This window comes from Hibiscus syriacus, unplaced genomic scaffold (genome assembly GCF_006381635.1).
Source record: "Hibiscus syriacus cultivar Baekdansim isolate YM2019G1 unplaced genomic scaffold, ASM638163v2 tig00110987_pilon, whole genome shotgun sequence".
NCBI lineage: Eukaryota > Viridiplantae > Streptophyta > Magnoliopsida > Malvales > Malvaceae > Hibiscus > Hibiscus syriacus.
The window spans coordinates 2,909,275-3,053,453 of record NW_024062941.1 but is presented as its reverse complement, the minus strand read 5'-3'; the positions used below and the strand labels follow the sequence as shown (position 1 = coordinate 3,053,453).

Genomic DNA, 144,179 nt, shown 5'->3' with positions numbered 1-144,179 from the left:
CGGGACAAAACTATGTGGTCCTTCAGGAAAAAACTATGTGGTCCTTTGGGATAAAACCTATGTGGTCATTCGGGACAAATATGTTGCACTTCGGTGCAATTATGTGAGTTGTGGTGACAGCATTAGTGCACAACCTCAATGTATTCAAATACCTAGAGTTCTCAGTAGTATACATTGGGCATTTGAAAACAAAGTTATATACAAAGAACCATGTAAAAAAGTTTTACAATTTTGTTATGAAAAATAATTTGAATCCCTTATAAAAGGTTTATACGAAATTCATAAAGAATTCACCATAAGGTTTTAAGTTAGCTCGTATTTGCCTCACTAAGTTATCGACTTAGCGTGTGATTGTTTCACACGTAGGTTTGAAGAAATAATAAGATTGAAGCTAGTCGAGGATGCCATATTCTCTTGAAGATCGGATCAAGACAAATTAAATGTAGGTTTCTTATAAATTTTTAAACTGTTGGCATGCACTACAAGTTTAATTTGAAATGCTTTGATCTATTTTTGTAAACTCATACTTTTGTATTTATGTAAATTATTAAAGATTTTATTTAAGTATGAATGTGAGTTTTATTAATTACTTTAATTCAAGGTTCCACCTTTATAATATGAATAAAAGTTTAAATTTTCCTTACTTGTTAATAATCAATGATTTGAAAAGTCAATGTGACACCACAAATTCGTATTTGGGTCAGGTACGGGTTAAGGGTGTTACATTTAATGGTATCAAAACTATGATTTAATTGGTTTTAAGTACGAAATGAAGTCGTTTTTGTTTTACAAAGTGTACATGCCAACTATGAGTTTAGTCTCTCTGATATGATAAGGTAATGTAACACCCCAACCTGTATCCGACTCGAATACGAATCCGAAGTGCCACATTGACTTTTCAAATCCTTGACCTTTAACAAGTAGTTGAAAATTTTAATTTTCTGTTGAATAGTAAAACATTTTGATACCAGATAAAGAGTATAAAATTTCAAACTCAACTGGAAATATATAATTCATCATTTACATAAATACAATAAATTTACATTTACAAAAACTGATCAGAGCATTGCCACTTAAATACGGTGATATATGCCAACAAAATGTACAAAATTTATAAAACCTACTATTTCAAATGGTTCTGATATGATCTTTTTGGCTTATGTTGTCCTCTCCTAATCTTCACTCTTCCGATCTCTTTGAACCTACGTGTGAAACATTCACATGCTATGTCGTTGACTTAGTGAGGCAATAAGGAGTATACAATAACATTTCAAAAATGTTTTCATTGATCATTATAAATCTTTTCATACTTTAATTAAAATATGGTTTCTAATAACTTGTATCAAATCACTCATTATTCAACTTATACTATTTTATTCTTCTAGCCCAATGTATAACACTGAGAATTCAGGATATCTGAGTACACTGAGGTTGAACACAAATGTTGTCACCACAGCTCATATAAGTTGCACTGAAGTGTCATGTAGAATTTGTCCCGTAGTACCGTGTAGAAATTTGTCCCGAAGGACCACATAGAAATTTATCCTGAAGGACCACAAAGATTGTCCCGAATGATCGCGTATAACCCTCGACTCTTGGCATGCCAACTATACCTCTAATTCTCACATATACACCTTGGCCTTTAACTTATAATTATTTTAAGTTTCGCCATTTAAAGTGTATCTTATTTTCATATAGAACATTCTCGTAGATCACTTACACGTAGGGCATTTCATATTCACATTCAAACACATTTAACTATAGAAACTCACTTTAAAATATACTTAAATAAAAGTCATTAAATATTTCATAAAAAATGAAAATAGTTTTCGATCAAAAACTTTGAAGTTGGCTTGTCGCAAGCCGTCCTCAAATCCAATATAACATATTTAGTTGTACTCACCTTTACCTCACGTAAGTTTAAAATTAAGAGCCCTTTTCTTTTCAGATAAATCTCATGTCACATCGATTCCTTTGATACAATTCAATCCAAATCTATACAATTCAATCCAAATTTATACATAGATATATCCCATATCAATACCATCTTTCATTCACTAAACCAATCAATATTTCCAAAACAAAACTATCTCTCTTTAAAATTTAGGCACAATAGTATCGATACTCCCTCTACAATACTGATACTTCCCTTCTATGGTATCGATACCCATTTTGGTATCGATATTGTCGTGGTCGTCTTTCGGGTGGGCACAGAATTGGGCTTCGACTTAAAAAATATGGATTGGAAACACCACCGATCATTTATTTTAAAACAAATAGGTTGACCAGATACCTTATTTCTTACCTGATCTGCGTCTTACCAAAGATGTGTCAGATTCGGGAGTCGGTTACAGTCAAGGAAGGGTTAGCACCCTTGAACTACCCTTTCGGTACTATGTAATTTCCAGATGTCTTAATTTAAGAAAATGATAACTTTAAATAAAAAGGTAAAATAACGCGCCAAATTACCTACCCTTTGATGAATTTGAAATTGTACCCTTAAAAAAATGTTAGATTTAATTAAACAAATATAAAAGAAGAATAAGGATAAAGAAAAATAGAAATGAAATAAAATAAAAAAATAAAAAGGAAGAGAATAATAAATATATATAGTGAGATGCTAAAAAATAAAAAAAATAAAAACATGAAAATATACACAAAAGGTAAAATATACATATACATACATATATAAATGTTAAAAAAAAATGTAAAATAATAGCATATAATAAATAAAACAAATAAATAAAAGTATATATATATATATATTTAATAATAATAATAATAATACTAAATAATTAACTATTAGGTGAAACATATTAATAATAGTAGAGAAACAAAATAATGAAAATAAAACATAATAATAATAAAAATAGAAAATAGAAAAAACAGAGAATAGAATAAAAAATATATAAAAAGGAATATATATATATATATATATATGTACTATAACAGTGGGGTCAATTTGAAATAAAAGTAAAACTCAGGGGCTAAATCGAAAAGGAATTCATATTGCAAATGGAATTTAGGGGGCAAATTAGAATAGGGGCGAAATTAAAATTACCAAAAAAAGGGACCAAATGTGAGATTTCCCCAATTTTATATGAAAACAAGCGGGTCATGAGACATCTGGGTCGAGTCACGGGTCTGGCGGGTCGACTTAATGGGTTATATAAAAGTTAAATAATTTTTTTAACTTTCTCTTCTTCTCGCGTGAAACCCCCTTATTCTTTCTCTCAAATGTTCTTCTTTGCAAAGAACAAAGGCTTGATTTTCCAAAATATCGGTGGTTGTGCCGCCTCACCGGCCGCCGTTGATCGGTGCCGGCCGCTAGTCATCGACGACGAAAGCCAAAAAAACTTTCTTTTCCGATAGCTTATAACCCCCTCGTCACGAAAACCACCATATATTTTTAAAATATGCCTTGTAGGGGGTAGATCTAAAAACAAAATTTTGAACCCCCTATTTCTAGTCATCGACGTTAAACACAAAAATAAAGAAAAGGAGACCACCAACCATGCAAGCAAAATCATAAAATAAACCGAACAAGGTAAAGTATCTCACCTTTTATTAATCTTCGAAATCAGTACAAAAAGTTTCTGAATTTTTTTGTATTTTCCTAGATATTTCCTTGTGTAATCTTGTGATCGTGTGTAATCTCTGGTTCTATTGTGTTTCGAATACATGAGTATTTATAAGTACAAAAGAACCTTATTTTTAGAGTTTGATTCCAAGTGAAACTTGGTTGTTTGACGTTTGATGAGTCCACGATTCTGATTTGTTATTTGTTTGTGTTTCATGAGGTCATGACGCTGAGAAAACCAGCCGTGGGAGGTGTGCTGCGTGAGGGAAATTTGATCAGGGTTTGGTTGACCGAACGATACTTGATAAGAGATGGACATGTGGCGTTAGGGTTTTTGGAAACCCTAAGTCTACACGGGTTTGGCTTGGAAGCTGATTTGTACGTGGGTTTGGGTCTGGTGTGTTGGGCCACTTGCTTTGTAATGGTTCTTGGGCCACCTGTAAAATGTAACATAAATAATGAATATATATATACATATATATTATAATATAGTTTGTAATAAAAAAATATATTATATAAAATAATATCCAGGGATGAAATTTGATGTCTTCAGTTGCCCCTCTTTCAACAATGAAGACGTGAATTGATTATTTACTGAAATCTTCTACTCCAACATGGAATTGTGTAATGAAACCTCTGCTAACTTTGGAATTCCTGTCAAATATTCAAACATCTGGATGAAAATGAATAAGAAATATATTTTAAGAAAAGCTCTCTCAAGTGAGATAAAATTTCTTATTTCAAGGGAAAATTGTCTTAAGCGAGATGAAATTTGTTACAAGGGAAACAATCTCAAAGGTTGGTGTTTCAAGGGAAACTGTCTCAAAACTCGTTTCAAGGGGAAATGATTCAAATATTTTGTGTTTTAAGGGAAACATTTTCAAAGTTTATGTTTCAAGAGAAACTGTCTCAAGGGAGACAAAATTTTGTTTCAAGGGAAACTATCTCAAGAGAGACAAAATTCATTTCAAGGGAAATGTTTTCAATGTTTATGTTTCAAGAGAAACTGTCTCAAGGGAGACAAAATTTTGTTTCAAGGGAAACTATCTCAAGCGAAATAAAATCTTTTGTTTCGAGGGAAACTATCTCAAGCGAGACAAAATCTTTTGTTTCGAGGGAATTTATCTCAAGCGAGATAAAATCTTCTTTAAAAACAGTCTTGAGTGAAATGAAATGCCTTCTTTCGAGTGAAAACGATCTCAAGCAAGACAAAGTCTGTTTTAAGAAAAACAATCTCAAGTGAGATAAATTATCTGCATTAAATGAGACTGTCTCAAGCGAGACAAAATTTATGTTGAATCTGAAGATGATTATTCCCTCTTGATGAGGATGTCTTGTTGTCTTTTGATCTAATCTTCTCCTGAAAGATCTGTAAAATGTATTTGGATGAAACTATCCTGATGTTGGATGTTTGATGTATGCCAAAATGAAATTTATTTGTTGTTTTATTGAATTTGTCCTCAAAAGAGGAAAAATCAAGGCCTTTAGTGCACATGATGATGAATGCAAAGATGCAAATTTCATCCGTCATGTATGTATGTGTTGATGTATTTGTTGAAGTTGAGTTTATTCTATCCCTGACTCAGTTTGTCTTCATTTCTACCAGGGTGTTCTATTGCAGACCTCAACTTGAGATAATTTATTTTCCTTGCTCCAATAAAGTTTGCCCAAAAATTTGGCTTCTCTTGCCCCAGCATCAATCTTGAGCTTCGGAGAGTTATTTGTTGAATTCCAAGATATACTTCGAGAGAACTTATCTTGTTTGAAAATGCTTTTCTTCTTTTGAATTTTCAAAATTTTGAAAAATATCAAAAGGAATTTTGAAAAATATTGCCACATTCTAGGTTTCACAATAGAAGCAAATCATAAAACAAGATTCATTGGATATCAAAAGAATCAAATTCTCTTTTAAACTTTGATAGCTGTAAATATTTGACAAATATCAAGATCGAAAAGTTGGTTTAGAGGTGGGCTACCTAAATCCTAAGGTTTGTTTCCTCAATTCGGTCATGGCTCGCCCCTCTTTCTTGGTTTGATATTTTAATCAGAGGCAAACAAAATGACACAACTAGAAAAATCAATGGCTAGACCTTTCAGAACACTTCTGTTTTAGTTCTCTGAAATCTTCCATTTGTTCAAGCTTCGTAGGCTCCTCTAACAAAGGCAGTGCACAAATATCGATCTAAAAATTAAATTCCTGAGTGCTCGTATGAAATTGACTATAACAGGTGTTCCTTAACTCCCTTAGTCCATCTTTTACCGAAACTCCTTATTTAATTTTGTCATTATCTGGCTAGCTAAATCCATAAAGCCGAGGCTTTTAACCAATTGCTCTAGAGGACAACTCAAGCTTTATTATACATTATAATCACCTTTATCAGGCTAGCTGAATCTTATCCATAAAGCTGGGGCGTTTAACCAATTGCTTTAGAGGGATAGCTCAAGCTTTATTGTATATATATAATATTATAATAGGGGTATACAGGTCTAATTTCTTAAGTTTGTTAAGAAGAACCTGTTATAGTCTAGGTGTTTTTGAAAGTCAAGGAATCTCATCTTTAGAGTTCAATTTCCAAACAACTGACCTAAACTAGATTTGCTTACTCGACTATTCCATCTGTGAAGATCATTATCGTCACTGAACGTCTTAAACAAAAGTATAAATCAATTAGTTTTGCAATCTCATGTGCTAGTTGCCCCATTTTGTTTGCTCCTAACACATACCTGAATACCAAACCTTTGATTAGCTATACATGCGAGGAGAGGGCTAGTTTGGTTCCTGTAAAAGAAGGGTATGTATTTCAGTGTATGTTATGGATCAAAAGTGGTCCTTGTTTTGTAGGGTTCAATCTTTTCATTTGTCAAAGGTTTACAACCTCAATTATTAAAAAGTTTTTGATTAAGGTTATATTCAAGGAATTCAAGATTAAAATTTGCTAATTTCTTCAGAAGAAAACATTTTATTTAAAATGTTAGAACTTCAAGTGACTTAAAAACATTCACACATAAGAAGTATAAAAGAAAAAACAAGTTCAAACAAGATGATATGCTTGAGAATGCAACAAAATTCCTGATGGATGCCCCATCCGACTCTCGATCAGAATGCCCCATTAGACATTGAAAGTCAACGCCCCTGAATCTATCAGATCTTAGACCTTACGTTTTAATGCCCTTGAAAGTCGAATACATGAGTATTTATAAGTACAAAAGAACCCTTTTTTTAAAGTTTAATTCTGAGTAAAACTCAGTTGTTTGACGTTTGATGAGTCCACGATTATGATTTGTTATTTGCTTGTGTTTCATGCGGTCATGACGTCGAGAAAACCGGCCATGGGAGGCGTGCTGCATGAGGGAACTTTAATCGGGGTTTGGTTGACCGAACGATATGAGATAAGAGATGGGCATGTGGAGTTAGGGTTTCTGGAAACCCTAAGTCTACACTAGTTTAGCTTAGAAGCTGATTTGCACGTGGGTTTGGGTCTGGTGTGCTGGGCCACTTGCTTTGTAATGGTTCTTGGGCCACCTGTAAAATGTAACATAAATGAATAAATGAATAAATATATATATATATATATTATATAATATATTTTGTAATAAACAAATATATTATATAAAATAATATCCAGGGACAAAATTTGATGCCTTCAGTTACCATTTTGCCATTCTGGAAATCCATTCTTAATAATAGTATCGATACTCAACTCTTAGTATCGATACCCCACTTCAGTATCGATACTAAATTAATAAGTACCGTTATTGTTCCACAATATTCACCTAAATCCTAATATTTAACACTATAGTATCGATATTGTTCTTCCAGTACCAATACCTTTGCCCATATTTCATCAATACTCATACCAACCAACTTATATCCACTACTCCTCTTATAACATCTAATTTCTCAATAAAATTCATAAAACTAAAATTCATATCATTTAATCAAACATGTTCTAATTCATTTTCGACACTTCAAATCTCTTTACTAGGACTTTGACAAGTCAATTCTACTTTTAGAATCCATATATCAACTAATTTAAAAACTTCCACTTCAAAACCCATATTATTAATTCCCTAATAATTCATTAGTAACTTAGTTTTTCTTCTTTTTTTAAGCTTTCTTAATCTTCTCTACCTCTTAAAGCTTTAATACCAACCCATAAACTAAGAAAATCATCAACTTGTAATAATTCACCTTAAACCCAAGAAGTCACGAGCCAAAAGAAGAAGAATGGAAAATAGATAAGTATCCAGATAATTCTTATTTCATTCCTTATTCTCTTAATATATATCCTAATATAACATGATTATAAAGTTCATATGCTGACAAAGTCCATCTTGCCCTTTCTCTCTTCTTTCTTTGTAATTAAACCCTAACATAAAATTTCCAAACATTAGCCCTTGAACTTATCACTTGTTCCAATTAAACTACTAAATTTAAATTTTCTTACATTTTAATATCTGACCCAATGTTTGGGGTATTACAGGTAACTAGTATGTTGTCCTTACTAATAAAATAGTGATTTAATCTTATTAGATGTCGAATTTTGAGGGCTCCCGAAGTGAAGCGAGAGATAGGAATAAAGGCAGTAGCAACTCACCTACCCCGAGTAGGCAGGGTGAGGAACAAACAAATCAAGGAGTGCATGTACAAGATCAAGGGACATTTTTCCAGACGTTGGACATGATTCTAACGTGTTTCTAACCGTAAGCTCCTTCAGCTCCTATGATGAATGTTGCTAAGGAGCTTAGAAGTCTATGAGCGCCCAAGTTTAAAGGAGAAGCTGAGGAAGGTCCCGTTGCTGCCAATATGTGGCTTAACAACCTTAAGATAATGTTGGAGAATCTACATTGTTCTAAAATGGAGAAGTTGTATGGAGTAGTTTCGTTATTACGAGGTCAAGCTAGAATATGGTGGTCTAATGTGACGATGCGAGCTTCAAGGGACCAAGTGACTTTTTCATTCTTTCTAGAGGAGTTTAAGAATAACTACATAGGGGATCAGTTCATTCGTCAGATGAAGCAAAAATTTATGATTTTAAAACAAGTGAATCGTACTATGTATGAGTTTGAGTACGAATTCAACAAGCCCAGTAGATTTGCATTGGAGTTGGTCCCTACGAAAAAAAGACTCTTTCGATTGGTTTGTGGAGAGTTTACACCCTCGATTAAAAAAATTATTATTGGCACTAAACCTCTCTTCATTCCAAGAGGCAGTGAATCGACCCAAAGCCCTAGAGCGAGCTCAAAATGAGAGATTTGGGGAGAAAAAGACTCAATGGAATAAGAGAGATGGTACCTCGTCAAGTTCATCTCAATCAAAGAAGACTCGAGGTTCAAGTTTTTGAACTTAGAGTAGATCGAAGTCAGTTGTATCCTCATGAAGATGATTTAATCCTAGAAGAGGTAGATAGACTCAAACAGTGGAATCAGGAGTGGATAAGACAAATCAATGTCAGCATTGTGGATAACATCATAGTGGTGCATGTCGAAGAGTCTTTGGAGCTTGTTTTAAGTATGGAGAGGTTGGACATTTTATTCGGGAGTGTTTCATGATGACTAGAGAGATGGTACAAACTGAGAGATCTGCTATTGCACCTCTGAGAGGTAGAGGCCGAGGTCGAGGGAGAAATCAATCTGAGTCTACCGCTCAACCTGAAGTACGCTTCACTGCTCAAGTGTACAACCTTAAGACTAGTGAAGATTGTATAATCCTGAAATCATTGCAGGTACTTTTCAGATAGCTGGTAAACCTGTTTTAGTTTTGATTGATCTGGGATCGAATTATTCTTATATTATTAGTAAACTGGTGAAAGGCTTGAGAATTCTATTAGAATCTATTTGTAGCAAGGTGATTGTGACTAATCCATTAGGACATAGTGCTCGGGTGAGACAAATCTGTCGAGGGTGTCCTATAAGGATTCAGGGAATTGAATTCCCTGTTAATCTAATAAAATTACCCTTTGATGAGTTCGAGGTTATCTTATGAATGGATTGGATCTATCATTACCATGCCAATGTGGATTGTCGACTTAAGTATTGAGAAGCCTCGATGGATCGAAAGTTAGTGTGGTCAGTGAAAGAAGCAATCTCTTAGCTAGAGTGATATCGATGATGTCAACTCGTAAGTTATTGCTACAAAGATGTCAAGCTTATATCGCTAATGTGATCGATAATAGAGCCAAGGAAAGAAAATTTGAAGATATTCTGACTGTCTGAGAGTTTACAGAAGTATTTCATGAGGAATTACCAAGATTACCTCCAGATAGAGAGGTTAAGTTTCAAATCGAAGTTCTGGCGGGAACATCACCGATTTTAATGGCTTCTTATAGGATGACCCCAAAAGAACTAAAAGAGTTAAATATTCAGTTACAAGAGCTTTTGGATAAAGGATTTATCAGACCCAGTGTGTCACCTTGGGGTGCTCCAGTATTGTTCGTAAAGAAGAAAGACGGTTCAATGCACTTTTGTATTGATTATCGACAACTTAACAAGGTGACCATAAAGAATAAGTATCCTCTTCCAAGAATCGATGATTTATTTGATCAACTCAAGGGAGTTGTGGTGTTTTCAAAAATTGATTTACATTCTGGTTATCATCAGGTGAATATACAAGAAAGGAATGTTCCAAAATCGGTGTTTAGGACTTAGTATGGGCATTATGAATTTGTAGTAATGTCATTCGGGTTAACTAACGCACCTGCAGTGTTTATGGATCTTATGAACATAGTTTTCCAACCATACCTTGATCAATTTATGGTCGTTTTCATTGATGAAATTTTAGTGTATTCAAAGATAATGGAGGAGCATGACGTCCATCTTCGTGTGATTCTTCAAACATTACGAGATGAAAAGCTTTATGATAAGTTCTCTAAGTGTGAGTTTTGGCTAACTGAAGTGGAATTTCTTGGACATGTGGTTTATGCAGAAGGAATTCGGGTAGATCCTCAGAAAATAAAAGCTATATTGGATTGGGAAGTTCCAAGAAATGTTTTAGAAATGTAGAGTTGTTTAGGTTTGGCAGGATATTATCGAAGGTTCGTAAAGGACTTTTCGATAATTTCCTCCCCTTTGACCAATCTGTTAAAGAAAGATATACATTATGCTTGGATGGTTAATTGTTAAAAGAGTTTCAAAACTCTAAAGTAAGTTCTTACAGAGGCTCAAATGTTAGAGCAACCAGAATCAGGCAAGGATTATACAATTTATAGTGACGCTTCCCTTAATGGTTTGAGATGTGTATTAATGCAAGATGGAAAAGTAGTCGCCTATGCTTCAAGACAACTTAAGCCCCATGAGAAGAACTATCTGACGCATGATCTCGAATTAGCAGCGGTGGTCTTTGCATTGAAGATTTGGTGCCACTATTTATATGGTGAACGTTGCTACATTTTCACAGATCACAAAAGTTTAAAGTATTTGTTAACGCAAAAGGAGCTTGATTTGAGATAAAGAAGATGGATTGAGTTACTCAAGGACTATGATGAGATTATAGATTATTATCCCGGAAAAATCAATGTAGTAGTTGATGCTCTTAGTAGGAATACTTTTGCCGCTTTGCGTATGTTGAATGCCCGAATTGTGTTAAATGACAATGGTGCACTGATGGATTAACTAAAGTTAAAACCGTTATTGTTGGAGTAGATACAGGATTTGAAAAAGAATGATTATAGGTGTTTAACATGGTTAGAGCAAATAGAAAAAGGTGAAATCAAGGATTTTGAAGTAAAGTCTAATGGATGTTTATCCTACAGAGACCGAGTTTGTGTTCCCAATGATGACGGATTAAAAAGAGATATACTTTATGAAGCACATTGTAGTCCATTAACTATGCACCCATGAGGGAACAAGATGTATCAAGAATTGAAAGAGCGTTTTTGGTGGTCAGGCATGAAAATAGACATTATAGAGTTTGTATCAAAGTGTCTTAATTGTCAACAAGTAAAAGCTGAACAACAAGTGCCTTCAAGACTATTACAACCGATTTATATTCCTCAGTGGAAATGAGAAAGAGTTACGATGGATTTCGTAACAGGATTGTCATTATGACCAAATAAAAATGAATCAATTTGGGTAATTGTGGATTTTTTTATAAAGACTGCGCATTTCATTCATGTGCGAATGAATTACTCAATGGAAAAGTATGTTGAGATATACCTCAAGGAGATAGTTCGACTACATGGGAGATAGTTCGAGATTTTAGAAGTCTTTGCAATATTTTATCACTACTTTTCATCCTCAAATCGATGACCAATCAGAGCCGAAGATTCATATTCTGGAAGATATGTTGATAGCATGCGTGATTGATTTTCATGGATTGTGGGAAAAGTATTTGCCACTTGCGAAATTTGCATATAATAACACTTACCAATCGAGCATTAAAATGGCACCATATGAAGCATTGTATGGAATGAAGTACAAAACGACACTTAATTGGTATGAATTAAAAGATCGGGAAGTTCATGGCTCAGACTTGATTAAAGATGTTGAATAAAAGGTTCATGTAATCCAGCACAACCTTAAAGTGGCATCAGATAGACAAAAGTCATTTGCAGATTTGAAGAGGAAAGAAATTGAATTTCATGTAGGTGACAAGGTTTTCCTAAAAATATCACCTTGGAAGAAAGTACTTCGTTTTGGGCGTAAGGGCAAGCTCAGTCCTAGGTTCATTGGACCCTATGAAGTTCTGAAAAGAGTTAGACCAGTGGCATATCAGTTAGCGTTGCCACCAGAGATGGAATAGATCCACAATGTCTTCCATGTATCTATGCTCAGGAGATATCGATATGATCCATCACATATATTAGCACCCGATGAGATAGAACTCCAATCTGATCTAACCTACGAGGAAGAACCGGTACAGATTCTAGCATATAAAATCAAGCAGCTAAGGAACAAGACGATTCTGCTAGTTAAAGTTCTCTAGAGAAACCATAAAGTACAAAAAGCTACTTAGGAACGTGAAGAAGATATGAGGAGACAATATCCCTACCTCTTTGTGCAATGAAAATTCGAGGACGAATTTTCTTAAGGGGTAGAATTGTAATATCATAAATATCGGATCAATGACCAATTTGCAAGAATTTAAAACTTAGTGGTTTAATTGGAATAATTTGAAAGTTCAAGGATTTATTATAGAATTTTGTTTAGGACTTGATATAAAAATTGGATTATTGGAAGGGTATTATGGTCTTTTCACAAGAAAGATTTTATCTTCCATTTTTAATGGATATAAAACACGTGGAATAAAGGGAGAAAATGAAGAGAAAGTCTGGAACTAGTTCTTATTTTCTTCCTTGTGCCGTGAGCTCTATTTCAAAGGTAAGTTATTACAAGTTGTTTGTTTCTTCAATTTTTAGTTTAGTGTTGAAAGCTTGGGTGTTATATAAGCTTAAGGAAAGCTTGTAGGGGATTAAAACAAAAAGAAGAGTGAATTAGTAATGAATTTGTAAAATGGGTTTTGAAATGAATTGTTGGTATGGTGTAGTTTTTGGAGTCATATTGCTAAATTTGAATTGTCATGGGGCTAATTAAGGAGTTAGAAAGACTAGAAATAATTAAGAACATGTTTGAATTTATAGTGTAATTTTTAGATTCATGTGTTTTAGTGAGATTTTTTATATTTAGGAATGTTAATTTAAGATAAGTTGGTCTTGATAAGTAAGGTTATATTTAGGGGCACTAAAGGAGATTAAAGTATGAGATTTGGTTAAGTTTTGGTTAAATTTTGAGTTGGAAATGGTAAATTATGGGCAAGGGGTATCGATACTGGAAGAACAGTACCGATAATTCAAGGAAAAATCAGTTTGAGTTCAAGGATCAATATCGGTACTGGTGGTTGAGGGAGGTACCAATACTAAAAGGGGAGTATCAATACCAAGAGTTAGGCATTGATACCATTTTTAGGTTTGGAATTCTAGAATGTCAAAATGGTATCGATACCAAAGTGGGTATCAATACCATCGATGGTTGGTATCGATACCATCGATGGGAAGTATCGCTGCTGTAGGAGGAGTACCGATACTATTACACCTGAAATGATGAAATAAGTGGTTATTTCAGCTTCAATTATTATGTTTGGTTAAACATTATAAAATGTGGTATTCATTGTCGATTGTTCTTGTGTAGACATTGAACAAAGACCAATTCTGGATAATCTGATGTTATAAATTAATGATTAAAAGTGTTAAGGATTTCGTTAGGACTTCAGTGAAGCATAGGTGAGTGCAACTCATTGGTTTTATATTAGATTCGAGGGTGGCTTGCGATAAGTCAACCTCAAAGTTTTCAATCAAAAACCTTTTAAATTCTTTTATGTTATATTTTTACAATGTTTTATTCAAGTTATATTACTTAAACTATGTTTTGATGTTTATGTATGCATGACTATGAAAATGTGAATATGTGAATACAAAGATATTCGGTCTAAAAGTGCCTATGTGAACAAGATATACTTTGAATAAGGAAATGATAAATGATTATGAGGTTAAAAGCTCAAGGTATATATATGAGGATTAGAGGTATAGTTGGCATGCCAAGAGTCGAGGGTTCTATGTGGTCTTTTCAGGACAAAACTATGTGGTCATTCGGGACAAAACTATATGGTCCTCCGAGACAAAACCTATGTGGTCCTTCGGGACAAATATGTGGCATTTCAGTGCAATTATGTGAGCTGTGGTGACAGAATTAATTCACAACCTCAATGTACTCAAATGCCTAGAGTTCTCAGTAGTATACATTGGGCATTTGAAAACAAAGTTATATACAAAGAACCATGTATAAAAGTTTCACAATTTTGTTATGAAAAATAATTTGAATCCCTTATTAAAGATCTATACGAAATTCATAAAGAATTCTTCATAAAGTTTTATTTTAGCTCATATTTGCCTCACTAAGTTATCGACTTAGCTTGTGATTGTTTCACACGTAGGTTTGAAGAAATCAGAAGATTGAAGCTAGTCGAGGATAACATACTCCCGTGAAGATCATATCAAGACAAATTAAATGTAGGTTTCTTGTAAATTTGTAAAATGTTGCCATGTACTACAAGTTTAATTTGAAATGCTCTGATATATTTTTGTAAACTCATACTTTTATATTTATGTAAATTATTAAAGGTTTTATTTAAGTATGAATGTGAGTTTTATTAATTACTTTAATTCAAGGTTCCACCTTTTAATATGAATAAAAGTTTAAATTTTCCTTACTTGTTAATAATCAATGATTTGAAAAGTCAATGTGACACCTTGTATTCATATCCGAGTCGGGTACGGGGTGTTACTTGAAAAAACACATTAATGGTCTAGAAAGGTGCTCTAGGAAGTAGCTGAAGAGGTACATCAAGATGGAATACATGAAGCTCAAACGATGCAATTGATCAAGTTGTTGATACAACTAGATGAAAAGAAGTACTATATTCAAAGTCATCAAGCAACAATTAAAGTTGACATGAGACAGTCGATGATGTTAGTCACATATGGTCGTGCAACAAATGCATTACTAGAAAAGAAGTCGAAGTGTTGGAATTTTCCATCAAGCCAAGAATAAAAGAAGATTGTTTCTTTACATGGTCAATCAAAATTGAAGAAGTCGAGCAACATGACATGATTTGTAGTTTCCATTTGCCTCAGTGTATTGAGACATTGTGTATTTTTTGGAAGTTGTTTTATGACAATTAATTTGAAATCAACACCTTCATTGCATTTGCATTCGCATTTGCCTCATTGCATCATTATGTTCACAGTTTCATTCTTACATTATGCATTTGCATTTTGTTTGTTTCAAAATTTTCTACAAGTATTCAATCATGAAAATTTATGAGTAGTTCGTGGAGTATCCCATGACAGAAATTCTAAAAAAGCAAATTAGAGCCAACTTGGTCTTCCTATCGAATGATAAGAGCCATGAATGAGATTTTAGTACATATTACTAAAATTTAGAAACTCCAAGAGCAGTTTATTAAGACTCAGCAAGAGATGCTTGATCAAGAAAATAAATTCCAAGATGAGTCAAGAGAACGAATATCTAAATTAATGCATATGATGACTGTTTTGATTCACTGGAAGAAGCCAACAGAGGATCCCACTGTAAAGACTATGAATGAGAGTAGTGAAATCGAAATGAAAATGATAGATGATCAATAACCTGATAAAGAGCAGGTATTTCAAGCCAACTCCACAGATGTGGTCTCAGAAGTCTCCATTGAATTGATAATGAGGGATAGGCCTCACTCAAAGAAAAGGGGCATTGAAGAAATCTGAATACTGGTCAATAAAGCCAAAAAAGGCCAGACTCTTCCACAATGGCCTCTGAACGAGGAATGGTCCTATAAGGAGATTTCTTGGATAAACCAGACTGAAACCCCATAACATTTAGCTAAGGTTTCTGGTAATCTTGAAGGAAAATTTAAAGATCCTCTCAAGCGAGAAATTAATAGATCCAAGGCAGAGAAGCTAAAGGCCAGAATTCAGTGGCCAAAAATTTCTTTCTCAATAGATATTAATGTAGTCAGTCCTTTGAAGACTACATGACACACAAGAAAGAGAAGAAAAATCCAAGCAAGAAAGTTTTAGTGGATGTAATCCGAGATTGGCCCATAGGATTGGGAACGAATTGGTCAGATGCAAGCATCAAAGCATCTCAAACACCTATATTAGATTTTCTGATGATAAGTGGGGCATTAGACATTTCAAAGAGCCTGCCAAATACTCCACCAATCACTGAATAAATTGTTGCTCAAAACCCAACCTAGAATATCATCCTCAAAGAAAATCGTTTTGCATCAAAATTTGGGCCCAATTTCCAACTAGGGAAGAAAGAGCTAAACAAGAAAGAAAAAGAGAAAGAGGTCAGTCTTTTGGGATATATGAAGAACACTTTCTAGTTTTTAAAATTTAATGTTGAACCACATTTGGTGAAAGCAACTGATGTAGAAGAAAAGTTGAAGGATCAAGATTTACACATCACCATGATGCCTGAAGATGCTGAGGTTGGAAAATTCGCACTGAAATCTGACCATGTTTCCCTGAAGAAGAATTGAACAAGTGGACTAAAAAGGATATCCTTGTAGTTTTTAGATGATATTTAGAGTAATACTCAGAATTAACCCTTATGTTTTTGCTCGTGAGCACTAAAGAATCTTTTGTGAAGGGCTTATATGTTAATTCTACTTTTTTTGTAATTGAAGATGATTTCCTTATTTTATCAAGTGGAAATCATTTTATACATTTTAATTTTCTTTATTATTCCTTACATTATTTTATTTCATTTTTGACATTTTTGACATTTTTTATTATTTCATTCATTCCATACAAATGTCTATTATTTTTTTGCAGGTGCCCTAATCATTAATAACATGAATGTTTCTGAACTTTAATCATGAGATAAATTTCGAGTGGCCTGTGTTTAGTATAAATCTATAAGTGCAAAAATGAGGTAGAATGAGATATTTCTAACAAACTATTGAGGCTGGTGAAAAAGGAGGATGAACATATCTTATATCACCATGAAGAAATCGAGATTTTGAACAAACGAAGAAAGATGAGAGATAGAAATTGGCTCTACTTTTCACATGAAATGATGTAAGAGATGGTAGAGTTGCTTCAATATTACAAAGGCATCTTTTATTGATCTTATCAAAACATGCCAGTATTGAATACAGATGTAACAATGAACAAGTTCTTGATAGCCTAAATGTCTTCGAAAAATTCTTTGAGATATGTGTCAGGGCTACATGAAGAATTTGGAAAGAATAAAAGATCTATCTATTTTCTAAGAAAGAAGTTCATTAATTATGAGATCTGATACCTACAAATCCAGGAGACATGATATGCCTTGGTGTGGGTTACCCGAAGACTCAGATAATAAATGTTGGCTAATAACCAGATTTGATCCTCTAAAGTTCTTGATGGAATCAACGATTTTCACAAGCATATTGGCTCGATGGTAGATGTTGTTATTCGAGTTTGGCATCAAGTATGAAAGCAATAAAAAGGAATGCCATAATAGATTTTCTAGCAAGACGGGCATCAGATGATTATGAGTCCTTGGGTTGTAATTTTTTCATATGAGGATTTATTGTGCATCTTTACTGAAGAAGAAATCAAAGGAGGTGGCTTTCTGGAAGCTTTAATGTGCCATTCAACGCTTTGAGAAGAGAATTTGGGGCAGGGGTGATTTCTTCAGAAAATATTTGTTATCCTTGCGCAAGTAAACCAAAGTTCTTTTGGATTAACAATATGATAGTACATGAGACTTGCGATTTAAAGATAAGAACAGTCGTGAAAAGAAAATTTAAGTGCTGAAAGCATGTGGAAGTTTCTCATCAGTAATCTTTCAACTATGAGGATGAGTAAAGATAAGACAAAGTTGGACGCGCTCAAGTTGTATAATTAGTTGAACTCCGTTGAAGAGGTTAAAAGTCATCTGTCATGGACAGATGTGTCATAAGCAAATGGCGCGAGCTTTAGAAGGATGAGAGGGTGATCTAGTCATTGAAAAGATCTTGCCAATTCATAAAGATTTTCGTGGGAAATGGATGTCTATTTGGGAGACGACCATACATTGTCAAAGATGTTGTTTCTGGAGGAGTTTTGATTGAGTGATCCAATAAATTCAAATTTGAGTTAAGAAGCACAACACTTGAAGAAAGGAGAATGATAGAAAAATAATAAGGAAAAAGAAAAAAAAAGAGAAAAGAGAAAAAAATGAAAGGAGGGTTTAAGACGAGAATCCACGAAGATCATCTTGAAACCAAAGGAATGATATGAGTTGAAAACCTTAAAATGTGGCTCAAATGCATTTTGATATTAGGCATCCGACAAGTAAAACCCTCTCAAGATTATAGTACTTTGGGGTGAGCTTCACATCTGCAAGCTTTGTGGCAATTCTTGAAGTCCTCTAGACAAGAACATACCTTATGCTCTGGGGCTATATTTAGTTTATTGATTTAGAGAGCCTGATTGAGAGTACTTCACATCTACATACATTTTGGCAATATTTGCATTCTTCAAGACAGAAGCTTACCTCAATGCTCCAAATTATATCAAGTTGAATGGTTTGGGAATATTCATGCTAATGATGCTTAAGGCATCTGACTTTATTTCTTGATTTTTATCCTTTACGTGATTGCCATGACTTTGTAAAAATTCCAATTTTTTCATTTCAAACCCCAATTTTGTTCACTTACAAGCATCTTATAAGTAGATTAACACAGTGCAAAAGAAAACAAAAGATTTCTTGGTATTACTTTGAGCTAATCTTTTAAAGTACAGGGAATCCAAAGTAGCCCAAAAAACCTTGAAACTTTTGTTCATTTGTAAAATAGTGTATGAGTTAAATTCATGAGGACAGTTATTCAATCCTCATCAAAGACATTTTTCAAGACGTTTTCATCTAGGGCAAATAAATAAGAAAATTTCTTGAGAATTATTGAGATCCTTGAAGCTGGTGAGGCTTATTCTGCCTCAAATAAAAGGTAAGGGCAAGGGAGACATTCTCCAATCTTTGGAACAACAAAGTCTAAAAGATCAGAAAACTCAAGAATAAAACTTTTCACACTACTTTTTTGACATCATCAATAATAGATTAAGAAGCAAACAACTGCCATAATAAGAAGATGCATGTATTGTTTTGATATTTTTCAGTATCTTAAGTCATAACAAATGTTTGGGGCTTTCCTGTACTAGATGTATTAATCACTTGTTTGAGCAAGTTTAAAAATAAGAATTTTTGATAATGATGATCAAGAGCATCATAAGTACCCACATTGGGATATGACCAAAGACCCAAATCATGTGGGGATAACGAGTTCAAATCAAGAATGTATTGAGAATAAACCTAGTTACTCAAAGTATCAGGGGTAGAATATAAACACAAGAAGAGTTTACTTTGAAAAACAAATAATTCATGCTTCAATTGGCAGAAAATTCTTGAAGAAACAACTCTGATAGAACAATTGGGTCAGAGATTAAAGGAGTCAAGATCATGTATCTGACCGTAACAAGAATTAAAGAGAGAGCATTTCTTCTGATATTTTCACAAAGAAACAAAAACAAGAGTAGAGAGAAGACATGATGACACAAGCTGGTAAGATTGTTCTTCAGAGAACGCTTGCTTAAACTGACAAATCACCGTGCTAATGTTGGAGTAAGCTCTAGCCAATATTGATTAAGTGAAGGAAGACTGAGTTCTTTACTTTGAAATAAAAAAGAAAATGAAACAACATTGTTGCATCCATGAGAACATCATTCAAATAAAAAAATGCATTACATTTAGCTACATTCAATTGCATTCGCATCTTCATAAAAAGACGCATGATCCTTCATAGATCTTCTAAAGAAGGAAGAAGATTTGTGATATTAAGACTTCGAGAAGATAAAGTCATAATTTGGAGCTCAAATAGAGGAAATCATGTTTGGAGTGGTAGAGTATCAAGAGTGGAGAAACCCAATCCATAAAAGAATGATTGCTTTAAAGTGGGGCATAGTACCCGAACATTTTGATGTTTTCATATGATATTCATGGAAAATGAGAAAGAGATTTTCAAAGCTTCTCATTCTGTACAACATTTTTTATCTCACTTGAGATTATTTTTCATGAAACAAAATTTTGTCTCACTTGAAACAGTCTTCCTTAATACACGAACATTTGAGATTGTTTTTCTTAAAAACAATTTCGTCTCGCTAGAGACAGTTTCCCTTGAAACACAAATTTTGAAATTGTTTCACTCGAATCAAACTTTTATCTCACTTCAGATATTTTCTCTTGAAATATGAATTGTTAAATTATTTCATTCAAAATTTTTGTCTCACTTGAGAAAAGTTCCCTTTGAAACACAAATTTTGAAATTGTTTCACTTGAAACAAAATTGATCTTACTTGAGATTATTTTTCTCAAAACCAATTTCATCTCGCTTGAGACAATTTTCCCTTGAAACTCAAATTTTGGAATTTGTTTCACCTTAAACCAAATTGATCTAACTTGAGATTGTTTTTCTCAAAACCAATTTCATCCCGCTTGAGACATTTTTCCCTTGAAACACAAAATTTGGAATTTGTTTCACCTGAAACCAAATAGATCTCACTTGAGATTGTTTTTCTTAAAATCAATTTTGTATCGCTTGAGACAGTTTCCCCTTGGAACATAAAATTTGATTCACTCAAAACCAAATTTTATGTTACCTGAGATAGCTTCTCTTGAAACAAATTTTTTATTCATTTTCATCCAGATGTTGAATATTTGACAGGAATTCCAAAGTTAGCAAAGATTTCACATTTCCCTATTGAAGAAGATTTCAGCAAAGAATTAGTCCGCTTTTCAATCTTTGAAAATGTGGATCTCAGTAAAGTTTCGAGGACCTTTGGGTCAATACCTTCAGGTATTTCAAATACAATTGTTACTGACATATGATAATCTTTTTACAGGTTCAAATCTATCACAGAAGGAGGTGGATCAACATTTCCAAAAGAAAGTTCATAACGTAAATAATCATCCATAGAAGAGAGAAAAAGTTCATAATGACAAAAACTTGTTCAACCTTTTGATCGGTTCTATCACAGAATGAGATAAATCATCATCAGCATTTTGATCGAATCCATCATAGAAAGAGGTGGATCGTCATTTCTAATGGAAGGGCTCATAATAAGAAGAACTTATCTAAGAAGAAAAAGAAATTCATAATGAAAAGAATGAGTTCCCCCTTTTACTCGATTCTATCGTAGAAGGAGATAGATCAACATCAGTATTTTGATCAAATCCATCACAGAATGAGGAGGATCATCATTTTAAATAGAAGGTTCGTAATGATAAGAAATCATTCAAAGAAGGAGAAGAAGTTCATAATGAGAAGAACTTGTTCCCTTTTTTGCTCGATTCTATCGCAGAATGAGATGGATGAGAATAAGTATTTTGATCGAATCGATCACACAAGGAGGTGGATCGTCATTTCCAATGGAAGGATTCATAATGAGAAGAACTCGTCCAAAGAAGGAGAAGAAGTTCATAATGAGAAGAACTTATTCCCCCTTTTGCTCGACTCTATCGCAAAAGGAGATATATCAGCATCAACATTTTGATCGAATCTAACATAGAATGAGGTGAATCGTAATTTCCAGTGGAAGGGTTCATAATGAGAAGAACTCGTCCAAAGAAGGAGAAGAAATTCATAATGAGAAGAACTTGTTCACCATTTTGCTCAACTCTATCGTAGAATGAGATAGATCAACATCAACATTTTGATCGAATCAATCATAAAAGGAGGTGAATTGTCATTTCCACTAGAAGGGTTCATAATGAGAAGAACTCATCCAAAGAATAAGAAGAAGTTCATAATAAGAAGAACTTGTTCTCCTTTTTGGTCAACTCTATCGTAGAAGGAGATAGATCAACATCAGCATTTTGATCAAATCCATAATAAAAGGATGTGGATCGGCATTTCCAATGGAATGGTTCATAATGAGAAGAACTTGTTTGAACAGGAAGAAGAAGTTCATAATGAGAAGAATTTGTTCAACCATCTTACTCGATTCTATCACAGAATGAGGTAGATCAGCGTCAACACTTTGTTCAAATCCATCACAGCTGAAGGTGGATCGACATTTCTAATGGAAGGGTTCATAATTAGAAGAAATTATCCGAGCAGGAAGAAGAAGTTCATAATGAGAAAAACTTGTCCAACCTTTTACTCAAATCAATAAAAGAAGGAGGTATATTAACATTTCCAATGGAAGGGTTCATAATGAGAAGAACTCATCCGAAGAGGAAGAAGTTCATAATGAGAAGAACTTGTTCACCCTTTTCCTTGACTCTATTGCAGAAGGAGAAGCTTCAGTATTTTGATCAAATCCATCACAAAAGGAGGTGGATCAACATTTCCAATAGAGAGTTCATAATGAGAACAACTCATCCTAAGAGCGAGAAGAGGTTTATAATGAGAAGAACTTGTTCACCCTTTCGCTAAATTCTATCATAGAATGAGATAGATCAAACATCAACATTTTGTTTGATTCCATCACAGAAGGAGATGGATCATCATTTCCAATAGAAGGGTTCATAATGAGAATAAATCACCCGAAGAGAGAAGAAGTTCATACTAAGAATAACTTGTAGCTCAGGAATTTAAGCAGTTCAGGCAAAAAATAGTGCTTTCAATCTTTGCTCCATTCTTGTTCCACAACAACGAGCAAAGATGGGCAACTGTAATCACCATTTTTGACATGCCCTGTCACTGCAGCATACCTGTTGCAACCACCATGCCTTGCCATCCACACCAACACTGTACGCTACCACCAACTTCACCAATCAAATCAGCAAACAAAATATTTTTATTTGACAGATGTAATTCGTATATAACCTGTAAAATCAAACAAGTGTAAGGGAATTTTTCGAAATAGCAAAAAAAAAAGAGCAAAAATCCTTCCATCATCGCAAGGTTCGGTTTGAACCTCCTTTTTTTATTCTTTTACGCATGCATGTATTTTCAAAACAAAAACGACAGAAGAGTGGAAGCCTTTTACCTGCATTGTTCGAGTCCCTCACCTGAGTTTAGGTCGTCAGGGTTGCGAGTTGAAGCGTTGGTAAGATAAAACTTTAGAGGATCATTTTTTAGGTTTCTTTTACGTTTAAAGTAGGACCCGACCACCGATGGTTGTGGTCGTGGTTACTCGTTACTGATTTACGACATCCTTAGAGGGTTAGGGGCTTTCGATCAAGGAAGAAAAGGGGTTGGGGGCTTTTTTTGGTTTGTTTGTGTTGTTGGGCGGTCTCCTCAGCCTTTACTGGGGTTGAATGGATGTGGAGCATAACCGTTGGGCGGTGGCCGAGCTTGATTTGGAGTGAGGGACATCAGACGCATGAAGGAGAAAGAGGGAGAGAAGTGAGAGAGATGAAAAAAAGGGAGGGGCAAATTTTTTGGTTTTTCACAGGCTAATGGAAGGAATAAAAATGGAGGTTTTTGTTTTAAGCTTTTGGGTAAATCACGCATCAAGTCCCATGATTTCAGTGTACTTCATGCTTTTTGTCACCCAGAATTAAAGGTTAATCATGCTTAGGTCCCCATACTTTTGGCGCCTATTTGTATTTTAGTCACTATTCTAGGGTTAAATTACTCTTAGGTTCTTATCTGTTTAGAGCCTCTTTGCATTCTAGCCATTTAATTTAAGGAAAATCATGAAATAATCCCCCTAAGTTATGTGTGTTTTTACATATTAGTCACTATGTATTATTTTGTTTTATTTGTTATGGTTTTAACGCTCTGTTTTGTTTCATTTTAATTTAATCATTTAATTATGCTTTTATTTATTTTGAATTAACCACTAATTTTAATTTTTTTACACTTTAACCACTGTTATATTCATTTATTTATTGCTATTATTCGAATCAACCTTATAACACCCCTAACCCGTACCTGACCCGAATACGAATCTGAGGTGTCACATTGACTTTTCAAAACATATGTAATTAACAAATAATAAAAAATTTAAAATTCTTGATCAAGATAAAAAAATATAAACCTTAACTTAAATAATATAATCATTTCAACTTCATATTTACACAAAAACTTGATAGTTTACATAAATACAAAATATATGATTTTACAAAATCGATCAAAGCATTTCAAATTAAACGTATAATACATGCTAACTGTTTAAAAAATTAACACAAAATCCTATATTTAATTTGTCTTGATCTGATCTTCACGGTATACTATCCTCAACAATTCAATCTTCTGCTTTCTTCAAACCTACGCGTGAGAAAGTCACACGCTAAGTGTATGACTAAGTTAGGCAAAATACTAAGAGTGCTAACTTAATAAAGGAAATATTTATTGGTTTTTATCGAAAAATTTTATAAAGTATTTCAACTTTTTTCCATATCAAAAAGGTATACTTATAAATAGTATTCACTTTGTGTATCTTTGTTCCAAATGCCCAAGGTATACTACTAAGAACGTTAGGTATTTGAGTACATTGAGGTTGTGTACTAATATTGTCACCACAGCTCGTAATTTGCACCGAAGTGCCACATAATTTTCCCGAATGACCACATAGGTTTGCACCGGAGTGCCGCATAGGTTTGCACCGGAGTGCCGCATAGGTTTGCACCGGAGTGCCACATAGGTTTGCACCGAAGTGCCACATATTTGTCCCGAAAAACTACATAATTATCCCGAATGACCACATAAAACCCTCGACTCTTGGCATGCCAACTATACCTCTAATCCTCATACATATACTTTGAGCTATTAATCACATAATTGTGTTTAATCATTATTCGAAGTGTCTCTTATTCACATAGTTACTTTCACATATAGTCTTTTCACGTACACTTGCTCAAAGTTCACATTTCCATAATCATACGATCATAAAACATAACTTATATAATATAAATTGAATAAAACATTGTAATTTAACATAAAACAAATTATAAAGTTTTCAATCGAAAACACTGAGGTTGGCTTATCGCAAGCCTTCCTCAATTCTATTACAAAACAAGAAGTTGCACTCACCTTTGCCTCACTGAAGTTCTAAGCAAAATCCTTAACCCTTTCAAATCATTACTTAATATGTCTAGCTGACTGGAAGTTGATTACGTTCAGTCACTACACAAAATAATCGAAAATCAATATCGTTCTTCGAATCGCTTATATCCAATCAGAATAGCTTATGATGAAAGAAACCCTAATTTTTCGTTCATGCCTAGAAGTATCGGTACTACCTCTCCAGTACTGATACTTCACTTCAAGGGTATCGATTCCTCCTTAAGTTATTGATACCATTTTGGCATTCTAAAATTTCATCTTAAAAATGGTATCGATACTATCCCCATGGTATCGATACTACCAACTCAGTATCGATACCCTCTTCAACTGGTATCGATATTATCCTTAAGAAATACACAGATTTAACCCTTGAAGTATCGATATTGTTCTAACGGTACCGATACTCGAAGCCCAGAATGGTTATTTTCACTTCGAAAATAACCTTAAAACCTCCTAAATCTCTTGTATTCATCAAACCTTAAGCCTTTAAACTCACCCTTATACTTCCAAACCAACTTGTCCTCATTTACTACTCCCTAACATACAAAATCTCACTAAAACACTTACATCTAAAAATCATACCATGTTTTCAACCAAGCTCTTAATCATTTCTAATACTCCTAACCCTTTAATTAGCTCATTGACAAGTCAAATATCTCATTAAAACTTAAAAAACTACTCCATATCAAAATTTCATTTCGAAACCCATTTTACAAATTCCTTTCAAATTCACTTATCTTGTTGTTATACTCACAAGCCTTCCTTAAGGATATATTAAACCCAAGCTTTCATTAACAAACCAAAAATTGAAGAATCCAACAACTTTAAAAAAAAAACTTACCTTTGATGGAGATAACGAGAAGAGAAAGAATGAGAGAAATATAAGCTTCCAGAACCCTTCTTATCCAATAACTTATGTTAAATATCTCTCCCTAAATGATTTTTTAATTCACTCCATCAAAAGACTACTTTGCCCTTCATGTCTTCCATCTTTGCTAAAAAGCCCTGAATAAAATTTCCAAATTAATCCTTAAACTTTTCAACTTAATACAATTTAACTATTAACTTTCATTTCTTACCTTTTTGGTCACCGATCCGATGTTTGGGATGTTATAAACCTTGTGGTGACCCTATCCGGGGTACGATCCACATTATTATGGTCCAAACTCTAGTAACATCTAACCACTAACCGCTAACTTGTTATTTATTTATTTATTTTATGTTCGAACCATAGTACGACCTTGTGATGACCTTCTCTGGGGTACGAATCACATTATTTATGGTACGGGTTAAACATTAAAAAAACTAATACTAACATTTCATTTTTATTGCTCTTTTATTTTTTGTTATTTAATGCACATTTAAATTTCTTCCATTTACTTTTTATTTATTTAATTACAGTATTTAATTTCATTACTTTAATTTTATGTCTTTTTATTTTTGCCCTTCATTTCTCAATACTTTAATATTAGTCCTTTAATTATTGCACTTTAGTTTCTGTAAGAAATATTTAAACAAATTAATTAATCATGTTCAATGCTAAAAAATTTAATTTTAGTGGCAAAAATATAAACATGAGAAAAGAAATGAACAAAATAACTATCACACATCAATTGTGCTTAAATGCATATATATATATATATATATATGCATGTTTCATAATTTTATCATATTGAGTGTCTTATTTTGCTATCTTGTATTTCGGTCCTTATGTTATTTATGATTTTATTTATGATTCTATTTCATTTAACCACCATTGATGTGTGATAGTTATTTTGTTCATTGCTTTTCTTATGTTTATATTTTTGCCACTAAAATTGAAATTTTTAGCATTGAGCATGATTAATTAATTTGTTTAAATATTTCTTCACCTTGCTTAGCATATTTGGATTTTAAATGTATTTCTATGCCTATTTTGATTAATTTCACATTAAATGAATTATAACATTTCCCTTAATTTATTAAGATTTATTTTTTCTCCTTTTCCATGTAAATTTGTTTGTACATTTAGATCTAGATGTTTCAAATATATGAAAGCCTCATAAGCATAACTCAATCGATTTCATAATTGGATTAAAGGTAATATTTATTTATTTTGAAATATTAAGAAATGAATGTCTTAAAGTAACTAGATATACTATTCTGATATTTTAAAATAAATAAATACCCTACTACAAGAACATAAAAAAGTTGAGTATGCTTAGAATTAATCAAGATTAAAGGAAAAATAAAATGTTCTTTTATTTAAACATGTCGAGACAATTCGTCTAATTTTTATTAGGGATTTAGTCTTGATCTTTTTAAATAATTGAACATCCCTTATCCTTTATAATTAAATATGTAATATGGGCTTAAATTTTTTTATTTGGTCGAATCAAATTATTTTAATCTCAAATTCTTGGGAGAAATTATTATATATTTTTATTTCAGTTGGAAAGAGAAATATTAGTTCTAAAGTATTTTAGAGATTATTTTCTCTTCGATTGGAAATATTAGAATATTTTCTATTTCTCCTTAGAATTTTCCGTTAAATAAAAATTGTATAGTTGAATTTGGATTAATAGGATCATAACTTAAATTTATATTTGAATTCTTAGATTTCCACTATTAGAGACAATTTATAATCGATGGGGTACTAATTTTGGGCGTTGTGAGGGTGCTTATCCTTCCCCACGCGTAATCGACACCTAAACCCCTTTTTTTACTCAAAAAATGAATTTCTGATTACACGTAGAATTGTTTATCTTTTAAAATGATGTTTTCTTAAAAACTCTTTTAAAAGACAATTTTTAGGTATTCAACCTACCAAATCCAAAAGGTCAATGGCGATTCCAAAACATTTCTTCACAAAATATAATTTTTCACAAATAAGTCGAGACACGTCGTATCGCCGTAAATCGGTTACAATAGCTTGAAATTCCTCGACATGTTGTTCGTGGTCACCGATAAGATGGCGGAAATCTGCGATGGTCTCTTTTTCTATAAACCGAACCGAATCGCCATCTTCGAATCGAATATAAGCCAACAGAGGAGGCGGAGGAAACACAAAATTGCCCGCAAGAGGGAAGAAATGTTGGAGAGCGAGTGAAAGAGATGATTTGAGATTGGGAAGAACAATTTGAATGAAATGGGAGGAATCATAAGGGAAATCATAGAAGAGAAGGCGTTGCATGGGGTGAAAACCAAGCCAGGTTATATCCAAGAAGGTAAGAGGAAGAGTCCAAGGTTTAAGAAGCGATCCATGTGAAGGAAACACCATGCTATCCTCAATAACTATCTTGTCCGCCATTAATTTAGAGCTTAATTACAAAGCTTTGCATTTTCCACTAAAACAATATGAAACAAATCTGATTCTTTTAAAGGAAGACCAATTCATTCTTTAAATACATCATTCTTCCTATGAACCTTTAAGTTGAATTTTTAAATTTAAGAATAAATTATACAGATGGTATCAGATTATATGGAGTTGTTTTGTTAAGTTTTTTAATTATTAAAAGTTTTAAAATGATCATTCGGTTATAGGGTGTTGTTTTATTGAGTCCTCAAACTATTAAAAATTATAAAATGATCTTCGACTATTCTTATGTTCTAAATTCATCCTTTTACGCTAAGAGATTGACTGTCATCTGAGCTAGACGTTATTAACCAGCCAACTGAGTTACGATAAAATCATATTTTAATGATGTCTATTGGCACCGCCATTGGTTTAAGCACTGGCTCGACAACATAATGTAAACGGAGAGTAGATCCACAAAATACAGCTCAAACGGTTATGAGATCAGATTTTATCATACTCCAGTCAACATGTTAACATCCAACTTAGACGATCATTAATTTTTAATGGAAATGACGAGTTTGGAACATATGAATAGTTGGGTGATCATTTTGTAACATTTAATGGTCAAATGACTCAACAAAGCAACATATTATAGTCGTGAAACTATTTTGTGACTTTTAATAGTTGGGAGACTTAACAAAGTATTATTTTTTTAGCAAGGGAGGCTTTTCAGATTATTATTTTTTTGAAAGGTTTATATTATTAATTATTAAAATATTTAAAATATATTTATTAATATTTTTAATAATGTAATATTATATTTTTGATATTATAATAATATACTTAATTATATTATAATGATATATAGTTTTATAATTTTATTTTAATAATATATAATAAATTATTAATAAAATTTATAATTACTTAAAGATAATATTATTAAATTATTAATAATGAATAATATTATTTATGTATTTCATATTAATATAATAGTCTAGTAATATTTAAAATGTATTTATTAATAATTTTCAAAATACAATATAATATTATTATTTTAATAAATGTTTAAAATAATTTATAATATTTTTATTTTAATAGAATATTCAAGTATTAATATTATTTTTTATAAAATTATAGAAATAATATTTTAATAATAACATTGATATAAATAATATTTTAATAATAATATTAAAACAAATAATATTAAATAAATTACTTTAATATTTATAATAAATAATATTCATATTTCTAATAAATAATTTCTATAAAATTTATTAACTAGTGAAAAATCGTTTACACAACAACTTTCAAACACCGTAAATCATTCTGTAAAAAATTTTTAAAAATATTTTCAGTAAAACAAACAGAGTCTAAAATATAATTGATTAATAAAAAATTAAATAATAATAATAATAATCGATTGTAATTTCAAAAATCTATTAAGAGAATAACTATTTAAATAAAAATTTAAATTGAAATAAAAAAAATTATGTTCAACATACTAAATTATATAAAGTGCATATCTATTCCAATTGCAACCTCAAAAATTATCATTGAGATATTCTTGGTAGTATCTGAAATATTATCAATTATATATTTTTTAGAGTATAAATTTCAAAATCAAAAGTTAAAATCAATCACAGTATAAATTTTTTTATTATAACCAAAAATATTACCAATTGTATACTTTTTTTAGGTTGAATATGATGAAATTTTAAGTTAAAACTCGTTATAAATTAACTTTTAAATAGGTCGTGGTACAATAAAACGAATCCAGGATTTCTATAGTAATTGCATCAACTAAACTCTATCTAATAATAATTGCTCTGAGACAGGTTGGTTTCTGTTCTGTTTCGCTAAGATGGACGATGAGACTGTAAAGGTCAATTGTAGAAGACGAAGTAAAATAGGAAAGTAGTATGAGAAACGAGGATTACATTAATGAAGGTGTTGCAAGCCCCGTTGAAAAATAGCATTGAAAGTAAGCAATTGATGTTGAGAAAGTGCTAAACCAAATTCAACAACACCTTGTTTCTAGATTTGAATATCTCCTCTACCTTTGATAACCATTTCTCAGCTTCTCTTAGTGCTCCCAACTCCATTCCTTGTCTTCCAATGGCCTTTGCAACCACAATAACTCCGTCCTCTTTCCTCAGCTCGCTCCTTTTTGCTGCTGCAAAACGTGGCCATATAATACCCGATTTTTGTTCATTCTATTTTTTTTTCAAAGTCGAAACATTTTTATTAAATTTGATTTTGAAGCCTAATACATCAGTCAACTTGTAACAAATTTTTGACAAGATTCAGACATTTTTAAGGCATGATATCTTCTTGAAAATGAACCGTCTTTCATTTACCTTTCCAATGCATATCGGACATCAGAAACTCAAGATATGTTTATTTTAGCGAAGACAACACTTATAGAAAATTGGATATGGGTCAAATACGGAGATTTTAATTTATTACGAGTTTTCAATTATTTTATTGAATATTTGTAATTAAATTAAGCTTTATATTTTTCATAGTTTATTTAGGGTTATTTAAGATCTTTTTATTATTTTAGAAGTACTTTTCTTTCAATTAGTATATCTAGCATTAATGAAAAGATGTTAGGTGTTTTGCTTTAAGGGTTTTGGGAGCCTATAAATAAGTCATTTTATTTTGTAATTAGACAGAAAAAAGAGAGGGAAAAGGGAGGAAAAAAAGAGAGATAAAAATGATTTTTTTAAAGTTAATTCATGGTTATTTTTTATTTTTATTATTGTCTTTATTGTTTCGATCTACTTCATCCGTCTTTTTCCCTTAAAAAACTTTATCGGATGAGAGAAAATCGATGAACAAGGAAAAGACTCTTGAATAGATTTTCCTAAATTTAACATTTCTTGAGGTTTCTCAGTGAAAGCCGATGATTTTCTTTTTTCATATTTTTTATTACTTTTGTGTTTATTGCTTCGATGTTGATTTTGTTTGAAAATCTCATCAAATGAGAGAACCAATGAATAAGGAAAAGACTTTCAATTAGATCTTCATAGATCAAGTTTTCCTTTAGGTTTCTCAATGAAAATCGGTGGTTGATCTTAAATGAAAAGTTTATTATTTATTTATTTATTTTAATTCAATTTTAGATTTTTTTGAGTTTTATATTTGATTAAATGACTCAATGATCCGATTTGAATCCCTATGGGATCCACATATTTTATTTGTGTAATAGATAATTACAACTGTCATTCTTATTATTTCTTTTCTTAAATTTATTTTATTCTTCATCTTATACTTTCATTCTTAATTTATTAGTTTTTTATTTAATATTTAATTTTTCTTTTTGATTCTCTTCAATTGCTCTTTAATATTGTTATTTTTATGACTAGCAGGATATGTTCTCATTAAATTTAATTCAACATTTTCATTTAATTTGATTTTTTACCATATATTTTCTTAGATTTTCTTTCTTTTTTACTTTTAATTTACTTGAATACGGCTACTTAATATTTTCTTTTGACTTTTTTTATTTACTTTTAAATTTTTGGATATTTTTTATTTTCATTTAATATAATAAAAATTTCTTTTTTATTAATTTTATTTTATTCATTTTCTATTTATTGTGTGTACACTTTTTAAGTTTTGTACATTAATACTAATTCCAATTAGTTTTTATGTATGTTTCTTTTATATTGATATATGTGACCCTTTTATTTCGTGTTTACAGACTAAACTTTAATTTTTCTTTTTTTTTTTAAATTTCTTCTTAAATTCTAATTTATTCTTTTTCATGGTACGTAATCTCAATGGTAAATAATTAAGATCTTTTCTTTAAATTTTGGTTCTAATTTCAATTTTCACTATTATGACAACTTATAAATGAGTTGGTACCGAAAGAGCAATGTGGGGTGCTCATCCTTCCTCACATGTAAGTAACTTCTTAACTCTTCCAAATGAATTTATGGTGAGATGTAGATCTTGTTAAAGGTAAAATTTAAGTATTTGATCCTATCTAATCTAAAAAAGTTGGTGATAACTCCAAAAACAATAAAATTCACTTTAAGTCGAAATGTGATCCGGGACCATTGTCATTCCCCAAGTATGTTGAAGGGAAATTCAGGCGGTGCTTACATTCTGATAAGAAAAGTAAATGGCAATCTTCTTCGGATCCATTTTCTTGTAATTTGTTCAAACAAACCACATGTATGCACACGATACTATGAACGTTGAAACCCCTTATTTTCTTCGATCCATTTTCTTCCACCAAATTTATTGAAACCCATTTCTTCAATAACTCAACCTGTGATCTTTTGATTACGAAAGTAGGCCGAAGCATGTTTTCATGGGAGTGGTAAACAAATCGTCTCGATTCCATTTATCTTTCATGAATTTAGATGATAACAGCTCCCGAGGATATATGCCTTTGATCCAATCTGATAACTCCGTAAAAAGACACATTTTGGGACCTTTTAACTTAAGTTATTGAATGTCTAAAGGCTCATTTAGGACTATGTAGGTGCATTTAGAAACATTTAGTTGCATGTGGTGGATTTCGATTTGTCGTGGCATTTTATTTTTACAGCGGTGCTGCCTTATGGGAAAGGTACTTGTCTGATGAAGTGCAGGTATTGAAAGCAAGGAAAAGAGGAAAGAAAATATCGCGACATAAGGAGATTGCTGAGTTAAATAAAAATGCCAAGTTCGATTGGCATTTTGAGAGCGCACAAGGTGAAAGAAGATATTTTCCAGCCAACTGTCCTCGACTCTCTGTGCCCTCTGCCCGAGAAATCCACCTCGAAGATATGCCTAGAGGAATCGGCGCTGCAACCGCCGGTTCTACTGATGACACCGTCTGACCCTGAAGATCTTGTCTGTCCTTGGGCGCCTACGATGGGATTATGTCGGTCACTCAGCCAGCTACCCATGTTGCATCATAACCTGTCATGCTCGACTTCTAAGTAACTTAATCATGGTTTTGGGGTTTCCTAGGATAGTTAACAACAAATCCTAGGATTAGTTTTCCCCTATAAATAGAGGATGAAGCAACATTGAAGAAGACTTTAGTTCTACCCAGATTTGAGCTTAAAAAGTTAGAGAGAGAATGTATCATCTTTCTCCGTCAATTCTACTTGTCGTGGCATTTCTCCTTGACAAGCTTGAGGGGAGTGGTGTCCTAAGCATCCGAGAGGAGCTAGTTCACTAGGAGCAGTGCTTGGTGGTCGAGGGAATCATTGGGCAGTGCACGTCAAAGGCTCTCTCTCCACCCCTTAGTTCTTTGCTTTCATATTTTGTTATTGGGTTGTAAAGAACAAATGAAACTTGCTTTGTGCTTGTTTATTTTGAACCCCACCATGAACTAATCCTATTCGGTGGGAGTTCGCTTGGATGTTTAAGTTTTATTTCAATGAATGGTTGCTTTTATATGCTTTAATCTGTTTTGTTTATGAAACTTAATGCTTTAAGGTTATAGGAGCTACGAGAGTAGACTTTCCTTAGAAGATGCTTAGGGTTTGAGAGAATGTCTCGTCAAAATATCTTTAGTCTTCGAGAGAAGCTAGGGAGGAACTACATAAACGAGGGGTTTTAGGTAGTAACTAGGCCTAACCCACCTTAGAGATAAGGCTAGGATTTCACTCGACTAAAAGGAGCTGTAAAAAAACAATAGGTTAGATGTTAATGTTGCCACAAAAAGGTATTGACGAGACATATCATGTTATCTGAACCAATAGGATCACTGTAGGGGTTTATGCAAATCGGATTTGCCAGGGCATCTTTAATCTGTCGATTCCCTTACTAGAGATAGCATAGGGCACCTCGATAGACTCTGTCGGGCAGGTTAGGCATAGAAGAAATAACATTCAGAGAAATAGACTTAGATTTTCCTAGTGACTCCTACCACTCATTCGCATAGCAGTTTGTCGTGTGAGAAAGCTAAAGTCCTACATATTAAATCCCGTAATTGCATTTCAATTTGCCTTGACATTTCCATTTGTTTGCACTTATCACAATTTAATTTTCCATGACATATACATTTGCTACCAAACCACTATTCCATTTCCACAACATCCATCTCATTTTGCCACAACATTATCATTTGTACATACCATCACTAGCTTTACTGAGGTGACAAAGTAAAGTGCCTTGACAAACCTATTTGACTTCTCCAATTCCCTGTGGAGATGATACTCTACTTATCACTTTATTACTTGTTTGATTGTGTATACTTGCACACATATCCGCACTCATTTTATAGTACCAACAAGAGCGGACAAGTTTTTGGCGTCGTTGCCGGGGAGTTGGCAACTGGAAGTTAAATTGATTTGTCATAGCATTTTTATTTTACTTGTTCATATTTTCTTTGCAATTAGCTTTACTTTTTACTTTCCTTAATTTTTTATCATTTATTTTTCTAGGTACATGACTCGAAGCAACCCTGAAGAGCCATTAGAACCGATTGATTTTGAAATTGAGAGGCTATTTAGGCAAAAAAGACGCGTTCAACGTATAAACATGTACCAAATTGAAAATCAAGGCATTGGTCATAAGGAGGATCAGAATGCCAGGGCAAATTTAAATACTGGGAATGCAGCCAGACCTCGTGCCATTCGTGATCACTTAAACCCCGATCTTAGATTATTTAAATCCTAGAATAGTGACCCCAGAAATTCAGGAAGCCCACTTCGAGCTCAAACCTGTCATGTTCAATATGTTAAATTCAATAGGACAGCTTGGGGGCATACCAAATGAAGATGTCAGGCAGCATATTCGTAACTTCTTAGAGGTGTGTGATTCTTTTTGCCAACAAGGGGTGCACGAAGATGTTCTGAAATTAAAGTTGTTTCTGTACTCCCTGCGTGACCGAGCAAGGGCGTGGTTGAGTGGCGTTCCAGCGGGTTCAATGGAGTCGTGGACAGATCTGTGCAAAAAAAACTTTCTGCGGTATAATCCTCCGAATATGAACACCCAATTGAGGAACGACATAGCTTCCTTCCATCAAGCTGATGACTAGTCAATGTATGAATGATGGGATCAATACAAGGCATTGCTTCGCAAGTGTTCAAACCATGGTTTTCAAGATTGGACACAAGTGGTGATGTTCTACAATGGAGTTAACGCGCCCACGAGGATGATGCTAGATGCCTCGGCAAATGGGATGCTGCTTGAAAAATCACCAGCATAGGCATTTGACATTCTGGATAAGATTCCACTAATGATTATCAGTTTCCATCCACGCGGCTTGGAGCTAGGTGCAAGTCACATGGAGCTTTCGAGCTAGATTCTAAAGATGATGTGTCTACCCAATTTGTTGTTATCACCAACATGTTGAAGAATTTGCAAAGGCCAAGTGAGGTGAGAGAAGTGAAGGCAGCTCATTCAACATGTTTTGTATACCTCGGCAATCACAATGAGAATGACTATCCAACCAATCAAGAATCCATCAACTTTGTAGGTAACTTCAATCGAGGTAACAAATAACCCTTATTCCAACACATATAATCCTGGATGGCGTCAACATCCAAACTTTTCATAGGAAAATCAAGGATCCAGCAATGCTCATCAACCAGCTCGACAGCAGAATTTCAACGACTCCCAGGGATTTCAATCGAATATGTCATGGCATAATTCTAATCAGGGAGGGTCATCTTCATCAAACACAAGTTCTTTGGAAGCCACAATGCAAGAGTTTATTGCAACAACAAAAATAATTCTGCAAGACCATGCAACCTCTATCAAAAATCAAGGAGCCATGCTTCAAAGCCATAGTTCATCGCTAAGGGCGCTGGAGAGTCAAGTTGGTCAAATTGTCGCGGCATTACAAGAACGCAAACCAGGACATTTGCCGAGTGACACTGAAGTCACTAAACCACATGGCAAAGAGAACTGTAGTGTACTAACTCTCCGAAGTGGTATACAGATTAATGTGGAAGACAAGTTTAGGGGAAGACCGAAGGATGATTCATCCCCTATAACAAAGTAAGCTGATCAAGAAGTGCAAGAAGAAGTACCAGTGGAAGAGGAAAAGGTTGAGGAGTCGTCACATAAAGAAACTGAGGGGGCAAATAAAAATGCCAAGGCAACTTCTGTTCGTACCCCGTCAATACAGGAATCCATACCCCCGCCTCCGTTTTCACAAATACTGAAGAAGTATATCGAAGATATCCAATTCAGAAAATTTTTTGACATTCTGAGTCAACTTCAAATCAATGTTCCTTTTCTAGAGGCTATGGAACAAACGCCGACATATGCCAAATTTCTCAAGGAAATTGTTACTAAGAAGAGAAAAGCTGAGCAGTATGAAACAATTGCCACGGCAAAAGAATTTTGCTCTTCTTTAAGTAAGCTGCCACCAAAGAGACATGATCTGGGCAGTTTTATCATCCCATGTTCGATAGGAGACAAATTTGTTGGGAAGGCATTATGTGACCTTGGCTCAAGTGTGAACTTGATGCCTAAGTCAATATTCGTAAAGCTAGGGATAGGAAATGCGAGACCCACTTTGGTCATCCTACAATTAGCCGATTATTCGCATGTTTGATCAGAGGGGCAAATTGAATATGTCATCGTGTGGGTTGACAAGTTCGTTTTTCCTGTCGATTTTTTGATTCTGGACTGTGAGGTCGACGCCACAGCGCCAATCATATTGGGGAGACCCTTCTTAGCTACCAGTCGTATTCTCATCGACTGTGAGAAGGGCAATCTCACCATACAAGTGGCCGATCAACACGTCACTGTAAATGTTTTCTGATCACTCAAGTACATGGATGATTCTGAAGAATGCCAGAGCATTTTTGAAGTAGATACAGTAATTGCAAAAGAAGCAGATCAATTTTTTCACAAAAATTTCATTCAGCTGGATATTAATGAGAGGCTACCGGAAGACTTAAAGGCCAAAGAGCCTAACGATTTTTCCTCCAAGGAACAGCAAGCTAGCTTTCTCAAGACTAGCCCAGGTACGTGTTTTGAACCTTTGAATTTCGAAGAATTTATTCCTCCCAAGCCCTCATTACAACATGCTCCTACCCTAGAACTTAAGAAATTGCCACAGTATATTAAATATGCTTATCTGGGTAGTAATGAAACTTTACCTGTGATTATTTCCTCTACCCTCACTCCTAACCAAGAATCGAGTTTGTTAAGTGTTTTTTCACAGTATAAGAAAACGTTAGGCTAGATGATGGCAGATCTCAAGGGAATAAGTCCAATAATCTGCATGCACAAAATCATGCTGGAAGAATGCCACGGCAAATCCATAGAGCCACAGCGAAGATTGAACCCAATCATGAAACAAGTTGTGATGAATGAGATTCTCAAATGGCTCGATGTTGGAGTAATTTACCCCATTTCGGATAGTTCGTGGGTGAGTCCCGTCCAAGGCGTTCCAAAGAAGGGAGGTACGACCGTGGTGACAAGCGAGGATAATGAATTGATACCTACTCGCACGGTCACTGGGTGGCGAATTTGTATGGACTACCGCAAGCTTAACAAGGCCACCAAGAATGATCATTTCCCTTTCTCGTTCATCGATCAAATGCTGGATCGACTTGCTGGCAAGGCATTTTATTGTTTCTTGGATGGTTACTCGGGGTATAACCAGATTGCCATCGCACCAGAGGACCAAGAGAAGACCACATTCACGTGCCCCTATGGCACATATGCTTTTTGAAGAATGCCTTTTGGACTCTATAATGCCCCGGCAACTTTTTAGCGCTGCATGCAAGCCATATTTTCTGACATGGTTGAGGACTTTCTTGAAATTTTCATGGATGAATTTTCTATTTCTGGGGACGACTTTCAAAAATGCCTCAGCAATTTGGCTAAGATACTGAAGCGATGCAAGGAGGCTGATCTCGTGCTGAATTGGGGAAAATGCCACTTCATGGTAACAGAGGGCATTGTTCTAGGCCACAAGATTTCTGCAAAGGGCATTGAGGTAGATAAGGCCAAGATCGAGGTGATCGAGAAGCTCCCCCCACCAAATTCTGTCAAGGGCATTCGAAGTTTCCTTGGGCATACTGTGTTTTATAGAAGATTCATCAAGGATTTTTCCACACTATCCAAACCCCTGTGCACCCTACTGCAATAGAACCAACCATTCGTGTTCGATCAGAAATGCCATGACGCTTTCAAATAGTTGAAGTAAAGACTTAGCTCTGCACCAATCGTAGTTCCCCCATACTGGATGGCCCCATTCGAATTAATGTGCGATGCAAGTGATTTTGCCATGGGAGCTGTGCTTGGGCAACGTAGAGGTAAAATCTTTCGTGTCATATATTATGCCAGTCGTACCTTAAATGATGCACAATTAAATTACACGAACACTGAGAAAGAATTACTTGTCGTGGTATTTGCATTTGACAAGTTTAGGCCATACTTGATAGGCACCAAAGTTATAGTTCACACTGATCATTCAGCTATAAAATACTTAGTGAACAAGAAAGATGCCAAACCTAGACTGATTAGGTGGATATTACTCTTGCAAGAATTCGATTTAGAGGTAATCGATAGGAAAGGTACTGAAAATCAGGTTGCAGACTACTTATCTAGGCTAGAGAACATTTCAGAATGCCATGACATTTTTTATATTAAAGAAGAATTCTCTGACGAGAAAATTTTATATGCCACGGCAATTTCATGGTACGATGACCTTGTTAATTTTCTTGTTAGTGGTGTTTTTCCTTATGAACTAAAAAGCCAGGGCAAAAAGAGGTTTCTGCATGATGCCAAGTTCTATTTTTGGGACGAGCCTTACTTGTTCAAGCAATGTGCCGATCAAATGATTCGACGGTGCGTCCCCGAAGAAGAGCAAAGTGATATCTTACACCATTACCACACAACGACCTGTGCAGGGCATTTTGGAGGTTTGAGGACTGCTGCAAAGGTCCTCCAATCGAGCTTCTATTGGTCATCGCTATTTAAAGATGCCCATGAATTTTGCAAAGTGTGCGACAGATGGCAGCGCACTAGAAACATTTCCAGACGACACGAAATGCCATTGAAAAATATTATGGAGATAGAACTTTTCGATGTTTGGGGCATTGATTTCATGGGACCATTCCCATCTTTCTTTGGAGACTTATACATTTTGCTTGCGGTGGACTATGTTTCAAAGTGGGTTGAAGCAATTGCTACGTCAAGGAACGATTCTAAGACGGTCCTCAAATTCCTTAACAAGAACATATTCACTCGATTTGGAGTCCCAAGAACTATCATCAGCCATGAGGGCACTCACTTTGACAACAAACTGATTGCCAAGGCATTATAGAAATATGGAGTGCGACATAAGATTGCCACAGTATATCACTCGCAGACAAATGGGCAAGCTGAAGTGTCCAATCGAGAAGTCAAGCAAATCCTTGAGAAGGTGGTGAACCCTCGAAGGAAAGATTGGTCCCCCAAACTCGATGAAGCATTATGGGCCTATAGGACGGCATTCAAAATGCCTCTGGAATGTCACCTTTCAAGATGGTATATGGAAAAGCATGCTACCTACCAGTTGAACTAGAACACAAGGCATACTGATAATCAAAAAGCTAAACTTTGACGAGCAACTTGCGGGGGAGAAACGATTGCTTGATCTAAATAAAATGGAGGAGTTTCGAGTGCAAGTATATGAAAATGCCAAGCTCTATAAGGAAAAAAACCAAAAAATTGCATGACAAAATGCTTTTGCCACGGCATTTTCATGTGGGCCAGAAAAAGTTACTTTTTAACTCAAGGCTCAAACTCTTCCCTGGCAAACTGAAGTCACGTTAGTCGGGACCATTCGAAATCCATCATGTTTACCCATACGGTGATGTTGATATCAAGAACATAGACGATGGATCCATCTTTAAAGTCAATGGCCAGCGCCTAAAGGCCTACCAGGGAATCCCACCTACGCGTGACAAGTCGGCGCTGCTCTTCCACGACGTCGACACTGGTCCGGCATTCTTACATTTTAATTTTACTTTTGTACATAAGTTATTTTTTCTTGTAAATATTTTTATTTTTCTCTTTTCAATTAATTGTTTTTATTTTTATTTTTTTACAAGGGTCACTGCACATGGAAAGCACATGAGTTGTGTGGAGGAAGCTTGGGAAAATTTGGGCGGCAAACTTGAATAGTAAAAGGAGAGAACTTTTTTTTCACTTTTCACTTTTACTTAGGATTAAAAATTTTCATTCTTCCTTTTGTTTTCTTCCCGCCTAGACCCCACCTTCTTATTTAATATTCCCCCACAAAAATCTTTCTTTTGTCTTATCATCTTTTCACTTTTACTCTCTTTCATCTTCTCCTTCCCTCCGTTTAATCGAACCTCCATAGCCGACCACGCAAACCTTCTTCCATTTCTTTTGTTTTGTCTTCTCACGATGGTCCGATCATGACCCCCTCCACCACCCACGCCACCACAATTTGTAGATGATGCCGCCCGCGAACGGTTCTAAACTATCAAGAACTTATGAGTCTTTTTCGAGTTGGGGTTTATCTTCTCTGATGAGGATGCCGACTTGGGAAGTGAGGTGCTCGATGTGGTCACCAAACATAAGTGGCAAAAATTTGCCAAGCATCCTGCCACCGTCAACGCAACCGTAGTGAAGGAGTTTTTATTCAAACATCACCGAGCCAAATCAGCATGTCGTGGTGGTTCGTGGCATTTCTATTCATTTTACTCCTACTGCCATTAATCACTAGTTTAAACTGTAGGTTGTTGATGACCACCATACCAGTTTTGCCCAAGAAGCTGACAACGAAACTTACCAAGGCATCCTGTAAGACCTTTGTCTTCCCGATACTCAATGGAACGATCAACAAATGAGCAGAAGAACCGTGGATCGAGAGAGACTACTTCCACAAGTGAAGTTGTGGAATCATTTCATGAAGCACAAACTCTTACCCACTTCCCACAACACCACCGTGTCTTGTCAGTGGATGCTCTTGCTGCATTCAATCGTATCCGGGTGAGCCATCGATGTAGGGAAAATTATCGTGGAACAAGCTCATTTGTGCTTGAAGTGACCTGCAAGTGCCCTGGTATTTCCAAATCTCATCACCGCCTTATGTCATAAAAAGGTCCCTGAAGAAATGTTTGATGAGATTCTACTGGGTATTGTTGGAGTCACCAAAGTGAAAATCCCTCTGTTGTTGGGTTACAAGGAAGTAAAATGGAAGGAAAAAGAGGCAACCACATTTCATGCTATATCATTTCCACATGCCAGGGCAACTTCAAACGCCCTGGAGTAGGCAGTCCAGTGCACTCAAGAGCATGTCAGGCAGCTGTCTGACAAACTAATGATATATTTTGCCTATACCAAACGTTGAGATGAATTTCTCACCAACGCCTTGATGGAGTTTCTCCCACACACAAACTTTGTCATTCATGTCTTCCCTGACATACTCGTGCCAACGGATGAGGATGTTGAGGCATCTGCAGAAGCACCCCACCCTGCTCCAGCTGCTGCTCAACACTCATCCAGTAAAGACAATCACCAACCAGCTGAAGTGGACAATCCCGTTGACCCTGATCCATTCCATGTTGTGTCACCCGACGTTGATCGAGAAGCCAACCTCCAACTCGCCAATATCTCGGAACCACCACAATTTGTTGAACCCCTGGTGGCCGAACATCCTCATATGTCGCAACCTACCGCGCCTATGGAAGAAGCATACCCTAAAGTACCACAGCCCACCGAGTCAACTGAGGAGTCACAATCCGAGATGCCACGGCAAACTCGCCTTAGGAAGGCATCTCAGCATAAGGAGCCCCCGCTCCAAGCCATTCCAGAAGAACCTAGCACTCCAGCCGCACCTGCATCTGACTCTGGACATTCTAGCCCGGCCAAGTTAAGAAAGCGCACTCGCCGCGCAACCGCTGCACCACCACCCATTTAAAGCCAAGGTACCTTGCATTTGCATTGCATTCATAGCATATAGTTTCGTTTTCCCTAGCTTTAATAATCATTGGGGACAATGCTTCTATTAAGTTTGGGGGAAGTAGGGTTCTCACATTTCTAGCATCGTTGCATGATAGTAGTAGTAAATTAAAAATGCCATGACATTAGTAATTGCCTGAATAGTTTTCTGGAATTAGTTAAGGATGCCCAATGATGATGAATTTAATGACTAGGATAGAATGTACATGACTGGTTGAGGATGATAAAACCAACTCTAGGACTTGATTCTTTGAAACCCTTGATTACACGATTGTATGTTTTCCATGCTTGAGAAACTTAGAAAAATTTTCTTAAGAGAATTCTTAAAATGTCATGGCATAAAACTTTTATTGTTGAATGCCCCGGTTGCTTGGTTAAAAAAAAGTTTGAAGTTATGAATAAATGCCTAGGCATATTTGTAGAGGGACACTCCGTTTTTCCATGGTATATGAGTGAATGAGAGATGTCACGGGATGACTCTACCTGACTAGCTCGGGGTAGAAGGTATGTTCCCTTTCACCTAGAGTGTGGGATGATAGAGTGATGGGCTGACTCCCCTCGTAGTAGAACTAATAAAAGAAAAGAAAGGCAAGGTGGGAGCTGATTTAGAAAATGTCATGGCAAATTAAGAAAGCTTTCGTAGAAAATTTTTAAGTTTGTTACGCATGGACTGGATACAAAAACGCACACACTCACACAAAGAATCTTGTCTTAGGGGACAGTACTTGAACTCTCAAACCTAGTCTAGCATGTTGAAGCCATATGTGTTGAGGGCTGAAATTTTATTCCATAAAACTATTTGGCTTCTGAACTTGTCATGGTATTTTTGTTTCACTTATTACTATTCATTGCTTGAGGACAAGCAATAGCTTAAGTTTGGGGTGTGATAACTCCGTAAAAAGCAACATTTTGGGACCTTATAATTTAATTTATTGAATGTCTAAAGGCTAATTTAGGACCATGTAGATGCATTTAGAAGCATTTAGTTGCATGTGGTGGATTTCGGTTTGCCGTGGCATTTTATTTTTACAGCGGTGCTGCCTTATGGGAAAGGTACTTGTCTGATGATGTTCAGGTATTGAAAGCAAGGAAAAGAGGAAAAAAAATACCACGACATAAGGAGATTACTGAGTTAAATAAAAAATGCCAAGTTCGACTGGTATTTCGAGAGCGCACAAGGAGATTGTTGAGTTAAATAAAAATGCCAAGTTCGACTGGCATTTCGAGAGCGCACAAGGTGAAAGAAGATATTTTCCAACGAGCTGTCCCCGACTCTCCGTGCCCTCTACCCGAGAAATCTACCTCGAAGATATGCCTAGAGGAATCGGTACTGCAATCGTCGGTTCTGTTGATGACACCGTCTGACCCTGAAGATCTTGTATGTCCTTGGGCGCCTGCGACGAGATTATGCCGGTCACTCAGCCAGCTACCCAAGCTGCATCATAGCCTGTCCTGTTCGACTTCTAAGCAACTCAAACATGGTTTTAGGGATTTCTAGGATAGTTAACAACAAATCCTAGGATTAGTTTTCCCCTATAAATAGAGAATGAAGCCATATTGAAGAAGACTTTAGTTCCACCCAGATTTGAGCTTAAAAAGTTAAAGAGAGAAGGTCTCATTTTTCTCCATCAATCCTACTTACTATTTTATTTCTCCTTGACAAGCCTGAGGGAGTGGCGTCCTGAGCATCCGAAAGGAGCCAGTTCGCTAGGAGCAGTGCTTGGTGGTCGAGGGAAGCATTGGGCAGTGCACGTCAAAGACTTTCTCTCCTCCCCTTAGTTCTTTGCTTTAATATTTTGTTATTGGGTTATAAGGAACAAATGAAACTTGCTTTATGCCTGTTTATTTTGAACCCCACCATGAACTAATCCTATTTGGTGGGAGTTCACTTGGATGTTTAAGTTTTATTTCAATGAATGGTTGTTTTTATATGCTTTAATCTGTTTTGTTTATGAAACTTAATGCTTTAAGGTTGTAGGAGCTATGAGAGTATCCTTTCCTTAGAAGAGCTTAGGGTTCGAGAGATTGTCTCAGCAAAATATCTTTAGTCTTCGAGAGAAGGTAGGGAGGAGCTACCTAAACAAGGGGTTCTAGGTAGTAACTAGGCGTAATCTACCTTAGAGATAAGGCTAGGATTTTATTTGACTAAAAGGAGTTTTACAAAAACGATAGGTTAGATGTTAATACTGCCACAAAAAGGTATTGCCGAGACATATCATGTTATCTGAACAAATAGGATCACTGCAGTGGTTTACGCCAATCGAATTTGCCAGGGCATCTTTAATCTGTCGAGTCCCTTACTAGAGATAGCATAGGGCACCTCGGTAGACTCTGTCGGGCAGGTTAGGCATTGAAGAAATAACATTTAGAGAAATAGACTTAGATTTTCCTAGTGACTCCTGCCACTCATTCCCATAGCAGCTTGTCGTGTGAGAAAGCTAAAGTCCTACATATTAAATCTCGTAATTGCATTTCAATTTGCCTTGACATTTCCATTTGTTTGCACTTATCACAATTTAATTTGCTACGACATATCCATTTGCTACCATACCACTATTCCATTTCCACAACATCCATCTCATTTTGCTACAGCATTATCATTTGTGCATACCATCACTAGCTTTACTTAGGTGACAAAGTAAAGTGTCTTGACAAACCTATTTGACTTCTCCAATTCCCTGTGGAGACGATACTCTACTTATCACTTTATTACTTGTTCGATTGTGTATACTTGCACACACATCCGCACTCATTTTATAGTACCCACAAGAGCGGACACAATCCCTGTTGAAATCTGGTAGATGAAACTTGTTGAAAAGACTCGAATCCCCTTTAGATCTATTGAGAAATGCCCATGTTTTCACGAAATGAATAAACGCCCTCCCGTTGGCTACAACATGGTTAAACGTGATGCCTAATGCAATCCCTACACTGAGAAACAGTGTTATCTGAATAGCCATGATAGGCTTCTGCTTCTGCAAGTTGTTTATTCTATTTGAGCTCGTATTCGCCGGCTGTAACTTCGAGAGAAGAGCATGAAATTCCTCAAGATGTCATACGTGGTCACCGATAAGATGGCAAAAATCTACAGTAGACTCTTCGGTTATAAACCGAAGGAATCGTCGTCTTCAAATCGAATATAGGGCAGCTGAGGAGGTGGAGGCAACACAAGATTGCCCGCGAGAGGGAAGAAATGTTGGAGAGTGAATGAAAGTGATGATTTGAGATTGGAAAGAACAGTTTGCATGAAATGGGAGGAATCATAAGGGAAATCATGGAAGAGAAGGCGTTGTATGGGGTGAAAACCAAGCCATATTATATCCAAGAAGGTAAGAGGAAGAGTCGAAGGTGAGCCATGTGAAGGAAACACCATGCTATCTTCAATAACTCTCTTGGCTGCCATTAATTTATAGCTTAATTACAAAGCTTTGGTTTTGCCTCTGCAACAATATGAAACAAATCTGACACTTTTAAAGGAAGAGCAATCCATTTGATGCATCATCCATTTGACAATGAAATCTCTATCATCATTACAACCGTCGGTTTTTGAACCCATGACCTTTAAGAAAAATAGCGATTCCTTTAACCACTAAATTAAGTTGATTCATGCAATAAAAATCAAACTTTTATAAAGGATTAATCACAGTTAAAATTTTGATGGTGTATTGGACTATAGCTATGTGCTGATCTTTATATTGTGATTAATAATGATGTATTTTATATTGTGTTGTTTATGTAGTATATAGATATATCAATTAGCATGTAGTATAGGTATATAGTATCGATATGTATTTTCTGTTTTTTGAATTCAGTATGAAGTTTGTATTTAGAATTTCTCCATTTAAGTATTTTTTTAAAAAAAATAATATAACATTTATTGGAGATGTAGCTTTATTATGCTTTAAAGAAATAATATAGGATGGTGAAGGAATTATTTTTTAAAATAAAATAAATGTTATATTATCATCGAGAATCGTTAGAATTATTTGACATATTCTAGAAGACGTCCGGAAGACATAAATTCTTACATAACTTCTTCTCTATTGAGATTTATGTTTGTGTTCTTCACCATCCCAAGCTTCATCAATGACATCATTAGTGGTTCATGTAGAAGACGTCATGTGATCGCCTTATCTTCTTAAAGATGTCATCTATCCATACACTTTTTCAGTGGGACTATAACAAGTGTTCTATTTGAAGAAATTATTTGTAGGGACATTAATTAGGGAATTTTTCTTTCCCAGTGCATTATCCGACCGATTTTACCATTATAAATTAAATAAATTAAACCATTTTGAAGAGGAAAATTGAGAAAATATCATCATATAATAATTTTAACTAAGATTTTATATATTTTAAATTATAGTTGAGATTAACTTAATTTATTTAATGATAAACTTTTATAATATTTATGATACATATTTAACGAGAAGTGTTCAATCAATTAATTTGTTTGTGGTTGAGTCCTAAATCTTGAACCACCCTACCCCTTACCATTCATTCAATCAATCTAATCTAACAAATGAGACTGCAATTGACACTTTCATAGCCTCATTTCGTGATGCAAATAAACAAATGAAAAAAACGTACAAGTTTTTAGTTCTTCTTAAAAGATTTGAATTTGAACAGTTATATCTACAAAGTGTGTACATCATCAATAAATTCATAAACTTCTAAACATATATCGAACATTATAGGGGTGCTTGTTGTTTGTGAACTTTTCTAATTTCTCTGCTTTTTGATAAGTCACCTAGCCTTTTCCATTAAATCTTCGATCCAAAAATTAAAGAAGAACTTCAAACAAAACAATGATTTAATATAAAAATAAGTGTCCAAACTATACATTTTTCTCATTTAGGTGCCTAAACTATTTTTTTATCAAACCAGGTACCTAACGTTACAAACGTTATCATTTTAAGTGCCTTCGAACATAATAGCCGTTAAAAAAATTTGCGTTAACTGACACATATCGCATTTATATAATTTTGAAAACTTTATTTAAAAAATCTTTAAAATATTATTATATTAAAAAACTTAATTTCTCTATAATTATATAAAAAACTTTGAATCCCTAAAAAATCCCTAAAATCCTTAACCCTATCCATACAACCGTCCTTTTCGACCATAGCCATCATCGACATTCTTGCCCTTGCCATCTCCATGGTCAGCCGCTATTTCTCTTACTGTCAATTGTGTCGTAAGATTGTGTGGATCGTGAGGATCACGATTTTTCAAGGTTTTTTTAACGTTGGGTCACGATTTTCCATCGATTTTTGGGTTCTGGGTTGTCGGGGTCTTGTCGTCCAGTGGAGGATCGATCGGTGAATGTTCGACCGACGAAGACGGCTGCAAATGGAAACAAGCAACATGGGTATAGGGATTGGAATGAAGGTTTTTTAAGTTTTGGAGATTTTTTTTACAATTCGAAAAAAAAATTATAAATTTTTTTTTAAGTTTTTTAAATTTGTTTTTGAAAATTACCTGAAAACAAAACGTGTCACTTATAGAAAATTTTTAATGTCGTTAAGGTTGAGACACTTAAAATAATAATGTTTGTAGAGTTAGACACCCGAATTAAAAAAAATATGCACCTAAATGGAAGAAATGGGAAATGAACATTTTCTGTTCTCTCTCCCTCTAAATAAAGCTACATATTATTTACCTTTGCTTATATGCTTCTTCGTACATGAAATGAAGAATTAAGAAATCATAGAATGAAATGTGCTGACACTCGTTTTCGTCCAGACTATTATTATTATTATTATTATTATTATTACTACTACTATTATTAGTATTATTAATATTATTATTTTTTAATGCATGCCAATTACAACCAGCCCAAAACTGGGCCCCGAATTACACCAGGCCCAATCGAAAAAAAAATAAGCCCGAATCTGACCCAACAAGCATCCAAGCCCAAGAGTGAAACCCATTGGTGAGCCCAACCCTGTTTGGTCACCCAATGCCATCCTGTGCCCATACTGCTATAACTCACCACGCCTGCACCAGCTTACCCATACCATGTCATCAATCTTCCACGCCAACTGCTCCGACACTACACGCTACCTCTACCAGCAACATCACTTCATCAACAAATCAACAATCAATTTTTTTATAATTTAATGTAAATGGGTTATAAAACCCAAGAAAAAAAAGAAGGGAAGGATTGGGATTTTTTGAACAAAAAAAGGAGAATTTGTAAATAAAAAAAGAACTCATATCTTCTCTTCTTCCTAATTCGAAGAAAGAACAAAGCAATATTAAAGAACTTTTTTCCTCAAAAGTTTACTTTTTTTATGTGCAACAACCATTTCTTTTCTATTTTTTCGTAATAGAATACGAGATAGGGAAAAGAGTATTTCGTTTACCTTGGTGGGTTGTCGGTGGTCGGCGTTTGGTTAGGCGTTAGTAGTTTTTGATTGTCGGCAGCTTTGGTCTTGGGCTTCAAGGGAGAACACCACCGGAGGAGAAGAGTTAAAGGAAAGAAATGAGTGAGTGAGTGAAACACAAACGAGCAAAAAGAATAAAAGAGGAAAATGAGAAAGGTTACCTCTCGGTCAGATTTCTCCCCAGCGATTGGGGTCTCTGTTGCCCAATCCAAATGGTCAAAAGGGAGAACATGAGTCAGTGAACAACATATCTTGAAGTGGAGACGATCCAACGATGAACGATGGAGATCAGAATAGTGGAAGCTGAGAGGTCCTCAGCTTATTTCACACATAAATGTATGGTTTTTACAGATCTTCCAATTAAATGAAAATATTCATGGTATTAAAATCCAAACAAGTGGAAGCTAGAATTTAAACATCAAATATAGTGAATCATGTTTAAGGAGCAGAACTTGAAAAACCTGGTGAACCTAATCCCCAGAGGAAGCATTACTTGGAAGTGGGGCATGTTTCCCGACCATTAAGTCGTTTTATAAGTTAAAAAATGAGAAAGGTTTCTCATTTAAATCTCAAAATTGATATTTTTGAAAAATAAGAAAAAAAATTTACCTAGTAAACTATTTCCAAAGTCAATAAGTCCTTCGGGCCATCAGTAAGTCTTTCGAGCATGATGCTTAAATCCTTTGGGTCATCTGTAAGTCTTTCAAGTAAGATGATAAGTCCTTCGGGCCATCCATAAGACCTTTGGGCAGGATGTTTTCACATGTCTCTCAAAAAATGAAAAACGTCTCATTTAAATCTAAAAATGGAAATTGTTGAAAAGTAATAAAAGTTTCTTACCTAGTAAACTATTTCCAAAGTTGGTAAGTGCTTCAGGCTATCAGTAAGTCTTTCGAGCATCATGCTTAAATTCTTTGGGTCATCTATAAGTCTTTCGAGTAAGATGATAAGACCTTCGGGAATGATGTTTTCACATGTCTCTCGAAAAATTAGAAAGGTTACTCATTTAAATCTAAGAATTGAATTTTTTTTGAAAAGTAAGAAAAGTTTCTTACCTAGTAAACTATTTCCAAAATTTATAAGTCCTTCGGGGCATCAGTAAGTCTTTCGAGCATGATGATTAAACCCTTCGGGTCATCTGTAGTCTTTTGAGAAAGATGATAAGTCCTTCGGGTCATCCATAATACATTCGGGCGGGATGTTTTCACATGTTTTTCAAAAAACAATGAGAAAAGTTTCTTAATTAAATCTGAAAAATGATTTTTTTGAAAAGTAAGAAAAGTTTCTTACCTAGTAAATTATTCTCAAATTTGGTAAGTCTTTCAGGCCATCAGTAAGTCTTTCAAGCATGATGCTTAAATCCTTTGGGTCATCTATAAGCCTCTTGAGCAAGATGATAAGTCCTTCGGGCCATCAGTAAGTCTTTCGAGCATGATGCTTAAATCCTTCGGGTCATCTATAAGCCTCTCGAGCAAGATGATAAGTCCTTCGAGCCATCCATAAGTCCTTCGAGCAGGATGTTCTCACATGATTTTCTGAAAAATGAGAAAACAATTTCCAAAGTTTCTCATTTAAATATTTTCTAAAAAATAACTTTTTTGAAAAAGTAACCGATTCAAAGACCCAAAAAGAGAGAGATTGAATTGACACTCAAGTCGAGATAGACTCTCATATTCTGTGGTCGCGAGACAAGTTTCCACAACAAAAATCAATTTTCAAAGTTTATCTTGAAATCCAAATCTTCAAGTATGATTTTTCAAATTTTCAAACATATACTAACAAGTGGTAATGTTTAATTTTCAGATTTTATATTCTCGAAGACAAGAGAAACGAATCGAACTCGATTCAATCTTCCCTGAGTGACAGTGGAATGAATCAATATCCCGGATCTAATTTTCCCTCAAAAAAAGTGAAACAAATCCTTCTCTTTCAAGATTTGATATTCCCTGAATAACAGTGGAACAAATCTACCTCGATTCAATCTTCCCTGGGTGATAGTGGAATGAATCAACATCCCCAGATCTGATTTTCCCTCAAGAAGAAGCGGAACATATCCCTCTCTTTCAAGATTTGATGTTCCCTGAGTAACAGTGGAACAAGTCTACCTCGATTCAATCTTCCCTGAGAAACAGTGTAATTAATCAACATCCCCAAATCTGATTTTTCCTCAGGAAAAAGCGGAATAAATCTCTCTTTTTCAAGATTTGATATTCCCTGAGTAAAAATGGAACTAGTCTACCTCGATTCAATCTTCCCTAAGTAACAGTGGTATGAATCAATGTCCCCAGATTTGATTTTCCCTCAGGAAGAAGCGGAAAAGATCCCTCTCTTTCAAGATTTGATATTCTTTGAGTAATAGTGGAACAAGTCTGCCTCGATTCAATCTTCCCTGAGTAACAGTGGAATAAATCAACATCCCCAGATCTGATTTTCCCTCGGAAAGAAGCGGAACAAATCCCTCTCTTTCAAGATTTAATATTCCCTGAGTAACAGTGGAATAAGTCTGCCTCGATTCAATCTTCCCTGACTAACAATGGAATGAATCAAGGTCCTATATCTGATTTTCCCTCAAGAAAAAGCGAAACAGATCCCCCTCTTTCAGCATTTAATATTCCCTAAGTAACTATGGAACAAGTCTACCTCGATTTAATATTCCCTGAAGAACAGTGGAACGAGTCGACGTTTCTCAATCTGATCTACCCTGAAGAAACAGTGGAGCAGATCCCTTATCAGATTTTAGAGCATGGATTCGACCGGACAAAAACTCATTGTCTCTTCGCCTTTGCCCTATCTTTGTTAACACAAGAATGAACAAAGAGGGGTAGCTATTGACACCCGTTTTCATAAGAACCACTATTATTATTATTATTATTATTATTATTATTATGTGTGCCAATTACAACCAACCCAAAACTGGGCCCCGAATTACAACAGGCCCGATCAGGCCAAACAAAAAAAGCCCAAATCCGGCCCAACAAGCATCCAAGCCCAAGAGTAAAGCCCATTGGTGAGCCCAACCCGGTTTGGTCACCCACTACTATCTCGTGCCTATACTGCTGCAACTCACCACGCCTACACCAGCTTACCTATGCCCTGTCATCCCATCTGCCATGCCAACTGCTCCAACACTACACGCTACCTCTGCTAGCAACATCACTTCGTCAACAAATCAATTATCAATCTTTTTTTATAATTTGATGTAAATGGGTTATAAAACCCAAGAAAAAAAAGCAGGGAATGATTGGGGTTTTATGAAGAAGAAGAAGAAGAAGAAGAAAAAGGAGAATTTGCAAATAAAAAAAGAACTCATCTCTTATATTCTTCCTTATTCGAAGCAAGAACAAAACAATATTAAAGAACTTTTTTTTCTACAAAAGCTTCCTTTTTATGTGCAACAACCATTTATTTTCCATTTTTTCGGAATAAAATACAAGATATGGAAGAGAGTATTTCGTTTACCTTGTTGGGTCAACGGTGGTCGGTGTTTGGTTAGGCGCCAGTAGTCCTTGGTTGTCTGCAGCGTTCGCTCTTAGGCTTCAAGAGAGAGCGCCACCGGAGGAGAAGAGTTGAAGGAAAGAAAAGAGTGAGTGAGTGAAACATAGACGAGCAAAAAGAATAAAAAAGGAAAAGGAAAAGGAGAAAGGTTACCTCTCGGCCAGACCTCTCCCCGACGATTGGGGTCTCTGGTACCCAATCCAAATGGTCAAAAGGGAGAAGAGGAGTCGGTGAGCAACATATCTCGAAACGGAGACGATCCAACGGTGGACAGAAAAGATCGGGACGGTGGAAGCTGAGAACCTTTCACGGTGTTGGAGGTCATTTCGTGCGAAATCGAGCCCAGATCTGAGACGAGGAGCCCGAGACGAGCCTCCTAGTAAATTTTGGTGGCCAACGGCCATTGGCGATACGATGACTGGTTTTCTAGAGAAAAGTGAGAGATTCTCTCTCTAAAAAATTAAAACAAAATAAATGAAAATAATAAAAACATATATGATATTTATAGAAAACTTTAGGGGAAAATTTCACTTAGGTCCCCTAAGTTATGTGTGTTATTGCAAAATGGTCACCTGTAGGGACCAATTTTATAATTTACATATTTCTTATGCATGTTATATATTTTTGGTTTAATTATTGTTTAGTCCCCCCTATTTTATGCGTGTTTTTGCATGTTAGTCACTTATAGGGACTGTTTTTATGATTTACCCATTTTTATGCATGTTATATATTTTTAGGATTATTTGCTATTTGATCCCTATATATTTATGCATGTTTTGCATTTTGGTCATGTGTTGTGGTTTTTTTTTAGTTTTTGTTAAAATGCTTAAGGACTAATTTAGTAATTTCCCCTTTTTATTTTGAATATATATTTTAGGCTAGAAAAAATGGAATATTTAGGAAATAACCCCTGTATTTTTTGCATGTTTGTATTTTGAACCAGAATTTATCTTTTTATTTATTTTAATTTGGTCGTGCAATTTTAGTTTATTTTTAATTTAGTCCTCATGTTTTATTTATTTTTATTCTTTGTAATTTTAGTACTTAATACTGAAAATGCTCATTTTAGTCACTTGTATACTTTATTTTGTTTTAATTTTGGCATGATGGTTTGATTGTTTATGTTTTAGTCCTATTTTTATTTTTATTTTTTGCATGTTGCTTGCATGTTAGTTTATTTTAGTCCCAATTAATTTTCTATGATACCTTCATAAGCATCACTTGACTCGAATCGAAATAAATATACTAAGGGTAATATTCGATCATTTTAATATTGTCGTAAAGTGATTGTCTTAACGTATAAGAAAGTTACTTTCGATAATTTTAAAATGAAAGTCTTTCTCATTTAGCGACACGAATTAAATCGAAATCATTTTAAAATTTAGGGATTGGGAAAAATATCATGTTCTTTTAATTAAATTTATTTAGAAAAGACTGTTAGATCGAATCTAAGGTCTCGTCTAAAGATATTTAAATAATTGAACATCCTTATTCTCATTAAATATTGGTAAAATAAATAATCAGTTACTTGTTTGATATGATTTTAATTTGTTTTATTTTTTGCATGTGTTTTCCAATAGATTTTCAAAATAATAACATTCGAATCGATATTGAGAATAGTAATATCTTTTCATTTCGGTCTAAGTGATAAATGACTGCTTTAAGGTATGAGAGATCATTTATTCTCAATTGGAAATAATTTGATATTGTCGTTTTCTCTCGAATTAATATTGAATTTTAAGACGAAATAGTAATATCTCTTCATTCCGATTGGAGTAATAAATGATCGTTTTAAGGCATGAAATGTCATTTATTCTCGATTGGAAATAATTAGATATTATCATTTTCTCTCTTAGAATTATTTTGTGTTGTTATTTTGAATTAATAATGAACTTTAGAATGAAATTTTAATATTTCTTTATTTCGATTGGAGTAAGAACCGATTGCTTTAAGGTATGAGAGATCGCTTCTTCTCGATAGGAAATAATTAAATATTATCAAGTTTCGTCCAAAAATTCAAAGAATATTATTTTTAGGGGATTTTAAATTAAATTAGACTCAAACTCGTAAATTTCATTGCAAAGACAACTAATTAATCGATTAGGTACCGATTTAGGGCGATGTGGGGGTGCTAATCCTTCCCCACACGTAACCGACTCCCAAACTCTAATTTTGATAACGCAAACCACAAGTTTATTGTTTTAATTAAAATTAATATTTTATTAAAATGACAAATACGTTTTAGATGCCCAATCACACCCTAATCAAAGATTGGTGGCGGCTCTTTGAATAATGTTTTATCATTAACCGATCATAAAAAATTATTTCGAAACAAGACCCCTTTTTCCCCCTTCAGAAAAAACCGTTTTGACAAAATGAATTTATGAAGGCAAAAATAAAATCATATAAAATAAGTTGTTTCGCTTCGTCTCTTTTTATAGTTTATTCTTTTTTGTAGTTTGTCAGTGATCTTTCAATAGTTTTATCTTCTTTTGTGATTCGTTTACTAATGAGGTCAGATTTGTTTGTTTCTATCTTTTGTTCAAGATTTTGATTAGGTTTTTAAGTTTTTCCTTGTATGGTCCTTATGTGATCTTAAGTGGCTAGTTTTTGTATGGTTATAAGAAAATGTGTTTAGGTTTACAGTTGTGGTGGTAAACCTTCACTTTAATTCTGGATATTTGTTTTAATAAAATTAGCCGTCTAGCAAAAACATAAATACCAACTCAAAAAGCTTCCATTTCAATACAAACAATGAAAAATTCCCTTAAAACTACCTCAAACTCATGCAATTCAACAAACCAAAATCCCCAGATCCGCTGCTAAAACCTACAAATAAATAAAGTCCAACTGATAAAAATTAAATAGAGTTTACAAGTCGGAGATGAGCACCGAACTCGACTTTGCGATATAGAAGAAAATCGTCCAACATTGATGAAATTGGGATCGAAATCTGAAGTCGGCGATTGATGCAAGTCATTTTATTATAGGTGAGAGAGAGTCCGATTATAAACAACAATAAATATGAAGATTTTATCAGAATCTTGTTTTTTTTTTCTAAGTCAAGAGTTGTAATTTTAGAAATATTTTTATAATTTAACGATATATTATAAAATAGAAAGGGTTAAGGACGGAACCAGGATATCAATTCAAGGGGTAAAGTATAATTATCAACAGAAATTAGAAAGGACAAAATCAAACTAAATTAAAATTAGGTCTAAACAGGTATTTTCATATATATTTTTTAATAATAAAAGATAGGAGGCAATGGCAAAGCATAGTTTTGGGGAAATTCTACCGTACGACAGCCTTAATTTACGGCTAATGAAAGGCGTTACCATAAAATATTATTATTTTTTTAACATTTCCGATAAAAAATTACCAAAAACATTATTATTTCTATCGGAAATGTTATTATTAGGCACTTTATCGGGTTTGGTAATATATCCGGTAAAGCGCTACCTAAAACATTATTTTTTTTCAATCGGATATATTACCAAATCCAATAAAACGTCCAATAATAACATTTTCGGTAGAAATAATAATATTTTAGATAATTTTTTACAGAAAATGTTAAAAATAATAATAACATTTCCGGTAACGCTTTTTATTAGCCGTATATTAAGTTGCCACACGTGAAACTTCCCCATAGCTTCGTCACTCGGAAAGAGAGTACTTATAAAATGTTAGAGGGCAAAAATTTTATTATCAGTGTTGAGAACTTACAAAAATGACGACTTAAAAAGCCTCTAACTAAACCAGAATATTGGCACCATTTTTCCCCTGAGAAAGAAAGATGTTTTGACAAAGCACTAACATCCAATCAGAAATATCTCATTTCAGTTTGCAAGTAATATGTCCATAAACATTAAGAAAATCGATTACCACGGGAAGATGCATGGCATAGTTTCCTAGGAAAATTTCTACTGGAGCGCAGAAATCAAAGTTCCTCTATGGTCACACCAAGAACTCCACAACATATAAATGTTAGCTATTTTCAATTGTTACAGCCTTTTCAATCTCCTTTAGTTACAACAAGGCCAAAATATAATTCATCTCACTTGATGGTCACACATAGTTGCAATCAGCTGCAAAAAAAAATTCTATTTTATTCATGCGATTTCAGATACTAATAGAGTAAATGAAAGAGAAACAGAACAAAAATATTACCAATTTAGAATTGGATTTCATTTTTATTTAATAAATAGAGTTACAACAGGTTGAGCAGAAGGAAATGCCACAACAGAGTCGTACAGCCCTTATCAACTCCGTTTCGAACTAAATAGATTGGCATGCATGCAAATCTAGCAGAAAGTTCTTGGCAATATGCAATTAACAATTCCTGACCTTTACACTTCTCATGGTAGATAACGTTCTCAAACAACCTCCAGTTGTTCTCTTGTCCAAGGAGTTGGATATTGCTGATATGACATCATCCATCAACAATGAATTGATCATCTTGATTATCCCCATCAACCCTGTCATCTCCGTGAATCATACCATTGACATGGTGTAAATTTTGCATCATTTGAGAAAGATAATGGTTGCTGGCAGCAGTATGGTCGGAAAGCGCTGCTGGATGACCAGTCCATTGAGAAACAATCCCAAGCAACTGGCTAGTAAGATTTTGTTGCTCGTGAAGAAAACGTGTCTGCATCTGGTTCATTTCTGCTCGGTGCTGATTTAGCGTTTCATCCATCCTCTTCCTCCATTCTGATTTCTTTCTATTCAACCTCTCCTCCCGTTCACTCTCTTGTATAGAATCCTCTTCTTTTCTTCTTCTTTCTTTCTCTTCACTTTCCTTCTCCATAGCTTCCCACTCATTGATTCTCTGCCTTCTCAGCTTCTCCGTAGCTTTCTCTCTTTCTTCCCTCCCCTTTTCTCTTTCTTCCAACTTTCTTTCCCATTCTTTCTCAAGCTCCAATCGAACACTCTCCTTTCTTTTCCTCTCACACTCTCTGTGTGCCTCACGTTGCTCGTACCGAGCCTCCAATTCCCTTAACTGCCCTAACTGGTTCACAAGAAATCCTAAGGCCTTCTTCTCCAAACCCTTCAACACTTTCCTTTTCTTTTTCAGATTCGACTCATTCAATTCTGCTTCCTCATACAACAAACCATCATCTCCCTCTTCCCTCACTTGATCATTACCATTATAATTCCCCTCTCCTTCATCACCGTCGTACTCAAAACCCAAACATAACACCTTGTTCTCTCCCCCATCAATTCCTGCAAAATCCCCATCCCCAGATTGACCCATTTTGCCAAACTCCACAATCTCCATCCCATTACCTCCAACAAATCCCCCTCCATTTTCCCTTTCCTCATTCGCAACCGCCGCCATCATATCACTACTGGTATTGCTATTATTGTTATTAATACTATTATACGAAGCCACCACATCTCCAAACACTTCTTTGTATCGCATAAAGTTCGACCAATGTGAAAGCCCTTCTAACCAATCAAAGTCATCATCCCCAGTGCACTCTCCACCGGCTGGATTATCAACGACCGTGTCAGGTTTCTTAATCTTCTGCTTAACAAGCAAATATTGGTGCCTCATATTTTGCACCTTAGTGGAGACATCCTTCCATGACCATTGCCATGGATATGCAATAGAATCACGTACATGATGCACAGAATTCACATAACAAGCAATGGGCTTATACTTCTTTTCTCGGGTTTTCATTTTCGCAAGAGTTCCATCAGCAATCATTTCACCATATTTATCAATTAGGGTTTTCTCTTCAGCTTCGGTCCATTTCTTTCTTTTCGGTATCATCTTTCGGCACAATATATTCAAATAAAACAAAAAAAAAGAAGAAGAGAAACAAAGTTTCTCTATAAAGGTAACTTCAAATTCATCAAATATACAATTGTATGGCATATAAAAAAAGGACCCAAAATTAAAATACCCTAAATCAAAGAATCACCCAAAAGATTAGACTTGGAAGAGCCTTACCTTAAGCTACGGAAAGAGACAGAGGGGAAAAAACAGCTTTAACTTTGGGGTTTTTTTCCTTCGAAGTAAAGATGGGAAATTTTCTGGGGAAATTTTGGGGTAGAAAGCGAAGGAATCTGTGAGAAAGAAAGTATCTTTTTTTTATCGAGTGGCAGCGTTAAAACTCAGAGGTGAGAAAAATATTGCGGGTAAAAAAGAAAAAGATCGAAAAATTGCAAGTACACTATTATGTAAGATTGAAATATAATGAAGGATTAATTTTAATAGTCGTGAGACTGTAATTTTTATCTATTAATTATTAAATAGTTCAAAAAATTAGTTAATAATTAAATATAATGTACTTGCAATTTTTCGATTTTTGTTAACGGAAAGATTACAATTGCAAAAAAATCAGCTACGGACAAAAAACGTAAATATCCGTTAATGTTTTAATAAAAAATATTAATTTAAAATATATTAAATAATCAAATAATCATTATATAAATTTTAATAGTTGATAGACTTAATAAAATAAACTCTATTAATTAAAGATTATTTTTAATTTTTAATAATCGAAAGATTCTATAAAATAATATCATTTAATTAAAAAATTATTTATATTCTTTACCCTTACTATTATTATTATTTAATTTTCATTACAAGGGAGCGGTAAACGCGGGCGGGTAAAACATATGTCTCGGTGTTTTGTAATTTAGTAGATTGAGTTGGTTCAGGATTTTTGGCTTTGCGGTTGGATACTGCCTTGCACATTTGACAAGTGTTGCCTATTTCTCACTAAAATTATAAGAGTAAACTACTCTAGATGATTTTAAAGTTATAAAGATGATCCAACTTATTTGTATACCTTTATTAAGATATCAAAATCAAAATATGTTATAATTGTTGTATATATTGATAATTTGAATATTATTAAAACTCTTGAAGAGCTTGAAAAGCATCTTGATTGTTTAACAAGAGTATTTGAGATAAAGAATCTTGGAATCATGTTTTATTTCAACTTGTAGATCAATCAATTAAATATGAATTTTTGTATATGAGATGATCTTAAAGAGATTCGATACAAATAAAGCATATCTATTGAATACCCCAATGATTATAAGATTATTAAAATGTGTATAAAGATAATTTTTTCTTCAAAAAAGAGAAAATATTGTACAAAGATAATGCATAATGTATAGCTCAACTGAAAGGAAAATACATAAAGGAAACATTTTTTCCTAAATTTTCCTCCCTCCTAATCTTCAAAAGAATAGTAATATAAATACGGGTATAGTAATATAAATACGGGTAAATTACACCTTTCATCATTCAACTATCTTTTCACTCTTATTTTATTAATTGAAGTTTAAAAAATTTCAATTCAATCACTTTAACTTTTGAGTTGTTGTTATTTTGGTTACTCTAGTATTACATGGCTTATTGTTTTAATATTTTCCTATTACATATCATATTTTATCAATACTTATTCCAAGTACGATTTAAAATAAAAATAAAATCTTTATACCTTAATATCAATTCCTAATCTACAAACCTCAAACCCTTATCTTCACCCTTATTCGTTGCACCATCATCGTTTTGACCCACGCCTCATGCATTGGGCATGATGGTTATGTGGTGTAATTTAGGGTTCAAGTGTTTTAAGATTCGATTTAAAGTTGAAGAATTTTGGTGTTAAAGTAAGGTGGTTGCATATGAGATTGTATATTTGAACCGGTACGTTGGAGTGTACCATGTAGGCTAAAGCGGCTGGATGTTGTCGTAAAACATATGGTTGTAAAAGTGTCAGGTAGGGTAGCTCGTGCTAGTCAGAGGGGAAAGGTGTAGGATAGATCGATGAGTGTTGCGAGCAGGGCGAATGTTGGATTTAGGGGGTTGCACGCGGAGGGCTGGGGAGGCACAACACCGATGGACGAAAAGTGATGGGGTTTGGGATATAGGGGGTTACACACGAAGGCGCAACGTCGATAGATGGAGAGTGACTGAAAAAAAGGGTGAACCACCCGCTATCCATCTATTTTTTGTTGCAAAAATGTAGTTTGGGGCGTTGAGGGCGTGGGGGAGGTGCGGTGGTGGTAATTTTTGGCTAATCGATATTGCAACTGGGGTTGAGGCCATCAATGAGCCATTGTTCGCTTGTGAAAGGGTGAAGCCATCTAGAGTGAGGGTCGTGATTTTTGTAGGTGGTATGAGTCAGAGGTTTAGGGTTTGGATACGTGATTTGAAGTCGATGTGGTTTGGGGTTGAGATGGTATCGGTGATGGGAGATCAAGGGTTGGGATTAATGATTGAGAATAAAATTTTAATTATTTTATTTTCATTCTAAATCCTATTTAGCGTTAAATATTTATAAATTTTTCGAATAACTACTCTGTGGATATGGTTGCACTTATCTTGATTGGTTCTTCAAGAACAAGCATCCCCACGTTATTTACCAATACACCAAACTGCAACTTGATCAAATGATTCCCAAGGAAAATATCATTTTGCATTTAAACAATTACAAAGATTAGAATACAAATACAAAATAAACCAAAGAGCAGCTGTTCTCTTGATGTTTGAAATGCTATGTACTGAATATCACAAGTCTTTTACAAAGCAACAAAATGGTTGACAGAAGCTACAAGCATAAAAGTAACACAAATCCAACCACCCAAAGGCAAGGATTTAAATTACACCTTTGGTCACATTTTCACTTACATTGCAGTTATCACGATTGTAGATAGAGTGAATACTATTACGATCATTATGGGTATCACAATAATACAATAATATTTCTGAATGACACAATTATCATTATATAACAACCACTATTCTAATAATATTATATAACAATTATCAACTTTAATACGACAATAACTGATAAATAAAGACACAATGACCATTTTATAATTAAATATAAAATTTAATAACTATTTTTTAACTTTCCAAAATTCACGTACATATATCGTTAAAGATGAACTGGCCTAATTCCCACTTAAATGTAGAGAGAATTAATTAAAAGTATTCTTAGATTCCTCAACAGGTGAATTTCTCGACATTTTCTCGGAAAAAACGCATAGAAAAGGATTTTCAAGCTTGATGGTCATTTACTATACAACCAAAGTAACAAAATTTCCTAATGGAGAAAAGGATGGGATTTACCGCATCCATCTTTCCATTTTCATTGCCATTATCCTCCTCTTCTTGTTAGCACGATTCTTGGCTGCGATCCGCAGCTTCCTCTTAGCATTGCGGATTGGATTGATAACCGCCATCTGCTTCTCCTCTCGTTTTCTCTTGTCTCTCTTCGATTTTAGTTTCTTCTTCATCTCGTTGTAAACATGTCCGAATTCTTGGCTGCCTATAATCTTCCGAATACTCCCCAAAACCTCTTGTGCTAATTGCTTTAGATCATCTGTTACAAGACGAAAATAAAGAAAGGTTGGATTTTGATAAAGTTCAATCAAACCAGGATGCCCCAAAGTAATATGGAAATGTCTGAACTCACCGGTGATAATTTTTCCAGCAAACCCTTCACACACTTTATATAAAGGAAAAATCATCAGAGACGCGTAATGTCGAGAATCATCCTGACCGATCTCTGGTAAAATTTTCTGGAAACTACTGAAGACTATCCTCATCTGCATACATCATTTTAAAGATATCAGTACAATAGCTTCAATAACCAACAAACAAGCTAGCGAGTATTATAACGGTTGGGTTTGATTATTTTTTTTAAAAAAAAATACAACCTATAGGCATTACTCTGGTTTTCTAAAAACCGAAATGAATACCGAACCAAATTCCTTCGGTTTGGAAAGGTTTGGTTCATCGGTTTTCTAAAATCCTTTTAGTCTTTTGTATAGTTTTTTTTTTCCTTTTTTTTGGATAATTTGATAGTTTTTTTCCTTTTTATATTATAAAAAATGAAAAAACCTGATAAAAAAAATTAAATATCAGTTTAGTTTGAATAATCACAGTTCTTTACCTTATGAACCAAAAACCGAAACAAAATTTTTTTTATTTAATTTTTAATAAGTTTCTTCTTTTTTGTCACTTTTATTATAATATCTGGACCGGAACCAAATCGTTTTTTTATAAAAACTGAACCAAACACAAAAGTCAGGTTCTCAGTTTTTGGCTCAGCCCTAATAGCAAGTAGGGTTGGGTTGAAAAAGGATTTTCAGCTCAATGCTAATAATTTGACCAACCTGAATAGCCTCCATTTGAAAAGCTAGCTTGCCAAGCTCCTTAAGCAGATTAGAGACGAGCAGATATTGAAGGCCCTCAGAATGGTCTGCATCATTTTGATCATCTGTGGCATCAGTAACAGACAAAAGTATACGGGTTGCTTTCCTTGAATTAAGCAACTGAAAGGCTTTAAGAAACCGCTCTTGCTCATGCTGTTCAAGGGCAGACCAGAACTTCGTAAGGTGCACACCGGCCCACTCTTTCATCAAGGAGTTCAGACCACAAATTGAAAACACGAGATTTCTTGTAATCAGGCTGCTCCGGGGATAAGAGATTTTCTCAGTTTCCTTCTTAGCACCAAGCTTTACATCCTTTGTTGCAGCCTCGTAATCATCAATAGGCACTTTCAGTTGGCAGCAAAGAGAAGCAGCAATCATAAAAAGTCTACTTGGCGTCATAAGAAATAATGCTCCATGTGACTTCTCAAGACTTCCTCGTCTCGACTCATTTGCACAAGTAAAATAGAAGGCAATTAAGCGATTTGATATGTTGCTTAACCATGCATGCGGATGCAACAGCAACTCGCAGATCATTTCCCAAATCTCCTGAAAACAGTAGAGTAAGGGTCAATATGAGTTCAATTGCATGGACTTCATAAAAGGGCGCAGTATGTTCTACCATTAATAAAATGGGCATTATAGTTTGATGTACAATTCCTACCATTTTTGTTCTGTTGACAGTCGTCTAAACAAACATCTCATAAAAAATGCTCACGCGAATCAAACATGGTTACTGTCGGATGTGGATCTGAAGTATTTAAACTTTTTAAAAGTTTTTCCATGTGTTTAGAGAGTCCACAGTGGGTCATGTCTCCATACCCGCAGTGAATCAAACAATGATCCGATTACTTCAAGAAAAATGTCAAAGCAACATAGAAAAATATGCATGGAGAACCTGCTGATTAGTATCATAGGTCTAATTACTGTAGAGTTGGGTACCTTGTCATAAAAAAAATGACAAAGCAACATAGAAAAATATGAGTATGGAGAACCTGCTGATTAGTATCATAAGTCTAATTACTGTAGTGTTGGGTACCTTGTCATAAATTTTATTGAAGCATCACTCAAGTTTCTAAAGGAAAGAAATACACCCACGTGTGACGAGTGTGTAACCATGTCACTCAGACTTGGATTTAAGTGCCGGATGTTGGTATGTGTTCAAACCAAAAATGTTGATTTCGTTTAAAGTTTTTACATGCATTTGACTGATCCTTGGAGGATCATTTTGGTGATAAATTAGGAATAATCAGTGACCATGTCTCTCTACATATACAGGATACCACTAGATATTCATAATGGACAGACCCGAGTTTTATAGAGCTAACATTACTTGGACTCAGGTACAAGTTATGTGTTTGACACGAGTATTGTTCAATTTTAAGGTTTTTCCATGTATTTGGAGGGTCCTACCCTGTCCCCGTATCAGACATGGATATTTCAAGGAAAAAAAAGAGTTGAAGCAATGGTTATAGAGAATGGTGATGAAAACAACTAGGATTAAAATGACAGTCTTAATAACATTTTAACCAAGAACAAGAAACACACAGGCCAAACCTCAAGATCTCTTTCGAAGCTCAAATCACGGAACTGATGTAGCATCTTCTCCAACATAACTATTGAATAGTATGCCGCTTTCCAGAAAGGAATAGTAGCTTCGTCAGAAGATCCATCTCTGTGTTGCTGAAAGCAACAATAGCAGAGCGCAAAATCCTTTTAGTCACTGGCAATATTCTACTAATATGCTTTTGAAATTTTTTCTTCATGACCTCGATCACTAATCCTAATACCTGCACAGAGACATCAAAGATCATTTTGAAGGGAATACGAGAAATGTGGGGCACAAACTAAATATAATAATAGTAAACTTGATAATTTCAACTGCAGGTACTTTCCAGAGCATATCTATCAACAAATTCATTTCATAATAGGATTATTACTCTCAACATCTCCAGTGGAGCTTTCGAACTCCACAAGTGGCTTTGAACATTCCTGCATGCCCCCTTTATTTAGAAAATTAATTTATTGATATTTTAAACATACTCCATTATTCTAATCTCCGACCGCATTCTTTTTTCTTTACAATTAGAATAAGAGACTTTAGAAGAGAAGAATTCTAACTCTATACACCGAAACCGGGTTCAGGAGTTGGAAAGGTTCTGCAGACATTGAGCATAACAGCAGAAACAAAACCATTATTACATTTAAAGGTGGTGTCGTAAGAAGAAATAGCAAAGTCTATAACCGTGCACAATCTATTGTAACCATGCATAACGGGAAGAGAAAAAAAAATATTAAGTATTCTTTATACAGAAGATCTTTAAAGAAATGAATATGTAACCACAGCAATAAATACGGAAAACATCTCATAACACGAACAGACAGCATTTACTGTTAAGAATGTCATACTTGCTTTTCAAGAATTTTCCTCACCAGACCCTAAACATCTCTTGTATTTTATATAGTTCTGAAACATAAATCAGACACCATTAGGAAGTAATACCTGTGCACCTGCGCTCCATAGTTGCTGCTTCTCACCCAAATACCAGGACATACTGTACTCGAGAATGGAATTCAGTGAATGTTGGCTTATACGACCAATAAGGAGCTTTATCACAGCACCAGTCATAGAGCGGACTTTATTATCTTGATCATTGGCCAAGCACACCACAAGGTGGACAAATATGGTCTGTGACTGCTCATCAATAATGCCTTTTGGAAATTTTATCAAGATTGCATGGAGCATTTCTAGCACAGATTCTCTCCCAGTTGGATGCTGATACCTGCAAGAAAAGCAAATTGATTGTAGGATATCCAGAATTAAATAACCTAAAAAATCCTTCAAATACTTTAATACATGCCTTAGATTTGCAAGAAGAAATCTAAATGTTGTTGTAAGCGTTTCTCTGAAAGATGATAATCAAGTAGGAACTGCAACAAAATCTGACTGCATTTTTTTCGAATCGGTTCCACCTGACTAGTTACCATCAATTCTGCAACTTGAACTACAATATCATAGATCTCATGAACCACTAGCTTGCGGTTAACAATTGCCTTTAGAAGTGACAAGGCAATGAAGGATGGATTCCTTTCAAGATCCACAAACACTGGAAACTGCACTAACATATATAACTGATCTGAGGATAATGTGATTTTGGTGCTTCGTAAAAGAACAGTTAACAATTTTAGACATGACTCCATAAGAGGATTTCCAGGGCTTACAGAGCCTTGTGCAATACCCAAAAGCGTCACTTTCAATTTATCAGCCTGGGATTCAAGTGATGGAAGAGGCAGCCTCACCAATGGAGTAAGACATCTAAGGCATGAAGACAAAATATCTTCATATTTGGAACTCAAACAGTTGCCAAGCAATTTGACAAATGGATCCAACATTGATAACAGTTGCTCATCATTTCTGTCCAATTTCATGCTTTTCAATCTATTTTGTAAAACTCCTAGCGCAAAAGATGTAATAAGGTGAGAACATGCAGACTTAGTTCTAAACGCCTCAGCTAGAGAGACAATTTTCTCTCTGACAACATTTCCATGTTTATTTCCTTCTTCACTAGTCAAACTAGCACTGAATCCATTTTCTTCATTAGTTGCATCTGCAATGAGGCCATATACAAAGATAAAGAGATCAGTCTGATTTACTGATGGATTGCAATCAATTCCCTCCGCGATGTGTTTCAACATATTTTCCAATTTTGATTTCACTTTTGGAGTCAGATGCTTTTGCAAGTGAGTTGTAACGGGAGAAAGAAGCTTCAATGCATTGGTTTTGAAAGTTATGCTTTGAGCAATCAGTTTCAAGGTTTCAAAAGACTTGCACTTCCTTGTTCTTTCATTTTGGAAGCAATCTTGTCCACCTCTTTCTCCCAGCAACATCTCCTAGAATATCATTTTCAGCCACACTGAGGAGATCTTCTAAGCAATAATCCAAACTCCCATCAGAAGAAATTGAAAGGGTCTTTGACAAAAGAAAATTAAGTGTATATCCTAGTACGTGCATCTCAAATCCGCGTTTCAGTGTTGCTCTTAAAACTCGGATTATAAACTGAAGATATTCAAGTCCAAGCACCTTTAGACATTCAGCCAATGCAGACCTAGCTTCATCACGAATACTTTCTAGACGGTTCTTTAGAAAGTTTGAAATGCGATGAATGATGCTAGATAGCTGAGACTCCATTACATCTCCTGGAAGCAGCTTTAGAAGTTTCAGTGCAGCAAGGCTGATATTAACATTGACATTATCAAATCAGAACTCAATAACTTCTGTATCTTTGGCAGAATAGTTTTTTGAAGAGAAGCCTGTATCTCAGCAACCATAACAGAACTACCAATGTTCTGCATTGCTGGAGAAGTAATACTATTGTTTTCAGAACCCGAAATGTTCCCTCCTTGACCAGAACAAAATCTTGAATAATCAAATTTGTCCAAGATAGAGCAAATTAAACGTAAGAGAACTTTCTGCTTGTCTGGATGCTTCTTCATCTCACTAAAGCAGCGAATCAGTAACACATGGTATGATTTCCATTCCATCTTAGCCGAAACTGAAGCAAGTGCTTGCATGCAAGCAGATCTAAGATGTTCGTCCTTCCCATGTTGTAAATCAAACAACATGTTGAAAAATAGTGGAATGAACACTTTATTCATGATATCCTGCAAGTGAAAAAGCGGCAAAGAAAGCTTTAGTGCTGATAAAAAAAACTTACCATCACCAGAAAACAACAGTCAATATAGTTACCATAGGCATATAGCTTTTATTGATAACATCTGCAAAGCGAGACAAAGCCTTTGCCCTCTTATGTTTCTGCACCCAAAAAAGAAATGGAAATTGAGAAAATATTCACAAGTACTATTGAGTCTCCATTTATGTTTATAGGTAAAGCAATTAGATTTTGTTAATGTAAAAGCAGAACAAGTGAAGAAGGCATGAGAAGAGTTATGAGGTCCAATTCAGAAGAAAAATAATGAACTTGCAAGAGGCAATTATCAGAACAAAAATAAGCGAACAAAGAAGCAAACAAACCTGTAGATGAATGATATTATTGAAAAAATCTTGATCAGCATCTTCAGAGCATAGAGCTCTGAACAAATTAAGATTCTCCAACTGCGGAAGCTTTATCACCATTTCTCGCAGTAAATCAATCCATTCCTGAAACCATTATCATCCATTAGAAAATCTCCTGAATATTATAAATACTGAATAGATGCAACAGAATTTTTTTATTTGTTTTATAAAACTTTATTGCAACTATATTTGCATATTTTAGCATATTTCTCAATACACTACAGCTTTGCAACCAAAAATGGACCCCAACAAACAGGCTATAAAAAAAGTAAAATTTATGTACAAAGTTAAATAGTATATGGGTCCATTAGAATCCAGAGTAAAATACATGTACAAAGTAAAATAGAATGCGGGTCCATTAGAATCCACAGAGGAAGGCACCCCAACACCAGGCTCCCCACTGGGGTTCAAATGGATAAATAATATGTAGTGTGTGACATTGGTGGTATAACAGCAGAGAATTGCTTCAACAATTAAAGTTTAGAGTATCAATGATATTTCTTGTGCACATCATTACATGTATATGGTTTGGAGTATGTGAATAAGATTGGGTGGTTGGTAAAATATCATCTCTGTCTATAAGAGGACAAGAGAAAAGGCTTGATACCTTTCTCACAGAAATTCCACAACTGATTGCATCCCCATATGCTTCAAAAGAAACTTGTTTATGATACGCTGAACACATGCTTGTGTCCAACAACCTTCATCATCTGTCATCATCTGATCAGCAGTTCCATGATGATCTACAACCTCTTGGCCAAGAACTTGGGCAGAAAATTCAAGAAAAGTAAGCAACAACCTATAAGCATGATGCCTTAAAATTAATTCGTCTGATGACATATCATATACGCTTTGTGACAAAACAAGTAAGACATGCTCCACAGGCATAGCACTAAAGCATCCAATTCCAATTCCTTCATACGCCTTGCCAATGGCATCATAATCAAGCTCATCCAACTCAAAAACTGAGGTTGCATTTAATTGTCTGATATATCCAGCCTGCACTCCAATCACCAGTGTTACAACTTTGGATACTTACAAAACAAAGAAACTCCATTATGAAAAATAAAGAGTCAAATATTACCACCACAAGTACAGAAGAATCAGTTCTAGCAAGTGCTTCAAGAAGATCGCAAATAAACACTCGCATATCCAATTTAGAAGAAATAAGAAGTGGATCAACAGCATTAAGTATGTCGGTAGTTCTGTCATTCCCTAGAACAGGAATGATGTGTTGAATAACTTGTATGGCCTCAAGACAGGTATCTGCAACACCAAAAAATACATGAAAACAACAAATGAAAAGAGTAAATTGTATCAATACTAATTCTAAAAGATTCTTACCAGAACCTTGAACTCTTTTTGATAAGAAAGGGAGCAAGACATCGACAAATTTCTTTGCCAGCAATGGATCACTTATGTATTTCGATAGCAATTTGAAGATTCTAATTTCTGTTTCCCCAGGACATCTGACAAATTTTCTGTAACAACAAAATGGTATGGATCAAAGAAAATCCAGTGATGAGCTTTTCCATTCCCTAAGAACTTCAAACTCATAATCATACTCAAGTATATATGAATAGTCAACGCAGAAACCATAAAGGGGGAATTCAGAATGAAAAGAGGAACAACAGAATCATATATTGCAAAAAGAAAAAAGAGAGAACAAGTTTTTCATAGCATGTGTTATAGAACTAAATATTAAAGATAGAAAAAAACACATTAGTTACAACATAAAAGGATTTTCGCTACCAATACAGTCATAAAGGTTTTGATGAGAGAAGATTATTTTTTATAGGAATTGAAGGCCTCGTTAAAAACCCCCTTCTTGATTAAAGGAGCTTGTAGAGAAGCTCCTTAATCAGCGGAAGGAGGAAAAGAGTGCCTAAAGATTTCATTAACCAAAAGAAATTACATAAGATACAACCAGATAAACACCCCCAACATAACCAAAAAACCAAAAAAGAACCGAAGACAACCCTATACAACAGAACTAGCTCAACCTAAACCATCTAAGCTACCAACACAATATAAATTTTGGCTGAGTTGATAACCAATCTAGCAACAGCAATGAAGACTAACGCCTAAACATTTCCTAGAATACAACCGAAAACAGTTCAACAAAATGCCTGAAACAATCAACCAATCCCCTCCATAGCTAACTTGTCTGTCTCCATATTACAAGACCTAGGAAAAAGTTCCAGCAAAGTTGGAGGGCCTGGATATTTAGATATTATGAAAGAACCCATCATCTTGCCAGCATCAATATGAACTGACTCATTCCAAAGAAACCAAATTCTAACACAAAAGCCATTAGCTTCCACAGTATAAGAGTACAAAAAGCTAGCTTCGAAATCACTCTATCCGCCTTTCTACCACTTATTGCTCGTCTTGTTATCGGACACCATCTGAACCTCCAACTTCATTCCATAATCAAATGCGAATCACCTGAAACTTCCAATTCTTCCACTGCTATAGTTTTCGGAAATCAAAAACACTTGTGAGCCATCAAGTTCAGTCCATTCTTCCTTGCGTTGCACCTTCTTCTGATTAATCTTGCTTCGGCAGAGTCTAGTCTTCCTATGGGGAGCCGAATATTTCTCTTCAATTATTTGGATAGAGCTATATTTATTGTTAATCCCCTCCTTAGCTCTCTAGTTCTGCCTGGAATTGTGCGAGAAAGAAACGTCCCTCAATTGTGTTGACAAGCCAAGGCTCTGGTCTAAATCCTCACATACTATCCCCGATTTGGGTTTTCCAACCACCCGTTCAACCACAGCCCCATCTTGTTGGACTTCCTCTCCCTTAGATCTTATGATAGCACAATTATTTGTAAGGCCCATATTAATCGCATCCTCCACCTCCTTTGACTCTAAAAGACCATCCAAGATGGACAAATCTATTAAATTATCCTTCATCCCCTCATTAACACGTGCAGTCTTACCAAATTTCATGTTGTCATATTCTGCCTCTCTCATCACATGATCCAGCACTACCTCATGTTCCACCGTTTTCAACACTTACTCATGTTCCACCGCTTCCTCGATTTGCGTTTGAACATTCCCCTGACCAGCAACATTATTCCTCATACCCATAATTATTTCCTCCCCTATGTTCCTTTCCTCCTCATCCTCACCCGACAAGTTGCTACCTTTAGGTCTGTTCCCCATACACAATAATTGATTGTCTTCTTCCTCAGAACACCTCTCGGAATTCTTCTCCTCCGATGAGTCCACGCTTCTTCCTGCCGGTGCACCTTCTTTTTCTTCCTGCTTTCGAAACAAAGAATCACTTCTAAATGTGGGAACTTCCACTACTCTAATTCTAAATAAATCTCTACTTGCTTCCAAGTCTACCACTTCATCAATTAATTCTTTCCTAGTAGTTGCTATCAGAATAGTCATCTCCTCGCAGCCCAATTCTTGAAGTGTGTTTTCTCCCAGCGCTAAGCATTCTCCCCATTGTTGTGCAATCCTCTTAAAGGTGCTATGATTCCAGCAGTGAAGCGGCATTCCAAACAATTTAATCCATGTAACTCTTTCCGAAGCTCTGTAAGATTCTGACCAAGGTTGAACTTCTTGGAAAACTTCATTTAAAATCGACCAGTTCTGCTCCTTCAAGGTTCTGTATAACTCTTCCTCAGCTATTTGCAATAAGAAATCTCTCCCTCCCAGGAACTTGGTCTTAATTTCTCCTAGACCACCAGCTTGTAATCTGTCATCCACCTGACTCGAAGAGCATGCCGTCGCCATCGTTCCTACGAGGCACTTCTGGAGCTTTCGAACAACTTCCTCATCTACATCCCCCTGAATTAACCTAGTCCTCCTTCTTGCAAGTTCCTCCGGACTTTCTCCACTAACGCTTGTTCCTTGTTCTACCCTGGTTGTAGCACTGGAAGTTGAAAGATATTTCAGTTTCCAGATTTGATTCTTGGCTCCATACCGAGCTTCTTTGACTGATAATCGATATCCAAATAACCAGAATCCATTTAATCTTTGGACTGCTCTAACTGAGTCACCTCTATTAGAAAATCTAACAAAGCCAAAGCTTTTTCCTGTTCTATCATTTTTCCTTGCTATATAAGAACTAATCACATCACCATGCCTCCCGAATAGATGTCTCAACCCACTCCAATGATATGTAGACGGTATGGTTTGCACAAACAAAGTTACTATCTCACCTTCCTTCCCTGAGCTTTGAGCCATCCATCCTAACTTTTTTCCCTCAAAAGAGCAATCCGGGAATGCTCTCAATAAATTAGCAGCAGAAAACAGTAATATGGTCGACGCAGAACGACGGCGGAACAGTAACAGTTTCTGGAAATTACGAAACAGTAAAAATCGAAATCCCGGAGAAGAACGGTTCTCAACTCAAGGATAGGTGGGTTTTGGTCGCCAAATGATGCAGAGCTTGGTGGTGAGGTTGTGTCGAAACAAACGGCGGTTGGCGGCGAAAATCGGCAGTGAAGAAAGTATAGATCTACACTGATTGGAAGACTTCATCGCAAATCTAAGCCCAGATTTGGAATCTCCATTAGCAGACGAGCTTCCCTGAGAAAAATGGCGTTGAACGGAGATCGGAGCGCGACGGCGGCGGCGGTCGGCGACGGCAGACGGTGGTCGGCTGACGGTGATGGTGGATAGTTGACGACTGATGGCAGTGGTCAAGGTTGTGGATGGGTTGAGCGTTCAGTCATACCCACGTGTATTTTTTAAAAAACTGGAATCTAGAGAGAAGAGGGACATAACTACGACTTAATTTCCTTGATGAGAGAAGATAAAAGATAGTTGTCTCAATTTACATTTTAACTGATATTTTCTGTTATACACGATATCTACACACACTATATATGTCTCTTACGGACTTGAACTTCAATTTTAGGGGTAAAAGGGTTCGTAAATTTTAAACTTGAGTGTTGAAACTTGGAACTAGTTTTTTTGTTTCACACCAAGAATAGGAGAGGCTACCCATGTTTCTCATTGATCCTCTGACGGGTCTTAAGTGGAACTGGTCTGACATTTACTGTATTTGGAAATTCCCTATTTTTTCCCCTTCCCCCTCCCTCCCCCTTTGTCTCTAATTACCAGTTGTCTTTATTTTCTTTGAATGTCATCCACTCAAAATATCTGATTATATATCTATAATCAATATACACCAAGTGAACAGCACTTTACTTGACGGCACAACCAAGAACTGGAAACTATATGTGCAGATCACCAACACTTTTTGAAGATTTCACTGATGATTACGAGGAAAGTACTTATTTCTACCGTAGCAGCAGATTGATGAACACCAGTATAGAAATGGATCAATAATATGGTGAAGCAGGAGAGAAAGGAAAGGAAAAATAAAAAACCAAAAGGACATTTACAAGGTAATTATTAACCTCACATTTGATTAAAGCAGTTGGTTCAAATATAAACACACATATATATTGAATATTACACACAATATGGCCATTGGTCCATCCTGTCTATTATTTTATGATTCTACAGTCGGCAGATATCAGCACAATTTTGCACATGTATTTACAGGTAAGTGAATCACTCATACCTTTTGGATGCTTTATCACTCTGAAACAGGTAATGCAAGCTGCAGACCAGTGCTTCTAGGTTTGGGCATATCAAACTTTTTATAGGACTGTTTTCATCATCCAACTCACAATCAAGATCAAGCAGGTTTGAAATAAACTTCAGAACACAAGATATAATAGCTTCTGAAGCAGTTGGAACAGTTAGAATTGAAAATATATCAGGGACAAGATTCCTTTCCCTACAGAGCAGGGACACGAGCTGCAGGCTCTGACTCATAGCCAAAAAGCAAGAGAACAAGGAACTTGGTTTTTCACTACTAGAACCCTCCTGCTTGAAAGCATAAATTAAGGGTTTCAAGGATGTAAAAAATAGGTCCCAAAATTCAGTACCAAAATCATGTTCCTCATATTTATTGAGAACTAAAGAGACAATTCTTAGACATAGAGACCTCAAATCCTTGAATTGCTTGATGCCCATCCCAGTCTGAGAAAAAGAAAAGATTATTGTCATGAAGCTTAGTTTTTCTCAATAAAGAATCTGATTCTTTTAAAAATTTTGTTAGAAAGAAAAGGACGTGAAAAGAAAATGATGAAAAATACTGTTGCATCCTTAACAGAATTCTAGAGTTCAACTACAAATGGTTTTTAACTTACTTGAAATTTAAAGAGCTTAAATAATATCTGAAAAGAGAAACAGCTCTTTTTCTCAACGCAGCCAGAAATATTACCTTCGCATGGTTGGCCTCTGTACTGTACTTGTCATCAGATATCATCTCAACATCGGGATGATCACTTACTGGGGAGGATTCAGCAACCCTTGCAGTGTCAATATTCGAACTGCAGCTTGCTAATACACGAACAACACATCCCATCAATAGATCAAGAAAAGGTCTGACACGGAATTCATCAAAAACACCAATAACATCTGCAATTACATGCAGAAAACCAGATCTTTTCTTCCAGGATAGGGTTGTTATATTTTCCACAGTGAAATATTTCAGATAATTTAGGGAGTGAAATTCATGGATAGTGTTTGAATACAGATTAGAAGCATAATCATCTTCATTTGGTATAATTTGCAAGGGCTTCAATAACAATGCAAAGAAAAGATGGAGCTCATCGGAATCCAGTTGAGCTATGAAACCAAGAACTGCCTTTCGAAGATGTACACTTGCATTCTGTCAAAATTAGGTCATACCATTAACAGTCAAGGTGATAAGAATGACAAATGATAATGAAGTATAGATAGAATTTAAAATCCCCATTGGCTGAAAGGATAGGAGAAGAAACAAGATTTAAATTATGGGCATACCTTTCGTGAGGCGAGCGTTTTCAAGTTTCTGATTTTTGGGATCAGGAGGCGAACAACTAAAGGCACCAAATGAACCCTATGACCTTCCTCAATTAGACCATCTTCTTTAGACAAACTCCATGTTGTAAGTTCTTCTCTCAGATACTTTGAATTGATTAGATTTTTCAGATGCTGGTCATACGGAAGTAGGAAGTCGTCTTTCCACAATAAAAGGCAATCAAGAACCCTTGCCTGTATTTCAGCATCATTTTCATCTAGAAGCCTGGTAAAGACAAATAAAATCCATTAAGTCCACCCTAAAAGACCGCTAAGTTCGAGTTTAGATTTTAAGTTCTGACTTCTGATAACTCATGTCACATGGACTTGGGTTCAGGTGTTTGATATGGCCGTCGTCTAACAAGCGTAGAAAAAAAGGGCATGGGGAGCATTACTTCAACATATCAGAAACATCCGTGTAGTAGTAATAATCTAATTTGTTTAGAAGTCTTTTATGATAAGAAAGATGAGTATTAGGAATATTTATAATCTAGGTAGAAGTTTATATTTAGTAGAAAAGTCCTATTAGAAGCGGGCAACTCAATCTACTTGAACACTGTAATCTCCTAATTCAATTATCAGATTTTGTTCTTGCATTACCTCCATTATTTTTTCTCTCGATCTATCTCTTAGATTTCAACACGTCACAGGAGTATATTAATACAATCATGTATTGTAAATAATGCATTAATAAAAACTGAATTCCATCTAAGCTAAGATTAATTGGAATGGAATTTGGACCAATCCCAAGCAGGTATCACAAGTTTTCTCCAAGCAAATTAACTTCTCGTGAGGAAAAATTAAACAAAAATAGAAATAATATCGAACATGATCAAAACAGAGTCAAGATGCAACTAAACACGGCCAGATAATGAAGTTTTCTTTAACAAGTTTCTACTTCCTCCCATATATGGAATCAAACAGTTTTTTAAGGTTCAAGTTTTAAATTTTAAGAAGTTAAAAAACTGTTTGCATGTTATCTAAAGGAAAGTATAAATTTTACATTCTTTATGTATAGCATTATAAAAAAAAACTTTTTTCTTGTTGAATTGTGACCTACCATACCCATATCCTAATTTTAAAAATTCTGTTGCCAAATCCATGCATATCAATATTTTGTGTCCGAGCTTCCTAGATCTCTTTCTTTACTTTTATTGTTTCATTCTCTCTCTGTTTTTCCTCTGTAACTTTCATCTCTTTCTCCATTTATACACTATGCTTTCAAGTACTTCACCTCGGTCTCTCTTTCTTAATAGCAGTAACTGTAATTTAATCTTCAATTCATGCTTAGGATCTAAGTAGATTTCATCCAAATGCGGGTCTACCAGGATGCAATCTCCTTTAAGCCAACAATCTACTAGAATAATCTCTAATCTTAGTATCTTTTTCTGATCTGTGAATAGACTCATCTGAAGTAGTAGCCAAGTCCAAATGTTCATCAAGGATTTGGATTCACATTCAATACCCGTATACGTGTTGTGTTGTGTCATGTTGAGATGAGTACGGTGCCTTAAACTATCGAGTTCATGTACCAGAGATGACGACTAAGACAATGAAAAGGAAGCAAGAACTAGGGATGGGCACTCAACCCGAACTCGACGGGTTCTGAACCGATCGGGTTGGATTTTTTTAAAAAAAATTGGGTTCGGGTTCGGGTTCGGGTTCGGGTTTAGGGTTTAGGGTGAAAAAATATCCGACCCGGAAAAAATATATAATTTTACCTTATATATTTAGATATAATTACAATAATATCCCTTTATATATACTTTTTTTCAATTAAATCACTATTTTTATTGAATAAAAATATTTTTTTTATTATTTCGGGTCGGGTTGGGTCGGGTGAAACCTTGTTTTGGTCGGGTCTCGGGTGGAAGCTCCCTTGTTCTCGGGTCGGGTCGGGTGGACCAAAAACCCAACCCGACCCATGGCCATCCCTAGCAAGAACTGAGACACTATAAAGTGCTGACCTATATTGCAGAACATCTTTTAGAAATTGACTTCGATAGAATGCTCCGGGGTTCCTCATCATTTTTAACAAGCTTAGCCATTCTTTAAGGATACCCTTCCACTCTTTCCCTTCATAAATGTCAGAATTGAACGAACCTGAGCTGCAATCCAAAAGAGAAAATAAACCAACTCCTATAAGATGATTTGAGCCGATGATTACATAATAATAAAAACAAATTAATGAAGAAGATGACTACCTCACAGGATTATCGCTATCGTAGCCCAAAAACCTTAAAAATAGGGGTATAATTTGACGGGATCGAGACTCGGCAACAGAAGAAACCTTTTGCAAAGTTTGGAGGAACAAAGACAAAACTGCTGTGTCTGGCGTGTTATCAGATGAAGGATTCACAAACAAATTGAATTGTCTTACAAGATCTGACCATCAAAACCAGGAAGGAAATTAGAAATCCATATTATAATAATGATAGAAATGATCAAATGGATGTTCTGGACCATGCTTTCAAAAATAAAAATTTACCAATGACAAGACAAACCAAACGACAAACCAAAATCAATTTAATAGCCAAATCTTCACATACCACTAGATGCATTAGATAAAGTTGCATTTTCTCTGTCAAGTTGGACATCAGATGCCTGTACCAGGGACTGGCATCGTTCAAAATAAGAAATAAACTTATCCCATACAAGTCCAGTGTGCTTGCTAATCAGAACTGCAAGGCACTCAGAAGCTGCATCCCATAGATAGCTAAAACGATTATAGAATATGCCAATTATCCCGTTCAAAACAAGAGGTACATATGTTTCAGGTATCCTGCCAGCAGAGAGGTCCATTTGTATTCTAGAAATCAATAAGGTAACTTTCCTGCCGGTAGAAATTGAAAGAGTAGTAGCCTCGATAGACATTAATTGCTGAAGAACCTGTTTCAAAAGGAAGTATATTCATATAAGTTATCCGGTAAGTGCTCATGCCAAAGAATAAATGCAGCAGAACATAGTGCACATACATTGCTTTCATTGGTACCAATAGTAGCAGCCTGAGAATCCTCCGTTTTCGTTTTCTTCTCAGCAGGTTGATCTTTAGCAGAAGTTCCGCAACTGAGATGCTCGTAGTGGCACAAAATTCTTAGAGTAGGGAGACGAATCCCTTTATCTGGGTAGCACAAATTATCAGCAAATATGCTAACTGCATCCATCATATTCTCCTCTTTAAGCAAGGGATGGCATATTTCCTTGCGACTATCTGCTTGCAATGTGGGCCTATCATTTGTATGATGTTTTCAGACATAACCAGTGACCAACGTCCAACAAGTGCAATAGATTGACATGATCGGAAAGAGCATGTGTGACTGTGTTCTTAATAAATAAAACAAACAAGACCAGAATGAACATATGTGCATATGTTCAGTCAGCATTTGGAAATTTGTACAATGCCAGTGGGGAAGAAGGAAATCACCAGATGGGCCTTAATCCCACTGGAGTTAAAAACCACTACATAACCTTGGGTTTGTTGAGAAAATGTGTATATGTGTGTGTGTGTAGAGAGAGAGAGAGAGGGGAGGGAAATGATAGCATACCCATACACATTATCCAAGTAATCAGCGGCAGCAGATAGTACTTGTGAGGATGATTTGCAGGCCTTGGAAAGGTCTAATACTTTGCTCATTTCTCCAAACCCAACCTCTTTTGCATTATGCCATTTGTTATGAGAACCTAAAGCAGCACCAATTAGGCTCTCCCAAGTGTTTTTGGAAACACCTGCAATACTTTCTGAAAGAATACAAGAAAACCAAAGGAAAACAGCATAAGATACTACAAACAGATTGAAGAATAATAAAAATAAAGAAGTGATTCCTTAACACGTCAAAGATATGTATTCAAGGCAACAAAAAACAGCAATGTTTCAGAGTACACACAGGAAAAGGAAGATGAAATGCAGGATTACTTACCATCCACAATCATTAGAAGTCGATGAAGTGCATCTATCAACTCTATCAGCACAGACTCATATGCTTGGACATCAAACATATATGGATAGCAGCTAATAATTCCCCACAAGATAGCCAACTTGGCGCCATCAATTTGAGCAGCTGACGAATTCCCATTTACTAGGTCATTTATAAGCCTGATCCAGTTACTGAGAGCCCCTTTCATATAATCACATATCTTCCAAGATTTCCCTCCGGACATCTCATCTAAGAATATAGTGCTTTGAGGGTGCATTTGCAGTCTCTCAAAGAAACACAGTAACAGGCATATAACTTCTTCTTCTGAAGATTCTACCAGATCATTCATAGCACTGAAAATTCAAGTAAAAGTTTTCAAAAACTGCAGCTAAAGCAGAAAGAGTAAAGAAAGATTCAAATTACAACTTAGATGTTAATATTACCTTAAAGCATAATCTCTAAAAATATATATAATGTGTTGGTCCTTCAGCAGTAGTTCTCTAAGAAAAGTCAACAAGCTGAAATTGAAACAACAGCATGTCAAGAAAATAGAAGGAGCTGAGCTAAAGATGGACATATCTGACTGATTCTGGAAAGACACTACCTTGAGTTTCTCAACTCAAATACAGGAGCCCACTGTGACACACAGCCAGAGATGGTAGACAAATTATTAGATCCATGGAGTCCATCAAGAATGTGTAGCATTAGTTGCAGAACTTTATCAACAACTTCAGAGAAACTGCCATTTTCTTTGCTCGAAGGAAGTACAACTTTCAGCACCAAGGACTCTATAACTTCAAGCATCTGTTGATAGTCTGCACCACATTAACAAGAAAATTGAACCGTAAATGGTAAAAGAATGACAGAAATAACATCAAACATATTAAAAAGAAAGATACCACTATATGAAGACCATTATCAACTCACCTGATACACCATACCCACTATCAACCTGAATACAAGATATTAACAGAGATAAAATGCGGCTTAGATGCAAGAAAGATTTGTTAGCTAGAGAGTCGCTTATTTCCTGATACAAGCACTCCCACATTAGAACCAACTCCTTAGGGTTTAGCTCCTCAGGTAATTTTGAAAGGTAGCAGTCACAACTTCAAGAATAGAATCTGAACCTGCAAGAGAAAGCACACCCTAAGCACCAAATAAAACAAGATAAAAAGGGAAACCAGTCTCTAAGCAATAGCTTCTAGAAACAAGATAAACCATACTACTACAAAGGTAAGCTGAAATATGGTACTTATGATCAACCAACCAAAACCAAAACAAGATAGCATGAAGTCAACAAAATCTGTAACCTAAAAAAGAGCTAACAAAGAAAACAGAACATTGCTCTTTAACTTTTTAAGCTCATATCTTGTCATTACTTAGTCTGCAAAAAGGCATAAAGAATACACAGCTGGAAGACACTATCTGATGCAAAGTAAAAATCAAATTCTCGGAGAAAGTGGCACCAAGGCAGAGCAGCCACCTAGCGTAAACATGCATCTCCTACAAATACATTCACTAAGGAAATCGTAACTACAGTGACTATTGTCAGGCAAACAAAAGTCCAGGGCTCAAATCTCATCTACAGATAAAACGCCTAATAAAAATATTCAATGATCTTTTTTTTTAAAGAAGATTAGGCCTCATTAAAAACCCCTTTTTCACCCTCCATGTTATGTAAGTAACATGAAGGACAAAGAAAGGAGGAAAAGAGTGCCTAGAAATTTATTAGATGAAACAATAGTACAACATAGGCAGACCCTAAACATCTGCTAACACCACCATGAATTACATAAAACTTAAACACAACAGCTAAACATTAGAAATAAAATTTCCTACACCTCAACACAATCAGACAGAAACCAAAACATCACCCTATCCCATCTTTTGCTAATTTGTCAGCTTCCCAATTTGTAGCCCTCAAGATATGCCTAATAATGATATCCTTCCCTTCCATAAGAAAGACTATATCCTTCACCAATAATTGAAACATAGGAGTGCATAAACTCGGATTCTTGATCCACTTCAGAGCATTGCTTGAATATGATTCAAGAATAAACCTCTGATTAAAAACAGAACTTAAATCTTCTAGAAGACATAACCCCCTCTTAATCGCCAATAATTCTACCAAGATAGGAGGACCACCCCCAACTCTTTCTGAAAACCATTGAAGCAACACTCCTTTGCTGTCCCGAATCAGACCACCGATACCTCCCTTATCCCAGCCCTTTGCCATCGCTCCATCAACATTTAGCTTTAAGAACCCAACAAATTGGTTTAGACTTACCATTTCCTTGTCTTCCCACCAAATCAGCAAGTTTTAAATCACCCACAAGTGAGTCTAAAGGGATATGCACATCCTTGAATTTTGCAACAAACCAGGAAGCTGTTCTAAAACGCACAATAAAGAACAATCTCACCACATCCAGTTTTACTTTCTGAAAAATAGCCTCGTTTCTGCATTTCCACACGGACCACATCAACGCCCTTGGAATAAATTTCCAGATCAAAGAGTTCGTAAGTAAATCGTCCCACAAATTGAAAAACTCAATGATATTCTTTGGAATCACAAAAGACAAATTCCAGAAATTCAAAAATTTGGACGACAGACCCCATACTACCTCGCAATGCAAAAGAGATGTGAAACTGATTCCATTTCCCTACCACACAATGAACATAAAGGATCATCAATCCCTGCCATTCCTCGCTTCAACAATTCCTCCTTAACCGCCACTCTCCGATGAGCAACTTGCCAAACAAAAGTCTCCACTCGTGGAGGAGCAATCCCTACCCAAATATGCCTCTCCCACGACTCCTTTTCCTGCTGAATACAATCTTGATCAAGGAAAATGTTGATACAAGATTTAGCTGAAAAACAACCCTCTCCATTCCCTGACCAAATCCAACAGTCTTCCTCACATAGAGATATAGAGATATTGTTCAACATAGAAATCAAGTGCAGCAACTGATCAACCTCCCAATCTACTAAATTTCGCCTCATTTGAATGTCCCACACCCAACCAGCGCCATTATTCACCCTTAACTCCATCACTTTAGCCGATGTGTTGCTCGAAAGAACATAGAGTCTAGGAAATTGAATTTTCAAAGGTATTTCACCCAACCATACATCGTTCCAGAATTGCACAGAATTCCCCTTCCCTGTCTTCAAACGCATATTCTTTCTAATACAATCCCCAAAACCATCCTCGGTGAAGAAATTTTTTACCACTCCTCTCCAAATCCAAGATGAACGAGCTGGCCATGAGTTCCCCATCATTATGCCTTTCGGATCCATATCATATACATCACATACCACCCTCTTCCACCAAGACTCTTTCTCTGATGCAAACTTCCAAATCCACTTCCCCAATAATGCTCTGTTCAAGAGTGATATATTCGGGACCCCTAGACCCCCCAATCTTTTTGGTTTACTAACCGAATTCCAATTGAACCAGTGGATATTTTTTTTATCCGCCGCACCCCCCACAGAAATGAAGCCATGAAAGAATTAAGTTTCTTCAGCACAGAAGTTGGAATTCTGAAAATGGAAAGAAAATAAACTGGAAGCGAGCACAACACTGATTTAACCAATACCACCCTTCCTGCAAGCGACAGGGAATTAGACATCCAACCACTCAACTTAGCATGAAATCTCTTCACTATTGGCTCCCACATAGTAGTCGAATTCCTCTTGTACCCCAAGGGCAAACCTAGATACTCTGATGGGAAATAGCCTACCGAACAACCAATATCATTAGCCCAAGTAGCTAAACCCCATCCTCAATGTTAATACCATAAATTTTGCTCTTAACTAGATTAAGCTTCAACCCCACCAATAACTCGTATATTAATAACACTCTTCTAACATTCCTCAAATCACAAATAGAGCCTTCACTGAAAATTATAAGGTCATTCGCAAATTGCAAATGCGAAAGCTTAAATGCTCTATCTTGAACACCTAAATTAAAACCTGAAAACAATTCCATATCAACTTCTTCTTGTTATGCTTATTTTAGTCCCGCATATCCCCCTACCCTTGTACCATTTTTATTTATGTAGTGGGTTATGCTTTTTTGGGTTGTGTGGGGATCTGTTAATGTAAGCTTAAGCTGTGCAGAACAGTTCATTCTTCAAATTTTTCACAGATGAATTAAGTCCTAACGCCATGAGAGAAAAAATTGATCAGAAACTCATCTACATACACATCAGTGGTCTATAAGAAAAGCATTATCAGTGATAAATGAAATACCTTCAGGGAACTTATCACCAATAGCAAATATTGAATTATCCATCAATAATCGCAAAACTCGCTCTGCTCCAGAATGGAACCTTGACGAGGTTCCTAACATAATGTAGCATAACAGAGCACTAACTCCAGACTTTCGGATAGGTAACGGTTTCTTCACAACTTCAAACATGGTCTTCTTAATACCTATTTTAAATCAAAATTAGAATATATAAGCCACAAAATCAAATAGAAAAATCAAAATCTGATTCAACAAAGCAACACAACCACATCATGAACAACAAACGTATGCGGCTGTGACTGCAGATTGGAGGAAGAGTGGTGTTGGGGGCATTCTTAGAGATCATGATGGTTCGGTGGTGGGCTCTTTTCAAGAGGCTGCTGGTCCAGGTCCTCCAGTTTTGTTAGAACTAAAGGCAATTTTGAAAGGGTTATCTTTCTTTGACTCGATTCAGCAGCGGTTTAAGGAAAGGTTAATTGTTGAATCAGACAGTAAATTAGCAGTGGAATGGGTCAAGGACATCAACCGTTGTCCCTATGTTTACTTAGACATTGTGACAGCTATTGGTGGCAAGGTTAGTGGACTGAATAGTAGTATTAGATGGATTGCAAGGTCAGCCAATGTTGAGGCTGATAGCTTAGCTAAGGCTGGTATTGGGTAGATCTTTGGTTTTTAGTTGGGTTTCTATTAGGTTTGGGTTGCTTATTTGAATGATTGATTGTATGGTTGTTTTAAGTATCTGTAACTTGTGGTTATCAATGAATTAATGAGGCACTCTTTTCCTCCTTCCGCTGATTAAGGAGCACCGTGTGATCCGTTAATCATGAAGGGGGTTTTTAAAGAGGCCTACCTTTCCTATCAAAAAAAAAACAAACGTATGTGATAAACACTTTCTTGGTTCAACCGGATTCATTCTTTGATTCTATATCATATAAATGCAAAATGCAAGAAAAAACAAATTAAGTGGAAAGGAGGAGCATCACAGAGTATCTGGTAAGAAAATTGCAACAAGAATGTCTATGATCATGCTACATAATAATATACCATAAAAGCCTATAAAACAAAATGCAATAAGCAACATCTCTAACGTAAAAAAGGAATTTTGGTGTCATCTTTACGATTTTTTTATGAGGGGAAAAAGGGGACAGTTCCAAAAGTGCTTTAGACCTTAGAATTATTAATTGGTTAACCTTGGGTTATTTAAGAAAATTCTGTCAAAAATGAAAAGGCAAATGTATTCCCAACTGGAAAAAAATCTTACCAAAAGAAAATAAAACACAACAACAACATTAAAAACATGTTCTAAGGATCATAAAAAAGGTAACTTGAAACAAGTTTTCAATCATAGCCAGCCGATACCTTTTATAAGTTGCTCAACAGGTGCATTCCGCAGCAAGAATGATGTAGTCTCTGCCATAAACTCTTGGACATAATCCCTTGGGTAATATCTCAGCCTCAAGGTAACCCTTCAAAACAATGAACAAAGAATATAAGCCAGATATATTGCTACAAATTTTTCATTATATAGCAGCCCCACAGTAACCCTTCAAAACAATGAACAAAGAACATAAGCCAGATAGATTGCTACAAACTTTTCATTATTTATAAATTGGCCTCTTCAACCCAGAAAACAAAACCTTCCATTATATTCTTGTCAAACTCGTTTTTTTTTATAGGAATAGAAGGCCTCATTAAAAACCTTCCTCATAGTTGTCTCTTAAAGGAGACAAGTAGCGGAAGAAGGAAAAGAGTGCCTTAGTAGATTAATAGCCAACAATTACATAAGATTACCAAACATTACAAAAGATTGCCTAAACAAAGAAACCTAACCAAAATAAAATACCAAAAGCACAGCTCCTAAAAACAACCTCCACACTCACTAACCAATTCCTGACTTAGCTAGACCATCAGCTTCCTCATTAATACATCTGCTGATATGCCTAATGACAACATTATAAAGCCCAACTGACTTCTGAATTTCTGTAATAAAATCAACGAGGTGAACCGGGCAGAGATCCGGGCTGTTGATCCATTTCACTGCCAGAAACGAGTCACTTTCTAAAATCAGATATCCTTTGTCCCTCCAAACTGAATCAAAAAACATATCTAATCCCGCTTTGATCGCATAAATCTCAGCTAGAATAGGGGAACAAGGTCCTAAAGCTGTAGAGAAGGAAACCAGCTTGTTATTTCCATCATCTTTAAGAACTCCACCAATACCACTCCTTCTCCAGTCAAAACTGACTGCCCCATCAACATTCATCTTAAAGTACCCGGAAGGAGGAGGGCACCATTTTAATCTTGACAGTCGAAAATTAGAGGGGGATTTATGCTTATCCGCCAAAGTAAGATCTCCCACAAGGCTGTCCAAATGAATAGACAAATCCTTGTTCTTTGCTACAAACCATGATGCCACCCTATACCTCACCAAAAAGAACAAATTATCTTTATCCATCTTGCCATTCTCAAAAACAATCTGGTTCCGGCACAGCCAAACAGACCACAAAACTGCTCCTGGAATAAATCTCCAAATATCCGAGTAGGGTCTAAGATGCAACCATGAAAGCAAGAAGCCTTTCGGATTATTAGGAAGAACTGAAATAACTTTCCACAAACGGAATAGTTTTATCCAAATTTGCCAAACCTGGACACAGGAAAAGAATAAGTGACTGACAGATTCCGGTTCCTCTCCACAGAACACACAAAGAGGGTTTTCGATATCTTTAACCCCTCTTCTCAATAAAACAGTTTTGGCAGCCATCTTCTGATGAATAACTTGCCACAGGAAAATCTCTACCTTTGGTGGGACTAATCCCTTCCACACAATCTCCAACCAAGAATTGTCAGATTCTGCTAAACTTGAAAATAATCTTGAGCAAGAATTAACCGAGAACTCACCATCCCCACTACCTTTCCACACAACACGGTCTCCACCCTTCAACAGCGGGCGAAAATTATCCAGCAACACCATCAGTTCCATCCAATGTTCAAACTCACTATCTATTAAATTCCTCCTAAGTTGTAAATCCCACACCCACTCCCCATTCGACAAACACCCAAAATCAGCCACAACACCTTCCTTATTAACAGACAAAGCAAAGAGCCTAGGAAACAAAGTCTTCAAGGAAACATTAGAAACCCAAGAATCAAGCCAAAATCTGATGGATTCTCCTTTTCCCACCTGAAGCACGAGATTATTTCGAAAGCATAATCCAAATGAGTCGTTAGACCATAGTTATTTAAAACACCTTTCCAAATCCAAGACACATTAGAGGGCAAATTATCATCTAATACAATAGAGCTCGATCCCACATTATACTTAGAACAAATCAATGTCTTCCACCAAGAGTCCTTCTCCGTACCAAACTTCCAAACCCACTTGCCCAATAAAGCTCTATTCCGTAATTTTAGATCCGAAATCCCCAATCCCCCCAACTCTTTATTTTTACAGACTGTATTCCAATTAACCCAATGAAGCCTTTTCTTCTCAGCCGAAGAACCCCATAAGAAGTTGGCCAAAATAGATTCCAGTTTCTTCCTCACAACCACTGGCATTTTAAAAAGTGACATATAGTAATTAGGCAAAGCATTCAAGACTGAATTAATCAAGACTGACCTTCCTGCTATTGATAAAGAAGACATTTTCCAGCCTGTTAATTTCTGATAAAACTTATTTACAATCGGATCCCAAAGTTGAATTGAATTCCTCTTAGCACCTAATGGTAACCCCAAGTAGTCTGTCGGAAAGGAGTCTCTTAAACAACCAATAGAATCTGCCCATTCCCCAACAATGTTGTCTAGTAAATTGATACCAAAAATTCTGCTCTTCATCAAATTCAGCTGCAGCCCAGTACATAACTCAAAAACAACCAAAACCCTCTTCAGATTTGCCAATTGACCCTTTGAAGCTTTACAAAAAATAATCAAGTCATCCGCAAATTGTAGATGAGACAGCATCGGCGAAGAATTATCAGAACCTAATTGAAAGCCCTCAAACAGCCCCAATGCTACTGCTTTAGACAACAGTAGATTCAGAAATTCACCCACTATATTAAACAGAAGCGGGGATAGAGAACACCCTTGTCTCAGCCCCCTAGATATGTTAAAACTTTCAGTTGGAGAGCCATTGACAAGAACTGAAATAGAAGTTGAACTTAAGCAATTATGAATCCACGACCTCCATCTTCTACTAAACCCCATACACTCCATAATTTTGATTAAAAAATTCCAATCAACAGTGTCGTAGGCCCTCTTGAAATCCACTTTGAAGACAAGACCTTCCCTTCCTTTCCTCCTCCAAAAATCGATTGCTTCATTAGCAATTAAGGAGCAGTCACAAAATCTGCCTTCCCGGGATGAAAGCAAATTGAGAATGACCAATTAACCCCCCTATGCACTGCCTTAACCTTCTTGACAAAACTTTAGACAAGATTTTGTAAAGTCCTCCTACCAAACTGATTGGTCTGTAATCCTCAATGCATACTGGAATCTGCTTCTTCGGAATTAGAGTGATGAAGGAATGATTGACACCTTTCCCAAACTTCTTCCCTCTGTAAAAATCTTCAAAAAACTTAAGAATGTCACCTTTCAAAACCGGCCAAAATTTCTTGAAAAAACCTAAGTTCAATCCGTCAGGACCTGGAGCTTTATTGCTATCCGAAGAAAGAATTGCTTCCCAAACTTCCTCTTCTGAAAAAATCATATCTAATTGAGCAACTTGATCCTCCGAAAGTCTAGAAAAATTCAATTCCAACTTCTCAACTTCAACCGAAGGAATGGCATTGTAAGCGTTCTTGAAAAATTCAAAAAAATAGCAGCTTTTATCCTTATCGGATCCACAATCAAATTTCCACTCACATCCAAAGAATTAAGAGCATTCCTCCTCCCTCTATTTGTAGCACATTGATGAAAATACCTTGAATTTCTATCTCCATCCATAATCCACTGCGCCCTTGATTTCTGGAACCAGACTAATTCTTCTTTTTTATATAACATCCATAATTCACTTTTTTCTTTTGCAACTTCCACCATAGAAACGGAAGGATTCCTTTGTTGTAATAGAGCTTCTTGGTTCGAAATTAGTCTCTCTTTGCTGTCAATCAAACTTTGAAGTTGCAATCTGCTTTCATTAGACCATTTCTTGATTTCAACCTTTGTAGCTCTAAGTAACTCCTCAATGCTCATCCTCTTCCTACTCTTTGCTTGTGAAATTTTCTTTTCCACAGCTTCCTTAAAACCCTCCTCCTCCATGATGTAATTGAACAGTTTAAAGGGTTTCGGACCCCAATTAATCTTACTGGAATCCAATGCCACAGCATTGTGATCTGAAATTGACTTAGGTAATAACAGCTGAACAACATCCGGGAATAAGTCTAAGAATTCGGCAGAAACTAAAAACCTATCCAACCTCACAAATGTAGGATCTTCCCTGTTGTTACCCCAAGTAAAACTTCCTCCCACCAAAGGCAGATCCATCAAACTTGAATGAAACAGAAACTCCCTGAACCACCCAATAGAATTTTTCATACAGATTTTTCCCCCACTTTTCTTCCTGTGACAAATGAGCATTAAAATCTCCAGCTACACATAAAGGGCACCCCAATGTAGCAATAAAACTGGATAACTCCTCAAAAAATGCCTCTTTATCTGCTTCAACAGAGGGTCCATACACATTAATAAAACAACACACCACTTGGTTCTCCTTTACTATACCCTTCAAAGCTATAAACCTTGGTGAGATTTTCACCACATGAGGTAAAAACCAATCCTCATCCCAAAAAGAAACCAATCCTCCTGATGCACCCACAGCCTGAGAATCCACCATCCCACCTAGATATTTACCCCCCAACTTCCTCCTCAAACCTACAGAACCACCTCCAATTTCGTTTCTTGCAGAAAAAGAAACGACGGTTTCTTATCAACAACCACCTTTCTCACTGCCCTAGCCTTTTCCATCCTCCCTAAACCTCTAATATTCCAAGTGACACAAGAGACACGTACCATAATAATAGAATTACAAAACCTTCAACCAAATATAAGGGTTAATAACCACCCTTTTCCCCCCTAACCGAATAAGACTCGGAAAATTTCTCAGCAAAAGCTTTCTTACCCCCCTCAAAATTAACACCTAACATTTGGCTAACCTGCCAAGTTACTTCCAATTCGTCATTCTCAATCGGAAAATCAATTGCGGCAAAACCCTTATTCGAATCATCTCTTTTATTCTTCTTATTAGATCTGCTGTAAACTCTGTCACAGAAAATGGTAGCTACCTTAGGGGGATGAACACGATATGTTGGAGGGGAAGAAGAACACCTCCTAGCAGGAACTTTACTGACTTGTAACCCAATTGTTCCATCCTGAACTACAGCAAATCTAGCTCTGAAGCCTTCAAACCTGTCTGCTGAGGACCTCCACATTCACCCCTAGCATTAGCCAATTCATCAGGCTTGTAACCACCTCTATTAGAACTTGGACTACCCTGAATAGGCCCAAAGACTTCTACCCTACCCACAGTACCCATGAGCCCGTTAACTTGGTCACCAATGTCAAGCCCCAAAGATACCTCACCCCTGTTAACCACCCATTCTCTCTCATCTGTACCAGCCCCCATCTTTTTCTGCTGGCCCTGATCCTCATCAAGGACTGTCTCCTCTGCACATACATCAACTGCCACTATATTTTGAAAAACCCCTTTTCCCTCCAACTGTCCATCGAAAATTGTGCGCTCCCCTTGAGAGGATTCCAAGGCCCATGCTTGTACACTGTTATGGTTGTCTGACAACGCCTGCTCACTCAACCTCCCTTCCTGCTCATCGATATCAACACCAAGGCTCTCTTCCGGCAAGATCAACCCATTGTTTACTGTTTCATCATCTTCAACCAAATCCTCAAGCTTCGGAAAAAAATCCTCACTTCCTTCCACCTTAATCTTGATCAAGAACGATCTCCCATACGTATTAATAGTTATATGGGGAGGAATATCAAAAGGACTTTCGACCCTTAACAACATATGGGCTACTCTACAATCCACTTTTTTAGCAGTTTGTTCTTGTATCTTAACTAGTTTGCCCCATTTCGACGCCAAGCTAGTGAAGAAAGGGACTGACCAGCAATTAAGAGGAACACCAATCATAGAAACTTGACAATGAGGTAGTGGAATTCCTTTTTCTTCCATAACTTGCTCCAACCTATCGAACCAAAAGGACAAGGCTTCCCACTTGTTTTCCATCGTTGAAACTTTCTCCTCAACAGTCTGGAAAACTACCAGACAGGCGTTTTTTGCATATCCCCATTTACGCACTTTGACATTGATTCCCTCAGATCCTAACGCCCTTTGCACAAATTCAACTTCAAATATTGGCTTGCAAATACCAGTTAAAGACGTTCTAAGCCAAGTCCTATCCTCCATTGGAATAAAAATATCCCTCGACGTCTTCCCTTCTACCTTTTCTCCAATACTCCCCACTTTCTGGCCCTCAACTTCTTTTGTTCCGACAACCGAATCCTTATAGGACCTTCCATCATAAAACTTATTCAAAAACTCCACTTTCTCTGCAACTGCAGCTGGCAATGATAATTTCTTCCGCAACTCATCTGTACCAGCAACTGAAGACCTCCCCACATTCGTACGGTTAAAGCTCGACGGAGTACTTTTCTTCTGATACTTAGCTATCGACACAGATATTCTCCTCCCATCGAACGATACGTTATTCATCTTTTCAACTGCATGATGCAGATCATTTTTGCTCGCAAAATGTACAAAAGCAAACGTATTTTCCTTATAATAAGGTCTCCTGTTAACGAATGGAATAAAGACCTTAATCACCTTGCCACAATGACTAAAACGATCCCATAATGCACTTCTTTGCACACGCCTACTAAGATTATCCACGAAAGCAACCCACGAAACTCCTCCAGACAAAGAACTACCTCTGGCCGGACGAACAAAACCCTTCGAACTCTCACTCACTCTCTCTCTACCTTTCTCGCTCATTATATCTTGTACACCTTAAATTTCTTCTTCTTGTCAAACTCGTTGGAAAACTGTTTAACTGATAGGTATCTTTCAAGATAGAATGCAACATCAAAAACATATAGCATTAAAGATATAGAGTTCAAAAGATAACGTTCAGCATAATGAAAATATAAATATCTTCATAGAATTTAAACACTTCCCTCAGTATTGTGATGAAGCCTAAAAAATCATCTTAAACCATCTTTATGCCCTACCATTAACCAGACATGGTTTCTTTTCCCCATTAAGGAGGAAACCATGTTTTTAAGAGAACTGTTCAACTGTAAAAATTCCTTAATTCAACATTTTGTTCTCCTGACCCAGAAAAAATATAAAGAAAAATGTTTTCGCTTCCAAAGAAAGTTAAAATTGAAAAGAACCATCCAACTATAAAAGCTACCAATGCATCCAACAAGCTTTGTAAAAGCAAGAGTCAAGAAAACACTCACTTGAGAACATGTATGACATCCCTTACGAGATACTTCTGCAAATACATCATGATGTACGACCATGAAGTGAATATCTGCATGAAAAGGTGGCAGAGGCAAGAGCCAATCAGTAATTAACAAGATTAAGGCCAACATCAAACAAGAAAAACAATTCTAACACATGAAGAACTACTCAGAAGAGAATAGCCAAACCTGCTCAACGATATCTGGCTCCTTATCTGCACCACTTTTGAGGAGAGATACTAAGGAATCAGCAATCCTAGGCAAGAATCTGACCAATAAAATATGCAAGTCAATCCCATATATATCTAAATGATGGAGGAAAAGAAGAAGAAATCTATATCAAGCAACAAAAACAATTAATAAAGAGAAAATATAACAAATGCTGAACTAAATGTCAACAGTACAAAAGTGACTAGCAAAATTTAAAAAGATCCCAACTTTGAGAAATGAAATAGAATTGAAAACACAACTAGCCTGGAGAATTACAGGTTAGCCTCATACAAAATGCTCCTATTGCTAACCTTTTAGGTGTCAAAGTGGCAAACACAAATAACAAGCATAAACCAGTTTGCACTTCTACCCCTTCTAGTTCCCTTTTTTTTTATAAGAATTGCAGGCCTCGTTAAAAACCCCTTTCTTGATTAATGGAGCTCGTAGGGAAGCTCCTTAATCAGCGGAAGGAGGAAAAGAGTGCCTTAAGATTTTATTCATCACAAGAAAGTTACATAAGAAATACACCAAAGAAAACAACCCTTACAGAAACGGAAAACCATAAGACAATCGTAAACAACAACACTGAACTCAACCTATTACTGCCTTAGCTAAGGCGTCAGCCTCTAAGTTAGCCGTCCTAGCAACCCATCTAACAATTCCTTGAAAACCTTTAAGCCTATCAACTATATTTTTAACAATAAAAGCGTACACATCTGGGTATAATTCAACGTTCTTAATCCAGTCCACTAGCACTCTGCTATCACTCTCTATTATCAAACGATCCTTAATAATTCCTGAAAAAGAGACAAAGAAAGATAATCCCATTTGAATTGCTTTAAGCTCCATCAAGGTTGGAGGGCCCGGACCAGAAGACTCCTTAAAAGAGCCTACAATCAAACCAGTATAACCTTTTAAAACTCCACCTAATCCACTTCTCTTCCAGTCGGAACTAGTAGCAGCATCAACATTCAATTTAATGAAGCCCAAAGTTATCAAAGGCTCAAGGCGCATCGAGGCGCAAAGTGTCCTGGAGCCTTGAGGCGCGAGGCGCATGAAAAACGCGGGATTCACGAAGGCGAGGCGCATAATATCCAAAAAATTGTAATACATGTATATATTAATGCAATCTAACTCAAATATCATAGATACCCAATATTAGGCTTCAATAGAGTTCATTCTCAATCGTAAATTCTTTGATGATTGTTCTCTTCCTTTCGGGTATGGTAGCAATGATCATGCTGAGAACTCTTTACCGTGATATTTCTCGGTATTCGAATAATAGTCATTATATAGCGGTAAGTCGGTAATGGCATCATAAAAAAATATTATTGGATGATTGTGATATTTGTAATGATCGTAAATTCGTAATAATATCCATTATGTTCGTAATTAAAATCTCTGTTCGTGACTAGCTAAATTTGATGAAGGTTGCCACCAGCTTCAAAAACCAACACGAACCCATCAATGTTTAGAGTGAAGACCGAATAGATCGTGTGCAACATACAGGTTTGTAGCAAAAAATTTAATTATTATTTTATAACAATTTAATAAAAGAGTATTTTATAATTTTTAAAAATTAGATGATGAAAATGAAGGTATAAGCATAGTTCATTGACTAGTGTAGTCAGTAGTGTCCTTTACTCTTAAATATTTCTCTAAAAGGAATTTTCTTAGGTCCAAGTTCATGATTAATCACCTATCGTTGAAGAATCTAAACTAGCTTCACCAAAAGTAAGACATGTGTCATAGCATGACCCAACTTGAGTTTATTTATTACCAAACCAAGGCAAAAACCAGCGGTGTCTCTGGTTGCAGCGCAACTTTCAATGGATCTTAACCCCAGCAGCTTCTCCAATTAAACGGCTCCGACCCATCTAAGCCCATCTACATTGCAATCAACGGTTGCATTCCGGCAAATCCTTCTATGGTCCCGGCGGTGCATACGCCATTTTTGCCGGAAAAGACGCCAGTAGAGCTCTCGCGAAGATGAGCAAGAACGAAGAAGATGTATGCGCCTTGACTGAGCCTCGCGACTCAGAGCCTCGCTGCGCCTAGGCTACGTGCCTCGCTTCAGTGTTGAAAAATTCCCGTTCAGTGAGCCTCTGCGCTTTTGCGCCTCAGGCGCGCTTTTTACAACTATGATGAAGCCCTTAGGAGGAGGAAGCCAAGGGATCTTAGTTACAACCACCTTATTGGAGGAGCAACAAGAATCCCCTATAGAAGGATCAGAGATAAGAGAATCCTTGGGGATAGAGATCTCCTTATACTTGGCTAAAAACAATGAAGAAAGCCTAACCCTTGCTAAGAAAAATAATTCAGTGTGGTCTAACTTCCCCTCTTCGAACACAATGGAATTCCTGACTTTCCAAATGGTCCATAGAACAACCCCTAGAACAAATGACCATATTGTAGAACTGTTCTTCAAATCTTCCCAGGCTTGGAGAAAAATCTTGGCAATAGTATGAAAAACAGAATTGAGCCTCCATAACTTCAAGAATTTATTTTAATCCAGTGGCATTGTTTTTGCCACTTAGATCTCTTGAGGTTCTTTGGTTAATGAGTTAAAATATTTTAATACAACCTGTTTCATTGAAAAGATGAAAATCCATATGATATCAGCATTTTCTCCTTTCACAAAGTTAACAGAAGAAACCTTAAGAACCAGACCCGCCTTAACAAATGAAACCTAAAGTGACATAATGCGAGGGAAAAAAGTGTAAACCATCTTAAGTTTAACAATAGATCCAAGATTACCCCCATCAGTGCAAGCCACAACCTATTTACTTTAAAAAGAACAATCTGACATTCATATTAGCCCTTGTGTTGCATTACATGAGTTTACATCTGCCCAATATGCACCACTATTGCATAAGTTACAAATATCAACAGTCAATAAAGTGGGCTCCCTTTCCACTTTATGAAGTTCCTTGGGGAAACAAAATTATTCTCCCCATCATAGGCCAGATGTTGCCATAACAATGAACATTTCAAAGATGTTTTCTTTTCTATTTATTGTGGTTGTTCCACTTGATTTACTAAACTATGTATTAATCCAGAACCAACAATACATAAAACAGGATACCAAAATTTAATGTCTCGCAACTGTATCAAGCCCACCCAAATACGTGTGGAACTTCTAGCATAGCCATAAAATGACCTATGAGAGCAACAATAAGCATCATGCAACCATCTATGGCAAGTTCAATTTACATAGCATCAGATATGCAAATTACTTAGTTATTCAACCAAAAGGGAGAGCAAACATGCATTTGATGAAAGAAAGAAGAGACTCACGGAAGAAAATCTTCAAGAATATCCCTAGAGAAGGCTGCCAACAATCTGCACAAGTTAAAAATTTTGTTATCTCAAACTGGTGCATAGAAAGTGAGCATTGGGTGGAGCACATGAAACCAAAACTTTAATACCCAGCACCAACAACATGAATCCTACACAATTTTCCTTTAACCATAAACAACAATATAGATACCAATATTATAATAGAGTATGCTCTAACATTATAGAAAAAAGATCATATCCCAAGTGAAATTATTAAGGATTCATTTTAGGAACCAAATAGAGTAACCAAGTATGAAGTTGGCAACCAACAAATTCCAATGTTGTCCAAGGTGCAAGGTACTCTAGAAGCTAGATATGTTTCCTGAGGAACAAAAAAAGTGCTTGCTTAATCTTTCTAAAGACGTGGTACATGTGTGTGCGTCTGTTTTAGACTTTTAGTTGTATCTATGTGTGTGTGTATGTTTCCTGAGGAACATAAAAAGTGTTTGCTTAATCTTTCTAAAGACGCGGTACATGTGTGTGCGTCTGTTTTAGACTTTTAGTTGTATCTATGTGTGTGTGTGTAAGAGAGAGAGATAAGCTAAAGATACACAATTATGGTACTATATTCTATAGAGAGTTCTAATTTATCCTAAGATTGTGCAATTTTTTGTCGGCCAATATGCATGAATTTCTTATGTTTCCATGTCTATTGTTGATACTCAAACATTGGGGGAAGTAAAGAGTTTCAAGTTATCCCTTCCTTAGGTAGTACTAATGAAAAAGGTACAAATAAGAGAAATTAACAAGTTCTGTCAGTTTTTTCGGTGTCTATCTCTTTATAGAAAAGCATGCTTAGGCACATAAGATTTGCACCTTATCAAATAAACTCACTCATACAAGTCTTAGTTGTTTTTATTGCCAGGTGTAGGCACGCCTAAACGATACTAGACACACCAAGGGACAAACTCAACTAAAAATATGCATAGCAACACCAGATTCAAGTAGTTATTAAATCACTGAGCAGAAACAATAAAATGTAGCAGCACAGCAGCCTGATATGATAGAGGTAAACTCGCTACTGAGGCAATCCTTTCTGTATAGTTAAATCAATATGCTGTAAAGTATTGTTGCACTAAACAAAATTTAGAGAGTTTAGTCTGATTCCAGAAAATCTTTTAGGACTCTACTTATCTCTTTTGTCAGCCATCTATTTGAAGGAAACATTACAAAGAGGAATCCAAGCTTACATCAATCATAAATTTGCACACCTGAGTAAAGGCTCAAGAGATAATCTTGCTTTCATTTGTAACCGGGAAATAAGTTTAGTAAATATCAATTCCTTGTGCAAGAGTACCAAGGGTAAGGTCTGTACAAATGGCATAGTTTCCCCATAAAATGAAATGAAATCCTCTGCCGTATTCAATTCCTGCATTAAAAATAAAACTCCGAAACATGAACACCTATGAAATCTTATGCAGTAATAAATTTCTGCATGACCTACGAATTAGCTATGCCTCCCACAAGAGGCACCACAAGTTTCCTCTGTTTCTATAATGATAAACTACTAATTTCAAATGATATAACTCATTTGTAAAATAGTATGTTTTTCAAAAAAAAAACCACTAAAGATCCAAAAAAAGACAAAACTAATAGAATTCAGTTATAAAATTAACAAATTTGGGTTCTAACAAGGTAAAAAAAAGAGTTGATGAAATTCAGCACATACCCTCCACTCGATAAGGCAATCCCGAAGGAAAGATGAACCTTCAGAGGGCTCTGACTTGATTTTATCAAGGCTTCTAAATACATTAATATCAATATCATCTATTCTCTGAGAGAAAGTCTTGAACTGAAATCAGCAAAAAGAAAGAAACAAAGTAAGAGTTCGTGAAGAAACCGAGGTAAAGAAAAAGAAGGGAGAGTGAAAGAGGGAAAAATCATACAACAAAGCGCCTACGACCCTGAGATTTATTGAGCGACTTGACACCTTGAGCATGCGACGGTGTTGCCATTGAAGATACAAAGAGGAAAAAGGGTATTCGTTTCTTTGTCCTCTAATTCGGATAGTTTAGGGTTTTTCAGAGAAATTTATGATCTTTCTTCTTTGTTTTCTCTTCGCAGGGGTTTTACAAGGGTTTAGCAGAACGGTACTCTGCTCCTGATTTTGGCAAAGAGGCAGCCGCTTCTTCGAGACAAAACCCTAAGCTTGAACCAGCGTCGGTGTTTAAATAATATTGGGCAAAATACAATCAAGGTCGCACAATTTATATATTATTTTGGTGTATAGCCCTCAATTTTCAATCTATTAAATGATTAATTCGAATCAGATTTTATAAAGATTCATTATAAAGAAATGTCACAAAATTATTGTTTCAGTTATAATGAGTCTCTTCCTAAAAAGTTATAATTTAATTTTCAATCTATTAATTGATTAATTCGGATCAGATTTTATATAGACTCATTATAAATAAATGCCACAAATTATTGGTTTAGTTATAATGAGTCTCTTTTAAAAAAGTTATAATTTAATTATCTTAACTGAGATTATCAAATAATAGATAGAATAATATAATCTAGTATAAAAATAATTTTAATCTCTAAATTATATATTTTATTAATTTAGTCTTAATTCAAAATAATTTAATAAATTTAACTATCAATTTAAGAATTCGGATTTATTATTCTCCTAAATTGTCTATTATTCTCTTAGAAATAATATATTTCCATGTTACTTTCTTAGTATAGTAAGAGTTGAACACTAATATGTTGTTACTTTATAGTATAATATAGTTTTATCAGACTCGCTTGATTTGACAGTATCGTAAAAGAATGACTAAATTGATAAAATAAAAAACTCAAATATAAATTGTTAAAATCATTGAATTATTTCCAATCAAGATTAAATTGATAGAGTATGAAGATTTGAGAACTAAAATTATTACATCAAATCATATTAGATGCAAATTTCAATTTTAACGATTGAGTGACATGTTTCTAATAATATTTTAATTTAATAATTAAATTAAAAAATTAATAAAAAAAAGTGATTAATTTGTAATTAAATTAATAATTAAGTGACTCGGGATGTATTTTACCCAATAATATTTTTGTCCAAATTTCACTTTGAGTATGTAGGTTCGACAGAATTGGATTACAGAATTGGATAAACTATATGGATAGTCCTATAGGTTCTTGGAACGACCAATTTTGGTCATCGATTCAAAAAACAGAGTGAATTTGATCTTTTACGTTATCGATCCGTTCGATTTTAGTCTCTTCTTTTTCTTCATATTATTTGACTTGAATGGCAATCGGGATAGGATTTTATTCTCATTCTTGTTTTGACACAAATTTGCTTTTGATGTTTTTAATGTAATAGTTACTTTTGAAATGGAATTACATTCCTATGGAAGACTATGTTGTCAGACATGTTAAGAACCCCTCAGCTCATGTAGAGGATGAAGCCACAACCTCAAAAACCGGTGAAGATTAGTAGTTATTTTACTTGCAGCGGAAGGGAATCGAGTGTGAAAAGGCCATGGCTGCAATGATTTATGGGTTTTGTCATGACGTTTTTAATGAACTTTCGGATGAGATTGAAGCTCGAGGGATCTCGGAGTTCATGGTCGAGGGATTAAAATCGAATGGGTCGATATCGTAAGGGATTAAATTCATTTTTTAATTGGTGACTGAAATCGAACAAACCGAAAAACATAAAGAATTATCCGTATAGTTTACCCAAAAAGTATTTTAATAAAATACCTGAATTATTTACCTGCATTCGTTTGCGTTTAAAATTTTTTAAAATTGAAAATAAATAAAAGTAAATTATAATTAATATTGAATTAGATTTTTTATCAACTTTATACCGTATTTATTATTTTAAATTAATTATCATTTAGCAAGAATAAGAGTCTTCAGTGTTTAAAGAGAATATTGTTATTTATAGATGCGCCGAATTCAAACACTAGTAGCTACAAATTATTTAAGCATTGATCGTCAAATGATTAAAAGTCTTTAAAATATATATTATCACCTGTAAAGATAATTTTTCCCAAAATACATTCATGGTCGCAAGCTAACAACGTTGGTACAATGTCTTTTCAAAGAAACCATGTAATTTTGACATCTTCTAAAAATCACTAAATAATTTAGACGTACTTTCATGGTGTATTATAACAATAACCCTAAATGATAAAATAAATTTTCTGACCTTTTATATGAACAAGTCCTTTTTTTCAACTACACTGTATAATAAAATTTACTGAATATATTTAAAAGCAATGAATGAAATGCCCTACAAAATACTTCAATCTTAATATTTTTAATTAAATTAAAGATTATCAGTCAAAACCTTATTCAGTATACAAAAGGATTAAATTAACATAATAAGAAAAGAATGATGGGTATTGGTAAGAAAACGAAAGGGTAAAGTATAGAAGTGGTCCTCGATTATAGGGTATTACTTTGTTGAGTTTCTCAATTATTAAAAGTTACAGAATAGTTATTCGACTATTAAAAGTTACAAAATAGTCATTAACTATTCATATGTTCTAAATTTGTCTTTTATGTTAAAAAATCAAAGATCATATGATTTGGACGTTAACTTGCTCACTGAGATATAATAAAAATATAATTTTACAACTGTTTGAGTTGTATTTTTTTGATCGAGTCTCTGTTTACATTATGTCATCGAGCCAGTTCTTAAAACATTATGTCGTCTGGTCAGTAATTGAAAGCAATATTAATGTCAATGGATATCATTAAAATATAATTTTATCATATATCGATCATTGAAATACAAGTTTGGAGCATATAAATAATTATATGATAATTTTATAACTTTTAATAGTTGAAGACTTAACAAAACAATGTATTATATCCGAAAGAACATTTTATATCCTTTAATAGTTGGATGACTCAATAAAAAAACGTCTATATTTAAAATACTATTTTCTATTTTTAATAATTAGATCACTCAATAAAATAATATCTATAATTAAAAGCTCATTTGTTTACTTTACTATCAACTAGAGGTGGGTATACGGGCTACCTGCCCGTTTAGTCTGCGGGTTTTGACGGTGTGGGCTTAAACGGAGCGGTTTAAAAAGTTCGCAATCATAAACGGTTTTGAATTTTAAGGTCCGCGGCCCGTCCGTTTGACCCGTGGGTTAAACGGGCTTACCCGCGGCCCGTTAAATAAAAATAATTTTAAATGCAATAAAAATAGTGTTATAATCTGCTACATCTTTAAAAATGATCCAGTAACTTGAAAAAGAAGGTAACACCGTCAAAATAATAAATAATATTTAAATTTTATTTTAAATAGCCGAAAATGATTATAAAATAATATTTTTTTTAAATTTTTTAATCATTAATATATATATATAACGATATAATTACTTAAACTCAAATTAAAAAAAAATAATATTCACTTATATCACCAAAGTGAAAAATAAATAAAACAATAATCACATTATACTTTTATAAAACACGATTATTCAAAGCTATAATGTCTACAAACATAAATTCAAACATAAAAATTCAACAAAGTCAACATTATACAAATCTAACAAATTTTTTTTATAAAAACCTTTAAAAGTTGAAAAGTATATTTTCAATTTTTTCTTTTATTTTTTTTTTCTTATTTTTAATCCAAATATTACGTGTAATGTGATATATTATTAGAATATCACGTGACTTTTTATAATTAAAGAACGAAATGGATAATATATTTCATGAAAAAAAATAAAGGTCAAAATTAAATAAAAAATCTTTAAATTCCCAAGTGATAATGATGTAAATTTTATAAGACTAAAATACTATATAAATCTTTTAACTTTTATTTTTTAAAATGAAGAATAATTTGATACATTATAAATGCAAAAAAAAATCAAACAACGGTAGAATTATGACAAATGCTCTAATAAATTTAAGAACTACAATGATTATAAGTAACATCATATTTATAGGTAATTTATTTTTATTTTTATAAAATTCTTTAAATTTATTTTCTCTAAAATTTTAAATTAAACGGCCAATTACGGGCTACCCGCGGGTTTAATTGTCCGAGCTTTTTTAAACAAACTTCAATTTTTGATTATCAAAACCCGCACGGGCTAGGATTAAACGGATAACCCGCGGATCTTAATCATATTCCCACCTCTACTATCAACACATGTCGGCATCTCTGTTTGTGGTTGGTAATCGATACATACGACAAGAACGACTATATCGTATCATATTCGTACGAATCGTACCTACGTAGAGTTGGCATCTGTAGTGATTGTTGTTGAGTGAGTGGCAACTTTGTTAAATACTCCCCTGCTTCCATACCCATTCTCTCTCTCTCTGCACCCACCACAATCCCATTTGTGAGTTTCATTTCTTTCTTCCTATTTTCTGGGATTTTTCTTTTTCTTTTATGATATAGTTTTGTCCCATTAATTTGGGACAATGTGCTAATACGAACTTCGGATGTTAGATTCGGAATACTGTTTGGTGATTCTTAGATCCTTCACAATGTATAACTTGCAGTATATCATTTATGTTTTAACTGATCTGGAAGTGAAGTTTGGGTTTCCCTTTTCAATTATCTGTGTTTCTTTCAGATTCAGCTTTGGGTTTATTTTGTTTGTCACTGACTGTTGTTTCCTTTTAGTTTAATTCCAATTCTTTAATTTCAGTTTTAGAGTTCCGGATCCAGTTAAAGATGAAGGTGATAGAGAAGATCCAGTCTTTGCAAGAAGGGAAAGTGGTGTTTTCCTTTGAGTTCTTCCCTCCAAAAACTGAGGATGGCGTAGACAACCTGTTCGAGAGAATGGATCGAATGGTTGCTCACAACCCATCATTCTGCGACATAACATGGGGTGCTGGTGGTTCCACTGCCGATCTCACGCTGGACATAGCTAAAAATATGCAGAATATCATCTGTGTGGAGACAATGATGCATCTCACTTGCACCAATATGCCCGTAGAGAAGATCGACCATGCTCTTCAGACCATCAAGTCCAATGGCATTCAGAATGTTCTTGCCCTCCGAGGTGATCCTCCCCACGGCCAGGACAAGTTTGTCCTGGTCGAAGGCGGCTTCGCTTGTGCACTTGATCTGGTAAACCCATTGTTCTTACTCCACTTTTAGGGTGTATTACACGTTTAGTATCCACCTATCACTTTTATTCAATTTTCGTCACTCAACTATTTTTTGCTTCAAAATCATATAACTAGGGGATAATCAAGAGAAGGCGGGTGAGGACAATTCCCTGAAACTTTAAAATTACCGTATATTTTAGATTTTTTTATGAAATTTCTATTAAAAATCTGTTTTCACCCCCCTATAATTTTATAAGTTCATCACATCTTAAAATTTTAAAAAATTCACCCCTAACATAAAATTCAGCATCCGTCCTTGTACATAATGTTATGTTTTGGTTTCATTTTGGTCACCCACCGTTAAAAATAACCGTAATGCCATGTCATCGATGATTTTTTTTTTAAATGGCATATCAGTGGTTCTCTTAATTTTCTAATGATTGGTGATCAAAATAAAACAAAAATATAACTTTAGGTATGATTTTAAATAAAGTAATAGTTGGGTGGCCAAACGGAACAAAAGTAACAGTTGGGTACTAAACGTGTAGTTTCCTTTACTTTTATTTCTTATCAAATTTGTGTACTAACTTTTCTTCCTAAATTCTAGGTGAAACATATCAGATCCAAGTATGGTGACTACTTTGGCATAACAGTTGCAGGTTATCCAGGTGCTTTTTATATAAGTGTATATATATTATATTGTTTTGTTTGATTGATTCTTTGCTAATAAGAGGCTTGTTCATGTGCTTTTTGATTATTAATAGTTTGCTTTTTCTTTTCTTCTCAGAGGCACATCCTGATGCCATAGGAAATAATGGTGTGGCTACACCTGAAGCATATCAGAATGATCTTGCTTACTTAAAGAGAAAGGTTTTACTGATTAATCGTTAATTAATTCGAAAATTTTGTACTCTGGTTTCCATTTCTATGTACCTGTTGATATTTGTGCTAAAACTTCTTTACTATATAGGTTGATGCAGGAGCCGTTCTGATTATCACTCAACTGTTTTATGATACTGATATCTTTCTCAAATTTGTCGATGGCTGTCGTCAAATTGGAATTAAATGTCCTATTGTGCCTGGTATCATGCCCATTAATAACTACAAGGGTTTCTTGCGAATGACTGGCTTTTGCAAAACTAAGGTATGCAGTATAACATGTTTCACTTTTCCATAACAAGCATTGCGATGCTTGTCATGCATTTTCTCCTCTTGTCCTTTTAGTCTGAGAAAATTGTGCTCTTTTATTTTTGAGCCTTTCCATAGGTATCAATCTGGTAAATTTTACTGAAATGGTGTGCATGTATTGGTTGGATATTTTTCTAAGGCTAAAAGATTTAAGATTTTGAAGGCCTCTATAAAAGCTATTTGTAATGATATCCCATATTGTCACGGTGCACTGTTAGGGCTGTTTTTTCTTAACAACTATTTATTATGGTAAGTGGTCACTTATAAGAGCGTCTATAAAAGCTATTTTTGGTGGCTATTTCTGTTCATGTTTTTCAAATAATATCTGTATCTAATGGCTCATTGTAGATACCAGATGAGATTACTGCTTCCTTAGAGCCTATCAAGGACAACAATGTCGACTCATGCCCAGTTGTTTATGCCTTTGTTGTTAGAAATATAGTTGATAATCTTAGAATTTTGGGGGGGGGGGTTATTAATTGGGTTGCAAGGACAGCTAATATGGACGCTGATGCTTTAGCAAAGGCTGGAATAGGCTAATTTTTATGTTGTTTGCATTCTAAGTTTTGTCTTTGATTCCTGTTAGGGTGGGTTTTGTTGGCTGTTGTAAGGGTTATTTCGAAGAGATCTCTAGGCTGTAATTCGTATTTTCTTTAACGAAAATCTAAGGCACTCTTTTCATTCTTCCGCTGATTAAGGAGCTGTTTTGAAGCTCCATTAATCAAGAAGGAGGGTTTTAATGAGGCCTTCAAATCTTATCAAAAAAAAAGGACAACGATGAAGCCGTCAAAGCCTATGGAATTCATCTGGGAACGGAAATGTGTCGCAAGATTTTAGCTCATGGGATTAAGACATTGCACCTGTATACATTAAACATGGAGAAATCTGCGTTAGCTATACTAATGGTTGGTTCTTGTTATTCCGTATTTCATCATTTTTCTTGTCATTATTGAATATCATTTGACTTCTTGAACTTTTATATTTAAAAGGAAAAATTCTTGAACAAATTATGCAGTTCAAGGTATCTTTTTTCCTCAAGTTGTGTACTTACAGGGTTGATGAGAATTCTTGAACTACATGTTTTTTGTTCTTCACTTATTAAGAAAACCTTGAAGTGTCTACTAGAATTTTCAGTGTCAATAGGTTCTTGTCATTTACTTTAAATAATTAGTTGAATATTTGTTCAATTAATGAAGGAATGCAAAGAAATGAAAGTACAGAATAAGATTGTGGTTTACTCATAAATTTCATTAAGTAACTTATTGTTGTTCAATCATTCAAAATAATCTGTCAGGGAATTTCTTTTCTTCTATTGAAAGTAAATGACAAATGAATTTTGTCAGTTTTTTTGGGTCAGCTATACCTATATTCATAATTCATCTTTTTTTTAGAATGTATTATTGCTACTCTATTTGCATCATACTAATAATAGACTTATCTTGGCAGAATCTTGGATTGATTGAAGAGTCCAAAATTTCTAGGCCTTTACCTTGGAGACGCCCTGCAAATGTTTTTCGTGTTAAAGAAGATGTTCGCCCAAGATTTTGGTGTGTGATAAATGTTGAACTCTAGCTTATTTGGCTAGATGTCTTCAGTTTACTGCACTATAATGTTAAATATTTGTGGATATCTGATGATCTAGCTAATGGTGGAAGGGCTAACCGTCCAAAGAGATACATATCCAGGACTATTGGTTGGGACCAGTACCCAAATGGACGATGGGGTGATTCTCGAAATCCATCCTATGATGCACTAACTGACTATCAGGTATACAAAATGGTTGAACATCTTGCGCTGGTTTTGTGTTTATTATTAATTTATATCAAAAGAACTATGAATCACGCATTCAATTTCTCTTGGAGCTAAATATTTGATTATACAAAACCTCCATTTGAATAGTAAATGCCAAATGCATTTATATATTCTAAATGTTAAATGCTCATATGATTTTGACAATTGTTAAAATTTTAATTTTTTTCTATTTGTTAATTCTTGCAACTAGTGAACATATATTTTCATGTAAAAAGTATCTTTTTTCTTTATAATTCCTTGTCCTTCATGTTACTTTTATAACATGAAGGTGAAAAAGGGGGTTTTTAATGAGGCCTAATCTTCTATCAAAAAAAAGTATTGTTTTGTGGGGGAACTCTCATTAGTCATTACTTCATTTGTATGACGAAAGTGATTAATTTCTTAACAGTTCATGAGGCCCCGAACACGAGACAAGAAACTTCAAGAAGAATGGCTACCCCATTGAAAAGCGTTGATGATATCCAAGAGGTAGGAGAATTTGTAGCTTGGAATCTATTTGGTCTTTTCTCCATTTATCTCAATCGAATATAATTATGATACTGTTAATCTCGTGCTGGTATTTATCAGAAATTTCAAAGTTATTGTCTGGGTAAGTTCAAAGGTAGTCCTTGGTCAGAATTGGATTCACTTTAGCCAGAGACAAAGATCATACATGAACAGCTAGGAAAGATCAATTTGAAGGGTTTCCTTACCATCAATAGCCAACCAACCGTCAATGGAGAAACACTCTGATTATCCAGCTGTTGGTAAGTACAAGTGTTGAACTTATATTTCCATTATATGTACCCTCCCATTGGGTTGAACAAAATGATTCTTTTTGTGTTTGACCTGAAATACTGGATGAGCTAACTGCACTAGATTTAGGCTTTATTTGGATAAAAAAAAAGAAAACTCATTTATGTATTGTTGAGCCAACAAGTTGAAGATTATAACAGGCGGCTATATTGAAAATTAGGTGCTATGTCTGCTCTAAACTTGTTTGGACATGGCTGTTTGCAGGTTGGGGCGGTCCCGGAGGGTATGTTTACCAGAAGGCTTATCTTGAGTTTTTCTGCTCAAAGGAAAAACTAGATGCACTTGTCAATAAGTGCAAGCCCTTGTCTTCTATTACCTACATTGCCGTCAACAAAGGCCGTGATTTGTCATCGAACATTGGCGCTACAGATGTTAATGCCGTAACTTGGGGAGTGTTCCCAGCCAACAGTGGTGGATCCTGCCAGCTTCATGGTGTGGAAGGACGAAGCATTTGAAATCTGGTCAAGAACATGGGCTGCATTCTACCCAGAAGGCGATCCATCAAAAAAATTACTCGAAGAGGTTAGCTAATGAACTTCACCAATATCGAATAGGGGTTGATCACTTTGATGCTCACTACGGTTGTCAAAAGAACTTAAATCTGTCGGGTTTTACCCGATCTGATGTTATAAAAGCAGGTTTTTGGGGCAAGTAAAAACCGCCCCATACTGTCGAAAACCCTGAATTGATCACTCATGCAACTTCATTTTTCATAGGATTAAGTTCAAGAGTCATGTAAATTTACTTACAAAATGTTTTCATTTCCATTCTTGCAGATCCAGAGCAGCTATTATTTGGTGAGCTTGGTTGATAATGATTACATTGGTGGTGATATTTTCGCTGTTTTTGAGGGTATTTGAAGATGAGATTGCTGTCTTAAGCCGCACATAATATTATTGTGTTTGAATTGTGACATTTTATTATTATTATTATATAAGAATGGTGTAAGATATATGGTTTAAGAAATTTTAAGTGTATAAATCTGTTGAAAAGAACATCTTCAAGATGCTGAGTTGGATAAATCTGTTAGAGGAAAATTTTATGGCAACAATGACTTTAATATTTAGTTTCCTCCTTAGTAATTTCCTTACCCTTTTTCCTTGTACTCATTGTCGTGATGTTGATTTCTCGAGCATTCATTTTTTTTTATTATTTACGATCATAATGTTCTTTACAACATCGACATCATGTTATTGACTAACTCATTATAATAGTTGTTTTTAACAGGTAATCTAGTCCTTGCGGGATCCATGCATGACACTTCATTACGTATATGCTTGCACTCTAATGCATTGACATTATACAACGCATCACTAATCTTATATTTAATTTTAAAATGACTTCTTTCTCATAAAATTCAAGATTTTGAGCATGAAAGTAATGTAACATTTTTAGGAGAAAAACAAGCATTTTGGAAGAAGAACAAATATTAAATCAGTAGAATTTTTAAACATGAGAGGTTAAATTTATTAAGTTCTTTCTAACTAAAATCAAATCAATAGAATGTATATGTTTTAGGACTAAAACTGTTATTATACTCGGTCACATTAGACTTCCATTTCAATGTTAATGACGGAGTTCCCTGTATATGACAATATTTTAATTAGATAACTCAATTGTATATATATATCTTTTTAAAATGATATGTTTATAATTGAACTAATAATTGAATGATCCGAAATGTAATTTACCATTATTTTTAAGATACCTTTTAATTTGGTGGATGTTGTCAAATTATATGTCCACTCAAAAGCCCAATATGACAAATAATTGAGCAACAAACTCAAGAAGATTTCTCAATATGTTAAGCGTTTATCAAAATAATCTTTACTCTACATAAAGAGACTTGATTCAAGTGGTAAACATCTTGATATTGTTTAAACATGTCTCGAGTTCAGATCCTTGTGCATGCAGAAAATCTCCGTTAGAAGACTCACCCATTAAAATTGGATGTGCAACCCAGGTCGATCCGAATTAATCAAGGCAAAGCTATGCGAACCGAGAGGGCAACAAAAAAAATCTTTAAACTCGACAATCTTCAACTATTTTTATTAAAAATTTGAAAATTTTATGATTTATTTAAAATCCCAATTTTTAAAAATAAGAACTTGGAGTTATTATCAATCACTTAGACCAAGTATAATCAAACACTTATAAAATTACTTTTTAAAATAAATTTTAAAAACCTCTTTTTCATGATAATTTTAAGATCTGCTCTTGACTAAAGAATAAAAAACGAATTGGAGGAGAACTAATGCCCTACAACGATCAAGCATGATACCTAACCGATTATATATTGTCTTAATATTGGGTTTACGAGTTCAAATTTATTTTACAATAGAGAAAATCGCCTCAGTGACAAAAAATACCTTATAATATACGATTTTAACCAACTTTTTTTGGATTTGCCAAAATGACCAATAAAATCGCAACGCGATATCAAAATCGCAACGCGATTTAGAAAATCGCAACGCGATTTAGAAAATCGCAACGTTAAAAAGAAAATCGCAACGGTCAAAAGAAAATCGCAACGCGAGCTTCCAAGTTCGCAACGCGAGCTTCCAAGTTCGCAACGCGATTTAGAAGAAAATCGCAATGCGATTGATAGAATCGCAATGCGATTTATAGAATCGCAATGCGATTGAGAGAGTCGCAACGCGATCTAGAAGAAAATCGCAATGCGACTGAGAGAATCGCAATGCGACTGAGAGAATCGCAATGCGACTGAGAGAATCGCAACGTTAAAAAGAAAATCGCAACGGTCAAAAGAATAGTTAAAAAAATTTGTTTCTTAAGAATTTTCTCTAAAAAGATAGTATCCGCGCGGACGTGTCGAAGACACGTATTACCACGACCACGACCACGACCACGACCACGACCACGACCACGACCACGACCACGACCACGACCACGACCACGACCACGACCACGACCACGACCACGACCACGACCACGACCACGACCACGACCACGACCACGACCCGACCCGACCCGACCCGACCCGACCCGACCCGACCCGAGACGAGACGGCGGCGGCGGCGGCGCGCGAGAGTCCCCCTTGTCCTCTTTCACTCAACAAGGAAGTGCAAAATACAAGCCTTAAATATAATTCCCAATAGTGTTTCCAATACTATGTGGGATTGAGCATTACCAACACTTGTTCCCAATATCATTATTCTTCAAAAGTTATCATCCATTACAATATGAATTATCGATAATAAATTAATTCATTTTAATAAGTATTTAAATTATAACTTGATAAATACATGAAATAATTCTATTATTAAATAAAAAATATATTTTTATATTAAAATTATTGAGATAGATATTTACTATAAAAGTAAAAGATTTTTTTTTCACGTACAACCTCTATGTGAATTAGTTTCACAATAAGGTATCGGTTATGCATTGGATTCTTTCGTATTAGATGGTCTTTAATAAGATCATCATCATCATTCTTTTGTTCAACAATACCATATATTAATGAGGTATATTGGTTCATTAACACGACTAATTCATATTGTAATGGATGATAACTTATGAAGAATAATGATATTTGGAACAAGTGTTGGTAATGCTCAATCCCACATAGTATTGGAAATACTATTGGGAATGGTATTTAAGGCTTGTATTTTGCACTTCCTTGTTGAGTGAAAGAGGACAAGGGGGACTCTCGCGCGCCGCCGCCGCCGCCGTCTCGTCTCGGGTCGGGTCGGGTCGGGTCGGGTCGGGTCGGGTCGGGTCGGGTCGTGGTCGTGGTCGTGGTCGTGGTCGTGGTCGTGGTCGTGGTCGTGGTAATGGTAATGGTAATACGTGTCTTCGACACGTCCGCGCGGATACTATCTTTTTAGAGAAAATTCTTAAGAAACAAAATTTTTTTAACTATTCTTTTGACCGTTGCGATTCTCTAAATCGCGTTGCGATTCTCTCAGTCGCATTGCGATTCTCTTCTAGATCGCGTTGCGACTCTCTTCTAGATCGCGTTGCGACTCTCTCAATCGCATTGCGATTCTATAAATCGCATTGCGATTCTATCAATCGCATTGCGATTTTCTTCTAAATCGCGTTGCGAACTTGGAAGCTCGCGTTGCGATTTTCTTTTGACCGTTGCGATTTTCTAAATCGCGTTGCGATTTTTATATCGCGTTGCGATTTTATTGGTCATTTTGGCAAATCCAAAAAAAATTGGTTAAAATCGTATATTATAAGGTATTTTTGGTCACTGAGGCGATTTTCTCAATTTTTAAAAATAAGAACTTGGAGTTATTTAAAATCCCAATTTTTAAAAATAAGAACTTGGAGTTATTATCAATCACTTAGACCAAGTATAATCAAACACTTATAAAATTACTTTTTAAAATAAATTTTAAAAACCTCTTTTTCATGATAATTTTAAGATCTGCTCTTGACTAAAGAATAAAAAACGAATTGGAGGAGAACTAATGCCCTACAACGATCAAGCATGATACCTAACCGATTATATATTGTCTTAATATTGGGTTTACGAGTTCAAATTTATTTTACAATATGATCCTTTCATCAATGTAAATTTATTTAATTTGAGTGAAGCCTCAATTGATTCCTTCTGGAAACAACAATATTCACTCGATTTTTCTTAATGACATCACCTTAAGTTATTAAATATCATGAATGGCATGAATATAAAAATGCATGAGATGGTACATAATTGATGTATGATGATATTAAACTAGAAATTTCTAAATAATATAAATAGTTTTTATTTAAAATATTAAAAATCATTTGAATGTAAAGAAGGGTACCTATTCATTCGAACAATCTTCGACGTAGCATACAAGCATATGTATCTCACTTACTCCTTGTAAGACCAGTACATGATTAGATCACATTGAATTAAAAAAACACAATATTTGTTCAAACTACATATATTAGATTCCGTACAATGCAGATCATCTTTGCAGGAACATAACATGAATGAATTCAAGCTATATAAATTAAAATCATATACAACAGCTGCATATAAACAAGCATTTCAAAAGTGGCCAACAAATACATGCAAATCACAAGAAAAAACTTGACCTCTTTCCTTCTTGACCTTTGGCACACACTCACTCTATGCTAAGCAGACTCTACCTTGAGTTAAAATCAAATAATAGCAAGCATCAAATCTTTTAACTTAATAATAATGACATGATACAGAAAATTATATCAAACCTACTATGAGAACCATTGTGCTGGAATGTTTTCGCTTTTATCCGCCAGATCCTTTACTGCATCTGGTAGGCTCTTTAAAACCTGCATTTGCAGCGCAACATTAAACTACTTGCATGTAAAAGAAAGAAGAAAACATAGTGTTATAAGTCTACATTGCTCCAATTCTTCATTTTTCTTGAAATACATAAAATCTTGAAAAAATTGAACATACTCATGCTGGACACATATGAGTTGGAGAAACACTCAAGTCCAAGTAGCATAAATAGTAGCAATTGTAACAGTATTAAGAACAAAAACTGAAAATGAAGCCCGAAACAATACCCAAGCCTATCTACATTTATGATGGAAGAATAGAATATAATATTGTAATTGTAATGATACCTGGTATAGGTGCCATGCAGCGAAAGCATCAGTTGCTGCATACTGTAGTTGCTCCTTGGATAAAGGATATAACTCCCAGTTCCCTAGCCTAATTTTCTTGGGCTTCGGAAGCTGCAATACAAAGAATTTTAATAAGACTTCCCAATGAAAGCATTCAGCCTCGGTGCCCAAAGCAAAAGCAAAACCAAATATTTTGGTGGAAGTTGAAATGCTAATACTATTTACGGGTTGAGAACTAATATCATATTAGGAGTATGTAAGATGAAAGCCTACTTCAGTTTTCTCCAGGATTTCAAATAGCTAAATTAGATGGTACCTCTTTGCAAAAAAGCTCCTCGGTGAGAGCTGCAAGACTCCAATTTCGACGATCCCTATCAAACTTTTGATTTGCTAGATCTGAAAGATCTTCCAGAGCTTTAACAGATACATTATAGTCACTGAACATCTTGACAGCATCGCCATCAATTGCAACTCCGGTCTGTTCATTTGCAAGCAGTATTTCAAAATACTAAAAATAGATATAGATTCCAACATGGAAGTTCAGGACTTTAAGCTGCCAATAAAAAGACTTAAAATAAAGACATTACTTTTATAATTTCAGAATCCTCAAGAAGAACCTGCAGACTTTGAGGTATTCCGGAATGAATAATATGCATCACATAACAATAACGACGGTCACAACATATCTGCATCACTGCAGCCTTTCCAGGGAAAATACCTGCAGTGTCAAAATTCCAAACATAAATAATTATCCAAGCAGCTCTATTTACTGGAATTTTAGCTTAACAAACTCCCTTATCTCCTTTGCAAAACCATAAAAATGAGAATAAAGTTTCTTACTTAGAATATGAAATTCTTCCACATATGATTGGAAGAGATGCAAGGATGCAACCTTGGTTTTTGTTCCTAAACTACTAGACAGAATGTAACCAAAATTCAACCAACACGATGCAAGAAAAATTTCAAAAGGTGTGTTTATATGCATAGATAGAAAAGATTTGCCAGTAATTATCCCCCTGTTATCAAGCACCCTTTCCCTTAAGTACATTACGTTCAATAGTGATTGTCATTCTCATGCTCAATACTTCATCAATACAAATATTGCAGATAATATGTTTTGCACTTCCATCACAAAAATGACACTTCATTATAAAATTGGACATGGCTCTTGTAATTGTTGCAGTTGGATGAGGAAAAGCGTGTTCCATCCTTTCTTTGGCATATCAACTAAATGCATGTAAATGTTATATATGAGTACAAGTATTGTTGGAGTAGGAAATATTGACCTAGCTGTAAATATAGAAATTCTAGGCTATATTAAAGGAGATTAGGCAGATTTCTTGTATAGTTGTAAATTCCAGTGGTTATATTCTTTTTTTATTATTATTTTGGTGACATTTGCATCTATATATATGTACAATGTGATCCAACAGAAGAAAAACTAACCACCACACTTCCGCCATGCCTGAAACTCAATATGATGCTTCAGTCACTAATCCTACTTCTAAAACACCTACCTCATCCAATCAAAAAAAATTCTTAGCCACATGTCATTCTCATTCGGTCCAAATAACTATTATTAGGCAGAATGGAGAGAATTTTCTATGCTGGTCTCTGTATGTGCGTATGTATGTTCAAGGCATGGGGAAGATTGGATATTTGACTGGTGAGAAGAAGGAACCAGACATGGATGACCCATCCTAGTCTTCTTGGGATACAGAAAACTCCTTGGAATAGGACATAAGTTCCAATTACATGTGTTATCATACAGAAAAAGAACTTTGGGATAATGTCAATAGAATATATTCAAATCTGGGAAATCAGTCTCAGATATATGAAATCATGCAGAAACTGGCGGAAATACATCAAGGTGAAGATAGTGTCACCAAATATTTTGATTCTCTGAAACGTCTATGGCAAGATTTAGACTTCTTTAACTTTTATAAATGGAAATCCACCGACGATTTCAATTACTACAAAAAAGGGTAAAAGGTGATTGCATTTTCAAATTTCCCATGGGACTTGATGTGGAGTTTGATGAAGTTGGGGGAGAATCATTGGGAGACAACCCCTTCCATTTATTGGTGAGGTATTTGCTGAGGTTTGAAGCAAAGGAAATCACAGGTTGGCTATATTGGGGGAAAAAAGGCTCAAACAGAAGCATTGAAAATTCTTCATTAGCAGCAACTAAGCGATATCCTATGTGGGAGGAGTGAACAAACCAAAGCATACACGTGAAAACTGCTGGAAACTTCATGGAAAACCAGCTAACTGGAAGAGAAAACATTTTTTTTTATAGGAATGTGAGGTCTCATTAACAACCCCCCTCATGATTAACGGACCACCAAAACGGTGTTCCATAGTCGGCGGAAGGGGGAAAAGAGTGCCTTGTTTTATTAATAGATCAAACTCGTACAAATTACATAAAGAAACACCTTACACACCATCCAAAAAACAGACTCCCAGCACAAACTACATGGGGGCAGAGCACATACAAAACATCACCCAATCCCTTGTTTAGCCAGAGAATCTGCCTCCCAATTGCAACTTCTAGAAATGTACCTAACAATAAACCCCCTTTCCGAAATAATAGATACAATTTTCCCAACCAGATAAGTAAAGAAAGGAGGGGCTGAAGCCGGCCACACAATCCAGTCCACAGCTACTTTACAATCACTCTCAATAATCAATCTTCCCTCCTTAGCCCATGCTGATGCGAGAAAGAAATCAATGCCTTTTTCTATTGCTTTCAGCTCTGCCAAAGGGGGAATACAAGGGCCAACACTAATAGAAAAAGACCCCAAGACATTACAGCTGGAGTCCTTCAAAATACCTCCAATTCCACCCACTAGCCCATCACCACTAACCGCCCCATCAACATTAAACTTAAAAAAATGAGTTGGAGGAGGAAGCCAACTCTGAACGGTTTTCCTTTTAACATTAGGACAAGGAAGCATATCTGCAATAGTAGGATCCTCAATAAGAGAGTCGACTAGGATATTGACATTAAACTGGAAGAGAAAACATGAAGGCAAGTTCAATCATACTCCCTCAGGAAATGAAGCTGACGTTGTCCCCTTCACTCCACAACAAATTGATCAAATATTAAAGCTGTTGAAATCTAATTCCGGATCATCTGGTACTCCTAATACTTTCCTTGGAACAAACAGGTAGAAATTTAAATGCCTTATCCCTGCTCCATGGATCATAGATATTGGAGCATCTGACCATATGCCAAGTTTTTCAATTTTTTTTCATACTTATGTTCCTTGTTCTAGTCATGAAAAAAATTTGTATAGCAAATGGTTCTTATACACCAATTACTGGTAAAGGTCCAATCATTTTGTCAAAAACCTTAACTCTTAAATTTGTCCTTCATGTACCTAAGCTTGCATGCAATCTGTTATCTGTTAGTAAACTGTCTAAATATTCCAATTGCTATGTCATTTTTGCGACTCCTATTGCGTGTTTCAGGACCAAAATTCAGAGAGGAAGATTGGCAGTGCTAGGATGATAGTGTTAGTCCTATCTCTGTTAAAGATAAAATAATGTTTCAACACTATAGATTAGGGCATCCTAGTTTCTCCTGCCTGAAAAGGTTATTTCCTACCTTATTTAAAGAAATATATTGTTCTAATTTAATTGTGAAAACTGCATTTTATAAAAAGTTCATAAAAACATTTATCATTCAAAGCCTTATTGTTGAAAATAGGGCTAATGTAAAGTGAAGTAAAAGGAATTAAGTGACGAAATAAATTAAATGACAAAGGTAAGGAAAAGTGAAAAACTTCATTGTCGTATATTCATCTAAAACAGGCTACAAGTTTAATAAATATATACAGTAGGTGAGAACAAGTATTTAATTTAAACTAAACTACTTAGTAGTTATCCTTATCTATCTAACTTTCTAAGAGTTAGTGTTATATTAAAATACTAACTAATTATCCTTATCTATCGCATAACCTACACTCCCCCTCAAGTTGGGGAGTAAATGTTGAAAAGACCCAACTTGGATATAATCTCATCAAAGGTAATTCTTGGAAGTGCTTTGGTGAGAATATCTGCTAACTGATTCTTCGTTGAAACATAATTGAGTTTCACCGTTCCACCATTCACCTTTTCAGAGATGAAATGTCTGTCAATCTCCACATGCTTCGTTCGGTCATGATGAATTGGATTCTTTGCAATACTTACTGCAGATTTACTGTCACTTTGAAGTTCAAACCATTTGTCGGCACATAACCCCAGCTCAGTTAACATTCTTTGAAGCCAAATTCCTTCACAAATTCCAAGTGTCATTGCTCTAAATTCTGCTTCTGCACTATTTCGAGACACCATCGCCTGTTTTTTACTTCTCCAAGTAGCCAGATTTCCCCAAACAAATGAACAATAACCAGTTGTAGATCTTCTATCCGTTAATTCACCTGCCCAGCTTGATTCCGAAAAAATTCTTACTGTTCTATCATCACTCTTTCTAAAAATTAACCCATGTCCTGGTGTCATTTTCAAGTATCTTAGAATTCTATTCACAACCTCTAAATGTTCTTCTCTTGGATCATTCATATATTAACTCACTATACTGACAGGGAACGCAATATCAGGTCTAGTAAATGATAAATAAATTAGTTTACCTACTAGCCTTTGATACTGTTCTTTGTTCACAGGACTTCCCAATTCTTCTCTCCTTAGCTTAAGATTTTCTTCCATGGGTGTTTTTGCCGGCTTACATCCCTTCATTCCGTAAAGTTCCCAAGTCTTTGGTTTCGAACTCCTTCGCAAGTAGCTTTTTCAATCTTTCTATCTCCATACAATCATCACCTGTTAGAATGATATCATCCACATAGACAATCAAAATTGTCTTTTTGTTGTCTGAAGCTGTTTTGACAAATAAAGTGTGATCCGACTGACATTGCTTGTAACCATCCTGAATAATCACCTTTGTAAATCTGTCAAACCAGGCTCTTGGAGATTGCTTAAATCCATACAAGGACTTTAGTAATCTACATGTTTTTCCTGTATTACTCTTCACAACAGGTGGAATTCGCATATATACTTCCTCCTCCAAGTTTCCGTTTAGAAATGCGTTTTTGATGTCTAACTGATGAAGCACCCAATTCTTTTTTTTTTTTTTGATAGGAATAGGAGGTCTCATTAAAAACCTCCCTCATAGTTGACTCTTGAAAAGTGGCAACTAATTGAGGGAGGAAAAGAGTACCTCAATTTATTAATAAACCAGAATTACATAAGATACACAATACATTCTAGCCCTGAATAACATAAGATATACATAACACTCTAACCCTCGATAATAAAACAGGACATTAATACAAATAGCGTTGGGAAACAAAGACCCCTTAGCCTAACCCATCCTCAGCTAGGTCATCAGACTCAACAGAAAGCCTGCAACACTCAACCGATCCCCTGCTTAGCTAACCTGTCGGCCTCCATATTGCAACTCCTAGGAACCCATCTAAGAACGACGCCCTTAGCAGTAACAAGAACTCCAATTTCCTCCACCAAATCACTGAAAAAAGTAGGAGCAGGTTGTAGCTTTAAAATCCATTCCACTGCACATTTGCTATCACTTTCCAAAATAAGTCTACCCTTGTTAGCCCAATTGGAAGAAAAGAAAAAAACCAATCCATTCTTAATAGCTTTCAGTTCAGTCACTATAGGGAGACCCGACCCTACTGCAGAAGAAAAATTAGCTAAAGAGCAACTAAAGGAGTCTCTCAAAACACCACCAATACCACCCTGCATCCCATCTCCAGTCACTGCCCCATCAACATTAAGTTTGAACATATCCGATGGTGGAGGAGTCCAACCAATAACCTTCTTAGTAATCGTACTATGGAGGAGTTTATCAGCCCGAGTAGGATCCCCTATTAGAAGGTCGATCTAAATCCGAACCCCAGGGTATTTAGCTAAGAACCATTTCGCCAATCTAAATTTAGTGATAAAGAACAGAACATTAGAGTCACACTTGCCGTTTTCAAAAACAACCAAATTTCTTGCCTTCCAAATAGACCAGAAGATGACAGCCGGAATAAACCTCCAAATAAGTGAATTATGACATAGGTTTGACCACGAGCACAGAATAGCAAAAGGGTCTTGAGGCAACACCGAAGAGATATTCCATAACCTTAGGAATTTGCTCCACAAATCCGAGGCAACAGTGCACGATAGGAATAGGTGTGCAATAGACTCATCCTGAGAAAGACATAATGGACACAAAACATCCGAAATTTGAATCCCTCTTTTCTTCAATTCCACTATAACTGCTAATTTTTGATGACAGATCTGCCATAGAAAAGTTTGTACTCTAGGAGGTGCCAATCCATCCCAAACCCACTTCTTCCACTCATAACTCTCTTCCGACCTACCTTGTAACGACTGTCTACATGATTTGACCGAAAACATGCCATCCCCCTTTCCTGACCATCCCATGAAGTCATCCATAGATCGTTCCAGCGAAATTTTGTCGATCAATGACATTAAAGCGATCCACTGGTCCAATTCCCAATCACACAAATTTCTTCTAAGTTGAATGTTCCAAACCCAGACATCATCTTCATACTCCCCAAACTCAGAAACCATCCCCCATTTATTCGTCGACAAAGCAAATATTCTGGGGAAATGGTTTTTTAAAAGCAGATTAGTAATCCAAACATCACTCCAAAAAGCAATCGACCAACCATTTCCCAAATTTATCTTTGAATTCTGTCTCAAACAATCACCAATCTGATCATTCTTAGCATAGTTACTGAGGATACCTCTCCATATCCAAGAGTCTAAAGGTGAAGCCGCATTTGAAATTGAAAGAGACATACTGCTAACGTTGTTTTTGCAACAAATCATATTCTTCCACACACTATATTTTTCATTAGCAAATTTCCAAACCCATTTCCCAAGTAGGACCCTATTAATCAACCTTAAGTCAAGAATTCCCAGACCACCCTCTTCGATTGGTTTACTAACCGATTTCCAATTCACCCAGTGAATTCGTTTTTTATCAAGATCTTCACCCCAAAGGAAGTTAGCCATCAACGAGTTCAACTTCTGAGTCACTTTTAGAGGGATCTTGAAAATAGATAGAAAAAAGATTGGCAAGGATGATAATACGGATTTAACCAAAACAAGTCTGCCCGCCAGCGACAACGATTTAGCTTTCCACCCAGCTAATCTCTTATTAAAATTCTGGACAACCGGTTCCCACATACCCTTTGAATTTTTCCTAGTTCCAATCGGTAAACCAAGATAAGACATTGGAAAAGACCCCACTCCACAGCTCGCTTTCATAGCCCAATCTTTAACTCTGTCAGCTTCCATATTAACCCCAAATAATGAACACTTAGACAAGTTTAAGTGTAACCCAGACATAGAACCGAAAACCCTCAATACTCTCCTAATATTTAGAATTTGCATTGGAGTATCTCTGCAAAAAAGGATTAAATCATCTGCAAACTGTAGGTGTGACAACTGAAAGGAATTACCAACCCTACCAATACCCCTTGAAACAGACCTATATTAACAGCCTTAATCAACATAAGATTTAATAATTCCCCCACTAAATTGAACAGGAGAGGGGATAGACTGCACCCTTGTCTCAGCCCTTTGCTAATATTGAATTCCTCAGTAGGTGAACCATTAACTAACACCGAAATAGAGACAGAAGAAACACAACATTTAATCCATGAGATTCATTTTTCCCCAAAACCCATAACCTTCAAAATTTTGAATAAGATAGGCCACTCAACCGAATCATAGGCCCTACGGAAATCAGCTTTAAAGACAACTCCTTTTCTCTCTAGTTTTCTCCAATATTCAATGCCTTCATTTGCCAAAAGAGCACAATCTAGCAATTGTCTACCCGGAATAAATGCGAACTGTGAAGGGCTTACTAAACCATTAATAACAGGGACAAGTCTTTTGGAGAGTACTTTAGAAATAATCTTGTAAAGACTGCCAACAAGACTAATAGGTCTGAAATCCTCAATTCCTTGAGGATTCACCTTCTTGGGAATTAAAGTAATAAAGGAATGATTCACTCCTTTTTCCCATTTTTTCCCTCTGTGAAAATCTTGAACAAACTGCACGATCTGGTCCTTTAATATAGTCCAGAATTTTTAAAAAAAACCCATTGTAAACCCATCTAGACCAGGTGCCTTAGCACTGTCCGACTTAAAGACAACATCCCACACTTCCTGTTCAGAAAAATCAGCCTCTAACCCAATCTTTTGTTCCTCTGTCAATTTTGCGAAATTCAGATTACATTCATCCACCTCCAGAGAAGTTTTCTCATTGTAATTAACTTTAAAAAAATCAAAGATAGCTGATCTAATCAGAGTAGGATCAGAGATATCTATCCCAGCCACTTTCAAAGACGAAATAGCATTCATTCTATTCCTATTAAGAGCACATATGTGATAGAATCTGGTATTTCTATCCCCTTCCTTAATCCATTTAAGACGTGATTTTTGGAACCAAATACTCTCCTCCTTCCTATGCAAACTCCACAAATCATTCCTCCAAGATAATAGTTGACCCCATTCTTGTGCAGAAATTCCCCTACCCTGAGACTTTAATTCCAAGTCATTTATCCTGTTTTCCAGCTCTGATATCTATTCTGAAATTCCCATATTGTTACTATTTGGCCACATTTTAATCGCTTTCTTTGTTCCCTGAAGAATACTCAGTATACCCCTTCGGGCATTCTCCCTTTTTAGATCATGCACAGCATTTTGAACCACCCCATTAAACCCATCCTCCTCTAGTAAGTAGTTAAAAAACCGAAAAGGTTTGGGGCCCCAATTTTTGAGATCTTCTTCAAGTAGTATAGGATTATGATCAGATAAAGATTTTGGCAACACTTTCTGGATAACTTTTGGAAATACCTGAAAAAATACACCACTTAATAGAAAACGATCTAATCTAATCCACGTGGGAGCTTCTCTATTATTGCACCAAGTAAATCTCCCTCCAACTAAAAGTAGATCCATAAGGTTTAAATTTAGGACAAAGTTGGAGAATAACTCTACTGAATGCCAATTCTGAGCAACTCCAATCTTCTCATCGGGATCAAGATAAGCGTTGAAATCCCCTCCTAGGCATACAGGCAAATCAAGCTGTTGTATAAAACACATCAGCTCTCTTAAAAATTCCTCTTTATCAGCCTCAACCGACGGTCCATACACATTAATAACAACACAATCAAAGTTGAGACTCTTAACCTTTCCTGATAACGCAATGAATCTATTGTGTTTAAAATCCCTGCTTACTTCAAACATATTTTCATTCCACAAACATATTAAGCCCCCTGCAGAACCAGTAGCCGGCTGAAAACTAAAACCTTTCAAGAAGTTACCCCCTAACTTCCTCAACAATCCCTTTTGGCATTTATTCAACTTCGTTTCCTGAAGAAACATAATTATCGGTTTGATTTTTGAAACTAATCTTGCAACTGCTCTTGATTTTTCCTTTCTACCAAGCCCCCTAACGTTCCATGAAATCAATTTGATTTGTGACATAATTAACAATAGCACCAAACCTTTACCATCCTGTAAAAATCAGTCAAGAGCTTCTAAGAGGCCCTTTTAGCTCCATCTTCAAGATCTCCTCTTCCAAAACATGATAACCCCCTTTGAAAGAGATTCCCAACATATCACACACATCCCTAGTAGCAGCAACTTCCAATCTTGCTTCGACAGATTTGTGCGGGGACACAGAATTATCTCTATTTTGATCCATATTTTCCCTGTCCATACCTCTATCTAGTCTTTCATAAATTCGATCATGGAAACAAAATGAAACTTCACCCTCCGAACAAGAACTACCAGACCAAGTTGGAGCAATCCTTAACATCTTGTTCTTAAGAAAACCTCTTTTTAAACCATAAGAAATGGACTCCTTGTTGATACTCCGCCCCTGATTACCAGCCAATAGCATTGGAATTTCAACCCTTTCCACCTCTGTTCCTTCTGCACTACCAACTTCCTTCTCCCGAATTAATCTTTCCTCTACCATATCCTCATTTGTAAACTTATCCTGTAGACTGACGTTAATTCCACCAACAAGCAAATTTGAGTTGGATTCAGACGAAGCTATATCCTGATCCTGCCTATTTGATTCGTCCATCACCTTTTTCTGTGAGTCTCCTAGTTCCTCCACTCGAGATTCTATAAGTCTACCACATCCCAGTCGATTTAAAATGACAACTGGCCCAGCAGTTGATAGTCTAATGGGCTCACTCAAGTCCTCTGATTGGGCTTTATCACTTTCATTGGAAAAATTACACCTAATCCCAATACCCTGATAATTCCCTCTCAAATTCAAATCCTCTGCTGGACAGTCTGACATCTTTAGTCCACTATGTTGACCTTCTCCCTCCTGCCAACTTAAATTTTGACCCCCTTTGCCGCCTGATACAGCTGTACTCACATCCCCTACTAACCATCTGTCAACACTGTCCCTAGTATCCACAGCTGGCAAGTCTGGTCTACCAACCCCATCAGAGCACCTGTCTTCTTCCTCCTCTGAAACTTCATCATCTCTGAACATACCCTGATAGTATCCACCGTTGAGTTTCCTACTGAGAAACTTTCCTGTTTTATATAGACTGACCCCACATTAATTTTGACCTTGAAAGATCTCCCATACGAGCCCACAATAACAGACTCCTGTACATCAAAGGGACTGGCCACCCTCAGCAAGGCTCTTGCCACCGCCATGTCGCCTCTTTGCACCGTCGAATCGTTGATACAGACAGCTTCCCCCACCTTGAGACAAGTTTCTCCATAAAAGAGACATTCCAGCATAATAAGGGGATTCCAACTAACTCAACCGAACAAAACGCCATCGGTACCCCATCATCATTCACAAGAGAATCAATCCAATCAAACCAGAAGGATAATTCCTCTAATCTGCTCGACCACGCCTCTTTAAAATCTTCCACCGAATCAAAGGTTAATATGCAAGAGTTCCACGCATAACCCCACTTAGCTCCCTTAACCTTGATCCCATCGCTTGCCAATCCCTTCAACACTAACTCCAAATCAAAGTGTGGTTTGATAATCCCAGTCAATGATCTCTTCACCCAATCCCATTCATCTGAGGGAATATGCATCTCCCAAAGATTTCTCATTACAGCATCTTTACAAGGGTGACCCACCCTAATCTTTTCCTCCACCGGACCTTTCCTCATCCCATCAGACGAGACTAAAGCATCCTTATATGACCTTTCATCCCTCAAACGACTGAAAGACTGAGATCCAACTCTACTCCTCCAGTTCGCTCCCTCACTCAACTTATCTTCATCTTTTTTGGACTTTCTTCCAACTACTTGCATGTGCTTCTGCCTCTGATATTTAGCTACACATACCGAAACTTTCTTCCCATCAATCCAAATACCATTAACATTCTCAATCGCCTTCTTCATTTCATCCTCCGCAAACTGAACGAACGCAAACGTATGATCTCTATAATTTGGCTTGTTAGACCTATTCGGGATGTAAACTCTCATAACACTACCCTGTTGACTAAAAATATCCTTTAATGTTCTCCAAGTGACTCTCTTGCTAAGATTATCTACAAACACCGTCCAATCCTCGCCGGAGGACGGACCTCCTAAGACGCTCTCTCTCACCATGGCTTTCTACTTTTATGAAGCACCCAATTCTCATTAACTGCTAATGACAGTAACACTCTCACAGTGTTTAGTTTTTCTACCGGAGCAAACGTTTCATGATAATCAACTCCAAAAGATTGAGTGAATCCTTTCGCCACTAATCTCGCTTTATATATTTCAATGCTACCATCAGTTTGTATTTTACCGTGAATACCCATTTGCAGCCGACTGGTTTTTTATCTTTCGGAAGATCAACTATAATCCAAGTATTGTTGTTTTCTAGTACTTTTAATTCCTCTTCTACTGCCTTTTTCCACTTGGGATCTTTCAATGCTTCTTCCACCGTATCTGGAACAGTAATGCTATCTACACTTGCTGTAAAGTTCTTAAACCAAGACGTTAGCTTTCCATATGCAACAAATCTCTCAATTGGATAATTTCTGCATTTTCTTACTCCTTTCCTTAGAGCAATCGGCAAGTCATTATCATCAATTAAAGCATTTAATTCAGTGGAAGAACTCTTATTACCTTCTTCATTCTCCAAAAGATTCTCGTTCGGTTCCGGTTCATGACAGTGTCCATGCTGTGTGGGAGACTCGGGATTAGGTTCAGGGATTCATTTAGAAATTGGTTTTTGTCGTCTCTTGTAAATCTGCAACTCGGTTTGAGGTATTTGAGGCGAAGTGATATGCTAATCATGACGAGGTAAATGTGTTTCGGTGGACTGGTTTGACAAAGATACGTTTTCTGGGTTTGGTAGTGTTGTTTGGTTTGGCTGTAGCGATTTTGAAGGCTTATTCCACTAGTTTAACTGGTTTGACGGTGTTGGTTGATCAAAAAGAGCTGGCTGCAAATCAAGTGACAATTGTTGTGAGTCAACAAACTGATATTCATTATATGACTCTCCCTGAATGGCAGTTTTAAGGAAAAAATGTGTTTTTTCAAAGAAAATAACGTCCATAGAAATAAAGAATTTCTTTGTACGAGGATAATTGTAGATGCTTAATTTGTCTGGGCCTATATCATGGGCAAATGAAAGTAGTTTTTGGGAGTTGAAAACCAAAAAAACATGGAGGGTCAGTTTTATTGGAATTAACTGCCATTGGAATAGAGGGGGAATTAACTACTGTAAAAGAAAGAGGACACACACAGTAAAGGGGGAGGAACCAAAAAAAAAAAGAGGAAAAAAACAGGAGCACAGAGGAAAAACAGAGCAGAAAAATTACACAGACAACAAGGGCATTAGGATAGGAAGACCATTTTTTTTTCTACAGATACAGAACAAAAAATAAAAAACAGTGTAAACATCATTTTCATATTACCAGATCAAACACTGTAAACGAAAAGAGGGGAGCTTGTTGGTTCTTTTTTTCTACAGAGAAGAAAAAGCATTGTACAAGGGTGGATTTTTCCTTTTTAATTGGAAGTCAAATGAAACGGTGGAACTCCATTTTTCATTGAATCAAAGCAACACATAGCCTCAAAAGGGTATTTGTTTTCAATTTCCATTTTCCATTGCTTTCATAATGTTCTTGTGTGTGTCTATGTTTCAAATCAGAACCAAAACAGAAAAATAAAGGGAAAGTAGTAATGTTACCTTAGTAGTTGGGGTCATCGTCGGAGAGGGGAGGCGTTGAAGAGAGAATGAGGCCGAGAGGTCGGGATTGTTTTTGAATCTGTTTTTTTAAATTTCTAACGAGATTTAGACTCAAGATTGAAGGTTAGTAAGGCGAGATGAGGGTTGTAAGGAGTTCGGGATCATTGATTTAGGTCATTGGACCACCGTTTACGGTGGTCGGGGTTAGGAGTTAAGGGTCATGGTCGGTTGTGAGTGGAGAGAATGGAGGGGCTGAGTGGTTTTTTTGAGTTGGGTTTAGGTTTAGCTTATAGTTAGGTTTTATATAAATTTAGGGTAATTGTTTTCGTACCCCTTAACTTTGGCTGCATGTTTTCGTTTTAGTCCCCTATATGATTATTTCGTTTTATTGTTTAATTGTTATGTCTTGATTTCGTAAATACGCAAATTTCTTGAACTTTATATTTTGGATTTGTGAAAATTAAAAAATCATACTTTAATCCCCCATGATTTAATGCTTATTTATAGTTTAGTCACTTATATAAGTTTGTTTTCTGATTTGAACTATTTTATTTGTCCTAATGCTATTATTTTCCAGATTTGTTTTTCTGTTTTATTGATTTGGTCTAATTCTGTTAATGCTTTAGCTTTTATGTCTTAATTCACTGTCTATTATTATTTAGCATGGTTGATTTTAATTACATGTTTATTTTTGTTTAATCCCTAATTAACTTAGTAATTATTCAATTTAATCTCTTGGTTCACCATTTTTGGGAATTTCTATTTTTGACCTTAGATTTTGAGTGCATTATGTTTCAGTTTTATGTATCAGTTTATTTTTAATTTATATAATTGCCGCATTTTGCTTCCCGATTCATAATTGTTATTTATTTAGTTTGCTTAAAGTCTTGCATGTGTATGTATATAAATATACTATTTCTCTTGTTTTTTTATATTAATTCGGTTATACCATATTTTAGTAGTATGATGGACTTACGTGCATAGCTTGACTTATAAATAAATAATCGGACTAAGGGTAACACTTTTAATTTAAAATTGTTGAAGTGGGCAGTCATAACTGATTTGAGGTCCGCTTTTAATGATTTTAAAATAAAAGTGTATCCCGAAAGAAACAAAAAATTGATTCGTCACCTAAAATTTGGGAACGAGAGAAAAGAAATGTTCGTTTATTTAAATATATCGAGAAAAGGTTGTTATATCTTTAAGATCTGGTCTCGATATTTGTAAATAATCGAACATTCTTTATCTTTCTAAAACGACTCGGTAATTTTAATTTAATTTATTTGAGTGCTTTTGAATGTTTTTAAATTTACATCATTGTTTTATGGATCAAAAATTAAATTAAATTTGAATTTGTAAAGTTCATTGCAAAGACGTTAATTCGGCTAGGTACCGATTTAGGGCGTTGTGGGGGTGCTAATCCTTCCCCGCACGTAACCGACTCCCAAACTCGGATTTTGGTAACGCAGACCTTAATTTGTTGTTTTAATTAAAATTAATTTTTATTTAAAATAACAAGCATTTTTGGGTGCCCAATCACACCCTAATCAAAGATTGGTGGCGACTCTTTGAACTGTATTTTTTTCGATCATAAAGGAAATCCAAATTTTTCGAAACGAGAGGTTTTCAAATCACATTTTTTTTTAAATTAAAAAAGTTTGAGAGTGAGTGAGCAATGCAGACCCTTCAGCAGACTGCGAATCAGGAAGCATAACGGTACGTCGACTTTCTTCGCGTCGTACTGCAGAAAATATTTCCCGGATTGAAGGAAGAGGTTTGAGTCCTAATACTCGTCCTCGGACTTCATCAAGATCCCGATGCAAACCGGACAAAAATTGGAATATCCGGCGCTGTTCAACAATCTTCTTGAATAGAGCTGCATCTTCTACACACCTCCATTCATGGGATTCGAACAAATCAAGTTGCAGTCATAGGCGCGACATTAGAGTAAATTACTGAGTCACAGTCATGTTGTCTTGTTTGAGATTGGCAAGTTGACACTCGATCCCAAATAAAGCAATAGAATTTTCCAGATTCGAATACATCGCCCTTGCAACACTCCAAATTTCAGCCGTTGTTTCATATAGCAGAAAGTTTTCCCCCACAGCAAGGATCATGGAATTGATGAGCCATGACATAATCATGGTATTCTCACTTAGCCAGGTTGAATATTTAGGATCTGTCACAACGGGAACTGGTGTGGTCTCCAAAAGATATTGTTGTTTGCGCCGACCGGTTATATAAAGGCGGACAGATTGGGACCAAGCGATATAATTGTCACCATTTAATCGGTGACAGGTGATAGAGGCTGAAGAAACATCAGAAAGGTTTGAATGGGGCGAATTAACAAGGAATTCCGAAGTGACCTCAGAATGAAGAAGTGGCGGAATTCATGATCGACGGCTAGATTTAGGGTAAAAAAAATCGGCTCGATTTAGGTGAAGGATCGGTCACCTAACTGATACCATGTTGAAAATAGGACTAATGTAAAGTGAAGTAAAAGGAATCAAGTGACGAAATAAATTAAATGACAAAAGTAAGGAAAAGTGAAAAACTTCACTTCGTATATTCATCTAAAACAGGTTACAAGTTTAATAAATATATACAGTAGGTGAGAACAAGTATTTAATTTAAACTTAGTAGTTATCCTTATCTATCTAACTTTCTAAGAGTTAGTGTTATATTAAAATACTAACTAATTATCCTTATCTATCGTATAACCTACACTTATCAATCTCAAGGTTTTTTTTATTTAATTCACAACGATGTGTGGGGCCCCTCAGATCCATACTTATTCGGAAAAAATGATTTTTCACTTTAATTGATTATCATACTTGATTGTGTTGGGTTTTTAATGATCAACAAGTCTCTTAAGATGATCTTTCAATTTTTTTGAGCTATGATTGAAAATCAATTTCAAACTAAAATCAGTATCCTACATACTGATAATGGTAGAGAGTATTTCAATGAAACTTTTGGAATGTTTTAAAAGACAAAGGTATTCAGCATCAATCTACTTGTGTTGATATGCCTCAACAAAAAAGTATAGTTGAACGCAAAAAATACACTTATTGGAAGTGACTCGTGCTATTATGTTCTCTATGCATGTACCTAAATATTTTTGGGGAGAAGATATTTAACTGCATCAACGGATACTGCTTTTCATGAAAGTTCAATGGGGAAAGATAGAAACCGGATAGACCAGTTGTATAATAGGAGAGGTGGTCAACCAAATCAGTCCCTATCCACGAAAACAATGGATATTTACCATGAATTATGCATATTGATACAAATTCAATGTGTCCACATTTTAATGCTATCTAAATGTAATCTGAGAATGATTTAGGTTATCATGGTTGGAGCCTTTTAATTAAGAGGAAAAGATTAATGATGGCCAAAGCAATTCATAAAACATGGAATAAAGAGCTATGTTGCTCCAAATCTTCATTTTACTTGGATTACCTATATATAAAGCACATTCGGATGTGGGTAAGAAGACATGAGCCTTATGGATGAAATTGAATAAAAGGACAACAACAAACGAGAGATAGTGTGCGTGTGTGTGTTTTGTGTTCAGTCAGAACCACTAAACATCACAACCATAACAAAAAAAAAAAAAAAAGCAAGCAAAGAATTACTAAAATGCAATGTCAATTCTAGCATAACTATTCCATCACGCACTTGAAAATTCTCCAACTTAATATCTCAATTCTTTAAAATATTATTCGTTTGCATGTATGTAGTAATGATCAAAGGATACCTTAACATAAGAAAGTTCACATTTATCTGTTTCACGCATTGAAAGGAAACAAACAGAAAGGATAATGTGGAATGAATGTAGCAAGACAAGGGAAGGGGGTGGAACAAACCTTTTTCGAAAGAGGGTTTCCACTCGATATCAAACCCAATACTAACTTGACCCGTTTCCTTTTTCTTATCTTCAAGTATTCCCAAAAGCCCCATTGCAGCCTTTTCCACCTCAGCTTCTGTTCTGCTATACAAAATTCGACCCCCAAATCTCAACGGCGGATATCTAAGCTTTGGGTAAGCTGCAAAATCAGAGAACCGTAGGGTTCACAAATTCAATTATTTTAATTTAAAAAAAATGGATGAAGTGATAGAAAATACATTGACAACGTGCGAAGGAAAATGGAAAAGAAGGTGGCGGAGAGACGATGGAATTGGGTAATCTGCGGCGGGTTTGGGGGATATCTTCATGATGGATGGTGGAGTTGCGTTTCTTGAGGAGAGAAGAGGGGGACGAAGATGAAGAAGAACGAAGAGAGGCCTCGATGGCGTCCATTGACTGGATGACTTGTTCTGTAAAATGCTGGTCCCAATCGGAAGTGCAGCCACCGCTTTCTTGGAATTCCATTTCGACGTCGGAAGTGGAGGGAAAGCGAGATCAGAAACCTGTAACGGGGTTCAGCTTTAAAACGTTACAAAATCTCTAGAGTAGGGTAAATAAATAGTCCCCGGATTATAATAAATTATTTTGTTTAATAGATTTACATTTAGTTTTATTTTATATGAATTTGGAACAATAAATAATCGATTATCATTTTATAAATTTTAATATTCGATAAATAACACCATACAATTAAAGTATAATTTTATAATTTTTAATAATCAGAAAATTCAATAAAATAATATTTTATAATCAAATAATTATTCATGTATTTTAACTAAATTTTTTTTTAGAGAATAGAATCTTGATTGATTTCTCAAAACTTTTCTTTACAATCTGGTTGGATAGTCAAGTGAACCCAAATCTATACTAAAATAATTAAATTTTGGTTTGAGTTAATTGTATTATATGTCTTCAAATTATAATCTTTTTTTTTAAATTAGTCTCTAAATTTTTTAATATTCTAATTTCATCCTTAAACTGTGACTGACTTTCTAAAATAATCCTTAAGCTTTTGAGCATTTCAATTCCAACCTCAAACTATGACCTTCATTCTAAATTAGTCCCAAACTTTTTTAGCACTTCAATTTCATCTCAAACAATACATATGTATTAATTGCATCACTTGTTAATAAAATCATTAGGCCAAGTTATATTATTTGAAACTAATTACATATTTAGATGAAATTGGAAGATTCAAAACCGGACCTCCAAGCATTGCCTACTTACCAAATGAGCATCTATGTGTTGTCGTCTTCATTATGTTGTGATTTGAAATGCGTTTTTGGCAAAGTTTTGGTGGCGGTCTGATTTGGATGGCGGAGGTATTCACCGAATGCTATTTTATCGGTTCCTTACTTGTTACTGCAATTCTGGATAGGTACGTATGGCGGCTGGTGAAACATACTTCACCGTTCACAGTGCTTACAATATATTATTCCGAGTGCAACAATATAGCGAGGTCATGATGTTCGCCTAAGATCTTTATATAATCTCATTTGGGTGCAAGCCGATGCCAGCCAAGGTTCAGGTTTGCCTGTGGAGGGCGTTTCATAATCACCTCTCTTGTTATGCTACATTGTTTCAGAGGCACATCAGTCTCTCCCTACTTGCTTCCGTTGTGGGACAGCCCCTGAGACTCTTCTGCATGTGTTTCTCCATTGTAATGCTGTGCAATCGGTGTGGTCCTTGTTTGAGTGGGGGAACTTTCCACGGTTGGCAGCTTCTGATTTTGGTGAATGGCTTCTGCAAGTGCTATCCCTGCTTCCCTCTATTGACGTGCCTAGGCTCTTGATTCTTCTTTGAGTACTGTGGGGGGCTCGTAACAAACAACTCCACCAGGTTGTTCTTCTGTCCGATGTTGAGGTTTTTCACTTTGTAATGACTTACCTGTCCGAGTTTGCGTAAGCACAAGTTCCATCAAATGTGGTTTCGTTTCCTGTTCCTCATATTTGGCACCCGCCATCTCCGGTTTGGTTGAAGGTGAACTTCGACGGTGCCTTTGATAACCATGCACGTATAGGAGGGATCGAGGTTGTTATTCGTGATTCTGGGGGTAGGTTTTTTGCTGCTGCATCCAAATTCATATCCCATGCACTCAACCCTTTCCACATGGAAACACAAGCCTGTTTTGAGGGACTCCTCGCTTATGTTCGTGGTTGTAGGGCTGTTGTGATAGAGGGTGACTCTCGCTCTGTTATCTCTCGTGCCTCCTCCTATACTTATGATGACTTTTCTGCATACGGGTCGGCCAGGTAATGGTGTTGCCCACGTCTTTGCTGTGGAGGGCTTGGTCTCATTGGCGTCCATTGTATGGTGGGATCAGGGATGGACCTAGAGGGGGCGGGTGGGGACGGTCGTCCACCCCTAAAATTTTCAAATTCCTATATATTTTACTCATTATCTTTGTATTTTCAATTGAAAATATGTTTTCGCCCCCAAAATTTTATAAGTTCTCACCTACTTAAAATTTTATAAATTTGTCCCTCCTAACATAAAATCTTGCGTCTGTCCTGAGTGGGATATTCCTGCAGCCATTGCCACTGCTTCATCAGAAGGGGATCGTACTGCAACATAGTTCTTTTACTCATTATCTTTGTATTTTCAATTGAAAATATGTTTTCGCCCCCAAATTTTATAAGTCTCACCTACTTAAAATTTATAAATTTGTCCTAACATAAAATCTTGCGTCTGTCCTGAGTGGGATATTCCTGCAGCCATTGCACTGCTTCATCAGAAGGGGATCGTACTGCAACATAGTTTCTCTGATGGTCTCTGTTTTTTGCTCTTTTACTGTTCTGGTGTGTTTGTACTGGACAAATATGTTGTTTCAAAGGCCAATATATTCTTTTTTTTAAAATAAAGTTTGGGAATCAATCTAAAATGAGAATCATAGTTTGAGGATAGAAATTGGAATGTTCAAAGTTCAATTACTAATTTCGAATGAGAGTCATAGTTTAGAAATGAAATTAAAATATTTAAAAATTTAAGGAGAAATCAAAAATAAAGGTCAAATTATAGTGTAAATTATATTTTACCTTTTAAAATAACTACTACACAGCATTTCAAATAAAATGGTGCTTCAATGGAACTTGACTTGGGTCACAATTATTTTCCAGAGTTTTGGATGTTCAATCAAAGACCATTATTTCCCTGCTTCATTTGCAATTAAAACCCAAAAAAGAATACATAAATTAGTACATGTTTTATGCAAACTCAGAACAAAAACTTGAAAGTCATATCAAATTGACAGTAAATAAAGACACTTGAAACCGTATGTGGAAGAAGAAGCACTTGCATCTTGAAAACACCCGTATGCTATCAAATGGTATTTAGATCTAATCCTTGTACTTCATTTCGGACATCTTGAAGCCAGGCATATCGAATGAGGATGCAAACTTCTCAACGTCAACCTTCAGCTCTTCAATCTCCTTGTTGTTGTCCAAACCTTTGTTGAAGTCCTTCAAGAGCTACCGTGTTGCTTTTGGATGTTCAAAGTGATTGTCACAGCTCGGTGGAGGAACTCACGATCTGTTCGAAGTCCTTCTCAACCAAACCCTTGAAGTCATGGCAGGGGTACCTACAATCAATTCACAACTTGCTTCAGATGTCAGTACAAGGGCCATCTAATAAAAAATTGACCAAACTTTCACTTAAGATGATCCAGAGTAACTCAAGATCAAGATATTAATTAAAGCAGTACTTCTTACCAATTCTTACACCTCCTGGAGCCAAGGCACTGCTGTCACCGAAAACAGCATTCTTGTTAACAGTGATGTTGGAGAGGTCACAAAGCTTCTCAACCTTGTTGCTGTAAGGACACGATAAAAACGATGAGAATTCAATCAAATACAATAGTTCAACAACCAAGAGGCCTAGTAATTAACCAACATACCAGTCAATCCAAGAGGTCGGAGATCCCAAAGAACAAGGTGGTTCTCAGTTCCACCAGTAACAAGCTGGTATCCCTTGCTCATCAGGTACTTTCGAGTGAAACGGCATTGGCCTTAACTTGTTAGCATAAGCCTTAAACCCAGGTGACATGGATGTTTCAAGGCACAGCCAGAGCACCAATCTGGTGATTGTGAGGACCACCCTGAAGAGGAGGGAAAACTGCGAAGTTGATCTTGTCTTCGAAGTCATACACACACCTTCGGGTTGGCCCTTTTGCGGCTTTGGTCCCTTGCGGTAGAAGATCATACCAGCCCTAGGACCCCCTCACTTGTGTGTGGTGGTTGTTACAATGTCGCTGAACTCAAAAGGGTTTGCCGCCTCCTACTCAAACAATAGAATCCATAAAATTAATAACGTGAAATTCTATTACTGCATTAAGGAATCTAATAACAAAAACATTACTAGAAAAAGAAACTTTGACAATGACCTAACAACAAAAACAATTTGATGGGGAAATCGTAATTAGATCCACCCATATCACCATTGTTACAGACAGAAGCTTCATTAGAAACAGGGATGTACAGGGGAGGGCTGGCGGGTGGCCGCCCTCCTGAAATTTCAAATTCTCATATATTTAGATATTTCATTCGTACTTCTATTGATAATCTGTTTTGCCCAGTATAAAATCATGCATCAGTGGACCTGATTAGAAACCTATTAGACTGAATCACATTAAGATTCTCAGATCTGGTAATGTTTTAATGAAAAAGCATTTACCAATGAAATAGGTTCCACTATAGAAGTATAGATCTAAAATATTCACCTCAAAATTCAAGAGAAGAGTATAAGTTTAACACAAATTCTTCCAGTTCAAATCAGCTACTAAAAAATGAACTGCATGTATGCATTAAAAGATAGAATAAAGCATAGAGAGATATAACTGTAATGCAATTGTTTAATTAAGATTAAAACACAAGCTACCACCAAAATAATGTCACGTCAAAATCCCAAATCCGGAATCTAAACATGATGCTGAATGACACAAAATCCAGTTCCAATCCATAAACAAATTAATAAACAATTGAAATCCCAAATAAAAACCCAGATCTAAACAACAAATCACTATCATGCAAGATAAGATAAAGAAAACAAAATAATAAGATCAACTAAAACAATATACCTGAGCAGCAACAAGGCCACTAATGTGAGCCATGTACACAACAAGAGAGCACCGCACTTATCAGCGACGGCCCTAAACTTAGCGTAATCCCAGTCCCTAGGATACGCACTTCCACCGCAAATGATAAGCTTAGGCCTGAAATCCAAAGCTCTCTTCCAACTTATCATAGTCAATGTAACCCAGTGGTGGAGTTCACCTTGTAAGGCAAACTCTCGAAGTAAACGAAGTAGCCGAGTCTTCCACCGGAGGTGTAATACCCATGGGTCAAGTGACCACCGGAAGGCAAATCAAGACCCATGATCCTATCATGGGGCTGGAGAACCGCCGTGTAAGCGGCGAAGTAGCCGGGGAACCAGAGTAAGGCTGGACATTGACACCCCATTGGTTGGGTCTAGATGGAAAGCCTCGAGAGCGCGAGATCTGCAGAGGTTCTCGATCTCATCGATGAACTCGTTCCACCGTAGTAACGGTTACGGGCATACCCTCGGAGTATTTGTTGGTGAGGGAACTGCCGAGGGCTTCGATGACGGCGAAGGAAGTGAAGTTCCGGAGGCGATGAGCTCGATTCCGCGGCATTGGCGGCGCTTCTCCTTCGATGAGGTCGTGGATTGGGGATCGACGGATTCGAGGGAGGAATTGCCCCAAGTGTTCACTGGATCCATTGGGTATCGAATTCTAAACAGAAAAATTAAGAAAATTGGAAGTGAGAGAGAAAATGGCGACCAAAAATTGGGATGTGGTTGAAGTTTAAAATAGTTTGGTGAAGTTGTGAAAGTACGACTTTAACCTTTTCTTTTATTTTCATTGTATTTATTACAATTAAACGGTGGTTGGTTGTTAAAAGATTAAAAGGTAAAGTACTCAAATTGTCTCCCTATTATAGTATATTACTTTTTTGAATCTCATAATTATTAAAATTTATAAAATGGTCTCCAATTATAAGGTGCTCCTTTATTGAGTCTCTCTACTATTAAAAGTTACAAAATGGTCATTTGACTATTCATTATGTTCCAAACTCATCATTGTCTATTAAAAAATTAACGATTGTCTGAGTTGGATGTTAACATGTTGATTGTGATATGATAGTCGTTTAAGATTATGAGATCAGATTTTATCATATCTCAATCAACAAGTAAACGCCAAACTCAGATTGCCATCAATTTTTAACAGAAAATGATGAGTTTGGAACATAATGAATAGTCAGATGACTATTTTGTAACTTTTAACAGTTGAGGGACTCGACAAAGCAATACCCTATAATCAGGGGACCATTTTGTAACTTTTAATAGTTGGAAGACTCAACAAAGTAGTATACTATAGTCATTGGACCATTTTTGTACTTTACCCAAAATTAAACTACATATTTAGTCACACGCATTGTTAAAAAATAAACAGAATTATTGATATGATATTTTTCCAATGATAATGTGATATTATATTAATAATGACACATCATCATCACAATTAATTTTTTTTTTATTAAAATAGAATTATAGGATCAGGTGGGTGATTAAAAATATGTAGTTTACCTTACTTAAAATGATTTTATTTCAAGTAATAATGGCATTTTGGCCCCTATACCTTATTGAATATGTTAATGTGGCATATTTACTTTAAAATATCAATTCTAGTACCCAAATTTTCATTCCATCTACCCATGTGGTACCCTCCCTAACGAACGTGTCAAATAATAATATATAATTTTATGAGTGAAGTAAGCATAGTTATCAGTTTTTGGTAAGAAAGGCTACTAACCATTTTGATTTTTGGTTGTCTAAATGAGTGCATCATGTCCTCTCCATTGCATCTTATGTCGCTATTAAGGGGTTGGTAAAGCTTTCTTTCTTTTTTCGGGTAAACTATATGTTTAGTATTCTAATTGTCACTTTTATTTGTTTTGGTCTGTCAACTTTTTTTTAAATTATATATAACGTTACATTTTGATTTCGTTTTGGTCATCCACAGTTAAAAAATTAATAGAACTATTGACTGATATTTTTTTCAATGATGACATGATATTATTTTGTGGTGACACATCATCATCACTATTAATTTTTTAGTGACGAGTGACCAAATTAAACATTAGCCATGATTAGGGGTGTTGATGATCGATTAACCGTACCATTAAGTCTAAATGGTTCGTTTATAACGGTTATTAAATTTTGTTAACCATAACTTAACCTAACTTAAAAAAAAAATTAAATTTCATAAATTATGGATAGAAACATATATATTTGTAAAAATCTTATTTATTTGTAAATGTATTTTATTTTATAGAAATATATATATATATATATATGAGGTATATACGTTTTTACCGTTTAAAATCTTACGTGTATATTTATCTTTTATAATTTAAAATAATGTATTTCTTCTATTTCGTTTGTGCTCCTTTATAAGATAAACATGATAACTAAAAGATAAGAGGGGTCATTTTGATTTATTTTTAATTCTATTCTCAAAAAATATAATTAATTAATATATTTATTAACGGTTAACCAATGGTTAACCATTTATCAAAATTCATTAACCGTAACCGTTAATCATATTTTTAGCGGTTCGGTTAATCAAAATGTTAAACCTCAACAATTCAGTTAATTAACCTATAAATATAGCAGTATATGTTAATGGTTACGGTTAATGGTAAAATATTAATTTGAACATGCCTAGCCACGATTTTGAAAAAAAAAATAATTGGATGACCAAAATGGAACAAAAGTGATAGTTTAGGTAGTAACCTGTACTTTACCCATTTCTTAATACCCGGTGCCTAATGGCCAAACTGGGTTGTTGGTGTTGAGTGGCAACTCAGTCATTTCATTGTTTTAAACACCACTACCTATTTCCTCAAAATCCACCTTTATAGAATACATAAATCATTTAAATTATAATTTTGATCCTTCTATTATATTAATTTTAAAATTTAATATATTTTTAATATAATTTTTAAAATTTTAAATTGAAAGATTGTTTGCCTAATTTCAAAACTCTCACCCACAAGTGTTTACCGGTTTCCTTTTATTATTAATTAAATAAACACGACAAAAGATAATTCTAAAAATAATACCCAAATATTGAATATTATAATAATAGGGTGAAGTGCATAAATTGTCCCCCGACAATAGGATGATATTTTGTTGAGTTCTTCAATTATTAAAAGTTACAAAATGATCATCTAATTATAGGGTGTTGCTTTTGTTTAGTCCATCGACTATTAAAAGTTACAAATCGTCACCCAACTAATTATTATATTCCAAACTCGTCATTTTTTGTTAAAAAATTTGACGGCATTCTGAGCTAGGTGTTAACCCGTTGACTGAGATGTGATAAAATGTGATCTCATCATCTAAAAAACTATCATATCTCAGTCAATAGATTAACAACAAACTCAAACTGTTGTAAACCTTTTAATGAAAAATGACGAGTTTAGAACATACTAAATAGTGGGGGTTACCATTTTATAACTTTTAATAGTCGGGAGACTCAACAAAGCAACACCCTATAGTTGGGGGATCATTTTGTAACTTTTAATAGCCGAAGGACTCAACAAAGCAACATCTTATAATTAGGGGACCATTTTATAACTTTTAATAGTCGAAGGACTCTACAAAGTATCATCCAATAATCGAGGGACTATTTGTGTACTTCACCCATAATAATAATGGGATTTATTTATTGATTAATGTCAAGTAAGATGGCAAAGCCTGGCAAAACTGCCACAATAATGCATGTGGAATATATTATTTCCCAAAATAATGAAGCCATGCTATTATTTCCCCAAATAGGGCGATTTACACAGGAAACATGCATCTCTAGGCGTCTTTAACACCATTCATGGAGGTCTCGGCGTCTTCTACTTCCCCTCCGAGCTACACTGCATGCGTCTTCAGTGGTGTAGGAGCTGTGCATGTGTGATTGATCTCCCGGCTTCTTCAGTTGGATTCATTATAGGAACTCGTGGCGTCTTCAGTGCTGTGCATGTGAGACTGGACGTGAGAAACTGAGCAGGGTTGAGCAGGGAACAGCAGGGTGAGCACAAAAATCACGGGTAAGCAGGGGGGCTGCACGTCTGCATGTGGGGGCCTGTACGTGCATGTAGGGGGCCTGCACGTCTGTATGTAGGGGGCCTGCACGTCTGTATGTGGGGGGCCTGCACGTCTGTATCATGCAATTGTTAGATTTATTATAAGATTTCTCGGCGTCTTCTTCACATTTGGGTAAGGATTTCTCGGCGTCTTCGTGGAAATCTCGACGTCTTCTTAACAAATAAGTCCAATAATACATGCACGGGATGAGTTACAAATGTGTTTATAAGAGTGCTCGGGGCTTAGGCAACTCATTGTGAGCTTTCAATTACAGAAGTACTGAGAGGGAGATCGATCAGCAGAAGCAAGATCACAGAGCATATCCATCATCTTTGTCGAAAAATTGAGGTAATTTAAACTCAAACCCTATATCTCATTTGATCCTTATTTTAAAGGTTTAGGGTTTCATATTGATCTCATAATTTTAGTTTCATAAGTTTATTAATTTTGTGATTATATGTTGTTACACTCTGAAATAATGATTTATATGTTGTTACATAATTTGAAATAAGGTTGGGACTATTTTGGAACATTGTAAAGTTTAGGGATCATTTATAAAATTTGAGGAATTTAAGGAATAAGAGTAAATTATTAAAAGTTGGTATACTATATTGGAATTTAGTATTAGTATGCTAAATTGGTTAAATTTGAAAGAATTTATAAATTTAGGGATTAAATTACAAAGTTTGAAAATATTGAGAACCAAATAGTAATTAGGGATTATTTTGTAAAATTTGAGGAATTTAAGGAATAAGAGTAAATTATTAAAAGTTGGTATACTATACTGGAATTTAGTATTGTATGCTTAATTGGTTAAATTTGAAAGAATTTATAAATTTAGGGATTAAATTACAAAGTTTGAAAATGTTGAGAACCAAATAGTAATTAGGAATCGTTTTATATTTGATGTTTATTTTTATTTTATTTTATTAAAGTAGATAACATGCAATTGATTATTTGAATAAAACAATGTAATATTTGAGTGTAATATTTAAATTTTTTGTTTAGATTTGTTGAAACATGGTAGAAGAAAATGTTCTTTTGAGGCTAGATGGTCGACACATTTCGAGTCATTTGGGAGAACTGGTAATATGATCGACTTATTTTTTATTTGAGAACGGTGAATAATTCTAATTACATTGATTAACAAATGCAGGATGACGAACAACGGGTCCTTCGTCCTCGACTTATCAACTGTGAGATGCCATATCAACGTATTGTTGATAATTTGAAATAGTTGGTTTTTATGATGTTGCTTTTGTAAGAGAATTTTGGTTGGTCCCAGGTTTGATAAGTGCATAATTGAACGGTGGAGACCAGAAACGCATAGTTTTCATCTTCCATGTGGTGAATGTACGATCACTTTGGAGGATGTGGTTTTACAACTAGGGGTTCCTATAAATGGAATGACAGTGGTGGGAAATACCGATCTTGACGTGTTTGCAATATGTGAGCGTTACCTTGGGAAGGTACTAGATATAGCAAAAGGGTCACGGTTGAGATTATCCTGGTTGGCAAATGAGTTTAAGCTCGATCCACATTGTAGTGGGCAAGATTATATATGCAACTCGAGCATATATTATGGTTGATCGGCGGAATCTTGATGCCAGATAAATCCAATAATCTTGTCCATATACAATATCTTCCTTTTTTGGAGAACTTCTTTATGACCCGTCGTATAGTTGAGGATCGGCAATATTGGCATTCTTGTATCGCGAGATGTGCAAGGCGTCATTACTTGTAAATGATGCGTATACGACTGAAATTGGTGGATGCACGATGTTATTACAATCGTGGGCGTGGTAAAATTCCATGGTTAACACCGATTAGCCGAACTGCAATTGACTTTCCCTTGCCGGAAGGTAATTTTATTGATTTAAAATATTTTATCTTAAATTAAATAAAGAATATTTTGTAAATGATAAATAATTACAAATTTTTATTTTGATTGGTATACAGATGGAGGCATAAAATAGAAAGAACGGGGTTGGCACACAATAACGTGAAAGAGTTTAGGTTTAAGATTGACATCAAATGTAAAGTTGAGGTATATATAAAATTAATTAGCGAATTTATTTGTTATTATGTTTATATTATAAGATTATTCTTTAATTATTTAGTTGATATTTAATGATTTAATTCAATAAAACTATATAATTTTGTGTTTATAGTTTATTTGGAGGCCGTACGCTGATGAAGAAATTATGGCGTGCGTACCGTAATGTCTGGGAGGGTTGTCAATATTGGTGTGCTGTTACACCATTGATCCATTTTGCATTTTTTGAGTTCCAATTTACTGATAGAGTGTTGAGGCAGTTCGGCTTCCACCAACCTATTCCAGTTATTCCAGAAAATCATGATGCTCTCCATCGATTAGATGGGCGGGGTAGGGTAGGTGAGGATTGGTCAGTGAGGCATGCCAACCATATCAATCATTGGAACAACAAGGGTTCATACTTGCCAACGCTCACTCCCATACAAACGGATGACTTTGACTTACAGAGTTCGGATTACCTAAATTTTTTTGGGAACATGGAAAGTCGTTCTTGACAACGAACAGAGAAAGACAACAATTTATAGAGTATACAAAAAAATTTGGTAAACCCGAGAAACCAAGAAGAACTAGGATTGGTAGTGGCAGTTCTTCTAACCGTGGAGCAGAACAAGAGGCAATGTATAATATCCCACCAGAATCTTTTGATCACACAAGATCATTTAGTCAAGTGGTTGGTGATTCTGGTGTTACGCCCTACACTCCTCCGATGAGAGAGCATAGTGGGAGTGGACATATATTTACAACACCAGAACCTATGCCCCCGATGAATGAGTAGGTTGGTTATGATGAAAAAATTCCTGAAGAAGTGCAACGACCGTAACGAAACCGACGTACGCCTCGACATTATTACTCAAAAACACCCCAACACCGTCAAGAGTTGTAATCATTATTCAAATTATTTGTATCAAATTGAAGTAATTGAATCGAATATTATTACTATTATTAAATAATTATTATTAAATAATTAAAGTTAAATTATTATTATTAAATCATTAAAGTTAAATTATTATTATTAAATCATTAAAGTTAACTACTTATTTAAATATTAAAGTTAAATCATTAAAGTTACTAATAATTAGTATCAAATCATAAAGTCAAATTATTAAATTTAACTACTAATTATTATTAAATCATTAAAGTTATCTATTAATTATTATCAAATCATTAAAGTTAAAATTTAATAATGATTAAATCATGTTGAGTTAATCGATCGATGGAATCGACCAAGAGGGGGGGTGAATTGGCAATTAAAATTTTGGTGGAAGCTTTTGCAGAAAATTGAAAGTAATTGCAAAGCGATTTACAGTGGTTCGACTTTCTCAACAAAGTCTACGTCCACTACCTTAGCTATCCACACTAAGTATTTTCCAACAAATTCACTAATTTGTTCTTTCTTTTGAGGCCAAAGAGATAACCTTACAACTCCCTCAAGAATTATAACCCAATTCTTGAGAACACTCTTTCTCAAAGAGAAGATTACAAATTTCGCAAACTTACAAGAAAACCTTACAAGGTAAAATGTTTGCACAATTCTAGAACAAAGAAAGAACAATCAAGAATAAATATAATTGAGCACAATAAGTTTTCTTGAAAGCAAAATAAATATTGAATGAAAAATAGGCTTGAAATGCTCAAACTTGAGGTTTGATGCTTTCTCTTTGATTCTCTCTTGATTCTAGTTGCTTGATGTTTCTTGTTTTTTATCAATGGCTTCTAAGCTTGTTTAAATACACCTTGAATCACTTCTGAACGTTGGGGATCATTAATGAAGTTTTTGGAGCCATTTAAGTGTGAAAACAATTAATATTTCTGCTTGGAGCGTGGGGGGAATCGGTTCCCTAAGTGTAAAATTCAAATATTCCGACCGTTAAACAGGGGGGAATCGGTTCCCTCCGAGTATTCTGTTTTTCTCGGAGCCAAACCATTCAGGAGGGAATCGGTACCTTCTTGGGGGGGAATCGGTTCCTTCTGAGCAATCTGGAATTTTTGCTTTGAAATGGTTCGAAATATTTTATAAAATTGTTTTGAAATTATTTTAAGATTAAATCTTAATTTTACACTTGAGTAAGGATTAAAAATGGCATTTGAAATATTTAGAATAATATTTTGATATTCGAATAATTATATCGAATATACTTAGAAAATCTTTTTGGAAAATCTTAAAATTCATTTAACTTAATTTGTTATATCGAAATATCAAAATGTTTTCAACAATCTCCCCCTTTTTGATATAACAAAACATTTTAGTAATTTTAAGATTTTATTTTGAAATCAAGTTTGAAATTACTCCCCCTTACTCTAACATTTACTCTAACACTTCTCCCCTTTAAAACACTTTTAACATTTCTCCCCCTTTTTGTTAAATCAAAAAGACTTTTAAAAGATTTTAAAAAAGGTTTTGAAATCATTCAGCTAACTGATTATATATAGATAAATAGCTTAAGCTGTTAAGATCACAATCAAGAGAAACGTTAGCCATTAGTTTCATAATCAATATTCATAAACATGTAATGGATAATTGGTCATATATGTCTAAAGATGCAAAAATAAACATGAAATCTAAATCAAATGTTTTAAACATAAGTTCGAACAACAAAAAAAAACAATCCAAAAGCATTCAAAATGTTTTAACAATTTTAAGTTTTTAAATTCAAACCAAACACAACTAAAACAAAGCAAGATCTATTCATCCATAGAAGGATCGGGAGGAGGAGGAGGATATTGAGCTCTCATCTCAAGAGAGAGTCCATCCAAATGATCGTTCATCTCCCGTTGTTGAGCTCCCAAGGAAGTGAGCTGGGACTCAATGAAAGAAAAGTGTGATTCCATGGATGCAGAATGTAAGTTAAATTTCTCCATAAAATATTGAAAATAGGGAGGCATTTGATCCGCTTGTTGTGCTTGCTCCGCGGGCTGATCTGGTTCGTCTTCATCGTCAGAATCGTCATCAACTGCTGGTGGTGCTTGTGAAGAACTAGCTCCCGGAGTAAGTTCAACAGATCGAACCCATTCACCGGTTTCTTTATCCTTGGTCCATCCCGATCTCGTTAAGGAAAGAAGATTGATTTGTTTTTAAGAGGAAAGAAGGCATCTAGACCAACTCTAAGCTCGACTTTAGAAAAAAGATTACTCAGAATGCAACCATAAATTAGAGAAGAACAAAGTTTCTTATTTAGAACTAAGTTTATGGTTTCAACAATTTCAGCAAAAATAATCTTAGGAAGATTTATTTTAATATTATTTTCAAAACAATGTAACCACCAAAGATCCAAAGCTCTAAGAGTAGAGTAACGACCTCCGGATGGTCGAAACCACCAAGTGATCATTAGATGAAGAAAACACTCATGAATATCTAAGACACTTGCACTATCCCTTCTTTTATATCGAGAACCTAATAACCGTTTTTCATTAGATAAACCATCATTATCTAATCCTAATACATTATTTATGTAAGCCGGGTCAAGATAGAAGTATTGTCCTAGAAGGTAGGAATGAACTCCTATGGTTTCAGTTCGATTTCAGTTTTTAATACAAACAACATTATAATAAAAGATACGAACAAGCTGATGGTAAACCTTAGGTTCAAGATCATAGAGTTTATCAAATTTCCATTCTCGTAAGATAGGGAGATATTTAAAATTGATATCAATCATAGCTTGAACAGATGGGATACGTTCTTCTCTAATTTTATACGAGTCAAAATACTGATAATACCAAAAAAGATGATTTTAGGACTAGTTTGATTGAAGCACGAGTTTTGGATAGTTAAATTAGGATCAATGGGATTAGGAATAGGATTTGGTGGGATAGGAGGAGGATTTGGAGGAGGGTTTGATTGACGGTTTGAACGACTTGACCTAGCTCGTTTTGACATGGTTTAAGAAATCGAAATAGAATGAATAACCTGCAATTTAGAAAAACACATGTAAGCAATTCAATCAATCCCAAAACTCAATTGAGTCCTCAATATTTCAAGGTTCTCTAAAACAAATCTAATGAGCAAAGTTTTGAAAAATATTGAAAATAATGTTTGAAAAACTATAGTATGTATAGTTAACATGTAAATAACACAATTAAATCAAAACACAACAATTTAAAAATAAGTTTTTTTTTAAATATTTCGAAAATTCAAAAATTATTTGAAAAGTTGTGAGATTTTGATGAAATTGGTTATAAAATATAGTTTCTAAACACTAAACAATCAATGCCCAATCATTATTTCAATCTAGAACTAAGTAAATCTAGTCCTATGTTCAAAAATTGACAAAATAGAAGTTTTAGAAAAATACCTTGAAGATTTTCGGATTTTGTGAGAATGTGATGATTTTTGCACTAGTTTAATGATTCCAACAGGTTTAGGAATTGAAAGATGAAGAGATTCCGAATAAAAATCTATGTTTGAAGCAAAGTGGAGATTTTGAGTGATAGAGAGAGTGAGAGGCGGCAAAGAGAAAGAGAGATAAAAGAGGAAAAATGGATTTTGGCCGAGTATATCCAGAACCCTTGGGGGGTATCGATTCCCCTAAGGGGGGAATCGGTTCCCATTCAAAGGGCGAATCGGTTCCCCTTCAAAGGGGTATCGATTCTCTCTGCATTAAAATGCTAAAATCTGATTTTAAATACTCAAAATGCTAAATTAATTTTTTCTAGAGGTATTGGCAACTCATATATTGAAAATTAATCATGTTCAATCAATCAAATTTATCATTAAAAATTATTTGAACATAAAGTTAATTTTCACCAAAAATCATAAACCCCCCCTAAATAAAAGCAATGAATGTAATCAAAAAATCACTATTATATGCATTTTTCATTTATTCTTAAAAGTGCTAAAATTATTTTAAATACTAAGTGAAGATAGGTTGGTCAAACCTAATTATCTCCTAAGTGTCCAAAATCTTTCCTTGTCTAAAAGCTTTGTAAAGATATCCGCTAATTGATGCAA

General features: G+C 35.3%; 3 protein-coding genes and 3 pseudogenes across 3 annotated transcripts; 1 reads left to right on the top strand and 5 right to left on the bottom strand.

Annotated features, from left to right (window-relative positions):
* Window positions 1–22,722: 22,722 nt before the first annotated feature.
* On the bottom strand, window positions 22,723–28,404 carry LOC120148796 (malonyl-coenzyme A:anthocyanin 3-O-glucoside-6''-O-malonyltransferase-like). Its single transcript, XM_039161808.1, has 2 exons — window positions 27,922–28,404; window positions 22,723–22,857 (listed from the first exon to the last, which is right to left on the bottom strand). Exons 1-2 carry the CDS (start codon window positions 28,402–28,404, stop codon window positions 22,723–22,725), a joined length of 618 nt encoding a protein of 205 aa, XP_039017739.1.
* Window positions 28,405–30,319: 1,915 nt separating this feature from the next.
* On the bottom strand, window positions 30,320–45,685 carry LOC120148795 (annotated as a pseudogene).
* Window positions 45,686–61,069: 15,384 nt separating this feature from the next.
* Window positions 61,070–96,579, bottom strand: LOC120148823 (small subunit processome component 20 homolog). The gene is given in 37 exon segments (XM_039161828.1): window positions 61,070–61,519; window positions 61,613–61,745; window positions 62,316–62,900; window positions 63,909–64,018; window positions 64,021–64,141; window positions 64,855–65,144; window positions 65,222–66,193; window positions 66,196–66,231; window positions 66,234–66,608; window positions 66,611–67,013; window positions 67,099–67,164; window positions 67,384–67,509; window positions 68,033–68,070; window positions 68,073–68,424; window positions 68,510–68,691; window positions 68,770–68,906; window positions 72,979–73,442; window positions 73,687–74,136; window positions 74,271–74,532; window positions 76,274–76,414; window positions 76,511–76,691; window positions 76,856–77,195; window positions 77,282–77,534; window positions 77,852–78,044; window positions 78,224–78,573; window positions 78,664–78,738; window positions 78,825–79,035; window positions 79,148–79,312; window positions 79,315–79,350; window positions 82,473–82,655; window positions 83,830–83,936; window positions 90,937–91,010; window positions 91,129–91,207; window positions 94,447–94,491; window positions 95,700–95,857; window positions 96,158–96,280; window positions 96,375–96,579. Coding segments are annotated over 37 exon segments (8,142 nt in total). The 5' UTR covers window positions 96,444–96,579; the 3' UTR covers window positions 61,070–61,262.
* A 4,177-nt stretch (window positions 96,580–100,756) lies between these two features.
* On the top strand, window positions 100,757–106,193 carry LOC120148857 (annotated as a pseudogene).
* A 4,314-nt stretch (window positions 106,194–110,507) lies between these two features.
* On the bottom strand, window positions 110,508–128,530 carry LOC120148799 (Werner Syndrome-like exonuclease). The gene is made up of 6 exons (XM_039161809.1): window positions 128,241–128,530; window positions 127,982–128,161; window positions 111,480–111,610; window positions 111,209–111,370; window positions 110,893–111,003; window positions 110,508–110,592 (listed from the first exon to the last, which is right to left on the bottom strand). Exons 1-6 carry the CDS (start codon window positions 128,485–128,487, stop codon window positions 110,515–110,517), a joined length of 909 nt encoding a protein of 302 aa, XP_039017740.1. The 5' UTR covers window positions 128,488–128,530; the 3' UTR covers window positions 110,508–110,514.
* A 2,564-nt stretch (window positions 128,531–131,094) lies between these two features.
* On the bottom strand, window positions 131,095–133,803 carry LOC120148798 (annotated as a pseudogene).
* Window positions 133,804–144,179: the final 10,376 nt, after the last annotated feature.

Bases quoted from the DNA above. Each gene is read 5' to 3' on its own strand.
- LOC120148799 (XM_039161809.1), bottom strand. From the start codon at position 128,487: ATGGAATTCCAAGAAAGCGGTGGCTGCACTTCCGATTGGGACCAGCAT. The intron at 111,611-127,981 runs GTTTGTTCCACC...TTGACACTGCAG, and splicing joins GAAACCCTCTTTCGAAAAAG to GTATTTTCCCTGGAAAGGCT. The intron at 111,371-111,479 runs GTAATGTCTTTA...GCAAATGAACAG, and splicing joins AGGATTCTGAAATTATAAAA to ACCGGAGTTGCAATTGATGG.
- LOC120148796 (XM_039161808.1), bottom strand. From the start codon at position 28,404: ATGGCGGACAAGATAGTTATTGAGGATAGCATGGTGTTTCCTTCACAT. The intron at 22,858-27,921 runs GTAGGTTGAATA...AGTTGGTGGTAG, and splicing joins CCATTGACCTTTTGGATTTG to CGTACAGTGTTGGTGTGGAT.